The 144179-nt window shown below is 45.5% G+C and overlaps 4 protein-coding genes across 9 annotated transcripts; 2 read left to right on the forward strand and 2 right to left on the reverse strand.

Moving 5' to 3' along the window:
* Positions 1-11360: 11360 nt before the first annotated feature.
* ANKRD53 (ankyrin repeat domain 53) lies at positions 11361-16825 on the forward strand (the record flags this gene model as incomplete). The annotated part of the gene is made up of 6 exons (XM_082851450.1): positions 11361-11604; positions 11717-12024; positions 12361-12560; positions 13853-14017; positions 14392-14512; positions 16106-16825. The coding sequence occupies 6 exons, from the start codon at positions 11361-11363 to the stop codon at positions 16823-16825; spliced, it is 1758 nt and encodes a 585-aa protein (XP_082707576.1).
* Positions 16826-18764: 1939 nt separating this feature from the next.
* TEX261 (testis expressed 261) lies at positions 18765-25790 on the reverse strand. Of its 2 annotated transcripts, XR_014326639.1 has the most exons (7): positions 25641-25790; positions 24678-24757; positions 23113-23266; positions 21214-21281; positions 20430-20532; positions 20049-20227; positions 18765-18999 (listed from the first exon to the last, which is right to left on the reverse strand). XR_014326639.1 is itself a non-coding variant. In XM_082851573.1 (6 exons), the coding sequence occupies exons 1-6, from the start codon at positions 25708-25710 to the stop codon at positions 20112-20114; spliced, it is 591 nt and encodes a 196-aa protein (XP_082707699.1). In that variant the 5' UTR covers positions 25711-25790; the 3' UTR covers positions 19591-20111. The 2 variants fall into 2 exon arrangements, 1 of the variants encoding a protein (XP_082707699.1); XM_082851573.1 differs by lacking the exon at positions 18765-18999 and having other exon boundaries at positions 19591-20227.
* A 24939-nt stretch (positions 25791-50729) lies between these two features.
* Positions 50730-59666, forward strand: NAGK (N-acetylglucosamine kinase). 4 transcript variants are annotated; one of them, XM_082852006.1, is made up of 10 exons: positions 50730-50833; positions 52603-52687; positions 52843-52941; positions 53768-53909; positions 54722-54832; positions 55536-55648; positions 56925-57012; positions 58001-58098; positions 58603-58681; positions 59340-59666. In XM_082852006.1, exons 1-10 carry the CDS (start codon positions 50805-50807, stop codon positions 59528-59530), a joined length of 1035 nt encoding a protein of 344 aa, XP_082708132.1. In that variant the 5' UTR covers positions 50730-50804; the 3' UTR covers positions 59531-59666. The 4 variants fall into 4 exon arrangements, with proteins under 4 accessions (XP_082708132.1, XP_082708134.1, XP_082708135.1 ...); XM_082852008.1 differs by having other exon boundaries at positions 56925-57026; positions 59340-59452; XM_082852007.1 differs by lacking the exons at positions 50730-50833; positions 52603-52687; positions 52843-52941 and adding an exon at positions 53534-53661.
* An 8481-nt stretch (positions 59667-68147) lies between these two features.
* Positions 68148-107507, reverse strand: PAIP2B (poly(A) binding protein interacting protein 2B). Of its 2 annotated transcripts, none has more exons than XM_082851552.1 (4): positions 107407-107507; positions 72712-72860; positions 69247-69423; positions 68148-68272 (listed from the first exon to the last, which is right to left on the reverse strand). In XM_082851552.1, the coding sequence occupies exons 2-4, from the start codon at positions 72847-72849 to the stop codon at positions 68216-68218; spliced, it is 372 nt and encodes a 123-aa protein (XP_082707678.1). In that variant the 5' UTR covers positions 72850-72860; positions 107407-107507; the 3' UTR covers positions 68148-68215. The 2 variants fall into 2 exon arrangements, with proteins under 2 accessions (XP_082707678.1, XP_082707677.1); XM_082851551.1 differs by having other exon boundaries at positions 107372-107507.
* Positions 107508-144179: the final 36672 nt, after the last annotated feature.

Raw genomic sequence — 144179 nt, forward strand, 5'->3', positions numbered from 1 at the left:
TATAGCTGAGTAGTATTCCATTGTGTGTATATATGTATATACCACATCATCTTGATCCATTCATCCATCAATGGACACTTAGTTTACTTCCATATCTTGGCAACTGTAAATAATGCTGCAGTGAACATAAGGGTGCATGTATCTTTTTGAATTAGGGTTATTGTTTTCTTCAGAGAAATACCCAGATGCAGAATGGTTGGATCGTATGGTAGTTCTATTTTTTTTTTTTAAAGAAGATGTTGGGGGTAGGAATTTATTAATTAATTTATTTATTTTTGCTGTGTTGGTTCTTCGTTTCTGTGCGAGGGCTTTCTCTAGTTGTGGCAAGCGGGGGCCACTCTTCATCGCGGTGCGCGTGCCTCTCACTATTGCGGCCTCTCTTGTTGCGGAGCACAGGCTCCAGACGCACAGGCTCAGTAGTTGTGGCTCACGGGCCTAGTTGCTCCGTGGCATGTGGGATCCTCCCAGACCAGAGCTCGAACCCGTGTCCTCTGCATTAGCAGGCAGATTCTCAACCACTGTGCCACCAGGGAAGCCCTGGTAGTTCTATTTTTAATGTCCTGAGGAATCTCTGTACTGTTTTCCATAATGACTGCACCAATTTACATTCCCACCAACAGCACACGAGGGTTCCTTTTTCTCCATCTCCTTGCCAATACTTGTTATTTGTTGTCTTTTTGAAATTAGCCATTCTGACAGGTGTGAGGTGATATCTCATTGTGGTTTTGATTTGCATTTCCCTGATAATTAGTGATGTGAACATCTTTTCATGTGTCTCTTGGCCATCTGTACTCTTTGGAAAAATATCTGTTCAGGTCCTCTACCATTTTTTAATCAGGGGAAAATGTCTATTCAGCTATTCAGCCCATTTTTCAATTGGGTTGTTTGTTTTTTTGATGTTGAGTTGAATGAGTTCTTTGTGTATTTTGTTTTTGTTTTTGATTTTCAGGGCTTTTTTTTGGCTGCACTGGGTCTTCATTGCGCCCCACAGGCCCTCTAGTTGTGGCATGTGGGATCTTAGTTCTCCAACCAGGGATCGAACCCGCGTCCCCTGCATTGGAAGGCAGATTCTTAACCACTGGACCACCAGGGAAGTCCCTCTTTGTGTATTTTGGATATTAACTCCTTATCAGATTTATCATTTGCAAATATCTTCTTCCATTCAAGGCAGTCTTTTCGTTTTGTTAATAGTTTCCTTCGCTGTGTTAATCTTTTTAGTTTGATGTAGACCCAATTTGTTTATTTTTGCTTTTGTGTCCCTTGCCTGAGTAGAATATTGCTAAAACCGACAGCAGAGAGCATACTGCCTGTTTTCTCTAGGAGTTTCATGGTTTCAGGTCTTACATTTAAGTCTTTAACCCATTTTGAGTTTATTTTTTTATATGGTGTGAGTCCAGTTTGATTCTTTTGCATGTAACTGTACAGTTATTGTGTCTTTTTTTTTTTTTTTTTTTTTTTTTAGCGGTACGCGGGCCTCTCACTGTTGTGGCCTCTCCCGTTGCGGAGCACAGGCTCCGGACGCGCAGGCTCAGCGGCCATGGCTCATGGGCCCAGCCGCTCCGCGGCACGTGGGATCCTCCCAGACCGGGGCACGAACCCGCGTCCCCTGCATCGGCAGGCGGACTCTCAACCACTGCGCCACCAGGGAAGCCCTATTGTGTCTTTTTGATTAATAGCTATCTAGGGGGTGTGAAATGAGATCTCATTTTTGGTTTTGATTTGCATTTCCCTGATGACAAATGATATTGAGCATATTATCTTTTCATGTGCTTATTGGCCATTTGTATATTTTCTTTGGAGAAATGTCTGTTCAGATCCCTTGCCCATTTTAAAATTAGATTGTCTTTTTTATTGTTGAATGTAAGAGTTTTTTATATTTTCTAGACACAAGTCCTTAATCAGTAATTTGTAAATATTTTCTCTCATTCTGTAGGTTGTCCTTTCACTTTTTTGATAGTATCTTTTGAAGCACAAAGGATTTTAATTTCAATAATGTCCAGTTTGTTTGTTTCGTTCAATGTCATATCTAAGAACCCATTGCCTACTCCAAGGTCACAAAGCTTTGCACGTATGTTTTTTTTCTAAGAGTTCTATGGTTTTAGCTCTTACATTTAGATCTTCCTTCATTTTGAGTTAATTTTTGTTATGATACGAAGTGAGGTCCAGCTTCACTCTTTTGCGTGTGGATATTCAGTTGTCCCAGCACCAGTTGTTGAAAAGACTATTCTTGCCCCCATTGAATTATCTTGGCACTTTCATAAAAACTCAATTGACCAGGGGCTTCCCTGGTGGCAGGGGACACGGGTTTGATACCTGGTCCGGGAAGATGCCACATGCCACAGACCAACTAAACCCGTGCGCCACAACTACTCAGCCTGCGCTCTAGAGCCCGCGAGCCACAACTACTAAGCCCGCGTGCCATAACTACTGAAGCCCGCGCGCCTAGAGCCCATGCTCTGCAACAAGAGAAGCCACCTCAATGAGAAGCCTGCACGCAGCAACAAAGAGTAGCCCCCTTTCGCAGAGAAAAGCCTGCGCGCAGCAACAAAGACCCAACTCAGGCAAAAATAAATAAATAAAATAAATAAATAAATAAAAAAGTTGATTGACCATTAATGTGAGGGTTTTTTTCCCCTGGATTCCAGATCTATCCCATGGATCTGTATGTCTATCCTTTTGCCAGTACCAGGTTCCTTAAGATTTTCAATATACAAGATCATATCATCTGTAGAGATAGTTTTACTTCTTGCTTTTGAATGTGGATGCCTTTTATTTCATTTCCTTGCCTCATTTCCCTGGCTCTAACCTTCAATACAATGTTGAATAGAAGTGGCAAGAGTGGACATTATTGTCTTGTTCCTGATCTTAACGAGAAATCAATCTTTCACTATTATGATGTTAGCTGTGGATTTTACACAGATACTCTTTATCAAGTTGAGGAATTTCTTTCTATTCCAAGTTTGTTGAGTGCTTTATCTAGAATAGGTGTGGAATTTTGTTAAACACTCTTTCTGTGTCTGTTGAGATGATCATGGGTTTTGTCTTTTATTCTATTGATACGGCATATTACGTTAATTGATTTTCAGATGTTAAGCCCATATTGCATTGGCTGGGATAAATTCCTGGGATAAATTCCACTTTGTCATGGTGTACAATCTTTTTTATATGTTACTAGATTCTGTTTGGTAGTGTTTTGTTGAGAATTTTTGCATTTTTATTCACAAGAGCTATTGGCCTGTAGGATTTTTTTTTTTTCTTGTGATGTTTGGTCTGATTTTGGTATAAGGATAATACTAGCCTTACAGAATGAGTTGAAATTGTTTGATCTTTTAGTTTTTACTTTTGGAAGAGTTTGTAAGTAATTGGTAATAATTCTTCTTTAAATGTTTGGGAGATTCATCAAATGTCTAAACCTGGGATTTTCTTTGTGGGTAGGTTTTTTAAAGTTTATTATTACTAACAACCTCTTTACTTGTTATAGTTCTATTCATATTTTGTAGTTCATCCTGAGTCCATTTTGGTACTTTTTGTCCTAAGAATTTGTCCACTTCAGGGAATTCCCTGGGGGTCCAGTGGTGAGGACTCCATGTTCTCACTGCCAAGGCCTGGATTCAATCCCTGGTCTGGGAACTAAGATCCCACAAGCTGCACAGTGCGGCCAAAAAATATTTTTTTAATTAAAAAAAAAATTTGTTTTAAAAGAAGAATTTGTCCATTTCATCTTAGCTATATAAATTGTTGGAAAATGATTGATCATAGTACTCCCTTGTAATCCTTTTTGTTTCTGTTAGGTCTGTAGTAATGTCCCCTCTTTAATTCCTGTTTTAGGAATTTAATTCTTCTTTTTCTCTTGGTCAGTCTAGCTAAAGATTTGCCAGTCTTCTTGATCATTTCAAAGAATCATCTTTTGGTTTTGTTGATTTTATCTACTGTTTTCTATTCTCTATTTCATTAATTTCTACTCTAATCTTTCTTTCCTTCTACTTGCTTTGCTTTACTTTGCTCTTCTTTTTACATTGTTAAGGTGGAATTTTAGATTATTCATTTGAGATCTTTCTTCTTTTTTAACATAGGCATTGACAGCTATAAATAGTCTGCTTAGCACTGCTTTAGCTGCACCCAATAAGTTTTGGTATGCTGTGCTTTTGTTTTTATTCATCTCAAAGTAATTTCCCTTGTGATTTATTCTTTGACTCATTTGTTATTTGGAAGTGTGTTTCTTAATTTTCATAGATTTGTGAATTTCCCAAGTTTCTTTCTGTTATTGAGTTCTAATTTCATTCCAGTGTGGTCAGAGAACACACAATTGGACGATTTACATTTATTTAAGTTTATTGAGGCTTTTTTAATAGTCTAATATGTTGTCTATTTTGCAGAATGTTCCATGTACACTTGAGAAGAATGTGTATTCTGCTATTTTTGGGTGAAGAGTGCTATAGATGTCTGTTAAGTCATTTATTTATAGTTTTGTCAAATCTTCTATTTCCTTGTTGTACTCTGTCTCCTTGTTCTATCCATTGTTGAAAGTGGGGTGTTGGAGTTTCCAACTATTATTGTTAAGTTGTATATTCTTTCAATTCTGTCAGTTGTTGCTTCATATTTTGGGGGCTGTGTTGTTAACTGCGTATCTGTATAATTGCTATATCTTTCTGATGGATTAACCCTGTTATCATTATGAATTGTCCCTCTTTAGCTCTAGTAACAGTTTTTTGTGTTAAGGTCTTTTTTGTCTGATACTAGTATAACCACTCCAGCTTTCTTATGGCTGCTGTTTGCAAAATATAACTTTTTCTTTCCTTTTATCCTTTTACTTTCAACCTATTTGTGTCTTTGAACCCAAAGTATATTTCCTGTAGAAGGCATATAGTCGGATCTTGATTTTTATTCAGCTTGACCATTTCTGTCTTTTGATTGGATTGTTAAATCCATTCATATTGACTATTATTTCTGATAGGGTAGGATGTACATCTGCCATTTTACTTTTCATTTTCTATATGTGTCATTTTTTTGTTGTTATTGTTTCCCTATTCTTCCTTTAATGCTTTCTTTTACATTAAGTGAATCTTTTGTAGTTTAACATTTTAATTCTGTTAATGATGAGTTAAACTCTTGTTTTTTTATTTATTTTCTTAGTGTTTCCTCTAGGGCTTACCATATACAATCTCACCTTAGCAGAATATATTTTAGACTTACATTAACTTAATTCCAAGGAGATACTGAATATCCTATATGTCCTGTATATCTCTATTTTCTCTTCCACTTTTTTGTAATATTATTATACATATTACAATCTGTATATATTACATATGCATTGTTACTATTGCTTTATGTAATTTTACATCCTTTAAAGAAGCTGAGAACAGTATATATTTATAGATTTTGTTATACTAACTTTCTAATTTACAATTTCTGGTTCTCTTCATTTGTTCCTGTGGATTCAAGTTAAAATTGTACTTTCTGGGACTTCCCTGGTGGTCCAGTGGGTAAGACTTCGCACTCCCAAAGCAGCAGGCCCAGGTTTGATCCCTTGTCGGGGAACTAGATCCCGCATGCATGCGCAACTAAGAGTTCGCATGCCGCAACTAAGAAGTCTGCATGCCACAAATAAAAAAGATCCCACATGCTGCAACGAAGACCTGGTGCAGCCAAAATTTTAAAAATAAATAAATAAATATTTAAAATCTTACTTACTTATTTTCTTACTCCATACAGCTTTGCTCCCATCTACCTCCTTTGTAGATGTAGTTGTTATTGTGAAATGTTTCTATATGTTATAGGCCCAACAATACAATTATATGTATATTGTTTTATACAATTTCTTTTAAAATCAGTTAAGAGAAAAAGGAGAAGAAATACACATTTATATTGTTTTTTATAAGTACATAACTACCTTTACCAGTGCTCTTTGGGTTTTTTGTTTGTTTTGTTTTTGTTTTACAAGGATCCAAATTATGGCATGGGGTCACTTGCTAGTAGCCTGAAGAATCTCAATTAGTAATTCTTGTGAGGCAGGACTGCTAGCAAAATATTTTCAGTTTTTGTTTTCTGTTTTTGGGGGGTGTAGGCAAAGTTTTTATTTCATCCTCATTTTTTAAAGATAGTTTTGCTGGATATAAGATTCTTGGTTGACAGTTTTTCTCTTTCAGCATTTGCATATGTCATCTCACTGCCTTATGACATTATTTCTGATGGGAAGTCAATTGTTTATCTTTTTTGGATCCCCTTGTATGTGGTGAATCACTTTTCTCTTGTTGTTTTCAAAATTTTCTCCTTGTCTTCAGCATTTTTAGTATGATTGCCCAGGTGTGAATTGCTTTGTGTTTTTTGTACTTTAAGTTTGTTGAGCTTCTTAAATGTGTAGATTAATCTTTTTCAACCATTACTTCTTCAAGTATTTTTTCTGCTCCTTTCTCTCACTTCTCATCCTGGTACTCGCACTATGTGTATGTTGGTGTGCCTAATGATGTCCCATATGTATTTTTCTTTTTTTTTGAGGATCTGTTCATTTTTCTTCACTCTTTTTTTTAATCTCTGTTCTTTGAATTGCATAATCTTTATCCACTTATCTTCAAGTTTGCTGATTCTTTTTTCTGCAAGGTCAAATCTACTCTTGAGAATTCCTAGTAAACTTTTCATTTCAGTTATTGTATTTTTCAATTTCAGAATTTTCATTTGGCTTTTTTTAAAAAAAAATTTCTCTTTATTGATATTCCTTATTTGATGAGACACTGTCATACTTTCTTTTAATTCTTTTTAGTATGGTTTCCTTTAGTTCTTTGAAAATACTTACAATAACTGTTTTGAAATCTTGGTTTGTTAAGTCTGATATCTGTGCCCTTTCAGAGACAATTTCTTTTGTATGCTTTTTTTTTTCCCCCTGCTTATGGGTCATACTTTTTCTGTTTCTTTGTATGTCTCATAATTTTTTGTTGAGAACTGGACTTTTTAAGTAATATATTGTAGCAACTGTGGATACTGATTTTCCCGCCCCCTTCTCCAAGGTTTGTTTGTTGTTGTTTTCTTGTTTATTCATTTAGTGACTTGGATGGAATATTTTAGTGAAGTATTTTTCCCCATCAATGTGAAGCCTCTGATATGACTGCTAAGAGGATGCAGCTCTGGATATATGCAGGTAACTCTGGGATGGCAGTAGTTTTAGCAGGACTCTCTCAGACTGTCTCTTTCCCTGAGTCCTCTGTTAAACTGGCTGTCCCTGCTGGTATCATACCCGACTTTTAGGCTCCACTAATTGTCAGCTTATTGCTCTATTGTCAACAATGCCCTAGGACATAAATTGCTCTAGGGTCCGATTCAATTAAACTTGGGTCCCTTTGTGAAGGTAGTTTTTAAAGCCATTCTTTGAGGTTTGTTCTGACCCCAGGAGGGCTCTTCTAAGATTTCTCTTTCCCTGGTTCTCTCTGGTAAACTAGCTGGCCTACAGCTTGTTGTTTTTAATTGCTTACCACCAGAATCTCCATTGTTTTCAGAGCTCTCTTAAGTTTGAATGTCCCCATGCTCTGTTCCAAATAAAGTCAGTGATTTTTTTTTTTTTTTTTTTTTTTTGTGGGTTTGTGGCTTGTGGGATCTTAGTTCCTGGAGGAGGAATCGAACCTGTGCCCTCTGCAGTGGAAGCATGGAGCCCTAACCACTGGACTGCCAAGGAATTCCCTAAAGTCAGTGGTTTAGGGAAGAGCTTCGGAGCTCTTAGTTTTTATGGATTGACTGGGCATAATCTCTGAGTCTCTGTTGAGGAGCTGAGGGCAAGGACAGTGGCTCATATCTCTCAGAATGACATCCGGCTTTGAGAGCAGGGTTCTGGGCACTGGTGGTAGCCTCTGATCCTGTCAGTGGACATTTAGGTTGCCAGTAAGCCTCTCCCAACACAGAACCCCTGCCCCATGAGCATGTAAGCTGGGGCAAGGGTGATCAGTATTCTCAGACTGCCATGCCTGAAATGAAGCCTCTGCCCTGTTGGTGAGGGCTGGGTGAAGGAAGGGAGCCCCGATCTTTTGGCTACACTCACCAGGAATTTAGCCTCTACAACTTGGAGCAGAGAAAGGAGGCATTGGTGAGATGCTGGCAGCCTGCTCCTCTCAGTGAGATACCATACCTCTTGACTGGGAGCTGAGGGGAAAAGGAACCCCATTTTCTTGGCCACACTCACCTGGATCAGAGCTTCAGTCATTGCTCTGAGATGGAGAGAGAGGAGGGAGGGAGCAGGTTGTAGCTTAAGTGCCACAGACTCTCACTGTTCTCGCTGAGATTTAGTAGATTTTCTTGAATAAGTTTCTTCATTTGCTGTATGCCCTTAGGAAAATTTCCAGAGACTTTTACAATTGATTTGTAAAATAATCTTTACCAGTTACGGTAGGACAGTGGGTCAACAGAGCGCCTCATGCTACAATTCCAGAAGTGGAAGCTGGGCATAGGGATTTGAAACAAACTCACTCTAGCTCTCAGCAGTTCAAGAGACATTAGAATTACATTTTAGATCCCTTCTGGGGTTATTAGAATTAAGCATGATACTCAGGTGCTAGCCTGATTAAATCATCTCCCTGTTACTGAAAGCTTCATGATAACCTCCAATCTCTGAGACACTCGGTGGTGGGTTGAAAACACCAGCCCAGCTATGGTTCTGCTGATCCTTTGGAATTGCTCTGAGGCTGAAGCAAAGGATTCATTCAGATTTGATGCCTTTATTGAGAGTACTAGGGAGAACAGATAAGAAAATGGGCACACAAATCTGAAAGAGGCCTCACTCTGTGACCTTCTGTCCTCAGGGGTTCCTGTCCTGAACAGACTCCACCTCCATGCTCACAATGTAATAGGCATCCAGATTCCTGTCTTTCTCCAAATCTGGTCTCAAGAGGCAGGCATTCCCTCTCCTACCTCTTAGGACCTGTCTTCCAAGCTTCCTTTCTACCGCAGATGGGAGTGTTTACCCCATCAAGGTAGCATTATTCCTCCCTCCCACAACTACAGCTCAAACTACCTCAAAATCAGTCAGCCCTGTTTCCTATGCCATTACCACCACAGCCAGAAACCAGACCCATCACTCGAGGACTTCAAGTGCTTGCAGCCGAGATCCCCTGTCCTACGACCATTCTCAGACAATGTGCTAGCACCGGCCAGGCACAGTGAGAGTGCCAGCCTCCTCCTGCCCTAGCCCAAGTGGGTGTGCCCCTGCTCAAACCAACCAGTCCTGGCGTCCAAAGCACACCCACCCCTTAGGAACTGGTCCCAATGTCCTCTGGGATTCCACAGTGCCCTGGCCCACACAGCATCCTCCAGGGACCACCCCACTGGTCCCAATAACTTGTTCCTATGGAGAATTTAACCTCAGGAAGTTTTTACTAGTCGGGCTCCAGTTAAAAGCGACAGAAACAATCCGAACTAGCTTAAGCTTCCGAAGGATCTCGGAGCGGCTTCGGGAGCAACGAGGAGCGGGCCTTGGGCACGGGACCGGGGTGCGGAGACGGCAGGCTCTGAGGTCCTGCCTCCGCTTCTCTCTGGGTTTGCCTCTTCCCTCTGCCTTCCATCACCCTTGCCTGGAGGCTGTCAAACCAGTTGTTCAGGAGATATACCCTCACCATCCCCTTCCAGAGAGGAAATCCACCCGCTCTGGGCACTTTCTGCCCTCTGCCCTCCCCGTGGTCTGGCTTCTGTTTTTCCATCAGGCACTGTCTGCCCAGCCGCATGGCTCTAGCTCTGGCCAAGGGGTCTTTAGGGTAAAAGCCATCCTCTCCTCCCATCTCCTCCTGCCTCCCTCTGTGACCTTCTTTCCTCAGGATCATCTGCAGCCTCTGGCCTCCTCAGGAAGAGGACTGAGGCAGGAATGCCTCGAAGTCCTTCTCAACCCTGGCCGCATGTGACAATCACCTAGAGAAATTTACAAAACGCCAACTGCTCAGGCTCTAAACCAGATCAATTAGTTGACCCTTGAACAACGTGGGGGTCAATCCTCACCTAACGTAGAGTTGGCCTTGCATAAACGCGGTTCCTCCTTACCCGCAGATTCAACCAACCAGGGACCATGTAGCATTTACTATTGAAAAATATGCACGTATGAATGAACCCGCGGTGCGCAGTTCAAACCCGCGTTGTTCTAGGGTCAACTTGTAATTTGAATCGCTAGGCACAAGTCCCCCACATTGACATGTACCCCCCCACCGCCAGGTGATTCCAATGTACAGCCAGGGTTGCAACCACCGCTATAGAGACCGCAAGATACCCCAGGTGAAGATAAAGAGCGTTTACTTGAAGAGGTCCTGAGGTACACCCTCCGACCCCTAACACAGTCATAAGGTCTTGCTGCCATTGTTTGGATCCTCATATTCCAAAAGCAACAGCCCAAAGAATCCCTCAGCTTCCAGGAAATCCTCAAAATCTGTCCCTGCAAAGCACTGTCACTTTATCTTACTTTGAAGCCAGTTGCTAAGGCCCCACCTGGGGCAAATATCCAGTAGGAGTTGCTGGTTTTCAAGGTGCTCAGGAGAGGTGCTGACTCCTTCTGACCACTGGGATTCGAAGGCAAGTGGGCTACAAAAGGAGGTTTCCCTGGAAAGGGGGAGAGGTCCTTCTGGTTGGAGAATCTGCATTTTTGTCTCTCCTTGCAGGTCACTGTGGTCATAATAGACCCTCTCCCCTCCATCATAGACCTTCCCAGTGGAAACACTGGGAAGTCCGGTGCAGAAGGAAGAAGGTCGTTAGAAGTGGGTGGTGTGGCCAGATAAGCCTAGAGTCGACCCTGGGGCCTCAGTAGCCCTCTAATAAGCTTGGGGTCTGTTTCCCCTGAGAAGGGGTGAAAATGTGGATGGCTCAGTAACACTAACACTGACTCAAGCAACATTTATTGCTTGGCTACTTGACCAAAGTCACGCGGCTGATCTACAGTGTACCCGTTTCGCTTCAGGTGGAAGTGTAAGGGAATAGAAAACCTTGCTGGAGGGCAGTTTGGAAACGTATATAAACAGCTAAAAAATGTTCATTCCCTTTCACTTAGTAATTCTACTCCCAGGAATCCATCCCAAGAAAACAACCAGAAGTGAGCCATTTAGTTTTCTGCAGCACATGTGAAATTGACAGCGCACCCATCACGATGTTGGGCTCTGGTTGCGTCATAATACACGTTTAGTATGTGGACTGACAATGGAAGCTGGCTCATAATTTAGCGCTGAAAGAAAAGAGGCACAAAAACGTATACAATATGCATACGCATAGAGTAATAGACCGTGATTTCTGTGGGTGGTGGGACTGATTTTTAATATCTTCATTGTCCTTTCTGTTTGGTACAATCAGCACTTAACCAATTTTATAATCATAAACAAGAGGTACGCGTCTTTCAGTGTGGGGTGTGTGCGATGTCGGGTCTCCAGGACGACTGGGCCGCGGGGGTGGGGTGGCAGGCTGGGCGGCGCCGGGGCCGAGGAGGCGAGCGGGACCGACACCGCGACCCTCGCCCGAAAGCGCCCGCCCGATCCCCGGAGCGCGAGCTGGAACCTCGGCGAGCGGGCGGCACCCCGCAGGCGGCGGCGCCTCTCAGGGGTCGTCCCCATGCAGCTGGCGGAGAAGGTGTCAGCCAGGTGCGGCGACTCGGCGGCCCAGGTGGGCCTGGGAGCGGGTGTGCGGGCGTCGGGGCGCGGGAAACCGCTCGGGCCTCCCGGAGCGGCCGGGCGTGGAGCGGCGGGGGTCGGCCGGGTCACGCTCGCCTCCTGAGCGGTGCCCGGGGCCTTCGACGACGGTCGCGTCCCCATTGCCCTGCCGCGCAGCGCGCCCTGGCACGGCCTCCAGAAAGGCCTTCGTGCACGTGGGGGCCTGGCCCGCGCGGGCCCCGCAGGCCGCCGCTGCCCGGCTCACTCCCGCCTTCCTCCCCGCGCCTGCTCTAGCTCCGTGAGTCTCGCCGAGGTGTGGGACCAGAGGGCGATCGGGAGCTACCACGAGCTGTTCGCGGCCTCGTTGGGCAACCTGGAATGGTTGCGGTTCTGTCTAAATCGGCACCGGGGGAAAATCCCGGCCGATGACAAGGTAAGGCCTCGGAGCTCAGGGGCGGGGACCGAAGTCGTCTCCACCCCACAGAGAGCTCCGTACGTAGTAGTTACCTGGCGAAGAGTGACAGTGGAGCATCCGGAGATGTCCTTTTCTGGGTAGATGGTCCTAATTCACCTTCCGACCGTCTGGAAGGCCATCTTGGGGGAGCGAGGAAGGGTGAGCGATACGGGAGTGGGAAAGGGGTACGTGCGATTCCCCGGGGGCACAGAGAAGAGGGGGAGGGTAACCCCAAGAAATTGCTCTCTAGGTTAGGTTGTGGGCCCTGGGTGCCAGTCCTGCTCAGCCTCTTCCCACCTCCTCTGGCCCCCACAGGGTTTCACTGCCATCCACTTTGCAGCCCAGAGCGGCAAGCTTGCATGCCTGCGGGTCTTGGTAGAGGAGTACAAGTTTCCCGCGGACCTGCCCACCAACAATGGCCAGACACCTCTACACCTTGTCATCCGCAGTGACAACAAGACCACGGCCCTGCCCTGCATTCACTATCTGATTAAGCAAGGGGCGGCCCTCAACACGTGAGTCCAGCCTATGAGGGGAGAGTGGCTTGGAGCCTGGGCAGATAAGAACCCCACTTCCAGGCAGGCAGATCCAAGCAGGACAGGCAGAGGGGCTGTGGGGTGACAAGGATTGATTCCCACATGAACAGTCAGAGAGCCCACATGGTGTCGTGGTTAAGAGATTTTGGGAGAGGACAGACCTAGTTCGTGTCCCAGCTTTGCTACCTGCTACCAGACAGAAAAGCCTCAGGCAAGTCACTCAACCCTAAGCCTCAGTGCTCTGGTTCCCAAACCTGTCTGTACACTGGAATCACCTGGGGAGCTTCAAAAATACCAATGCCTGTGTTCCAATCCAAAGGCTGTCATTTAACTGGTCTGAGGTGTGGCCTGGACTCTGGAAGGCTCAAAAGATCCCCAGTTATTTCCCATTTGCAGCAGAGTTTGGGAACTACTTGCCTCAGTGTCTTCAACTGAAATTTGGGGGGATGACAGTGCCTATCACGTGAGACTATTGTGATAATTGAGAAAATGCATGGAAAGTGCATGGATGGCATATAGGAGACTGCATTCATTCAAAATACTTATTCAGCATGTAATGTGCTAAGCGCTGGGCCAGAGCTGAGGAATACAATGGTGAACATACAGCAATGGTCCCTGCCCTCGTAAAGCTGATATACTAGCGCAGGAGCAGACAGCCAATTAGCAAACTAATGAATGAACAAAATGACAGAGTGTGGTAAGTGGTTATGAAGGGTATAAACAGGGTGGTGGGGTGGTGAGTAAAGCGGGCAGGGAGAAGATTTAGGAAGAGCAGTTACCTCTAAGGAGAGAATGGAGAGGTGAGCCAGCCTAGCAAAGCCAAGGACAAGTGTTCCAGGCAGAGGTGTAAAGGCCATGCTGGGAGAGAGCGGGGCAAGGTCAGAGGGCAAAGTTGGGGAGGAAGCAGGGCCCCGGCCATGCAGGCCTTGTGGGCCATGGCTAGGTGTGGGGAAGGGGCAGGAGGGCTGAGTGGTTTAAGAGGAGATGAGGTTAGTGGTCTCTGAGCTCCAGCCAACCAGCTCTCCTTCTAGCATTTCCTCACGGTCACACACCCCATAATCAGACTTTTGCTGTTCATTTAGTACAAACCCTCCTTCTACAGTTGAAGAAACTGAGGTACAGAGAGGAGAAGGGACATGCCAGGGTCACCCAGTGGACTGGTGGCAGAGCAGGCCTGGAAGCTGGTTGGCTCACCTATCTGACAGGCAGATGCCCTTGGTCCTTCCTTTCTGCCCTCCTCCCACCCCCCCCCCCGGCGGGGCCCTCCACAGTCAGACATGCAACGGCTCCACACCCCTGCACCTGGCAGCCCGCGAGGGCCTGCTGAGCTGTGTGAAGGTCCTGGTGCAGAAAGGTGCCAATGTTCATGCCCAAGATGCCATGGGCTGCAAGCCCATCGACTACTGCAAAATATGGAACCACCGCATCTGTGCCCGGTGAGGCTGTGAGAACCAACCCTGCCCGTCACCCTTCCCCAGGGCCCTCACCCAGAGCTGAGCATGTAAGAGGAGGGTCTGGGGATGAGCCTGCAGAGGGCGCCTCTCCCCAAGATGCTATTCCCAGGGCTGTCCACAGGGCCTCACCCCTGGGGTTTAGCACTGCCGTGAGGCCCCAGCTCCTTGGCAGGAGGGTGGTGATCCATCAGACGCTTTAGCCGGAGGGCCCTCGGGCAGTGGGGATGGGTCATCTTGCTCATCTCACCTCTGGCAGCTCTGCCCACTCCCACCCAGGCCCTCGGCAGCAGCCAGTCTTCCCTGCCCAGGGCGAAGCTCAGTCACTGGGGAATGACACGCCCCCGCCTCGGCACCAGGTTCTTGAAGGATGCCATGTGGAAACAGGACAAGAAGGATTTTGCCCATGAGATGGGGAAACTGAAGCGGCTCAAGAACCAGCTGGCCCTCATGGAGGAGGACTACCTGACTGAGTATCAAGTAAGGGGTAGGGCCAGTAGGACGGGCATCGGCACCGGCCATCCAGGCATGTGAGCCGAGGAGGCAGGGACCCACATGCACAGTTAGTTAGAAGAGTGGCTAGAAGTGGTCCCATCCAGAAGGAGCCTCCCTCACCCCCTCCTCTGAGGAGGAGGGCTCCAGGAGGGTGCCGAAGGGATGATGCTCAAGAGGACGCTTTAAAGGTGGGCAGCAGTTGGCCACATGAAGAATCAGGAAAGGACGAACCTGGTAGAAGGAACAGAGAGCCCTGCGGAGGGGCACAGGGGCACATGAGAGCGTGGAGTTTGTCAAGAAGTGCAAATTCAGTACAGCCAGGGGATCAGATGTGAGCTGGAGACTGACAAGCTAGAGACCCGGCAGGGGCCCAGATCAATGTCAGACCTCAGCTGGGACAGACAAGGAGAATAAAGGATTTTAAGCAGGTATAACTACACAGGATGTAAGAACCAGAAAACCCCAAAAGAAGATGCTGGGACTCCTAAGCGGATCCGGGGGTTGGGAGGGCTTCGGGGCTGGCAAAACCCGGTACCAGCTCTGTTCCAGCTGCATTCCTCGCCAAACTGCCCTGTCCTACCCTCCGTTGTCAGTGTCACCCAGCCTTCGTAGTCATGTATGTATCCAGAGGAGGCAAAGCCCATCTGTTCCCGTGGCTCTAAGATTTCCCAGAAGCCCCTTGAAGATCTCCCCTTATCTCTTATTGGCCTCAACTGGATCATGTGTCCATTCTTGTTCCAATCCCTAGAGCTAAAAGAAAGCCATGTGTTGACTGACTTAGGTCTGGGGCGAGGCTGATGGAATTACCATGATTGGCTTAGCCTAATCAGAGCCTACATCTGAAGCTGGGTCAATCTCCAAACCACCTGACTGCTTAGCAACAGTCTGGCAAGTGAGACACTGAGATGGGGAGGGGGGAAGGGATCGGTTCTGTGACGAGTTGAAGGTTCAGCTCTAGAGGAGGCAAGGACAGAGAGCATCACCCCCTAGCCTGGAGAGCCAGCCAAAACTGTCTCTCTCCCTACACTGACCACTCAAGGCCCACCACTTCCAAGAAGCCCGCCCAGATTAGCTCCATCCAGTTCCTAGCCTTCCAAACTTTTCTGCTTTCTCCTTCCAGGGTCAAGGATAAGTCTTCATCACTCATTTGCCTTTTTCCCCATCAACCCAGAGACTCTCTTAGGGCAGGCATGTCTCCACCATCAGACTGGGAACTCCTTTAGTGGGGGTGGAGGCTGGTCTCCCCCATTAAGACTCAAGTTTTTCCATAGGGCAGGAACTGTGTCTCCGCCCTCAAGTTGGAGACCTCACCTAGGGCAGAGGCTGTGTCTCCATCAGATTGGAGGTCTCTCCTATGGGAAAGGCTCTGTCTGTCCCATGAGCCCAGGGGCCCCCAACAGAACAAGGGCTCCCACAGGCAGGGGTTTCTCTCATCAGACTCCGGGCTCCCCGGAGGCAGGAAGGTATCTACTCAGTCAGGAACCTGAGGTTTCCAGGGCTGCAGCCACAGGGTCCCCTTCCACAGAAGCACACGGGGGGTAGCCCTCCAGAACTATCTTGTGCCTTCTGATGTTGCAGAAAGAGCACCAAATTCTGAGAGAAGCTGCCTTCAAGAAGTGGCTCCATCGCAAGCTGCCGCCCCAAGGCCCATCCCCGAGCCGCGACACTCAGGGAGAGCCCCGTCCTCCACCCCAGGCCACCGTGCTCTCCAAGACCCCCAGGCACGGGGCACTGCGGCCTCCCAAGAGCTTCTACCCCTCCCAAGAGGCGCGCCTGCGGCAGGCACTGCAGCCCAGTCAGCCCCCGGTGATGCCTATACCCACCTGCAAGCAGCTCATGGTCAGGCGGCCCAAGGTGTGGAATCTCAGCAACAGCCCTCTCAGGTCCCCCACCGCCCAGATCGGCTACCCGCAGGGCACCCGCCTGGGCGTGCATCCCGACCCCAGGCCGGAGCACGACTTCCGCTGCTTCCTCGAGGTGAGGTCCGACGGGCACGGCGGTGCGCTCCTGCGCACGGTGGCCGGCAACCAGGTGGCGCCTGTGCCCCGGCTGCCTTTAGAGGTGATAATCCGTGAGCTGTACCCGTCGCTGCGGCCGTGCAGGATGAAGGTACCCCAGGGCTTCTGTTCTGTCACCATGAGAGAGGTGCCCCGGAAGCGGCGCCTGGGCGATGGCACCTTCTGGACCGACACTCTGAGCATGAACCTGCGAGAGACGTTTGACAAAGGCTTCCTGGCAGCCGTGCGAGCCCATCAAGGGCTCCCCACTCTGCCCTCCCCCAAACCACCCCCCACTTAAACTTATTTTGGTAGCCTCCCGACTGGAGGCTGCCCAGTGAAGGCTGAGGTGTGGTGATTCTGTATGGATGGGGAGGAAGGGGAGTGCCCACAGGCTGCCCACCCCCAAGCTCAAGGATCGGAGCCCCCTCCCCGACAAAACCCAGCTCCCAGGTCTCCCTTCTCTCCACAAAGGAATCTCTTGGACCCCCCCCAGGAGATCCAAGTTAGGGCAGTAGCCCAAGGCTCAGAGTGGGGATCCTCCTCTATCCTGGGCCTTACCATTGTAAAAGTGACACCTTGGTGTCCCCATTTCCCTTCCTCACACCCAACAGCTCACCAGGGACAAGGATTCCAGGATGAGGGACCACTGGGAAATTCTGCCTCTTGTTCATATTAAGTCCTTCCTGCTGCAGGTTCTAAGCCTCACTCTGCATCTCCAGAACAGGGAGGAAGAGAGCTAATGTGTCACCCTGCCATTGGCTTCCCTGCCACTATGGGCTGCCATCCTTCATTCCCAGCTGCCACTGGGGTTTCTGCAGCACAGGGAGGCACAGGCAGCAGCCTTTCTGGAGAAGGGAGGGAGGACCTATGGCTTCAGTTTGAGACTGAAAGCACTTGTACTTTCTCCAGGAAGCTATCCTGGGTCCCCTGCTATCCCCTGTACACACCACTACAAATCATTCATTAAACAAACATTTATTGAGTACTTTCTATGTGCCAGGTGCCAAACTAGGCATGGTTGATACAAAAACTGAAGGACGATTCCTGCCCTCAAGGAGCTTACAGTCTAGTGGGGAGATAAACCAGTAAGCAGGCAAGTAAGCCCAGAGTGATCTGTGTGGTGTGCTGGAGGGAGAGGGGACATTCAAAGTTCCTTGGAGGAAGTGAAATCTAAGTTGAGAACCGACAGAGAAGGTACTCAGGCGAGCAGAAGAAAGGGAATTAAAGTGGCATCTCTGGATACAGGAGGCTGAAAATCAGAATGCAAGGTGGCAAGTGATGAGGCCAGGGAGGCGAGCGAGAGCCGGGACGCCACGAGCCTCACGAGCCATGCTCAGGGGTCTGGACTTTATCCTGACGGGGGGAGCCGTGGAAGGTTGTAAGCCAGGGAGTGACTAGACCAACCATGCATTAGAAAGACAACTCTGGCTGTGGGATAGAGAAGCAGAAGGAGGCTGTCACAATAATCCAGGTGAAAGGTGCTGACAGAGGGAGTGGCTCAAATCAAGAGATGTTAAGAAGGTAAACTTGACAGTCGTTAGAGATTGGATGTCAGGGCAGAAAGAGAAAGCAGGTTTCTGGTCGGGCTCCTGAGTGATCTTGGGGCCAAGGCAGGTACCCAGAAAAGGCAGGTTGCGAAGGGTGGCACCAAGTGCTATCTGGGCCATGAGAGTTGCCTGTGTGCCCAAAGGCAGCAGAACTGTGGTTCAGAGGACCGAGAGGGATGCTGGGGCTGGCTGTCGGCTCTCAATTCCTTGAAACCATCAGCACGGATAGGCTCCTCCAGGGAACACACGACCGAACCCTGAGAAACCCCACTGCGCGGGGGGTGAGTGGAGGGGCCTGCACAGGACCCGGAAAGGAGCAGCCAGAGGGAGAACCAGCCACAGAAGTGCTTGGGACGCTGGGGGCGACGAGCCCTGCCCAATGCTGCACAAATCCAGAAAGAGGAGATATGAAGAGGGTCCGCTGGACTTAGCACACGGCCACTGGTAACCCCCAGAACACTGGCAGTGGAGCGAATGGAGGGCAAAGCCACACCATTGGGGTGAGAAACAAAGACATGGACAGCAACGGAGGGCAAGGCCAGCTGCTGGCCAGCAGTCAGGACACTGGCCTCCAGTGTCCTCCACCTTGTCCTCCCTTGTCTGCATAGGACAAAAGGGCCTGGCCATCTCAGTGCCACTGAAAGAAGGCCCAAATGGACTGCTCCTCCCCAGGAAAGGGGAAGGCTGGGATTTTTAAGAGAACGGGAATGCTAGACCCAAGGAAATGAAGGGCTACGGTGGGACTTGAGGCAGGATGTAGAGGTAAGATCTTCAAGCACAGAGGTCTTCCCTGTGGCTGAAAGGTACCACCTGTGTGCAGTCCATCTCTGCACCTGTCTGCTTTGCTTTGAGGTACAGGACATGTCCGGTGATGGCTCTCGTGGGGACCTTATTCGCATATGTACTGCTGAGTACTTGTAAGGCACTGTAGTTGGAACGCAAGGTCAACAAATGCGGGCCTGTGCCCAGGACCTGGCCTGCCTTTTTAGAAGACTGATCGCCTCCCCAGGAGCCAAGAGCACTCAGAAGAGGGCCAGCCCTTGTGTGCTCTTAGAGTGACAAACAGCTTCTCTCACCAGCCCTGTTTCTTACAAAACAGGCTGTAGCCCGGGCTGCCAAGAAGCCAATTTTTAATGTTTCTCCTCGAGCCTGAGATAGAATTCAGCCAGAAACCACTCGCTTCCCTAGGCGAAGCCTTATAAATAGGATACTGTACATGTTCTCCTGAAATATCTAACCCAGGCCCACACCATCCCCTCTCTGCCCCCAGTCTGACAGTCACGGAGCCCTGAGGAAAGAAGAGATGCAAGGAGAGAGAAGGGCATTAAGAAAGGCCGCATCCATCCCCACTCCCCCGCCTCCCACTCCAGGCTCGGCTCCTCATCTCTGTCCCCTTCCCACTAAGGGCCACAAGAACAGTCCCTTCGGAAAGGCAAGACCCAAACCCAGAAAAGGAGCCCCTGGCGCAGAAAAGCCAGTCCAGGCGGAAGGTCAGCAGGAAGAAAGGAAGATGAACTTTCAGGGTATTAAGGCAAACAGGGCCACCTAGAATCTTTATTCAAACGGGAATCAGCACTTGGACAGAAATCACAGTTCAACAGCAAAACTTTCTCTTGCAAGTGCTAAGCCACGGCCCCTCCCCATGGCCATCTGCCCATAGCAGTTATCACTGTCTGCTCTCCAGCTTCACGGCCCCTGCCCTGCCTGCCCTGGCTGAGCCAGAACTCCGGACCCACCACAGGAAGGGGCGGGAGGGCCACAGGAGCTCAGCTCTGCACACCCAGGTGGGCCACGGCCTCCTGGCTAAGCAGGCACCGCATCCTCCCTGGCGCCCTCTGAGGTCTCAGCCTCCGGCAGCATCACATCTGAGCCAAGCTGAGCCTCCTGAGGACGGTGGGGATAGGGGCTTCCGGGGGAGTCGAGGGAAGGAGGGCCAGCGCTGGGGGAAGGTGCCTTCCAGCTCCCGGCACCCACCTACTGCAGAGGCCCAGGGGCCTGACTCTCCTGATCTTGCCCCAGCATCCCCTCCGCAGAAGTTCAGTACATCTTCTGCCGACTGGGTAGAATGGCCTCTTTGATGAAGGAGAAGACAACCAGGATCCCTAAGCGTTTGCCCCGCTTGCCTTTGGTGAAGTAATTGGAGACCACGTCATCTGTGGAGACACAGGCAGGGAGATGAGAGTGTGTGTGTGTGTATGCAGGGTGTGTGTGTGTGTGTGTGTGTGTGTGTGAACACAGCTCTGCCCACCCAGAGTCCAAGTGTCTCCATCACAGGGCGGGCTCCAGCTCCCCCAGCAACTCAGGCCTTGCTGGCGTCCTCCCACCATGCCTCCCACCTTACAAACCCCTTCTCACCTCCGGGCTGCATGGTGGAGGGCAGGACGTTCTCCCCAGCCGACAGTGACACAAAGAACGCAAACGGGATTATCCACAGACAGAAAGTGAAATAGGCCAGGACCTGGCAACAGAGACACTGAGATGAGGGTACCCCTGGAGATGCCAAGGCTGGGCCAGGTGTGCTCACCATGTATCTTAGAGAGGCGGTCAAGCGTGCCCCACACTTGATCTCTGAAGGGGACCAGGGCCCGGGAAGGAGAGACAGGACACCCCCAGACATGGAGAAAATTCAGTGGGGAAAGGTGGAGACCAAAGATGACTGTGTGGCCACAATCCCCAAATCGTGGTCACTAGGACAAGCAACTCCTCTGAACCAAAGGAGGCAGATGGAGGGCAAAACCATGAATGACCCATGTTCCCTAGAGAAGCAACCTTGTTCTTCCCCAGGGGTTCAAACTGGAGTAGCAGGGTTCAGGGTTGTGGCCCACCCCTGCCCTGTGAGGTCTGCGTCAGACCAGGCCACCCCACCGCCCCTTCATGACCTTAGGATGCTAGGCTGGGATGCTGGCATCCCCAAAGGACTCACTGGGAGACAGCAGTGTCCTCCCCACCGCAGCCAAAGGGGTCCCTGCTTCTCATCCTCACTGCTTTCTAAAATCACCTATACCATTTTTTAAAAAATGTGTCATCCCTGAATAAACTCAGTTTCAAATCATAGTCAAGTTCACAAAGAAATCACGCAAGTCCCTTTTACTCGCTCTGTCCCGGTTAGTAGTTTGATGACGTACTGAATACTTCTTACCTCTGAGAAAGGATAATATTCCTCTGCAAAAAACTGAAACGCTAGGTAATGATTCACCACCACTAGCCCTGTTGAGGGAATGAAGAGTCATTTATTCGGGGGTGGATAACATAAAGCAGACTTTCAACCTTCACAAGGCCCCGGAGGTTGGAAGCCGACGCTTAGTCCTGACCTCACACCCAGCTCAGAGTACGGCTCCGTGCCAAGCGCACTACTCTCCAGAACCCAGTTTCCTGTCTGTTAGAATGGAAGAACTAGCCCCCACCCCACCTGCCCGCTGCAGAGGGCACTCATGAATCCAATTAGAAGTAGGTAAAACACTCTTTGAATATTATAAAAATGAGACTCCAGCGCTACACACTCCAAAGCATGGTGCCAATTGACCTGGCCGTTAGCAGCCATGAGTCCTGAAGAGAGCTCCGCAGGGCTGTGTGGAAGGGTGTCACGGGCGTGCAGAGCACACGCTCCCAAGGAGTCCACTCCAGTCGGGGCAGCAGGGAGGAGGCTCTCACTCCTCAGGAATGAAAGGGCACAGTTTGCTAGACGGTTTGCAGTGCAATCTTAGGGTTCCTCAAAATTCTGGGGGAGGGGTCCGTCCTCAGGATAAGGTTCACTGGTGTGAACTGGTATGTTCTGGATCCCACCACCTCCTTAGCATGCAGCCAAATTCAGAGAGAGATCCCGGGGACTCGCTGCTCCGAGACAGGCATTCCTGCCGGTTCCCACGGTGAGGTGAAGGGCAGGCACCAGAACAAGGCATCCCCTCACACCCAACACCCCTCACATACACCTCACAGCCAACTGCCACGAATCTGTCCTCTTTTCTCCTCTCTTGCCTCTCCCCTTCTAAGGCAGACAACCACAGCTCTGCCGCTCCTAGCTGCGCTCTAGGGCGAGGGCATACTGGAAGATAGGATGGTACCTGACACCCACAGATCTTCAGAAAAACTCTCCCAGGCATCTTGAGGGCAAGTCAGGGGAGTGACAAAGGGAGCTCCCCAAGGGGTGGGGGGATTGGGGAGCACCCTCCCCCCTGGGAAGACGCAAGAGGAGCCTGGTCTCCAGGGAAGGATCCTCACACCAATCCCCGCAGAACAAATCCTTTGGTGGAATCACACCAAGGCACTCAGTCCTGGCTTTAACACTGTGCCCTCCTTGTGAGTAACAGTCTCTTTCCAGATTCTCTCACAGAAACAGAAAAGCAGCTCTAAGAAACCCCAATCAATCTGATATCTTGACCAAAGGCTACGATGACCACTAATGATTAAAGGGAGAAAAGGCAATCCCGGTAACCAGACACTGTCTAGAACCTTTTCCGAGAATAACTATAGCAACTATGTGCCAAATGAGTCTCCTGAACATCACTGAACAGATGGAGAAGCTAAGGCCAGAGAGGGAAAATGACTCCCTGGGGTCAGAAACTGGTGGCAGAGCAAAGGCAGGAAGGCCAGGGTCCTCCAAACTGGGTCTGTCAACCCCAAGGCAGCTGTCTGCAGGGACCCCCAGAGCCCCAACTTAATCACGACTTTGGGCCAGAGGACTGGATGGGGAGCTGCCTGCAGGCCAGGGAAAGGCTTTGGGCTTTTCCTGGCCAAGTGGTTTCTTAGGGGCTATAACTGCTCAGCCAACCCACCTCTTTTCCCTTCTCAAACCCTTTGTCAAACTTACCTCCCTAGGAAAGCCCTCCCTTTCTGAGTATCCCAGCCCCCCAAATTCTAGTCATTAGAGCCAACGTGGGCTCTAGGCTCCTCATGTGTGAGAACCCCAGCCTCCAATCAGCCTGGTCTCCTGGAGGACCTCAGTGGTTTGCCTCTTTTCTTTATATCCCCTTCAGTGCCCTATACTGAGCTGGGCACGTCCAACCAACTCAGTTGCCTCCCCAACTATGTCCCCTCTCACCGCACGACAGGATGAAGTTAGGCGAGGTCAGCATGATGAAGGGGAAGGTCTGGAGGAGGCCAAAGTAGACAAGGTTGGTGAAGAGGCCCACACCAATCATGTAGGTGGGGAAGCGCTCAAAAACGTAGAGGCCAATCAGCACAGCTGTGGAGAACTGAAAACAACCAGAGGCACACAGTGCGGGGAGCTTCTTCCAGGCAGCCGTTCTGGACTCACTAACCCCCAGCCTACTCAGGGCAACACTCTGTTCATGTTTCAGTCTCTCCTTGTTTCACAGCCACAGTTCTGACCTCCCCAGCTAGTCTCTCAGCTCCCAAAGGGCAGCACTTTTCAATCTCAAAGTTTGTTTGACAGCAACCCACAGTAAGAAAAATAGTTTACACTGTGACCCCAATACATGTACATATACACGGTCAAAGTTCAGATTTCAATTCTAGTCTTTCCCATTCCTTTTTTTTTTTTTTTTTTTGCAGTACACGGGCCTCTCACTGTTGTGGCCTCTCCCGTTGTGGAGCACAGGCTCCGGACGCGCAGGCTCAGCGGCCATGGCTCACGGGCCCAGCCGCTCCGCGGCATGTGGGATCTTCCCGGACCGGGGCACGAACCTATGTCCCCTGCATCGGCAGGCAGACTCCCAACCACTGCGCCACCAGGGAAGCCCTCCTTTTTTTTTTTTTTAATGCTGATAATGATCTACTGAATTGATTGCACAACCCAATAATGAATCCTTCCTGCAGTTTGAAAAACATTGTTCTGAAGGACTTATAGCTGTCAGTGCTCAACAAAAGGCAGGCAGTTGGTTGAATGAAGGTCTAATTCCTGTACCAACACTCATGAGCTGGGCCTCTGAACCCAGAGCTGAGAGCTATGGTCTTGTCTCCACCACTAACTCCCTACCCCAGGCCATGCCCAAAGTGGAAGTGGCTTTTGACAGCAGGTGACTTGAGAGGCACTGGGCTCGTCCTGTCCAAACGTGCCCCCAGACCCCCCCCCCCCCCCAGCCTTTCCTGCAGCTGCAGAAGTCTATCCACCAGCAGTCACTCCTGTGGCTTGGACATCAACGGCAAGGATTGTGTCTTCAGGAAGAGAAGCCTTCCACGAGCCCTGAGCAGGGCAGGGCCTGGGGCAGGGAAGGTGTCTCCCTCTTAGACCAAGTCACTTGATCCAGTTAGAAAGAGGGCAAAGAACAAGTACTCAAAACTGTCCTTAAGGTTCCTCTCAGTTCTAAATGCTGTAAGCAGAGCAAGGGGCTAAGACCACTGAAGGTGGTCAAACAAAGGCAAAGCCACAGTCCTGTCAACAGAGAATGGGCACTCAGCTCTCGCCTTAAGGAGCCAAGAACGAGGCCCGCAGTGAAGCGATGCCACTTGGGGAAGGAGGCCAGGGAAGACATAGGCCCAGGAGAGCAGACCCAGGGGGACAAGGTACAGGGCAGGGAGGTAGGGGGTGGTACCCTCAGGAAACAGCAAGGACACAGGTCTCATCACCCAGGCCAAACTTTCCCCACTTCCTCCTTCTGAGGCAGGGCAAGAGTGAGGGGGATCCTGGGGAAAACTGCCACTTACCCAGATCATGTATTTTATGATCCTGCTGGTGGCCACTGTGTATTCTTCTATCAATTCTGCCAGGTAATAGAGTCCGGCCGCTGGCGGGGGGAAGCAAGCACGGAGAACATTAGCCAGTGTCACTCCCACCATGCTGATCACCCCTCTCTCTGCAGCTGGATTCCACTCAACCTTTCATGATTCCATTAGGTAAGAAACAAACCAAACAATCCGTGTGTTACCCTCCCAAGTCGGAAGTAAAACTCTGTCAGGGCAACTAAGGAGAGATTTCATAAAAGTGGAAACCTGTATTTGATGCCTCCGCACAAACCTAACCTCTGGCCCATAAAAGGGAATTTCTTTCGCTCATTCAGTAAATATTCGCTGGCATTCAGTATGTGCCAGCTGCTGGGCTGAGAGCTGAGTACAGCACGAGACAGACGAGGTCCCTTCCCTGACCAGCTTTGCGGGGGGTGCGGGGGTGTTGAGTGGGAAGGGGAGTCAGACGATCCCAGTAGGACAAGTCAAACCCCATAAGGAGTGCTTCCCGGAGAAGGTGAAGTCTCAGCTGAGATCAAGAGTAGGAACTAGCCAAAAAGGGAAAGGCCGTCAAAGTCAGAGTGGGAAGCACCAAGGGCCCGAGGCGAAAGGGCGGGGGTAGGTGTCTGGGAAAAGTTCGGTGCGGCCGGCCCCGCGACGGAGGGCGCGGCAGCGGTTGGCCATACGCGGGCAAGGGGCACTTGAGTCAGCCTCCCCTGGGCACCGCTGGGGCGGACTCTGTGACTCCTGGAAGGACCCGAGGTCAGGCTAGGCTACTGGGGTCAGGAGGAGGGGCAGGACCAAGCGGGGCAGGAAGGGGGATGCGAAGGCCGGAAGGAACGGGTGGGGGTCTCCCGGGTCTCTCCGGCGCCCTCGTGATGCGACCCCCGGCGAGCACAGATGCCGGAGCTGGAGCCCGCGCGGCCCGGGGTCGCGCACTCTCACCGACGGCCAGCGTGATGAAGGCCACCTGGATGAAAAGCGACAGCCAGCTCAGCACATACATGAACCACATGGCGCCCCCGCCCCGGCCGCCCGCCAGCCCGCCGGGACGGGCCTGCGCGCTCGGGCTCCGGCAACACGGAGTCGCCGCCACCGCCGCCGCGTCCCCGCCCCGCGGACGGTCGTGCGCCGCCGCCGAGAGCAGCCCGGCCGGAGCACCGCCCCCAGCCGGGTCCGGACTAGCGCCGCCCGCCGGCGCGGAGGGCCAACCGCTGCTGCCCAGACCGGCGCGCGCCCGCGGACCGCCGGGCTCCCGAGGATGCAAAGAGGGGGCCGGTCGGCAATGCAACCACGGGGAGGCGGGACGGTCCTGAGGCGCGGGGACGCAGCGCTAGTACCGGAGCTTGGAACGTAGCCACCGGCCCCTCCCTGTGCACTCCTGCGCCAGCCTGGAGTTGCCCAGGGCTTTCTTTTGCTCCCGCAGGTAACAGGAACAAAACTGTTGAGTACCTAACGTGTGCCAGGCACTATGCTAAAAGCTAGGCTGTAGGTTTATGATGGAAATTAATCCGATGACGTAGATCAATTTATGGATGGGAAGCCAGGGCCTAGGAAGGTTACTTTGCCTCAGGTTATTGTACATCTAGGAAGAGGCACAGGTAGGAATTGGGGCACCTTTGATTAGTCATCCTCAAGCCTAACTCTCCCTCTCTGTTGACTTCGCCCATTAGGCGCTGAATGCATTTACTACACCTCTGGAAGAGCTAACTGAGGGGCCCCAAGGAGCAGGGCAGCCCTTGTCAAGAAGTTCCCCATCTGGTGGCCGAGACAGGCATGCCAAAATAATGTATAACGGGCCCCTGGTATGTTTCTTATCTCAGAATTTTTTCATGTATAAAAATAAATAAATATTCCTCAGAAAAATTAAACATAGGATTACCATGCTATCAAGAAATAAAGAAGCCCTTATGTATTTTTTAATCGTGGTAAACTATACATAACATAAAATTTACCATTTGAACCATTTAAAACGTACAGATCAGGGCTTCCCTGGTGGCGCAGTGGTTGAGAGTCCACCTGCCGATGCAGGGGACACGGGTTCGTGCCCCGGTCTGGGAAGATCCCACGTGCCGCGGAGCGGCTGGGCCCGTGAGCCATGGCCGCTGGGCCTGCGCGTCCGGAGCCTGTGCTCCACAATGGGAGAGGCCACAACAGTGAGAGGCCCGCGTACGGCAAAAAAAAAAAAAAAAACACACATAAGATTACAAAGCAAAGAAATTACACTGAAATACAGATATCAAAAAGCTTTTTAGAAAACTGTGTGATATAATAATATATATGTTTCTTATTAAAGCGTAACATAACCCAATCTAACAGAAAGTCTAATAACTACCTCCCAGTGACATAATAAAAAACATATATTTGGTCTCTGCCCCCAGTTCCTGACACAGAACTCCTAAATTCCTCGGAATTTCCTGGGTGATAGGAGCATCTTCTGTTCTAATGAGGTGACTCTTGGTGGGTCCTGGTTAGCTTCAGTACGGGGGCTGGTCACCAGACTGGAAGCTTGGAACTGTTTCTTCTTTGGCCACACTGCGTGACTCGTGGGATTTTAGTTCCCCGACCAGGGATCGAACCTGGGCCATCAGCAGTGAGAGCGAGGATTCCTAATCACTGGACCATCGGGGAATGCCCTAGAAGCTTGGAACTTTCAATCCTACCCTCCATCCTCCAGGTAGGGGAGAGGCACTGGAGATTGACTTAATAATCATGAGGAAGCCTCCATGAAAATCTCGAAACCATAGGGTTCGGAATGGTGAATACATCCACATGCTGGGAGGGTGGTGCACCCCAACTCCACGAGGACGGAAGTTCCTGAGCTCAACCCTTCCAGACCTCACCTCTTCTCTGGCTGTTCATCTATGTCCTTTATAATATCCTTTACGATAAACTGGTAAACTAAGTAAATATTTCTGAGTTTGGTGAGCCATTGTAGCAAATTATCGAACCTGAGGTGAGGTATGTGGGAACCCCCAATTTGTAGCCAAGTCAGACAGAAGTATGGTACCACAGGGGCCCATGACTGTGACTGGAATCTGAATTGAAGGCAGTGTTGTGGGACTGGGGTCTTAAAGCTGTGGAGTCTGACGATACCTCCAGGTAGATAGTCTCAGAATTGAATAAAATTATAGGACACCCAGGTGGTGCCCAGAGAGTCGGAAAATTGATTGATGTGGGGGAAAAAAACCACACATTTGGTGTCAGAATTGTGGTGAGTAAAGAGACAGTTTTCCTTTACTACCACAATGACAAAGGAGGGATGAGTGTAAATATTTTCAAAATATCTTCAATCATATAAGAAGAGAGAGTCACAGATACTGCCAACTACTGAGTTTGTTGCCTGCATTCATAATGGAAGGAAATGTTAAATTTCAGTTAGACCTTAGTGTAAATAAAGAGGGGAACTTTTTCCCTTCCAACTTTCTAGAGTCCTTCAGTTTGTCTTCCTGAATTTTATATCTGCTGACTTCTTAGGGGTCCCCACACCCCTGGTTAAGAATTTCTGAGGGTTGTGTATAAGGAGAAGTGGGACCTTAAATGACTGTGTGCTTGGACTTCCCTAGTGGTCCAGTGGTTAAGACTCCACACTTCCACTGCAGCGGGTGCAGTGGGTGCGGGTTCAATCCCTGGTCAGAGAAGGGGAAGTTCCTTGTGCCGCCATGCGATGCGGCCAAGAAAAAAAAGACTGTGTACTTACTTACAAGGCTCTTCATTACAGCACCGGGAGAGACTGAAAACAAGCTAAATGTTCATTATTAGGAAACTGGACAAGTACGTTTTGGTACATTATAAAGCAGAGCCATAAAAACAATTGAGGAGGGCTTCCCTGGTGGCGCAGTGGTTGAGAGTCCGCCTGCCGATGCAGGGGACACGGGTTCGTGCCCCAGTCCGGGAAGATCCCACATGCCGCGGAGCGGCTGGGCCCGTGCGCCATGGCCGCTGAGCCTGTGCGTCCGGAGCCTGTGCTCCGCAGCGGGAGAGGCCACAACAGTGAGAGGCCCGCGTACCAAAAAAAAAAAAAGCAATTGAGGATATTCTTTAGGTACCCATAGAGGAGGATCCTCTTTTGAAAAAAGCAAAAGAATCTGCATAGATATTTCTTTATATGGAATATCTCTGGAAGAGTCCATTAAAAAATGGTAACTTTGCTTGCCTCCTAGGAAGAGAAAGAGTGGGGTTCAAGAGTAAGAGGGCATTTCCTCCATATTCCTTTTTATATCCTTAAAGCATTGAACTATGTAAATATATGTAAACGTATTACCTATTCATGAATTAAGTTTAAAATTTAAATGTTTGTAGTATGCTGGACCTGCCAGGATGTCTCAAATTGTCTGTCGTGATAATCAGTCCCTTTGTGAGAAAAGCATGTGGCGCCTTACAGGTAAGTCAGCTAACCTTGGATCACGTGACCTGGCCACCCCTGATGGGCCCAATAGGGGAGCTTCATGGTTAGGTCTTTTCTGTTGGGGAGTTTGTATTTGAGACACAGAAGCATCAGTGAGTGAAGCACAATAAAATCTCAATTCGTCTTAGTTTTTCCTAAACGTTATCCTCCCAAGGAGGAAGGAAAATATAAAAGTATTCTCCCACGCCTCCCCAGAATTGTAGATAAGGGAAACTTGAGGCTGGAAAATGTTAAGGGCATTCAGATGGCTGACCCAGGACGGTTATTCCAGAGCTGGGCATTTTTACTTCCCCACAGTCTCAGAGCCAAAACTGGCCCCAGGTACCAAGGCTGAGGATTCATGTTTCCTCTGGACAGCAGGAAGAAGCCATGATTTCCCAAGAACGTGGGGCAGGGCTCATGAAGGCTCTTTGGGACCTGTGCTTAGGCAGGAGGTCACCAGGATGAAAATAAAACAACCTCTCTTGAAGGAGGGATGGGGTGAAGCAGAAGGGCTCCCATGCTCAATTCAAGGAACTCAAGAGTGAAAAGATTTGTAGATTCAAAGGTTTGTTGATTTACGTATTGACAGACCTCAGTAACTACATACACTTATACCAATGTTACACATACTCCTTTAACTTTTACTGATTCACGAGCTCATATGTTACCATTTGATTTCCACGTGTGTGGGGGTCAGTTCCCATACATTTCATGATGATGTTCTAGGGAAACCAGCTCTTTCAGCATCATGTGGATCTCTTCCTCATAAGACAATCATTTCCTTTTGTTTCTTTTTATAGTTTCTATAAGTGCACTCTAGTGCGCGTATAGTGTTCTTACTCTGCGCCGACACTGTTCTGAGCGATTTGTATGTTTTAACCCATTTAACACTCACATCTAGCATAGGACATAATGCTATTACTGTCTCCATTTCACAGATGAGAAACCGAGGCTCAGAGAGGTTCAATACCTTATCTAAGGTCACACAGCTAGTACTTGGAGGAGCTGGGGTTTGAATCTGGACAGTCTGGCTCCAGACCCACGTGGTTTTCTCTGGTCTCTTTAACTAACCTGCTGTCAGGGTGATTCTGCCTGCCTGGTCGTGGGCTGGGCCCCGCTTTATCTCCCTGAAGGCTGCCTGGTCCCCTGGCTCTTCCTTGTATCCCTCTACCTTTATCCTTATAGGAGCTAATGAATACACGTCAGGGTTCTGGCTTTGGCCACCTCTGTTCACCTCTGGTCCCCATCAGCATCTTCCCTAGCTAACCTTCTCACATTCTCACACACTTACACCTTCACTGCACCCAAGGCTGGGGACTGGCTTTAGTTTGTTCTGTGGTCCCAGTGGTTATATGGCCGGGGCCTGAGCATCCCTAGGTGCTCAGAAGGGCGGGGAAGCGTGGAATGAAGAGGCTGGGCAGTGCGGGACCCTGCAGCTCCAGTTCCCCTGACCTGGCTATGTTCGCTGCCGCCCTCTAGTGGCGACCAGAGGACCGGAAGAGGACCAAAGCCAGGGCCGGTTCAAGAGAGAGCGAGTGCACACGTGCACACTTACACTACACACAGTTGGAGACAGGGTCTACCTCAGCATCCGGGCCTCTGCTGCCCCTGCCTGGATTGGCTACAGACAATGATTGTTGTGTGAGAGACACCATGGAGTCAGAGACAGGCAGGGACAGGCCTGGAGATCCAGGCCCCTCTTCCGTCCTCTTCCTCTCCTCCCGCCGTGTAGCTCTTGCCCCTTTCCTGGCCAGCTCCCCAGTGCCAACAGAAGCACAGTGTTGGGGTAGGTACCTGTCGCCCCCCTCCCACTCTATCCCTAACACGTACAAAGTCCCCTCTCTAAGGTGCCCACACCGTAGAGGAACACCTTTCCTGTGACAGTCCATGTAGTCAGCAGGTTTCTCGTTTGGAAGCTCACCTCTTAGGCCTTGGTTTGCAGCAGGTCAGCCAGAGGAAAATTCTAGGAAGAGACGAACCAGAAACTGAAAAACAATGGCCACTCCTATGTCCCCATAATCCACAGGCCTCCTGACCCTGTTTCTCTGCTATGCCTCTGCCCCCACCCAGGCAGCTGCCCTGGTGTTCCTGGCACCCCTCCCCCATCCCTGTCACATGCCTGGGGCCCCAATTCAGGTGGCTGAGTTAAAGAGCTTTCTAGTGACAAGTCCTCAAAAGGCTCTGTTAATTGCCTCAGCATTGTCTTCAGCTAAGCTGCCAGGCCTGCGAGCTGAGAGGACCGGATTGGGGGTGGGGAAGGGTGTGTGTGTGTGTGTGTGTGTGTGTGTGTGTGTGTGTGTGTGTGTGTGTGTGTGTGTGGCTGGAGAATGACAGGAAAGAACAAGGCAGGGGAAGGCAATACTCTGGGATTCGGCACATATCAACTGAGACCCTTGCAGATGTCTCCCTCTCCCTCTCCCTCTCTCTCTCTCTCATACAAACACACACACACACACACACACAGAAGAGCCCCTGAGCAGGGTTGTGGGACCTCCTCTGATGGAAGTCCAGCCAGAGCTGGGAGCTCCTCTCCAAGGAGAGGAGGTGGCCCCAGGAGCCCGGACAGCAGCCAGCCATTCACATTCACTCCACCTTTACCCACACAGATAGCTGGAGTGTCTCCCTGTCTTGATTCAAGCAGCTCTGAGTGGTCCCCCGTGACAGGAAATCCTGATTAGAAGAAGAGGGACAGCTGTCTCTGACGAGCTAACTCCCCTCGTGGGGGGAAAGAGGAGGCTGAGATGAATATATCAAAGGACTAAGAAGGGTCAGGGCCAGGAGGAAGTTCTACCTCCCACTTCACAAAGCAGGCCCAACATGTGCCTTTATTTGAACACCTTGAAAATTCACTACCCCATGATCTGTGAGGAAATATTTCTTTGTACTGAAGAGAGTGGTCCAGTTTTCCCCTTTGGGACTACCCAGAAAAAGTCTATACACCTGCTGTGATATTGTTATTAATGGCTAAGATTTGTTGAACATGCATCGAGCTAGGTCCTTTATACAAACGCTCTTGTTTAATCCTCACAAAAAGTCTTTAAAGTAGGTATTATTTTTTTTTTTTTTTTTTTTTTTTGGTGGTACGCGGGCCTCTCACTGTTGTGGCCTCTCCCGTTGCGGAGCACAGGCTCCGGACGCGCAGGCTCAGCGGCCATGGCTCACAGGCCCAGCCACTCCGCAGCATGTGGGATCTTCCCGGACTGGGGCACGAACCTGTGTCCCCTGCATCCGCAGGCAGACTCTCAACCACTGCGCCACCAGGGAAGCCCGTAAAGTAGGTATTATTTTTATACCCATTTTACGGAGGAGGAACCCAGGGCACAGAGAGGTTGGGTAACTTTATCAAGGTCACACAGCTAAGAAGCCCCAGATTGGGTGGCCAACCATGCTGCTGCCCAGGATACAGGACTTTCTGGGCCACAACCAGGAAAGCCACCGGCTAACTGGACTGAGTTGGTCACCCCCAGTCCCTCGTCTTCCTGGCACCGGTACCCGCATGCTTAACCCCAGAACATCTTGTACCCGTAACCAGTGCCAGAGGAGGACTCCAACTATGGGGATCATCACAAAGGTCATCACAGCGTCAGCCACTGGAACAAAAGTCCAAACACTTCTGCCCGCTGCATCTGGGTGTTGGAGTCGCCAAGGAAAACACAGCGCGGTCAAGCACTGAACTGCCCAATGCTTTCTTTACTCGTGTGAAGACAGAGCAAGGGCAGCTTCAGCCGTGGGCCTCGGTTCCTCGTGGCCAGCAGGTGGCCCTGATGGCAGGTGCAGCCACCGAGGGGCAGCTGGCCTCTGTGCACCCCTCTTGTGCTGAAGCAGAAGCAGCCCAACCCCTCCTTCCTGGAGTCTGGAATACTGAAAGCTGGGGGCGTGCCGGAGGGGCACTGATGTGCACGTATAAGTGGGACAAAGGAGCACACGCTGAGCTTGAAACGGGGAAGGATATTCCCACACGAGGTGATAAGCCCCGCACAGGCTGTATGGGCTCATTATCTCTTGGGGAGGAAATGTTCCAGGCCCAAGGCCTGTCCTTAGGCCCAGTTAGGGTAGAAAGACTGCACACAGGAGAATGCCTTTCCCAACAGATACACTGCCTCCGAATATCCACTCTTCAGATGTTTCACACACACACACACACACACACACACACACACACACACACACACACACACTCCCCCCCCGCCCTCTCCTTCCAGTCGTTCTCATATGGAACACTTTCGCCTCCTATGCCAGCCTCCTCCGCTTCTGCAGGCTTTTCGTATCACCTCCTGTGATGGGCAGAGTCAGGTGCTTACCGTACAAGGGAACGAGGATGTGTAGACTGAAGGGCTGCTGCCCGATCTCCCTCTTTTCCTTTTTCCTTCCAAACAGAACATCTATTTTGCTTAGGGCGGCAATGTGTCCTGCTTTTCAAACAAAACAAAACAAAGATCTCTGCTATCAACTTCAGCCCAACCATTGGGGGATTGGGTGGTAGCAGTAGGCAGGGGAAATACGGTGCATATCAAACCCAAACTGCACCTTAGCGCGGTGCCCCATTAAGGGTCCCTCCTTGCGCAGGCGTTTTCTCTCTGTTCACACAGAGTTAAGAGAGTTGGAGGTTCCTTCTCTTTCTGTGGTGGTCTTGCCTGAGACGCAGACTCCCAGGCCTCACCCGTTACACCCTGTCCCACCTTTCCACCTGGCAAACTCCTACTCATTCTTCAAGACCCAGCTCAAACGTTTCCTGAGACGGCGATGAGCATGTGCTCATTTCCTTGTCCCCAGTGCCCAGCACAGGGCCTGGCACGCAAGAAGCATCCTGCCTACAGGGCTGGCCCCTGCAGCAATATTTAGCCAGATCACACTACAGATCACACTAGGGGTGGATCCTTAAGGACAGCCAGATTCTCTTTCCCAGAAGTGGAAAGGCGGCCTGAGAGAAAGCGGGGCCAGCCTGTGTGTAGCACGCGGCACTTAGCCAATAAGATGTCAACCTGAGAGCCCACTATGTGGGTGACAACAAAGGAAGCTAGGCTGTGGTGAGAAGGCCCCGGGCTGATGTGTGAGAAGATATGGTCAGTGGGGTGTGGCTTAGTCTTTCTGGATCCCATTTCCAATCCCTTCCCATCCCAGCTTCCTCTTATCGAAGTTTCTGTTTCTTGCAACTCAGGAGTCCTAACTGCCCCAGGGGAAGAGGTTACCAGGGCTCAAAAGACACTGATGCGAAGTTTGCCCCCCCCCCCCCCCCGCCTTCTCCGATGTCAGCTGCATCTACTCCCCCATCGTTGTTTAACCCTGAGTCAGGGGGTTCTTGGTCCGGCTGCACAGCGTAATGACTTCAGACCAAGTGGGATCAGACTCTGGGCTGGGGCCCCGGCTGCGGCAGTTTTTCAAATGCCCCCTTTGCACCGGATACCCCACTGTTTGCACAGGGCTTCCACAGGGCAGCCAGGATGGGATCCACTGCCCTGGGGGAGAGAAGTACACAGGGCACCAGAGTCTGGAGTACCCACCCCCCTCAGGTAAGACAGCAGTAACGTTGGCCGTGAAGGGGCCTGCCTGTGTGGCCAGCCGTGCCCAGCCTGCCCTTCTTCTCCCTCCCCTTCCTTCCAGCCCCTACTCAGCAAAGGGCAATCCCTGAAGCTTTCCCGGCTCTATCCCCCAGCCCTACACGACACTGAGTCATGGCCCTGGAGCCCTAAAGGACCTTGCTCCTCCTGGCTGCCTGCCCTGCACAGACCCTCCTCGCCCCACTCACAGTGCTCTTCCTGCCCTTTCTCTCTGCCCATCCAGTCCCTACCAGTTTTTCAAGACCCACTTAATATTCCTCCTCCAGGAAGTCTTCCTGAGTGTTCCAGCGCATTCTAGCCCCCATCTTCTCCGGCCTCCTGTTTGCATCCAGAGTCCACGGTCCTCAGCGGGCTCATTTACTGCCTCCTCGTGACTTTTCCAGGAGCTGACATTTTACCTCCGCAGCCAGCGTGTGAGACCCACGCCTGCCCTCCCCCAGTCTGGCCAAACCCCAGGGAAAGCACGTGGACAGGCTCAGAAGCCAGGGCCCTGGTTGCCGCCCCCAGCCCCTCCCTCTCACCTCCTCACTCCTGAGTTTCAGTGAGGGCCCACCCTTAGGAGGGTCCAGAGAGAGTCAGGCTGGAGGGGAGTACACAAAGATGGAACTGTGCCGCTGCGTGGATACACTGGGGAGGGGGCTAGATTCCCTCTGAATTGCCTCCCAAATCTGATATCTCTGAGCCCCGCCCACCAGCTGTCGTCCAACCAACCCACCTCCTCTCCTCACCGCCACACTCCGTGCCCCTTCAGGGTCGGCGGTGGCAGTGACGAGAGTCTGAAACCACAGCCAGAGAGGTCAGTAAGAGGCCACGATCAGTGCGGGACTGGTTTGGGGGCCGCAGGTCTGGCCAGCCATGCAGCGGCGGGTGACAGTGACAGCAAAGGCAGAGCTAGGTGCGGGCCTGTGCCCACCAGCCCAGCACTGCCGCATCCCCCAAGAGCTGCTTGTCTCCCACCACCCAGGCCACCACCTGGACCAGAACGCAGGAGGCGGCTTCTCCCCGAGAGCTTCGGGGTCATGCTAGGGAGCAGGGTGTTACAGCTTCAGAGGCTGACAGGCGACGTACCGCGAGATCCCTCACACACTCACACCCAGAGAGGTACGTACCCAGAGAGGCCCCCACACAGCCGGCACGTGCGGGGGCCACGGAGGTGCTCATGGGCGCAGAGGCACGGGTACTCGCCCACAGACACACAAACAACCAGGAAGGACCCAGACTGACCCAGACACCCGATGCGCACCTGTACACACACACACACACACACAGACCCGCAGACGCAGCTTCCCAGCAAGACACACGGACACGGGCCCCACGCCTGCCGTCATCCCGAGACACCCCAATCCGTCTGCCCCCCTGGAAGGAAGCCTCTGGCTGGTTTGATGGGGTGACAACAGTTTTCCCACCTAACAACCTCCCTTTCCTTTCATCCACCCAACCTCTGCCGGAGGCCTTCTGCAGCGGGTCCACTAAGCTTCCCCTCCTGGGCCTGCGAGGCTCTCTTGCCAGGGCTGCGGGGTTTGGGAAATGGAGGACAAGGTCCGAAAGCAGCTTCTGGAACCTTTGCTGGGGTCTAGAGCCTGCCCTTCCCACGGAGCGGCGGGGGGAGGGGCAGTGAGGCCTCCAGCTTTCCCAAGGCCCAGCCCTGGTTGCTGCACGCGCCAGGCCTCCCAAGGGAAAGTCTGGGCTGAGAGAGCCTGGTCCAGGGTCTCCAGTGTCCCCAGCAGCCTCTTAGCAGTCCCATCACGCCATCTGCCAGTGGGCTCCACACATCAGGGCACCCACAGGCAGCCTTGCCTGGTCACTAGGATGCAGCTTCAAGGCCAGTGTTGAACCCGGCTGTGAGAGCCCTGTTCTCTTTCCCTGGGCACTGGCTTCTCCTGTTGCCGGTCACCATGCAGACACATCGGCAGAGCTGAGGGGCCTACCTGGGGATGGTGCCTCGCTGTGCTGGACGGTGGGATCGGACTTAGGGAGGGTGTCAGAGCTGCCCCTCAGAGGCGAGTCGGGCAGGTAGGTTCTCGCTGAGGGAGGTCCCCAGGCCTGGTCCATCAGACGTCATCCCAGCCTTGCGGTCTCCCTTTTCCTCCCATCCACACCACGCCCACTGGCCACGTGGTGGAATTCCAGCTCCCTCACTCTGGCTCCCCCTCTGCCCTCTGTCTAAGGCCCTCCCCCAGATATTCACAGGATGCCTCCTCCGCACTAGGTCAAGGTCACGTCCACAGGGGGCCCTCCCTGATCCCAGTGCAAAATAGGAACCCCATCCCATTTCCTGCTTTGCCTCTCCTCGCAGCACTTTCCACGACACGTCAATATAGTAGGTGTTTACTTGGTTCTTTTCTGTCTCTCCCACTGAAATGTAAGCCCCGTGAGGGCAGGGACTTTGGCCGGCTCCGTCCTAGAGTTCCCAGCTTTTGCCAGGTAGGCCCACAAAGCACGCACTAAACATGCTGAAGGAACGTGAGCAGGTGCACACACGCACACGGACACACGAGCCCTGGGTGACGCATGTGTCACACGCACCACGCGCATGTACACACACAGGCAGAGGCACACGTGCTCGTGCATCTCACTTGGCCCAGCTCCTCTGAGCCCAGGAGAAGTGTTACCACCCACACTCCCCCATGCAGGCAGCCTCCAGCCAGATTCCACTCAGCCCTCCTGGTGCTAACTCGGCCTGACGTGCCAGTTGCATGTGGGGGTTCTCGTGGAAGCCGAGGCAAGCCCACTACCACTGTGGTGGCTGCTAACTGGCTCTGTGTTGGGCCCTGGGTCACCGCTCGGTCAGCCATGGCTGATACCTTCTTCCCACTTGTCTCAGGAAAGGCGCTGCTGTCCCCTCTGCTTAGGCCTCAGACAGTCACTGAACCGCACATGCCCGGCCGCGTGGGACTTCTGATGGTGGGCCCTGCCCCTCTCACTCTTGGGAGAGAGCAGAGATGGCTCAACACACAGGACTGCCCTGGGGAGGGGGGAGGTGTGATGACAAGGGTATGAGGAAGGCCCCGAGCCCAAATATCTATGTAGGATGACCTGTTAACAGTGACCTGTTACAGGACTTCCAGGGAAGTCCCTCTTCCAGAGTTTTTCAAGCTGGAATTAAGAGAAAATCTGGGGACTTCCCTGGTGGCTCAATGGTTAAGAATTTGCCTGCCAATGCAGGGGACACGGGTTCGAGCCCTGGTCCAGGAAGATCCCACATGCCACGCAGAAACTAAGCCCAGGTGCCACAACTACTGAGCCTGCGCTCTAGACCCATGAGCCACAACTACCGAAGCCCGTACATCTAGAGCCCGTGCTCTGCAACAAGAGAAGCCACTGCAGTGAGAGGCCCTACAGCAAGGAGGGGTAGCCCCCGCTCGCCATAACTAGAGAAAGTCCATGTGCAGCGACGAAGACCCGATGCAGCCACAAATAATTTTGTTTAAAAAAGAGAGAGAAAATCTATGTGTGTGTGTGTGCGAGCGCGCGCGCGCACGCGTGTGCTGGCAGGGGCAGATGTATTAGGGGCTTAATACCTCTCGTGAGAAAAGACTCCCTTGTTGCCACCTTGTTTTCTGAGCCATTAAACAGGACAAAATGCGTTTCTCTCCTTTGGGGCTTTTCTGAGCCTTAATGTACTGATGGGCAGCCGGACTCTCCAAGAAGCGTGGAGCAGGAAGACCGAAGAGGACTCAGCCCAGGGCACAGGAACCCTTTGTTCTGGAATCACCAGTTAAACCTTCCAGGAAACACCATTTGGGAAACAATGCAGAACTGATCTGTGGAACAATACCTCATTCTGTTATCGGCAGTGACAGGTAAATCCCGCTCAGAAATTATTGGAGGACAGTTTTATAGAACTGAAAACCAAACACTTCTCCTTCTAAAGACACTTGAGCCATATAACCTGTCATGGGTCATTGGGGCAACTGACAGAGTTGCCCTAGGACTCCTCTCCAGAAGTGATTTTTTTTTTTTTTTTTTTTTTTGCGGTACGCGGGCCTCTCACTGTTGTGGCCTCTCCCGTTGTGGAGCACAGGCTCCAGATGCGCAGGCCCAGCGGCCATGGCTCACGGGCCCAGCCGCTCCGCGGCATGTGGGATCTTCCCGGACCGGGGCACGAACCTGTGTCCCCTGCATCGGCAGGCAGACTCTCAACCACTGCGCCACCAGGGAAGCCCCCAGAAGTGATTTTTTGATAGAGCAACCAATTCATCCCATTTTTAAAGCTGAAAGTCCCATGTCACAGCAACTCCGTCAGTCCTGAGCAAACCAGACCATTGGTCTCCCTATTTCTTAGCAGGTATTGAAATAGGGGGGATTGGCTCCAAAGAGCCCTTTGAGACCTGCAGGGCACCATGAAAGGGACTGTTTTAACTGATTAAGCTGTTGCAGGGAAGAATGTCAGGGGAGAGAAGACGGTGGTGTCCCAGGTCTCAGGGCCTGGGACGGCCGCCACATGTGAGTTCTTGGCTTCTTGCAGGAAAGAATTCAAGAGTGAGCCATAAAGTACAAGAAGTTTTATTCAGGGAGATACACACTCTACAGAGTGTGAGCCATCTCAGAAGGCGAGAGAGGCCCCCCCAGATCTGAAGTGGTTAGTTTTTATAGGCTGGGTAATTTCATAGGCTAAGGAGTGGGAGAATTATTCCAACTATTTTGGGGAAGGGGTGGAGATTTCCAGGAATTGGGTCACCGCCCACCTTTTGGCCTTTTATGGTCGGCCTCGGAACTGTCATAGCGCCTGTGGATGTGTCATTTAGTGAGCTGATGTATTACAATGAGCGTATACTAAGGTTCAAGATCTAGCGGAAGTCGACTTGTCCACCATCTTGGACTTAGTTGGTTCTAACCCATTTATGTCGTGTCCTCAACAGCTATGTCATTCTTTTAAAGGTTGTGCCCTGCCCTCTTCCTGTCTCAAAGCTACCAGCCGGCCCTTCCTCTTCCATCTGTCCAGTCTCCCACCCTGCCGGTCACACTGGCCGGGTCTCCTGGGCAGGTGGAGAAGAAAAGGAAAGCTGCCTGGCTCTACCCCTTGCCCCCGCACGTGACACTCTGAGTCATGGCTCTGGAGCCCTAAAGGACCTTGCTCCTCCTGGCTCCCTGCCCTGCACAGACCCGCCTCCCCCCACTCACAGTGCTCTTCCTGCCCTTTCTCTCTGCCCAGGCTTTCAAGACCTACTTAACATCCCTCCTCCAGGAAGCCTTCCTGGGTGCTCCAGCCCATTCTAACCCCTGTCTTCTCTGGCCTCCTGTTTGCACCCGGAGTCCACGATACTCACTGGACTCCCTGACCACCTCCCTGTGACTTCCTGGTGAAACCGAGCAGGACCATGTGGGGCTCCTGGGCATAAAAGTCTTTCTGTGTCCCCCATTTCTTGTTTGTAGGAAGTAGGTTTCGGCCTCCATGACCTTCCCTGAGTTCCAAAGGGCAATTTTAAATGGTTGCTAATCAGGGAAGGGAGGGGATGCAGAGACAAGGGAGGGGCAGTCAACAAACAATAGTGCAGCCTTGGGGCAGGGTCCTGGTTCCCCCTCAAGGGATACATATCACTGTATCTTTAAAACCACCTGACTCTGGATGATCTCTGGATTGAAGAAATGCAGGCCCTGCAGGTACCCTGATCCTTATCAGCAACCCATCCCCTTGACTATAAAACTCCTCACAGCACCAGGAATTCCCTGGTGGTCCAGTGGTTAGGACTTTGTGCTTCCACTGCAGGGGCTGAGGGTTCAATCCCTGGTGGGGGAACTAAGACCCCCCCATGCCGCACAGCACGGCCAAAAAGCAAAACAAAACTCCTCACAACACCTCCCCATATCCCCCCGTCAGGACACACGGTTTTGTTCTAATATTTATTTATTTATTTGGCCGCACCGGGTCTTTGTTGAGGCATGCAGGATCTTCAGTTGAGGCATGCGAGCCCTTAGTTACAGCATGGGGGATCTAGTTCCCTGACCAGGGATCAAATCCGGGCCCCCTGCATTGGGAGCATTAACCAATGGACCACCAGGGAAGTCTCAGGACACACAGTTTTGTGGGCATTAGCCCACTGTGGCCCCGTTTGCCTGACAAAGCGATAAAGCTGTTCTCTTCTACTTCACCCAAACTCTGTCTCTGAGATTCAATTCCGTGCTGGTATACAGAGGCCGATTTTTGGTATCACTGGCTTATTGAACTCTCCAGGGGTTGACTCCTTGCCTCCCCAGCCCGTCTGGGAGACCCATGTCTGTCCTCCCCCAGGCCTGACCAAACCCTGAACGAGGCACCTGGAAAGGCTCCGAAGCCGGTGCCCTGGTTGCCCCTCCCAACCCCTCTCTCTCACGTCCCCACTCCTGAGTTTCAGTGAGGGTCCACCCTATGGAGGGTCCAGAGAGAGTCAGGTTGGATGAGAGCACACAAAGATGGAATTATGCCACCGGGATGCATAAGTTGGGAAGTGGTTTGCAAGCCCTCAGGATTCTGGGAGGAAGGCACTCAGCCTGGAAGGAGAGTCTTTGGGGCGTGTGGTAGGGAGTGGCCGAGGCAGTCGGGACAGCGGTGCCCTGAGCAAGTCTCCCAGCCTCTGATTTCCTCACACACTTTGTCTCCCGCAGGCTCCAGGTCCCTTCTCTCAGCTGGGATCTCCCTGGGGCCCTGACCAGTCCAAGACTCCAGCTGCCTGCATATACCCAAAGCAGAGACTTAGTGCTTGCTAAGGAAGTTCTAGCCAGGATCAGCTCCAGGAGCTGAGGATAAAGCTTCAGAGGTGTCTCTCCTGATTTCCCACCTCCTCCAGGGAACCCTCCTGGCAGAGGTCTGTCTGATCCTGGCACTGCCTCTGTGCTCATCTTGCCCCTGGTAACAGATGGTGCTGGAACAGGTGGTGACTTGCGCTGAGAAGAGTCTCTGCCCAGCCCCCACCAGCAGCTGTCTGCTCCAGCCTCTTCCCACCACAGGTCTGAGCATAAAGGGAGGCCCTACTCTAGGCAGGCACTAGTCTGGCCCCAGGCCCGGTTTGCCTCCTCTTTTCATCCTGAGGCTCTCATCAGCCCCCTCTCCCTGCAGAAAGTCCCTCCAGACCCAAGTAGGGATTCTCACATGCAAGGGCTCGAGGGTTGGTACCAAAACAGAGCTGCTCCTCATTTCCCAGGTTCTTCTGTGAGGCTCAAGAGTTTGCAGATAAGGATCCATGACTTTATAACCTTTATGTACATTGCATAGATTTTTGTATTAGTGAAATATTTAACTAAAAGGAAAGACAGCAGCACTATTTACAATAGCCAAGACATGGAAGCAACAATAGTGTCCATCAACAGATGAATGGATAAAGAAGATGTGGTGTATATATACAATGGAATATTACTCAGCCATAAAAAAGAAACAATGCCATTTGCAGCAACATGAATGGACATAGATACTATCATACAAAGTGAAGTAAGTCAGACAGAGAAAGACAAATATCATATGATATCACTTATATGTGAATCTTAAAAAATGATACAAATGCACTTATTTACACAACAGAAATTGACTCACAGACATTGAAAACAAAGTTATGGTTACCAAAAGGGAAAGGAGGGGGGATAAATTAGGAGTTTGGGATCAACAGATACACACCACTATATATAAAATAGATAAACAGCAAGGACCTACTGTATAGCACAAGGAACGATTTTAATACCTTGTAATAACCCATATATATATATATATATATATATATATATATATATATATAACTGAATCACTTTGCTATAGAATCACCTGAAACCAACACGACATTGTAAATCAACTATACTTCAACTAAAAAATATATAAGAGGGCTTCCCTGGTGGCACAGTGGTTAAGAATCCGCCTGCCAATGCAGGGAACACGGGTTGGAGCCCTGGTCTGGGAAGATCCCACATGATGCGAAGCAACGAAGCCCGTGTGCCACAAATACTGAGCCTGCCCTCTAGAGCCCGCGAGCCACAACCACTGAGCCCACGTGCCACAACTACTGAAGCCCACGTGCCTAGAGCCCATGCTCCGCAACAAGAGAAGCCACCACAATGAGAAGTCTGCGCACCTAGACGAAGAGTAGCCCCTGTTCGCCACAAATAAGGAAAGCCCATGTGCAGCAATGAAGACCCAATGCAGCCAAAAATCAATGAATAAAATAATAAATAAATTAAAAAATATATATATATATAACAACAACAACAACAAAGAAATAGACAATATCCACACCATGGAATACTACTCAGCAATGAAAAGGAACTATGGGACACGCCACAGCTTGGATGAACCTCCAGGGAATTATGCTGCATGAGAAAAGGTTGCACACTGCCTGGTTCTATTTACATCCCCTTCTTGAAATTATAACATTTTGAAAATGGAGAACAAATTATTGGTTGCCAGGAGTCAGGGGCGGGGGTGGGGGGAGGGAGGGCAGGTATCAAAGGGTGACTTGAGGCATCCTTTGCAGATGGAACTGTTCTGTCTCATGACTGAGGTGGTAGATACACGAACCTATACATGTGATAAAACTGCAGAACTAAACACACACACAAATACTTGTGAAAACGGGTACAGGTGAAATAGGAGAAATTGGAAAGACTGATGCATGGAATCTGTCAACATGTGGATTGTGATATTGCACTATAGTTGTGACAGATGTTACCTTTGAGGGAAATTGGGACCTCTCTGCAGTATTCCTTACAACTTCATGTGAATCTAAAATTATCTCAATAAAAACAATTATTTATTTATTAAAAAAGAGTAAATTTTATAAAAGGGGAGCTCTGGTTTCCTCACACTTGCTAAGGGGCAAGACAGGAGCCTGGGAGAGATGAGGCTCCTCCTCTACATGTCTGTCCAACCTCCCTTGCAGGGGGACCTCTTCCAGAGGAGGATTCTGGGAGAATCCGGCCTCCGTTCTGGTCCACATAACCCACCCCACCTTGAGTCTTTGGGCCCTCTTTCTTAGGACATAGACTGTTAGTAGCTCAGAAAGTTCTGTGTCCAGGGCTCCAGCTAGGCACCAAAAACAAATCCTGATAAAGGAGCGGGACAGGCTGGGGAGGAGAAGTTGGTGAAACTTACGCCACTGGCTTTACATGTGACAGACTTCCTAGAGGAGGTTCAGCTCACAGCCCTCCCTCCACACACACTTATTTCTGGCATTCCCCTTGTACCGCAGTGTCGGGAGCAGTACCTGCTGCTACAGGGTCAAACGACGGAATTGGGAATTCTATGATTACTTAAGTACCAGTGGCCTAACCCATCATGATCAAAAGCTTGTACCAACTGCCCCTAATCCATGGAGAACTGGGGAAGTCTGGTAGAGTGGAAAAAGCTTTGGAGTCAGAGAGAATTGAGTTCAAATCCCAGCTTGGCCCCTGACCTCTGGGAATTTCAGCCTCTATAAGATTTATCTTATAGGGTACTGTGCTGTGAGGGGATGTGACACTGCTTCTCTTCTTCTGTGACTCCTGGAGGCGGCAGACTGAAGGGAGTTCAGGAAGAGGGAACCATAATTTGCCCTGACACCTGCCAAGACTACAGGTTTCAAAAATGGCAACGTGCACTGGGAAACTGGATTCTTCACAGGGCCGAGGGAATCTCAGATGTCAGGAGACTGGATGCGAATAAGCAAAGGCCTGGATGGGAAAACCGCACCGTCTCAGCAGATGCCTGGAGCCGCCCCTCCTCACTGCTGCTGCAGTGCCCTTTACACCTGGCCCTCAGACACAAACACGAGGAACCAAGAGGCGGCCGAGTGTTCAATCTAAATTGAACCTGAAATGCCCGAGTTCCCCTATAAGTGACTAGATTAAGAGCGGAGGGTTGAGACAGAAATTCCTTTTAGTTGTGGGAAAATACTTAGTTGCATTTTTGCACCCCTGAGTCTGTGGTCTATAAAAAAATTGGACACATTACACAAGACACGCTTTCGTATACGTACTTCTGCACTGATATACACAGACCACCGACATTCTCACACATGACAAACATCTATCCAGTGTGTGCTGGTAAATGTTTAACAGTCAGCTTTCTGGGAAACAAAAATAACAACAATGTGATTGGTACCAGCTGCTGATTTCTATGGTATAAATACTCACACCGTGGTAAGTTAGAGCTACCAATACCATACCACTGAACAGAAGTTAGAAAGATGTGCACAATTAGCTTTCTGTGAGCTAGTGCAGGCCAGCTCCAGCACAACCTGCAAAGTTACACTTGTACATCTGTGCATCTGCTCAAAGGTGCCTAGATATGCAGGTTGCTTAGGTTCCTTTAAGAATTGAAATGCTGGTACTTCCCTGGTGGCTCAGTGGTTGGGAATCCGCCTCCCAATGCAGGGGACACGGGTTTGAGCCCCAGTCCGGGAGGATCCCACCTGCCACGGAGCAACTAAGCCCGTGCGCCACAATTACTGAGCCTGCGTGCCACAACTACTGAAGCCAGCGCACCTAGAGCCTGTGCTCTGCTACAAGAGAAACCACAGCACTGAGAAGTCGGAGCACCACAACGGAGAGTAGCCAAGTGGCCCCCGCTCGCAGCGACCAGAGAGAGTCCGCGAACAGCAACCAAGACCCAATGTGGCCAAAAATAAATAAATTTATAAAAAAAAGAATTGAAATGTGAATTCTAATTCTGTACATACACTAGTACAAAAGTGCATAAAGATATTATCTCAGGGTCCTCCCTGGCGATCCAGTTGTAAGACTCCACGCTTCCACTGCAGGGGCACGGGTTCCATCCCTGGTTGGGGAACTAAGATCCCACATGCCTCCAGGGGTGGCCAAAGAAAAAGATATTATCTCAAATCATGCACTTGTAGACACGTGCAGTCACTTAGAAACATATACAAAGACGAGTTCAAATATATAAATAAATGTACACACATCTACATATAGATGACACAGCCAAAACATGCGTATAAACACATACATAAACACCCACATGCCCAGTAAGAGGGAGAAAACCAACAGGATTTTCTGGGGTAGCTGCCTTGGCCCAAAGCCCCTCTTTCAGAACCACTTCAGATCAAGGCAGAGGAGACTTGAAGGGCAGACTGTGTATAGCCAGGTATCCACACCTGCTTCTGTGGGCACCCCGCCCCTTCTGGATTGTTCCTGGGGGACCTGCAGGTCTGGAAGAGCTCTTGCCTTATATCAACCAGCCTCAGAGTCCCACCTCCACCCTTAGCAAGGCAGCCCCTCACCTCTCTCTCTTTCACTGTAAGAAAGCCAACTCCAGCCTCTGTCCCTGCCCTCATCCTCAGTCAACAGAGGACGAGGTCAGTATGATCCGCACCCCAACTTCAATCCCTTCCCATGACCTCTGCCCTGTCCCTTATCACTTCCTTGTTCATCTCTTGCCTGGGCCATTGCCCCAGCCTTCTAAGTGTCTCCCTGCTCCAGGCTCTTCCCTCCCCGTTGTCCTGCTACAAGGAACCTGCCAGATTAATTAGCCTAAAGTGCAGTGCTGAGGTCACACATGTACTGGCAATTTCCCAATGCAGGACAGATTAGGGCGAGATCCCTCTGAGGCCCCCTGACCACTTGTCCAGCTCCCACTTCCCCAATTCGCAGTTTCATTTCTATTTTCTCCAAACGTCTTTCTCTTCCCCAGTCTGTTCTGCAAATTGGCTCTGCCGTAGAGTCTGCTTGCTTCCTTCTTTAGTTCACAGTAGCATTTACTAGCTCTCATGTTTGTGGTACAGTGCTTTATAAGGTACTCTCAAAACCATTCATGGACCTCCTATCTTGTGCCCGATAGTGAGGTTAGCCCTGGAAATACAGTGCTGAGTAAAAACAGCTGTGGTTGTGCTTTCATGAACCAAGTCAACACAACCTGCTGAGGATCTTGGGTCACTAAATCCTCTGTCCAAAGTCGTTAAGTGGATTTGGGAGGGGAGATATTTTTCCCTCCTGTCCCTCTTACCTGACCCCTCCATCCCCCAGGAAATAGGGCCTCTCTGGAGTCGTGGGGACACACTAGAGAAGACAGAAAATGAAACTGTGGCTTGCAGATACTTAGAGGACTTTACCAACCTCGTGAGCTTCACAGGAGCAGCTGTCAGGATGCTGCAAGTCCAGTACAAAGGGGCATTAAACTTTTACAAGCTATACAGTGGTGAACACTTGTCTGCCTTGCAACATCTTTATTTCCTTCCCATTACGGGAACTACCCACACACATTTTAAGCAACATCTCTTATTTGTGTGAGCCTAGGCTAATAACTTTGATTTCAGAGTTTCCTCACTTGTAATATGTGGTTAGAAATCTGATATTTTCATGAGGTTGTTAGAATGATCAAATGAGATAAATGTACCTAAAAGAGCTTTATATAGAACTTTAATGTACAACACAAATGTACAGTCATTTATTCAATGCAGTTTTCTTCTTTAAATCAATCATAGTTCATAAACAGGTACTTAATGACCGAAATATTCTGGCCCAGACGTCTAGGAGACAGGATATAAAATAGCACCGTGCAATAGAAATGTGTGAGCCACATGTATAATTTTAAATTTTCTAGTAACTATATTAAAAAAGATAAAACAGACTGGCAAAATTGATTTTAATAATATATCATTTTAACCCACTATCTCCAAAATAATATCATTTCAACATGTAACTTGTGTAAAAGTTATTGGAGATATTTTACATTCTGTCTTGGTACGAAAACTTTGCCATCCTGTATTTTACACTCACGGTGCATCTCATTTTGGACCAGCCACATTTCAAGTGCTTGATAGTCACATGTGGCTACTGTGTTGGATAGCAGACACTGATTAGTAATGCCAATAAAAATCAGTTAAGATCTATGTAGTACTTTATGGTTTTCAAAACTCTTTTGATGGTTAAATCCTGTGTTAGCCTGAGTAGGTGGCTGTTTACCATCTCCATTTTGTAGAGGAGAAGCAGCAGCAATTATGTGTAATTCACCCAAGGTCATCCACTAGGAAATGGTGAAAATGCTTATCTTCACAACTTTCTCTTTTACTTCCTTTTCTAACAAGAAATACAAAGGGAAACTTTAATATTATCGTACACATAGATCCCAAGACTCATTGCACTAGTGCATGGAAAGGTACAGTCTTTTCAAAATCCACCTACATCTCCTTTCCTTCAAAAATCCTCCCTGTTTCGGGACTTCCCTGGTGGCGCAGTGGATGGGACTCCACGCTCCCAGTGCAGGGGGCCCAGGTTCGATCCCTGGTCAGGGAACTAGATCCCACATGCTGCTGCGGCTGAGAGTTAACATGCCACAACTAAGGAGCCTGTGAGCCGCAGCTAGGGAGCCCACGTGCCTCAACTTAGGAGCCGGCGAGCTGCAACTAAGGAGTCCGCCTGCCGCAACTAAGGAGTCCACCTGCCGCAACTAAGACCCAGTGCAACCCAATAAATAAATAAATATTTTTTAAAAAAATCCTGCCAGCTTAATTTCACCAGAATCTATTACTTCCATTATTCTAAAAATATGTGTTTGTTGGATTAAGCACCTTCCAGGTCTGATGTGCTATGGATGTAAATGATATAGTGGGCATTAAAAAAAAAAATCCTACTCCTCTCTCCAATATTCCCTATGATGCAGTGCTTTACTTTTTAATTATTCTTGGGGCTTAAACTGAAGTGTTTCAGTGTCCCAAATATGTAAGAACTGAAAAGACTCCCCTCTTCTAGTTTAAAAAGTACATATACACCAAATGTTCACACCAAAGCATAACCAGACCCAGCTGGCTATCAGGGAAAGAGGATCCTAGTGCAGGGTTTCTCTTTAAGAAGACGGGAGTCCCATCCATCCACTGTGCAACCAGGGAAGTCCCCAAACTGGCAGTTTTGAAGGAAAGGAGATATAGGTGGATTTTGAAAAGACTGTACCTTTCCATGCACTAGTGCAATAAGCCTTGGGATCTATGTGTACGACAATATTAAAGTTTCCCTTTGTATTTCTTGTTAGAAAAGGAAGCAAAAGAGAAAGGTGTGAAGATAAGCATTTTCACCATTTACTAGTGGATGACCTTGGGTGAATTACACATAATTGCTGCTGCTTCTCCTCTACAAAATGGAGATGATAAACAGCCACCTACTCAGGCTAACACAGGATTTAACCATCAAAAGAGTTTTGAAAACCATAAAGTACTACGTAGATCTTAACTAATTTTTATTGGGCAGGTAGATGGGGGTGGGGAGTGGGGACAGGCCAGCTTGAGAATGGCCCTGCTAAGGACCCCTCCCTAGACTGATGTTCCAGAAGAGACACCAAGGGCAGCTGACTGTCCTTCTAGCACGAGTTGCTGCCCTTTACGGGCCCAGAACCGCCTAGAGGAGCCCGCAGAGGCACGCAGGAGCCCCAGCTTGACTCCCAGACCTGGCATCTTTCCCCTTTGTCCTCCCTTTCCCTGTCACGACCCCGTGTAAGGAAGGAGAGTGCAGTGGTGGCTGGAGGGCAACAAAAGGCTTGTAAAACCTGTCAACAAAAAAGTAATCAGTTGATCTAAGAAAGAAATGGGAAGTTTTATTCCAGCCAAATTTGAGGATTATAACCCAAGAAGAGCATCTCAGAAAGCTCTCAGCACTGTTCCACCCGTTAGAAGTCAAAGCACGGTAATAACAAGTTTTTTGAGAAAGATGGCTGTACATTAAATGATGTATTATTGACAGTTTACATAATCCAGATCTAAGTGCCATGTGACCGCTTATCAAGAAGGACTGTTATCTTTAAGGAGTTGTCTTACCGATGTTAGGAGAACGCTGCTCTTTATGATTAAGCTGGTAATTCTGCCGATGGAGGCTTTGTTAGGGGAACCACTGACCGGAAACCACCCACGCTGGCCAGGCTCCAAAGTAACCATTTGCACAAGTAGTTTTATGGCAGGAGGTCCTGGTAAGGAACATGGAACTAACAAGCCACCACCAAACCAAAGAATTTGGTAAAGGTCAAAAAGAGACTCCAGTCCATATTGTCCTACCAACCTTCCAGAATCCTCCTCACTGGAATCTATCTTGGATGAGCGATGCGTGCACCACCACGAAGGACCCTGAGTCAGAATGATGGGCCAGAGACAACCTGGAAACCAATCCCATCACCATAAAACCCGAGACCACAAGCCACGTGGCAGAGAAGTCCTCCTGGGTTCCCTTGCCCTCCTGCTCTCCACCTGGGTGCCCCTTCCCAATAAAGTCTCTTGCCTTGTCAGCACGTGTGTCTCCTCGAACAATTCATTTCTGAGCGTTAGACAAGAGCCCACTCTCCGGCCCCGGAAGGGGTTCCCCTTCCTGCAAGAGTTTGGGGAGGCTTGGTCGATCCATAATGCAGACACACAATGCACAATAGGGGGGAGAGAGGAAGCCAAAGGGGAGATAAAACTTTTCATGTTTAAATATTTGTCTTGCCATAAAATATGAATTTTATTTCACAAACTGTATCTGCTAGTTCGCCTGGCAGTCTACAGCCCCCAAATACCCTCTACAAAGAACCCAACTTTCTTTGGAAAGTAGTGAAAGCTGAACTCTTTCATCTCTAGGCTTACAAGGACAGCCTGGGGAGCTTTCTCCTTTCCCAGCCTGCTTCTGGTTACTCCTGGTTACACATATTCACACAAGTCCAGTGTAAAGTCTTAGTGGGTGCTCGTGTGCCCACGGTGTGACTCTGCCATCGCCAGGCAGGTGTTGGGTTGAACAGTGCACTTTTTTAGCACTCCCAGTGGTCCCCTGGCTTCGTGCAGCTCCCCGATCCCACACCCCAGTGGGGGTCTGGCCAGGTGTACCTCACTGTCCTGTTTCACCCAGTCTACGTGGCTCCCACGCATTGCGCACGCGTGAGGCGGGGCTGCCAGCAACTTCCGGGCACTGAGGGGAGAGCAGGGCAACGGGTCTAGGGGGTCCGGCCCAAACACCCCTTCCTGGCTCCTCCGCTTGGGATCCCGTATCCATCTCCAGAAGCAGGACTCAGGAGGCGGGGAGGCGATCTGCAGGAGCCGCTGAGGACCGCACGCACCCAGCCCGGTGCCATAGCCAGACCAGCAGCCCAGAGCCTTGGGGCGGGCCACGGGGCCACGCCCCGCGCACGCGCACTGGAAGTCGGCTGGACCGCACGGGCGTTCACGTGACGCGGGGCGGTGCCCAGCGGGCTGGAGGTCCGGGATCGCCGACAGGAGGGAAGCAAACGGCGGGATCCGCGGTGGCGGTAGCAGCAGCATGGCCGCGCTCTATGGGGGTGTAGAGGGGTGAGTGCGGTCCGGAGGAGGGAGTCCGGAAGGGGCGGCCTGGGCCACTCTCTGGCCCGAGGGCGGGGCGGAAGGCCGTGGCCAGGTCGGCAGGCTGGTGACCTCCCACCTCAGTCAGGGTCCGGCCACTTTGGGCTTTTGGGCTGCGGGGTCTTGTGGAGGAGGAGTGTGTGCCCGCGCGACGGTGCCCTTGCGCGCGCAGTCGTGTGCTTTGTAGGCACTGTGTGCCACAGCCACACCCCGGGGCAGGTCCTTTGTGTTTAGCGGCGGAACCACAGCCCTTTCTCCCACGGAAGACCCACTCCACAGTGCTCCCCTGGAGAAGCTTCTTTTTTCCATTCCCGCTCCGGAGAGAGTTTTGCAGAACAGGTGTCGGGTGTGAAGTTGCTGGACTGGGGGTCGGGAGCGGGGGTGTGGTGGAATCCCGGACAGTGATCTTTGCCGGAAGGTATCTGGGACCTAAAGCTGGGGGAGGCTGAAACCCCTCCATTCTTGGCACTCCAGGCTACTCACTCTAGATCCAACCCTCTGTTATTCTTGCTTATTTCCTGTTCGGAAGCTTGTCTGCAGGACTTTTTGTAATAGCTCTTCCCCTCGGTGTGACTATGGGCAAGAGTTTTGCCCTGTCTGGGCTTTCGTTACCACGTGTGTGAAGTGATAAGAGGGATGAACCGAATGATCGCTAAGTCCCCTGCATGTGGGTGTGGGTCCTGGGTGTGTCAAATCAGGGCACAGTAGAGGGTCTGAGCCAGGGCACTTACTTTTGAATCTGACATTGCATTACTTCAGTGGCAGTCACATTTCACTGCTGACTCATGGACCCCAAAGTCTTTTTTTTCACATGCATTGTTATGATTGATCTCCCCTGCCCTGTATTTATTGCACTGTTTTTTTAAAAAAAAAACTAGAAATTTGCGTTCAGCCCTGTTATATTCATGTGTAACATATGACCCATTTTTCCAGTTTGTCAAGAGGTTCTTTGGGACGATAATCTGCCGCCTCATGCATTAACTACCCCTTGAAACTTCTTGTCATCTTTGAGTTTGATCAGCAGGTCTTCAGTGTCCTTTTGTGATATTCCTAAAAGTACTGATCAGTAAAGAAACATACATCGCACCACCACAGACCTCCCTCCAAACTACCATTTCTCCCAGTAATAAGCGTTTGACCCTTTAGTTGCTTAAGCAGGTATTAACTCTTCCTGTCATCTGGCCAGCATTTCTCACAAGGGTGTCTTGAAAATCTTGGCAGCTGGAGCTGCTAAAGGCAGCCTTTAGCTACTGTGAGAGAAGCAGAGAGGCGTGCCATTCTTTTTAGTCACGTTTACTGAGTGTTACCTGTGCCTGGAATGAGGGTAAATAAATGAGCCAGAGCTTGACCCAGTGGAACTTGTAGTCTAGTGAGAGGCAGACAGGAAAACAGCTTAACGCACTTCTAGTACAGAGGAGTCCATGGGGGCACTGACATGGCTGAACTAATGGAGCTGTAGTGGTGGGCCACACATCGGAGGTTTCAAGGACGAGGTGGTATATGAGTAGGGTCTTGCAGGATCAGTAGGATACCCCCAAGGGAAGCTGAGCAGGAACTATGTTTTGGAAGTCCAAGAGCCCAGCAAACACCCAGCCACAGAGGAGGGTTTGGGAATGGTGATTGGGCTTGCTGAAGCTGTCCCCCTCACTCTGGGCTCTGCCTATGACGAGGACTGCACAAGTTTAGCTGTATCTGCAGGTTTTTCTGAGCAAGACTGAGTGCCCCCTTGTGTTCTGTAGGGGAGGCACACGATCCAAGGTCCTTTTACTCTCAGAGGATGGGCAGGTCCTGGCAGAAGCGGATGGACTCAGCACAAACCACTGGGTAAAGGCCACACTGAGGGGACCAGTGGGCTTGACTGTGGCTTCATTCTCTGTAACTCCTGTTAAGGTGGGGGCTGGGGGCTCACTTGGCAGCCTGTAGGGGCGACAGAGGTCATGCAGGCCTTTGTAACTCCTCCTTCCCTTGACTGGGGCCAGCTGATCGGGACAGACAAGTGTGTGGAGAGGATCAACGAGATGGTGAACAGGGCCAAACGGAAAGCAGGGGTGGATCCTCTTGTTCCTCTACGAAGCCTGGTGAGTCTGGGTAGAGTTTGGGAATTAGGTCACGGCAACACTGAGACAGCGAGTTTGAACTAGATGAGTCCGATGACTGCAAAGGGAAAGGCTTTGAGGGCTTAGTCTCTGGTCTAGAAACTCACCCGATCACATCCACTCTTGGTGGCTGCATTGTCACCTACAAGCCACAAGGATTGGAAGGGCACAGGGCTTTGGAGAGCCATGAGACCTCGGTTTGAATCCCAGCTTTGTCACTCAGCATCTGTGCTGTGTGACCCTAAGCAGGTTACTTACCTGCTCGAAGCCTCAGTTTCCTCGTTTGGAAAATACGGGAAACAGTAGCTACCTCAGAGTTGCTGGGATGGTCAAATGGCATGATACATCCCAAAGTGGTTTGCACAGAGCCTGACCCATAAGGTCTGATTAAGTGTTACCTGTTATTCCTGGCTCAGCTTTCTCCGGAGTTGCTGTAGCTCTGGCTACTTCCTGGACGTATCCTCAGGGAGATGTCCTGCAGGCACAGCCAAACCCCACGCATTCTGAACCAAGCTTACCTCTCCTCGACTTGCTCCTCTGCCTGATTTTTTCTGTTAAGGGCACTGTTGTCCTCCCCAGCTCCTGACCTGGCATTGTTGAATCCTTCGTCTTGGCAGGGCTCAGTCCAGGTTCTTCTTGCAGCCACAGCCTTCCATGAGGCACTGTGTGTGGCAGAGGGAGGACTGGGGCTGCATGAACAGGGTATGCCCAGCGGTAGCAAGCAGGGAGCAGCTGTAGGAGGGGAGGGGGTCGAGAAAGGAGCTGGGTCTGGGGCGCTGCTTGCTCGTTCACCTCCCGCGTGGCCTAGGGCCTATCCCTGAGCGGTGGGGATCAGGAGGACGCGGTGAGGATCCTGATGGAGGAGCTGAGGGACCGATTTCCCTACCTGAGCGAAAGCTACTTAATCACCACTGACGCCGCCGGCTCCATCGCCACAGCTACGCCGGATGGTGAGGAGGTGGAGGGCGGGGTGAGGTTGAGAACCGGTTTTCCTGGGGAAGCCCCTTAGATTTAGCTGGCAGAAGTTGACTAGTAAATACCTGGGAGGCAGCTTCATCACAGCCCCTGCTCCCTTCATTAGCTGAGGTTTGCCAGAGCAGGCACTGGACAGAAGGAGGGAGGGCAGGAAGGGTGTCTTGATGGGAAGCAAGAAAGGAGTCCAACATGAGACTCCGTGGCAGAGGAGGGAGCCCCTGGGCAGTGCAGCGACGAAGCAGGCTGGAGGAAGCAGCAAGTGCGGAAAAGACAATGGGAGGAACTCTGTGACGGGAGTATAAAAAGTGATGGTATCGTGAGATTGGCATTTGAATCTCAGCTCCTGTTTTGCCAGCTATACCATCTTGGAGAAGTCATGGAACGCTCTGAGTTTCGATTTCCTTATCTATAACATGGGGGTAATTGTATTCATAAGGTGGTTTAGGGTACTGAATGAGTATCACTGTGTGAATAGGGTCTGACACAATCCCTGGCACATGGTAGGGACTCAGTAAAGCGGGTAGTCACTTGAAGCCTGGCTGGGCAAGGAGACCCAGACTCGTGTGCCTCTCTGTTCCCTAGAGAAGGGCACTATGTGATTGGAGTTTCTCTGAGACCCAGGCCCTCCACCTTCAGGCAGGAAACTAGCTGGGCTCGGTTTTCTCTACAAAACTGGGTGGTGATCCCTTTGCTTGGGGCTGGTTGCTGTCCTTTCTTTCCTCAGTCAGAAGCTGTGTGCTCTGTGCAGGGCCTCGGCCACACTGAGCCTCCTGTGCCCTTTCCCCAGGTGGGATCGTGCTCATCTCTGGGACAGGTTCCAACTGCAGGCTCATCAACCCCGATGGCTCTGAGAGCGGCTGCGGTGGCTGGGGCCACATGATGGGAGATGAGGGCTCAGGTGAGCTCACGCCAACTGGGCCTGGCTCAGGGTCCTGGACCGTTCACTTCCTGCAGCTCCCCATCTTCCTCTCCCCTCCCCTCAGCCTGCTGACCCCCTGGGGCTCTCTGGGGAGAGCGCCTGAATCTGAGTCCAAGATAATAACTAAGAGATCTAGAGATGCAAATGCTGGACTACTGGCTGGCCGTGCTCTTCAGCAGTGATTTGCACCCAGGACTCAGATTCATGCCTCAGCATAATAGCCGTTGCCTACCTGTGTTGACTTTTGGAGTCCTTAGGAGGGAATTGACACTGTGAAGGTTAAGGCCATAGATGTCAGGAAATGCCGTACCAGTCTGCTAATGGGAAGGGGGTCTAGAAGCTCCTCCCACCATCACCTCTTCATAGGTAGCAGGTGGACATTTTCATAAGGGCCCTTAGGGTCCAGCTCCTGGCAGTGACTCTCGTGGTTTGGGTGGCAGCTGACTGACCTGGTCTTTACGTGGGGATGGGAGCTGATGTGACGCAGCTTCGCCTGTTCAGTCTTCCCCCTCCAGCTTTCCCTTACGTGGGTCAGTCAGATAATGGTTTAATTAGAGGACCCCAGGCTGGGAATTGGGGCACCTGATTCTCTGTAATACTCAACCCTGTCTAGGTGTGAGTTTCCTTCCCTGTGAACTCGGGGAGATTGCCCCATCTTCTTAGCCCTTTCTGCTCTCTGCAGCCTACTGGATTGCACACCAGGCAGTGAAAATAGTGTTTGACTCCATCGACAACCTAGAGGCGGCTCCTCATGACATTGGCTATGTCAAACAGGCCATGTTCAACTATTTCCAGGTACTCCCCCTGCCCCTGGTAAACATGCATACCTGGGATAGGGCAGCGGGAGACCGAGCAGGAGTGAATTCAGGAGGGGGACTGGGTGGGCCCGGGGAAGTCGGGGGGAATTGTTTGTCAGAGCTGGAGGATGGAGAAGTCGTCTGTGAGGACCGGATTCAGAATGAGGTGGGCACGCATTCCCCGCGTGAAGAGAGGGTAGGCTGCGGACAGGCTGGACTTCATCCTTGGGCAGCTGGACTCTGCGGCGAGTTGAAGGCAGATGCCATTTAGGCTGAAGTGAGAGGTGCAGGGTGAGATCAGGAGACAGTGCACACAGACACAGGGACAGCAGGTGAAGTCTGAACAGGTATGTTGGCCAGTGAGCTGCCTCTGGCTGTATGGGGCAGGGAGGAGAGCCTGTTAAAGAGGGGCAGGGAGAGTTCTTGGGAGGGTACAGCTTCCCACCCAGGGAGGGCATCAGGGATTGACTGCCCTCCTTGTCTGGGCTGTGCTCATTTGTAGTGGGTTAGGAAACAGCAGCCTTTAGCTGCACCGGAGGTGGAGGCTGAGAGAGGAGAAGGCAAGTAAGTTTATTTGAGAGACATCTCTCTGGCTGAGGGCCACTTAGGCGAGCTGACTCAGCAGATTGGTTCTGAACACCACTAATATGTCTACTACTCCCTCTCTTATTGTTTAGTCATTAAGACATTAGAAAGATTAAATGACAGAGTATGTATGACATGCTTAATACGTTGCCACAGATGCTCAAATTTTAGCCCCCCAGCCCCTCTTCCATTTTAGTAACGTATTCTAGGGAACCTCTGGTTCTTGGGACCTTCAGAGGCGTTACAGGTGTGTAAGGTAGTTGAGGTAGAAGATGCACTTTATGTGGTGAAATAAGTGTGGGAGAAACAAATCAATTTTGACTTCTCGGAGCCTTTGATCTGCATTGTGACTCTTAAGGGAGAGGTGCAATGAGCAGTAGTGGTTAGATTCCTTCGACCAAAGAAATCTTTTCAAAAGCACCTCAAGGAACTGCAGAAGACTCTGGTGAGTGCAGGTCTCTGCTCTGTGTTGCGTCCAGGCTAACCTCTAAAGAGCAGTAGAGCCATGCTGGGGAAGACAAATAACTTTTCTCAAATGAGAAATCTCAAATCCTTGTACTCTAGAGCTTAAACAAGTATTATTCCAGCTTTTCAAACAGTAGAGACATGAGGAAGGCCAACTGGGTGGGCAGACTGGGAATTTTCCTTTGCTTCTGATGACTATCTTGTGCCTTTTCTCTGTCTCTCAGGTGCCAGATCGGCTAGGAATCCTCACCCACCTGTATAGGGACTTTGATAAATGCAGGTTTGCTGGGTTTTGCCGGAAAGTTGCAGAAGGTACCGGAGATGGGGTAGCGTTTTATCTGACTTTGTTCTGCCAAGACCTCCCTAATTGGAGGGTGGAGCAGGGTTCAGATGGGGATTGGAAGCCAATTTCCCTTTGACCAAGTGCCGTCAGTTTTCTGCCACCGTGGGCCTTGGTACTGGTGAGCATTGAGGTGGAGACAGAAGGACACGCAGGTTGTACTGCCAGTCGTTTTATATTACCTGTTTCTCTTCGTGACAGCTGTCACGGCTTGTGCAGGCTGTATGTCTATTTCTGAGAAATTTATGAAGCAGTTATCCTTTGGGCAGACCTATAACTTGCTTTTTTAACGAGTGATGCCCAGAGGCCTAGGGAATCACGGAGCGGCTAGGCGTATTTGGTTGGGTATCAGGAGGAGCTGAACCATAGGGCTTGTTTGCACGTTGCTTTTGCTCCAGCGTGCGGTCCATGCTCCCTTAATTGGGATTCCTGAAGCCTCAGGGCATTGTAGGGCCCTCTTAGCTCCTGCTGGTCGGAGGCCCTTTCAGAGCAGAGCTAGGAAGGGGCTGGGCTGACTAACAGCAGACTGTTGGAGGCGGGTGGGCAGCCCCGAGAGGAGTACCAGCCAGCTGTTCAAGTAGGGTCCTGGGTCCCCAGAGCAGAGAGACCTTCGGGGACAGACTGAATAACTCAGTGTACGTTGGAGTACAGACCAGGTGCCAGTGTTTTTCCCAGTGGGGCTGCCCTTCTTGAGTGCCTGGAGTGAGCCACCTCTGTCCAGGACACCCTTCCTAGGGTGAAAGTAGCTGGTGGGGGCCGGTGGGTAAGGACGAGAGGCAGCTCTGGAGGCTGGCTTCCCCACACGCCGTGAGGCGAGCATCTGTTCCTGATTGAGACCTCTGCTAGCCATCGTACTCGCACTGCACTGTTGCTGCCCTGCGACAGAGAGAGAAAGAGAGTCACTGAGGACCGGAGCCTCCCTGGGTGTTCACCCACTCCATTCCTTCCTCCCTACCCCAGGTGCTCAGCAGGGAGATCCCCTTTCCCGTTACATCTTCAGGAAGGCTGGGGAGATGCTGGGCAGACACGTTGTGGCAGTGTTGCCTGAGATTGACCCGGTGAGTTGAAGGGGGGAAATGGAGGCTGGGGAGCTGCTGGGCCAGACTCGGCCCTTTCCCATTAGAATGAGACTGTCCCACCAAACTGTGTAAACTGGATACGATTTTAAAGGAACTTAGGGTATGAGAAAAATTCTGCAGGAAGTCTATAACACAAAGAAGTTCTTTGGGTCAGTGCCTTCCCTCATCCGTGTTTACATATAGCAGATTGGCTTACTGTGGTATATGTGCTGTCCCCTTTCTTTCAGTCCTGCTTCTGTCCATTTCCCTCCCTTCTCTTTTCTTCCTCTGTGTTGCTGCTTAACTCTTTTTTCCCTTCCGTTCTCTACCTTGCCTTTATGAATCTCTCTATTTTTCTCCCTGTTTTTTTTCTTTTGAGTCCACCTTCTGGTTCTCAGCTAGAGGGAGAGTGACTGAGATAGGTTGGGCTGGTCTTAAGAAACGTCCCCCTCTGGCACTGCAGAGGCTTGGTTGCCCCCAGTGTCCATTTCTGCTCTCCTCCAGGTCTTGTTCCAAGGGGAGATTGGCCTCCCCATCCTGTGTGTGGGCTCTGTGTGGAAGAGCTGGGAGCTGCTGAAGGAAGGTGAGTATAGGGTGGGGGGCAGGTTGAGACAGGCAAGGGCAAGAGATGGGGCTGGAAAGGGGGTGGTCTGGGAAAACAGCCTGCCCTGGGGAGGGCTTGGGACCTGGGCCCTGAGGCCTGGACAGGCCACTGATGTCTCAGACCAAGACCCTCATCCTTCACTCTTCCAGGGAGCCCTTTTACAATGTCCCATCCAGCTTCCTTGAACTCTTAGAAAGACATTCTCTTCCAGAGGATTTATTAAATAGGCACCACCTTTTAAAAATTAAAGACAAATCTGACTTGAAATTGGAGCTTCTGACCAGCATGTGGTGACATCCCAGTCACCATAATCCTAGCTAGAAGGGAAGAAATGTGCCTTTTGCAACCTTGCAGCTTGTTTCAGGTGGCTGTGTGGTTTCCATTAGATACTCTGAAGTAGCTCCAGGACCCCTGATGCTACCTAGGAACCCCTGGGAGGCATCGGGGCCTGGGGGCCTCGGGCTCCAGTGCTCCACAGCCGTTGCTGGACTCACGCACCCTGGTGCAACCATCTGTTAGGGATTTGGCATGTGGGACCTCCACAGGATGCCTCAGGGCCTGGGCCTCTTCTTTCCCTCCCTCTGTCCCCACCTTCTCCCTGCTCTCTCATCTGCATCCTCTACGTTCTTTCCTCCAGGTTTCCTTTTGGCGCTGACCCAGGGCAGAGAGATCCAGGCTCAGAACTCCTTCTCCGGCTTCACCCTGTTGAAGCTACGGCACTCCTCTGCCCTGGGCGGGGCCAGCCTAGGGGCCAGGCACATCGGGCACCTCCTCCCCATGGACTACAGCGTCAATGCCATTGCCTTCTACTCCTACACCTTCTCCTAGGGGGCTGGCCCTGGTTCCACCCCCTCCAAGCCCAGTGGACATTGGGTGCTGGAAGGCAGGAGGCTTTTTCTCCTTTTCCTTTTCTTTTTTTTGAAAAAGAAACATATAGAAGAAAATAAACGCACTTTACCCACTCCCCAGTTGGATTGTGTTATCAAGCACGTTCGCTGTGTACATCCTCAGCTCACCTGCCAGCAGGTATCCCAGAGGGCTCAGAGATGGTTTTAGCCCAGGGTTTAAAGCCCCACCCCCAGATGCTTGGCCTGTGGTCTGCAATCTGCTCGCCACACGGTTAGGCAGATAACCTGTGTGCTGCCCCTGCCCACCACGTTAGATACTTATGCCATGTGGCTGCCAGTTAACCTGTGATCTCAGTTTTCTCCAGTCAAAGGCAAGGGTCAAGATTGCTGCCTATTTTTAGTGGAACTAAGTGTTGTCCATGGAGAACATCACCAGCAATAACCTTAGCTATATCACACCCTCTCTTGATAGTCCCAGTAGGATTTAGGGGACAGGGTACAATTCTAATCTGGGAGAATTTTTACCTCACTGGATTTGATACTTACAGGTGAACAGCACATTTTGCAGTTTTTCTGCATGAATGAGCTCTTAAGAAGTTGTGCGGATGGCTGATATCCAAGAAGGCCAACTAGGCACAACTAGGCAGCCTACGTGTTCCTGGTGACTGCTGGCCTGGCTCTGGTTACAGGATGACACTGTTGTGTGGCAGCGGGAATGATGAACATCAGTGAGGAGCAGACATGATTTCCTGTCCTCTGGATACTGCAGGTTGATTGGTCAAGACAAGCCCAGAGCTTCCTGTTCTGCCCGTGTTGCTTGGCGAAGACTGAAGCCAGAGTCTCGATCCACAGTGGCTGCCTCTCCAGGTGTCTGGAGTGTAAGCTGTTAGAGGCATGGGTCATGTCCTAAACGTCAGTTCTCAAACTGCTGTGCATCAGTTATTCACGAGCTTGTTTTAAACTCAGGTTTCTATTTTTTTCCCCCTTCCATAAGGTGTCTGATTCATTAGGTCAAGGATGAGATGAGATGGGGAATTTTCATTTCTACCAAATACCTTGGGTAATTTCTGCTGCAGAGGTCCAGGATCTGCACTTGAGGGAGCTCTACCCAATAATTTTGGAGCTCTGATTAGGCTCTCAACGGGGTCGTGAATACTTGTTTCCCAAGTCAGATGACACTTATTTCACTGTCTGGAACACAACGGTAGCAGCTCTTGTCCCATCAGCTCTAGCTCAACACAACAATAACTCAAGACAAGTCCCTTCTGAAGGGACAGCCAGCCCTCTTCACATCTAGGTATGGCCCAGACCACTGGGGTCAGCTCTCAGCAAGTCACCAGTACATCATCAGCTAAAAAGCTTGCAAGGAGTCAGGGACACAGCAGAGTGCCTTTGCTCCATCTCAGTCCTAATAACGCTTACTGATGAGTGGTGAACTTTGGAGAAGTCTTTTCACATGATCTCAGGACCAGGATCAAGCAGTATTTCGGATTTATAATCTAAAACTATTGGTGAAGAGTTTAAAAAGAGATATTTATGTTCTTCAGGGTACAGCCATCACTTCCTTACCATTGTCCAGGCTCTACTATTCCAGATGGACAGTGGAGGGCTTAGAGCACAGCTTGACTGACTTTCTAGTGCCAGCTCATAAGTATTCACTAAATATTAGTTGAAAAAATGAAGGCAATGTTAAACTGCACAAGGTCACTTTGTGTTCCTTTCTCCATTGGTCAAAGGAGATGTGATGGGGTAGCTTATTCTCCAGTTAGGCTCTGTTACACAGAGGTTGCAGTGCAGGTCATAAGTGATTTTTGATGAGATTCTCCCCCTTTAATTTTAAACTTATAATCTCCTTCACTAATAAGATCCCAGGAGCAATTAATGGGATTCCGCAATGCCAAGGCATTGAATATGTATGTATTCATCTCATCTGAGCTTATAACAGCCAAACAAGAGAGCTGGGAACAAGAAATGGACTTGGAGAGGCCGGCACTGCCTTAATCTACCTGTGTGATCTCGTGGACAGCATGGCCTCATCTGCGCCATCCATTCAGCAAATGTTCACTGAATGTCTTCTAGCTGTGATGAGTGCTCTAAGGATTTTTACTATAAGGATTAAAAATGAGTATACCATTACACCTTATACCAACAGAAAGTTGGTAAAAATTTATGGACTATACTGCTTACAATATCTGCACTTCTCTTTAATGTACTTAGTTTAATGAAAATTTTAAGTGAATGAATACACCATTCACGTCTGTAAGGCTGTGAATAGTTAGGCGCTGTATAGACATAACTATCTCAAAAAGCTGTAAATAGGCAAGTCAGCTCAGATTTTTTTAAACCTGATTGTAGGAAGGAGGCAAATAAAAGCACTCAAAACAAAACCCATTGGCTGTGGTCTGGTCCCATGATCTTTTTACTATAAAGCCCCTCGGAGAATCATTGGGAGATTCAAGCTAGGTGTAAACCGAGTAAGAGTTACCAGACTAACCTCCACAAGAGCAAGGATGATGTCTGCTTGTTAACTCCAGCAGCCCTGGTACCCAGGACAATGCTTGGTACCTAGCAGGTTCTCAAACTTGTTCAGTAGTTGAAAGGCAGATACAGAAGCCCTTTACTTGTTTTCTAGATGAGTCAGTTTTCCCCAGGAACAGGAAAATATCAGCTATCCAACTGACCTTCAAACCCAAGGATTTCCTGTTACCGCCTCTGTTCAAAGCCACACACATTATTGCCACTATCACTACCATGTATTAAGTGCCTATCATATGCCAGGCAGTATTTTGAAATTAAATTTGGTCTAATTTTCACAATAGCCCCCAGGAGGAAGGTGTCACACCTTTACGAATAAACAGGTTCAGGCCAAAGGCACAAAGTGGTGGAGGTGGGATTCACTCAGGTCTGTGACTTCCAACACAATGCTTGTACTACTTTGTAACACCATTTAGAATGGAAAATTAGGCAACTAGAACTGTGATCCATGCGGAGACAGAGTCAAACACCATGCATGCGCCCCCTTGTAATATGACATAACGACCCGACTGCAGGAAAAAGGGCACCACTGCCAGCAAATGCATTTTATTCTCATTTTAATGAGATTTTCAACAGCTGCCATTTGGTTTGTATAGCAAATTTTTAAAAAAGTAACTTTTTTTCCATTTTTGATATTTTTATGAAAAGTATTTTCTTCAGTTTTAAAGCCCTGCCCCTCCCCCAAAGTATTAATAACTACCATGTGATGTGTATTTAGGGGAAAAAAAGGAACAAAAACAGCTTTTAAAACACTTGAGAAATAGGGATAAAGGTCCAAAGTCCAGGCCTGGGCCTGCTGGAGGTGGTAAGCTGCCCTGGCACGCTCGGCGCTTCACCGTCCACAACAGCAGATGCGTGGGCCGTGCACAGACCCGCTGGGATGTACCGCAAAGTCCACTCCCTGTCTCCTCCTGACCGCCTCTGCTGGCTGGCCTCTTTCCTTCCAAATCGGCCTAACAAAGGCAGCACGATCTTTAACACATGTTCCGCTTTGTAATGGAGACGACGCTACTGAGCAAGTTCAGAGATTCCTCCATTTTGTCGGGGAGGAAAAAATATTCAACACAGTATTGATGGTTTCACTTTCTTGTCCACTCAAACACATGCTCATTAACTTACTAAGCTAATTATCAGATGCTTCAGAAGCCCGATGTGTAGACAGCACAGAAGTTTCATGTAAAAAGGAAGTTGCAAAATTATAAAAGTTTCTGCAGCAGGTCGGGATCCTCGCGGAGCTTCTGATGACGAAGCTGGTTCTGATAGGCCGTCCCTTTGACATGCGCAGCAGCCCCGCCAGGAGCCCTATGTTCTCAGGGTTCCATTTAGACCACAGGAGGTTGAAATCCATGTTTAAAAGACCCCCTGCTGACGAAACATACACCCATCGATGGAATATTATTTAGCAATAAAAAAGGAACAAACTACTAACACAAGTTATGTCATGGGTGAACCTCGAAAATATATGTAAATGAAAAAAGCCAGATACAAGAGACCACATTTTGTGTGATTTCATTGAGATGATGTCCAGAAAAGGCAAATTTATAGCGACAGAAAGATTGGTGATTCCCTAGAGCTAGGAACAGGTATTATCATGTAAATAGGCATGAAGGATCTTATTGAGGGGGATGAAAATGTTCTAAAACTGAGAACTGTATGGCTGCGCCACTGAGGAAAGTTACTAAAATCACTGAATTGTACACTTGAAATGGGTGAATTTTATGTTATGTAAAATATGCCTCAATAAAGTTGTTTAAAAAAAAAAGTCCCTGTCTCGCAAACCACCCGTCAAGCATTAAACACTTCTGAAGGCTCACAATCAACAGTACAGGATTATCAGTTAGTGTTGAGTTACAGAGTGAAAACATTGTACTCTTTTATAGTACATAGCCTAGAATGTTTCTTTACTATTTATAATATTAAAAGGTCGCCAGTAAGAAGGTAGGATTGGGGAAGAAAACTCAGCAGATCTCACAGATGAGACTCCTAGTAACAAAATCTAAAGGGGCTTTTTCTTTTAAAATAAAGATGGTGCATCTGTCCCTTTGTAGATTTCTCTTCTGTCCCCTGGGGGTAGGGTGGTGAATCACTTGGCTAACGCCCCATAGAGATCAGTGTGCTCAGCTGTCCTATTTGTATGACCCCCCCCCCTAAAATCTCGACTGGGGACAGCAGTGGGGGGCTGGGCAGTGAGGGCAGAGACCAAGTAACAAGCAGGAAACTTGAGTGTTTCCTTGAGTCAGCCTCCTATTCCCCTGTCCTTTGTCACTAATTGCAGATTCAAGATGGGAGAAATAAAGACAGAAGATTAAAAACAAATGGGGGGAAAAAAAACCTTACAAAATTGTGATGAAATTCACAAGGCAGCAGAGCACTGGCTGCAGAAAATTACTCTGCGTACTGCCCAGGGACCAGGAGAACTAATGATCTCTGAGAGGGGAAACGATTCACATGGGTAACCGTGGGCAGAGGTAGGAGGAGACCAAGGTTCCTAATGCTCACCAGATCCCAGTCAACCCTCCTGTTCTCTCCATCAACTTCCCAAACTAACGAGGTCTACATTTATCCCGGAGGAGAGTGGCTAGGAATACACAGTCTTCCCCAAAAGGTGCACGTCTCCAAATCTTGGTCAAATTTGTCAGGTCTCTGCCTGAACCCATACATCAGCATAACCTAACCAAGCAACATTATTAACCCGTGATGCCAGGACCCTTATTGAAGAACACTTGCCCCCTCCCATCTCAGGAGTGTAGATTCCTGGGCTCCTGATGTTTATACATGGGCTTTGCAGCAGCACCAACGCAAGAAGATTCAGTCAAGCTGTTTCCTTTGGCTACTTCTTCACACAACTTTCCCGACATATATTAATTTCTACTCTGAAGTCAGAGTGTTTGACTCACCTCCTTACTTCCCAGCATCTTCAAAATCAAGACAGAACTTTGACATTATAGCAATACACAATTTGAAAAATGATGATTACCTCTAAAAACATTTTAAAGTTATAATTAGCATTAGCATTGTAACCTTAATTAAAGGGACCCCAGCTGTTTTGACTTTGGAAACTAAAGGTGATGCAAAGGTCCTTGCAATCTTTTTGGGTTTGACCTTATGTGATCCCCGAAAGTCAACTGCCGCAGTCAGAAACTGCTCCAAAGACCCAAAGGTGCAGGTGCTCAGGCCTAGGCTGTATCTATCAAGTTTTCTGCTGCAGTTCAAAGGGCAGGAGAAAATAAAAGGTATTTCTTTTGTTTTTTACCCCTTGAAGAGCCGGAGATAAAATCATTTTCATTTTGGAGTTTTAGAGTCCAATAATCACAAAATCAGTCACTAATAAACTAACACTGGGACCAGCCAGAATTGGCAATTGTTGAAAATACATATTCTGTTTCTATACTTAAACTTCTAGTTGCCAATTAAAAAAACTTAGAGTAGTGGCCTAAGTTCAATATCAAAATCATCACTTATAATACCAGCCTCATCCTTAAAAGGTAAAGGTGTCTAGTTTGGCTTGCACCCAGAACCTCTCCTACGAGGAAAAGTCTGAGATAGAGGTTCCCAGCCTTTCCCCAGTGAAGATCCAGTAAGACCCACACGCATTTCCTGTTAAGGAGTTGGCAAACTCTGACTATAGCTGGGCCTGTGGTCTGGGTGACAATTGTGCTCCCACCTCACAACATAAAATAGATGGAGAAAAAGGTCACGCTGCAAGAGGAACCGCTGGAAGCACAAACCTACACGTTAAGAAGGGGGTCACACTGCTAGCTGCTTCCTGATCTTGAGTCAGCGCACTGTCTGAGTGGGACTGGAATGGCCAGCCCTCAGGTTCCACTGCTTGGCTGGAAGGAAGCTTTCTTAGTCCTGACCAAATATGCCTTGTGCAACCACGCTGACATCCTAGATGAAACCCCACAGCAGATGGGAAAACAAGCCCTCTGAACTACACCTAATACCTTAGCCTATCCTGGTGTCAGAAGGGCAAGCCTGCTTCAGGATGAAGAAACGGCTCGATCTGGATCCCTGTAGGACTTCCCAGACCAGGAGCCACACAAGAATCCATGGTGCTCTTTGTGATGGAGACACCACGGTCTAGACAATGGCTCTTTCTGCAATCCCAACACATTTCCAGCGCCTTCAGAATTCTGAGCTTGGACAAGTTAATGCAGATTGAAGGAGGAAAAGCGGCCCTGGAAGAAAGAGACCTCTATTTCCACACTTCCTGGGTCCTCTCCTTATTAGAGGCAACAATTCCAGCTGAAAGCTGAAGCTGGAATTGAGACATTTCTTTATTCGTAGCCCTGCCTGAAAACGAGTTAAGAGTTCCATTCTCTCGAGGTAGAGACTTTGGGAATTCATGAGCACATCTGACAATACGAGCTCCCTAAACTACTCTCCTATGACACGTGACCTAACAAGGAAGGGCATTTTTCAAATGATGCCATCCTAAAGACTCAAACAAGGAAAAGACGTGGGTTCATATTTTCAATCTGACATAAACCTGTGGCTGTTCAAAAAGTCAACAAGGGACCTCATAAGAAAAAGGAGAAATTCTTAAATTTTCCAAACCCTAGTCCGTTCCTTCCAACCTCTGTCCCACATCCACATACTGAATTTACACAGACTTTATTTCAAGTTACATGATGTTTTCCTGACAGGCCTATCACACAAGACAGTGGCAGTCATACAGAAGCCACTGTCCTCCTCAGGCCCCTGCAAGTCCTTGCCCGTCCTGGGAGAACGGCCAGGACTGGACATGCTCTCTTTTAGACCTGACTCTCCCACCGACTTCTCTAGCACACAAAGGCAGCTCCTGGGCCAAGTTTAGTTCCTTATGAGTATCAACGACAACAAAAACCCCTGTGACTTGTGGGCAGGAAAGGAACACACCCAGAAAGTCCAACCTAGAAAACTCGAAAACCTGGGTATGTGGGAACAGCAAAATTTTATAACTGCTGCAACTGTCCTGGTGGGTCACACAGTCACAGGGTCAAACAGGACTCGCTCTCCTAGGCTTTTCTGGAGTTCTTCTGCATAATTCTGTAAGGTGGGAAGAAGCATCCAAACTGTGAACTGAGCTTCTTGCTAGTGTCCTGAAAAATACATTGACTTGTGAAAGTGCACAAACCTTTCTAAGGAAAGTAAGGTACCAGGTGGACCAAGTCCTCATGGGGCTGGAAAAAAACTGTCAAAATAAATTTAAGACATAACTAAGAGGATTCAAGGATGACTTCTCCAGGCTGACGCTGATGGCCAGCACCGCATGCCTCTCGTACACCTTTGGTAACATTACCTTTTCTCAAAAACAGAGTAGGGTTGGGGTGGAGGGGAGACAGGGGACTAGACACCATGAGACGAAATGGCAAATCCACTCTAGTGCTCTTTTACCTTGTAAATTTTGAGTCTGATGGTAGCTGTAAACAGAGGCTTAAGAGTAGGCCAACAGTAACTGAACGGCTCAGGTGACAATCACCATCCCAGTCCTCTCCTGCTTTACAACTTTCACCAACCAGATGGCTGATGAAAGTTGCTCCTATTGGTTTCCAGTACTTTAAGCCTGTGTTTTCTTGAATGGGGTTCAGGCAGGGAGACATGGGCTCAGCAGGCCACTGGTAAGCCCAGCTCATCACAGGAAACTCCCAGGGATCACGGAGCTGTGCATTCTGGTTTACAATACCTGCTTCTTCCACTCATCCCTCCTCCCATCCAGCTTAACAGACTGAGTAAGCAGTGCTCCAGGTGTTCATTGCCCTTGGTAAGTATACAGCAGAGCGGGAAGGGCATTCTTAAACACCCAGATTTTCTTGGTCAGCTTATTTTGTTTCAACACATACAGCAGAACATTCCTGACGGAGGAGGGGGGGGGCGGGAACTGCAATTTCCCTAAATCAAAAAGCTAATAATAATAGGAAATTGCTCCAAATGAAAGTCAGTAGAACAAAAGAGAAATACTCAGAGGCTTGTAGAGAAAGACTGAGCACATTAGTTACTCCAATCACAGTGTCGAGTTAAACCACTGTCCCCTTTCCCCGCTGTGCAACCCTTGCCCGTCCCGCCCCCCTCTTCAGCTCCGCCTTTTTGTGCAGCGTTGTCCCCAGATGTGGGGACGTACAAGTTCTCCTCAAAGCTTCCTGTCAGCTCAGTACTTCACTCCTGGAATAAATTCCTTGGCATCCGGGTTCAGGTTACTTTTGCTCTGAAATAAGAACCAAGAGATAATAAACGCCAAGGCAAGCTGTACTTTAAAACGTATTTTCTCCTTGCTTCCGTTATTACCAGTACCTTCCTCTCAGCCTCAAGGAGAGAAAAAATAGAATTCCTTGCAACTCAAGCTGTTGTTGAGTTGTTTCTTGCTGGGCTGCTCTCAATGTTCTGATGTACTAAGCCCTGCTAACCTCATTTTCTCCTTCCTACTTTAGACTCCTGTTTCCTTCATGATGCTTTCATTTAAATTTCATTTAAATTTGACTCCATAAATACTTTTTCAATTTATTAGTACCTTAACTTGATGAAAATCAGAGTACTCCATCAAAGTAGTTTGGTTACCACAATCCCTATTTTTTTTTTTTCATCTTTCTGTACTCTCTGGTTATCTACTCTCTTGTGAATATCTAAAACCTCATCAAACTGCAGGGCACAATCATTCAGAAAGTGAGTTGTGTGAGAACAATATCACTTACAGAATTCTGACATTAGGTCAACATGGAATGCAAGGAATTAATTTATCTGGGCTTCTAATTATAAGTGGAAGATGGTCTCTTAAGAGTATATTCCTTCCAAAGTGAACAGGCAATTTTTATAACAGCATCATTCAAAATTATAAATACAGATTTGAAGGATAGCAAAAGAAAAGGACAGCAGCAAATGATAATTTGAAACCAAACCTCTTCCATGTTCAAATTTTTATCCTTATTCCCAGTTCTGCTTTGAAAAGCCCATGGGAGAAAATGAAAGTTGGTGATACTGCAACCATCACATTTGCACAGTGCTTTAAGAGGTGCATTGCATCTTCAACGCACCCCCTTATTAATGCCCAGGTGATGAGTGAAGAATCAGCGGCTCAGAGGGCTCCAGGGCTTGCCCAAGGTTGTAAGGCCAAAAGGAGAGTCTGTGACTCTAAATCCTACATTCTTTTCACTATGTCACATGTGGAACTACATATGCTCTTACCAAAATATCTTCAGAATCATGACCATCACTGACTGACAGTCCATTTAACTGTTGTTGCAACTGTCCCATGGCCTGAGGCAGGTCTCGCGATGGAATAAACCAGTCCTGGTCTTCCTCATCCAGCATCTCCTGGAAGCAGCGGTCCAAGAATTCTTGCTCCTGCAGCTCCTCTTCCACCTAGCAAGCAAAGGGGAAGAGCTCAGATGTACTGTCCCAGTGGGACTCACACCTTCCAGTTTTTTCTCTACCTCTTTCTTTCAGAGGTTGTTACTGTGCAGTTAAGAATGATCTTGTGGGGGGGCTTCCCTGGTGGCGCAGTGGTTGAGAGTCCGCCTGCTGATGCAGGGGACATGGGTTCGTGTCCCGGTCCGGGAAGATCCCACATGCCGTGGAGCGGCTGGGCCCGTGAGCCATGGCCGCTGAGCCTGCGCGTCCGGAGCCTGTGCTCCGCAACGGGAGAGGCCACAACAGTGGGAGGCCCGCGTACCGCAAAAAAAAAAAAAAAAAAAAAAAGAATGATCTTGTGGACTTCCCTGGTGGCACAGTGGTTAAGAATCCACCTGCCAATTCAGGTGTCACGGGTTCGAGCCCTGGTCCGGGAAGATCCCACATGCCACGGAGCAACTAAGCCCGTGCGCCACAACTACTAAGCCTGTGGGCCACCATTATTGAAGCCTGTGTGCCCAGAGCCCGTGCTCTGCAACAAGGGAAGCCACCACAGTGAGAAGCCCGCACCCCGCAACGAAGAGTAGCCCCCGCTCGCCGCAACTAGAGAAAGCCCGCGCACAGCAACGAAGACCCAACGCAGCCAAAAATAAATATTAATTAATTAAAAAAAAAGAATGATCTTGTATGAGATCTAATAAGAATTAGGATGCTTCTAATAACAGGCTAGAAAAAATATAATTTTTAATTTTTCAACCAAATTCCATCAAAAGTAAGGCTGAGGAAATAGTCAAAATAGCAGAAATTCCAGGTATTCACAGATCTTCTAATATGTGATACAGATATTTTCCACTCATATGGCACTTACAGAAAATCATTTTAAAGCTTGAAATTCTTTTCTCAATCTTGTTGAGAAGCGATTCTTCTTAAATTTCCCATCTTTCAGATATGAAAAGGGTACAGGAACTATGTAACTAGACCACTACCTGGATAGTGGAGATTAAATCAAAACCAACTCCCAGCTTCTGGCCCACTTTTCTGGTATTGAGGCCCCTACATGAGAAAAAATACTTTCATAACCTTAGAAAGATATAAAGAACACTTTCTTGCATACCAATAGAAAATGATGTCATCAATGTAGTATACTTTCAAAACAAGAAGAAATAATATGAGTATTTACACAACTGCATATTTCTTTTTTTAAGTTAATTAATTAATATATATATATACATTTTTAAAACATCTTAATTGGGGTATAATTGCTTTACAATGGTGTGTTAGTTTCTGCTTTATAACAAAGTGAATCAGTTATACATATACATATGTTCCCATATCTCTTCCCTCTTGCGTCTCCCTCCCTCCCACCCTCCCTCGAGGTGGTCACAAAGCACCGAGCTGATCTCCCTGTGCTATGCGGCTGCTTCCCACTAGCTATCTACCTTACGTTTGGTAGGGTATATATGTCCATCTCTCTCTCTCTCTCTCTCTCCCTCTCTCTCTCTCTCTCTCTCTCTCTCTCTCTCTCTCTCGCTCGCTCGCTTTGTCACAGCTCACCCTTCCCCCTCCCCATATCCTCAAGTCCGTTCTCCAGTAGGTCTGTGTCTTTATTCCTGTCTTACCCCTAGGGTCTTCATGACATTTTTTTTCTTAAATTCCATATATATGTATTTGGCTGAGTTGGGTTTTCGTTGCTGCGCACGGGCTTTCTCTAGTTGAGGTGAGTGGGGCTACTCTTCATTGTGAAGTGCGGGCTTCTCATTGCGGTGGCTCTTGTTGTGGAGCATGGACTCTAGGTACACGGGCTTCAGTAGTTGTGGCTCACGGGCTCTAGAGCACAGGTTCAGTAGTTGTGGCAGACAGGCTTAGCTGCTCTGCAGCATGAGGGATCTTCCCAGACCAGGGCTCAAACCTGTGTCCCTTGCACTGGCAGGCGGATTAGTAACCACTGTACCACTAGAAGTCCCCAACTGCATGTTTCTTAAAGGCTGTCTTAATCTAAAGCAATATATAGCTAGGATATTTTACACTTTTTTGCAGACACTGTTAACTCTTAATAAAGAGTACGCTTCACTCTGGAGATTAAGTGTGATTTTAACAGGCTTCCCGCTTCTTGTTTGGCCATGACTTTCCTGCAGGAAGCCTGGTAACAGATTCACAGTTCACTTGAGCCACCACCAGAGGGCCGGTCAAGCAAAAATAATCACCCAAGCCAGCCAATATAGTTAACCTCATGAATTCAAAGGAAAAGTCACTGGTAGCAAGACTTAAACATACTATTTCAACATTACAATTAGCCACACTTTTCTTTTTTTAAATATCAAGTACTTAAAATAACAACTAGAAAATATTTCCAAGCTACAAGATTTAACATGACTGCTCAAGATGTGCCCTTCCTCTCCCCAAGAGCATAACAACATGCTCCCTGGTATTAAATCTACCCTTATTCACAGGCACAACCCACAAAAATGGTTGCCTGGGCCCAGAGGTGTGACAGGAAGCATGGTCTATGTACTATTCACACAGATCATATCACAATGGGCAACATGGGGTGGTAACTCCTGGCTGCCCCCCTAAACTTGTTTCCTTCTCCCCAAAGCACCAGGCTATTCAGTTAAAATCACATTTCCTGTCTCTCATGCTGGATATGGCCATGTAACTATTAATCATGTAATGTCCCCAGAAGGGATGTGAGCATTTTGGCATCACTTGGTTAAAAAGAGATCTTTGTTTTGACATTTGGCTCTCTGCCTTTCCTTGTGGCTTGACTTCCAGTTATCCTGCATCTGATAAAATGCCCTGGGTGTGGCAGAGCAACATCATGGAGGGCACCGCGTAGTTGAAGAGTCACCTGTCTACCTGGAATGCTTACCTTGGGCTGTTAACGCCACAGAGATATAAGACAATGAATTATTGCTGGATCTTTGTGGAAGCAGTCTAGCCTTCCCCCACCTAATACACTCCCTATCTCAGAACTGCATTCTGCCAGTCTCTGAGTTCCTATGTGTGGCATGCCAAGCTGGCCTGTCTGCACACAGCTGCTGTTTCCCAGGAGTCTACACCAGACCACCACGGTACTTGATCCTCTTTTAATTAGCATGGTAGAAACATTTCAATATCCTCCTCCAAGGTATCTTCAATCTGGTCTCAGCAGCTGAAGCTGCTTCTTGGTCAGCCCAGACCAGGCTTCTACATATTTTCAAGTTGTTCTAAAGCCAATGAAACCATTTCTCTTGTAACAGACTGACGGTAAAATACTATAGCTGTTGAATTACACATCTCATTAGCCTTTCACTTCTTTACCTGTCTGTTGAAATCCTCTTCATTCTCCATCCACATGTACTCTGCAAATGGGTTTTCCTTCTCATCATGCCCATTTAACCCTTGGTCCTCTTTGGATTTTATATTGGGTGAAGTATTTGCCACACTGGATCCATTCATTATGATAGAACCTAAACAGGAGCAAAAGAAAGGATAAAATGATCCCAAAAGCAAAAAGAAGGATAAAAAGGATAAAAGGATCAAGGAAATGAAAAGATTCTTCCAGATGCTTTTGAAGTTCTAAATCAAAGTTATTAACTATAGATGAATAGAAACTGCTAGTCTGTAACTGTTACAAAAGTAGCCATATCCTCTTACCAACTATACAGATGTACGACGCTTTAAGAGTTAAAAGAAAAAAAACATCTAGGCTCAGTTAGCCTTTCTAGGCAAGTGGGTTGGGAGCCAAGGGTGGGGAGTATTTTTTCAAGCCAAATTTCTGTAGGTTCTAGAACGTAACCAAGATCACACAGCTTCCTTATTAACATTTAACTAGGTAGAGAAAATGCATTCTTAATAAACATTGTAAACAACTGCCCCTTATTCTGATTCTTAAGATGTGTTTTTCTTTAAAACATATTTCAAAAATAATACATGTTAATTGTATTGAAAAACAAAAAGGAGAAAAGTTAAGGTCACCAGTCGTCTAACCATCCAGAGTTAAAAATGCTTAACAATGTGGTGGATATAAGCTTCCTGACTTCCCCTACGTGTGTACATGTACACACAACCATTCTCCAAGGATCCATTCGTACAGTAACAGCATGATGCGCCATCGTTTTCTTTTTCTTATTTCTATGTTAACACAGCCACACTGTCGTTTGGTGTATATCCTGTATTATAAAGGTTGGATGAACTTCTTGTGTTCATTCTTTCTAATGATTTCCTTAGGATAACTCCTAGAAATAGAACTGCTGTATAGGAAAGGTGGTTTGCTTTTTTAAGGCTCTTGATCTATTGCCATGCTGCCATAAGAATTTAAATTCCCACTGGTATTATGTAAATGCTGTTTCTCTGCACTCATGAGTATTATTATTTTTTAAACTATTGCCAATTTCATACAAGAAAACTTGCAAGTTATTGTTTACATTTACATTTCTTTGATTTTTACTGAGGCTAAGTATTTTGAGATAAGCTTACTAGCCATTTATATTTCTTATATTGTAATTTTTCTGCTAAAGTACTTCACCCATTTTTCTCTCAGGGTATATATATTGTTTCCTTAACTTTTGTAAGAATTTTTATTACATTTGTCATAATTTTTATTTTTCATAAACTAATTTATAAATAAAAATTATTTTTCGATTAATTTTTTGGTGGCAGTTTTTACTGGCTTTAATTTTTGTCTGCAGTTTGTGTGAGTGTCTGTCTATGGCTTTTCAAATGCGTACATATTTTAAAAAATTGTTTACTTTGGCTTCCAAATCCATTTTGATGTGTTCACTATCATCTGAAATATGTCTTTTTTCTGTACTTTATTTAAATCTTAACGACTCTTTAAAAACCACGGCAGTCTTTACTCACTCTATACCACCTCCCCTAAGCTCTTGTATGTAATGAGCATGGTGTTAATACTACTTAATTGTTCTGTTTCATATGTTTAATTTTTCTCTTTCCAATTATAAACTCATGAAACACAAGATGTAGGTTTCTATATTTTGTAACCTACCTCAGCATTAGGAACTCCATATCTACTGTGGATCATCGTGTTTAGGCAACTTTCCCTTTCCAGCCTGTCTCCTTCCAGTCTCAACTCAATCCCCTCCCAACAATCCCTGGGGCATTTTTAAGCTTTAACAAATTATTTCCTCACTCATTTCTATCTTGGCAACACTCATGAAAAAGTCCTTCTCTGCTTCTGGGTACACTAAAAAAATTACTGCTTACTCCCCTTTAAAATTTTTGCAATTTTCTAACCTGTTATGAACATTAGAAAATCTCATCTTCTTAAAAGACAAAGTAGAATTGTGAAGAGTAATAAGACTAGATGGAAAAACAACTCAGTGATAGCTCAAAAAGAATTTAAGACAGAACCCACTTAATTCACTGTTGGTTTAAATAGGGCACCTAGTATGAAATATATCAGTTTAACATATTTCAGATAGAGACAAACGAAATCAATGATTATTCCAAATACTGCTCCAGAATAATAATTCCATAAGGCTATAAAAGGGAGGAAACCAGCTCTTGACTTTCACCACTTCCATTTGCAGCATAACAATGATAGAATTAAGTCTGCTCTAAATGCCAGGGCAACTGCATAAGTAAGTATTCCTAGTCAGAGACCTTTTTTTTCTTTTTGGCTGCGTTGGGTCTTCGTTGCCGTGCATGGGCTTTTTCTAGTTGCTGCAGGGGGGGGTTACTCTTCTTTGCGGTGCGTGGGATTCTCATTGCAGTGGCTTCTCTTGTTGCAGAGCACGGGCTCTAGGCACACCAGCTTCAGTAGTTGCAGCATGCAGGCTCAGTAGTTGCGGCACACAGGCCCTAGAGAGTGCGGGCTTCAGTAGTTGTGGTGCGTGGGCTCAGTAGTTACAGCATGTGGGCTCTAGGGCATGCGGGCTTCAGTAGTTGTGGCGTGTGGGCTCAGTAGTTGTGACGCACGGGCTTAGTTGCTCTGCAGCATGTGGAATCTTCCCACACCAGGGACCAAACCTGTGTACCCTGCATTGGCAGGTGGATTCTTAACCACTGTGCCACCAGGGAAGTCCCAAATCAGAGACTCTTAAAGGTCTTGAACCTTGCTGGGTAGCATATTACATTCAGTATATAGTATTTTCAAAGATTCACTTGGCAGTTGTTTACCACCAACACTGATTTTTCCCCACATTACGGAAATCACCCACAGAGAATCAGAGTTCAGTTTTCTAAAACATCTGCCTTTGCCCAAAAAATAAATCCTGAGTGCACATGACCATAAGGAAAAAGGGAAAACAGAGGAAGAAAGAACAGAATAACCCTGCTAATTCAAGAGCAAGGCAGAGCACAGAGAACAAACTGCAGGATACACCTTCATGAGAAAGGGAATGGAAAATTACCACAAACTCAACATGGGGATTATCCAATTTAACACAAACACTTTAGAGAAGCTGAAAGCACTGAGATATGAGACTGTCAGTACTGGGAAAGTGGTTCTCTCCACAGTAGGTTATACAGTATTGATTCGTATTTTATACCATTCCACCTGTGTTTTCCACACAATTGGGAAGTTTGGTTTCTCTAAATAGCAGCAATCCAACGACTTAATTTGTGCAGTGTTTTAACAATTTATAAAGTACTTTCATATCTATGCTGTAACTTAAGGCACATCATCTGTCCAACCTCACTTGTAAAAAACCACCCAGACAGTGCTAAAGTAAGACCAAAGAAGGTACTGGTTCAGGGGTTAAGCAAACTGGGCTGCTGGGTTAGTTCAATAACAACACTGGTTTGTGGGCCTTCTGGGTGACAGTGAATTGGTGCTTAATGTGCCCCTCGACTTTAGAAGTGGGGTGGGAATGGGGAGATTTTGCTGGAGAATGGTAACTCCTAGGTAAGACACTTGGGGAATGCCTTCCAACTTGAGGAAGACACCAGGTAAGATACCACCATTGCCTGTAACTTCCCTGACTTTCCTGCCCTGTAACTTCCCTGACTTTCCTGCTTCCGAAGTTGCATGTTAACATTCTCTGTTTCCAGCCCCTCTCCAGCTCACCATCCATCATGCATGCCCTCCAACAGCACAGTGTTTCTCTAATCAGCTTATTTTGACTTTTTATGTTCATTATCTCACTTGATCCTCCCACACCAAAGCATATCCTTGTGAAATTCTAGTGTAGTGGAGACAAAGAAAATACCCCCAAAGCATCCAGAGATGGGGGAAATGCTTGGTTACATAAGCAGATCACAAATCAGAATAGCTGCTACGTTGTCAGCTACACTACAGAAAGGCGCATGTGAAAAGGAATTCGATCTTATTAACAACCATGTGATTGAATTTAGAAGTTCATCTTTCCCGAGTCAAGCCCTCAGATGAGAGAGCCATTCCAGTTGACAGCTTGACTGTAACTTCATGAGATACTCGGAGATAGAGGCACCCAGATAAGCTGTTCCCAGATTCCGGACCCACAGGAACTGTGAGATAATAAATGTTTGTTGTTTTAACCTGCTAATCTTTGGGGTAAGTTGTTATATAGTAATAAATAACTAACACAGGTGTTCAATGAACACTGACAACTATCTCTGCCACAGAGACCACCAGTTGCCACATCTTTCCAATTATCTATCAAGAAGTCAAATGTGCAGTCTGAAGTAGGTCATTACTTGAGAAATTCTTCAAGAATTAGACCTCAGCAGTACATAAAGGAGTTGGTGTCTGGTCTGTGTCTATACTGTATTATGAAATCTAAGAACTACTTGAAACTTCTTCCCCCTCTATCTCACTTTCCCTCTTATAGACACGACAAACATGCTGAAAGTGGAAAATAACGATTGTCATTTGGCTGAAGATGGGAAAGCATGTAGCCCTGTTCACAGTCAAAACAGGAGTGCTAAGCTCCTGCCAAGCACTTGATTTAGCACTTTACCATGGTCAAGGGTTTGTGTTTAAGATATCTGGCTTGAAACAGAGGCCTTGGCTCTCAGCCACAAAGAACGTCAGGGCTTTTAATATATCTAGGATATTTCTAGAATACATACTTCATCAGTGCAACACTTTGAAAAACCACAAATTTCAGATACAACATGCTCACACAAAAAACGGACTGTTTTTTTAAACCTAAATGAGATTTTTTTTCAGAAGGTATAAACCTAGATCGTGCCCAGGATAACAGTCTGACTGTCAAGAACACTTGGAACTTTTGACTCAATTACTGGGAAAAAGTCAATTGAGTAGCTGATATAAAAACTGGTCTCTACTATTCTGTTTCCTACAGTTTTGTTAACTTCATTCAGTCTGGTTAATACTGGTTAATAAAAATTAAACATTATGGACAACAATTTTACATTTTACTTCAAACATGCTGCCACTAGATTCAGGTTTTGACTTTTCCCAGTTACTTCTTAGCAGCTCAGGTAAATAGATGCACTCACTCACTAATATCTGTGTGCCTATCTACCCTTGGCACTGTGCTTGACTGCTGCTTTGACAGGGGACACAGTCCTTTCCCTGTTGGTATTTACACTCGCTCAGGAGACAAGCAAATAATTAAGAATAATTACTATTAAATTAAAAGGAGAAGTAAAAGCGAGTATGAGAAGACAACAGGAAGACCCAATCTAGTCCAGGAGTGGGGGATGGTTCGGAAAGGTTTCCCTGAACAAGCAACATTTAGACTGATACCTGAAGAACTTAAGTTAGCTAGCAATAGGGAGGAGAGGGTAAAGCATGTGCAAAGACTCAGAGGCAGGAGGGGACTTTCAGGAACTACAAGCAGGTAGGTATGTATATAGTTGGAAGGTCAAAGGAGAACCGGGGGGAGAATTGCCAAGGAAGAGAGATGAGGTTGCAGAGGCAGATGGGGCCAGATCATGCAGGACATCAGAGGCTACATGAAGGATTTTGGGTATCATCCCTAAAAGCAATGAAAGACATTAAAGAGTGTTCTCAGTAGCATAGTGACGACTCAATTCATATTTTGAGATCACTCAGGCTGCCACATGGAAAATGGATTGGAGAGACTGAGAGTGGATAATGGGAGACCAGTAAGGCAGCTAGTGCACTAATCCAGATGAAAAAAAAAAAAAAAAGAGGTAGCTACTTGGACTAAAATAATGGCAGTAAGAAGAGAGTAGGTAGATTCCAAAACTATTTCAGGTTGTTCTGGTGAGGAACTGGATGTGGGGAGACAGGGTGAGGGAAATATCAAGGATAACTTTGGCACAAGCAACTGCGTGGGTGGTAATGTTACTCACTGAGCTAAGGAACTCTGTGGGAAGGGCAAATTTTGCTTGGGTGGTGATGGGGAGTCGAGGTATAAAGGGTGATGGGTTCTATTTTGGACACATTAAATGTGTAATGCCTCTGAAACACTCAAATGGTGACACAGGGAGGTTGTTTATATGCATCAGTAGGTGAGGTATGGCTAAATATAGAAATCTGGACTCGTTGTTTACATAAATGATAACAGAAGTCATGGGACTAGAAGATATTGCCTAGGGAAAAAGGGCAAAGTGAGATGAGAAGAGGGTCCAGGACCCAGACCTGACAAGTGTGAATATTTTAAAAAGTCAGTTATAGGAGGAGATAGTATAGAAAAGGAGACAGAGAAGGAAACCAGAAGAGTGTGCCATCACAGAAATCAAGGGAGGACAGAACCCCCGTGTAGTGAGTTGAATGGCAGCTCCCCAAAAGATATGTTCATATCCTAATCCCTAGAACCTGTGAAGGCTACATTGTTTAGAATAGGGGTCTTTGCGGATGCAATTAAATTAAGGACCTTGAGATACGTAGATCATTCTGGATTATCCCAGTAGGCCCTAAATCCAATGATGTGTCCTTATAAGAGAAAAGCAGAGGGAGATTTGAGACAGAGAGAAGGTGGCAGCGTGACCAGGGAGGCAGAGATTGGAGTGATGTGGCCACAAGCCAAGGAATGCCTATAGGCACCAGAAGTTAAAGAGGCAAAGAACAGATTCTCCCCAACAGCCTCCAGAGAGAGCCCAGCCCTCCCAACACCTTGGTTTTTGACTTCTGGGCTCCAGAACTGCAAGAGAATAAATTTATGTTGTTTTAAGCCACCAGTTTGTGGTAATCTGTTACACAGGGGACTGACACACCCAGTAAGGCAGGTGTGTTGAAGGCTGATGCAAGGTCAAAAGGAAGGCTGAAGAGTGTCCACAGAATTTAGGACCATGGAGGTCTCTGATGACCTTAATGAAAGCAGTATCCATAAAGAGAAATGAGGGAGAAAGTCAAATGGATGAGGTATGAATTGCAGGGACAGGAAGTATTAGATACTCTCTCAAGGAGGCCAGCTGCCAAGGAAAGGAATAGGAATGAACAGGAACTGGAGGGGTGAGAGGTCCCTGGAAACTTTAAAGACTGGACAGTCTAGAACATGTTTAAATGTTCACAGAAAGAGTCTAGTAGAGACAGAGAGGCTACAAATAAAGGAGAAGGAAGGAATAACTGATAGTCTAGGCCATCGGAAGGTAGGAAGGGATACTTCCCTACTTTATTTTACCCTTCCAAAACTCTTGAGAGGTAAATAGGCCATAGCAAAAGCACTGAGTTCACTGAAACACTTCAAGGTTGAATTAACTGTTTGTGATCACACGATCAATAAATGGTGATGCAGGGAATTCAACACACATGTTCTCTGTCCTCCTTTCCTCCTTCCCTCCTTCCCACTTGCTGACTCTATTCCAGCCACATTATTTACTAACTCTTCCCTGAGGACACTGGCATCCTTCCTCTGGGCCTTGCAGAGGTTATTCCCATGATCTGGAATGCTTTTCCCTCAGATGTCTGACTCATCTGCCTCCCTCTAGACTGTTCAAATTCCACCTTCCCAGTAAGACTTATCCTGTCTACCATTTAAGTTGAAAGCCTTGCTTCTCTCTGCCCACAATCTCAACTCACCACATACTGCTTAATCTCCATAGCATTTATTACTGGCTAACCTACCAGATAATGTACATGGGTTTCTGTTCTCCCCTCCAACTGGAAGACAGGCTGCATAGACTCAGGAATTTTGCCATTATGAAACCTAGTGGAGGCCCAGCAGAACTCTAGGGTCAGCCAGAACTGGGCACAATTATAACTCTTGTGATTTGATATTTCAGCAGTTTAGCTCAGAGCCAAGCCAGTTATTAAAGAGGATCTTTTCTGCTATTTTAAGCAGCATGGTAAATTTGAGGTAAACTTAAATTTTCAATAATTACAGAGCAGGTATGAACTCTTCCTTTGTTTCTCCAGACACGTGAACCTGGGTGCCAAATCCATCCTCTCTGGGAGGAGTGGGAATGTATGAAGATGACTGGCCTAAGTCTCAACTGAATAAAAAGATGCCCCGAAAGACATTTAAACATTTTCAAAAACTAAAATCTTAAAGTGTGGTTCCTTATCACACATCAGGGATTATCTAGCCTCCAGTGTGGCTGGAGTGGTAAGGGGACAGAGAGACATATAGAGAAGCCAGGGTGAGTCACCCCATCTCTCCCTCCTCTGGAACTTAGTTCCTCCTGATTGTCACTCGTTACACTGAGAACAGATTTCAGGACTCAGCACATGCAGCCAAAACGTGTGGCTAATTCCACATCCCAGTCACTGGGACACAAAATTTGGGGGCCTTAAGTCTGGCTCACACATCAACATTCACATATGTCAGTTCTTCCTCTACAGCTGAGTCAGTGAGTAAAGACACATAAACAGAAGCAGATTAATACGAACAAGATTTTATTGACATATATATACATATGTACATAAAGCTGGGAAAGAGAAGGGCCCATTGGGGCAAATGCATAGGGGGAGAAAGCATCTGAAAACAGCAGTGGGCATCCTGCCAGTTCCAAGTCTAGGGAAAACTGGGTGGCCAAGTTAACAGTCAAACCACAGGGATGGCACAGTGGATGATACAGGCAGCTCTCTTCCATTCTCCTAACTGGAACTTCTCAAGTCTGGTGTAGTTCTGAAGTGGGCTCATATGCTCCTCACCCTCCAACACACACACACACACACACACACACACACACACACACACACACACACACACGCACACCCCTGAGGTGTGGTCCTCTGGCTTGCTGTAGGAAGAGAAGAGGTTAAGTTTCACCTAAAGGGGCTGAGCCGCTTTCCAGTGAGGCAAAGTCCATTCATGGTTACACAGTTTGCAGAATAAGATCTGCTCTTCATTTGTTGAGTTTCTTCACAGAAGAAAGGAATTAGCTGATGGCTCCTATGAAGCCCTGGGCAGGTTATGAGGCTGCCAGACTCCTATGAGCACAGGCACAGCTGCCCTGACCAGGAGCCTCCAAACACAATGCTGGCTCGTCTAAGTCAGAGGGGTGTCCTGACTTGGGGACCCCAGTGTTCTGAGAGTAGAGGTTCCTCTCTAAATATGGATGGCGCTATCCCCCATGGCGCCACCTGGGTTTTGGCTGGGGGGGGGGCAGGTGCTTTGTATGAATGAGGCACCAGAAGTGTATGCAGTCACAGCAGGTGTGGTGCTGTCCCCCATGGCCCCCCGTTCTCTGCACAGATGGGTTCCAAGTCTGATGGCAGTTAATACACAGGGCCTCCGGGCACCCGTGAGATGTTGTTCCCTCCATCCACACCACCTGTGTATGGCCAGGTGGGCCCCAGTTGTAAGCAGGAATACCAGGTCCTCCAATCACGGGCATGATGTTGTGCCCTCCTATACGACCACCACCTGGATTGTGGGCAGGTGGGCCCCTTGTATTTGGAAATAAGGTAGAACTAGAAGTGTGTTGAAACCCACGGGTGGTACCCACACTTGCAACTCCAGCAGATGTGGTGTGCTCTGATGGGAGGTGGAAACTGACACGTCCCTTGACAGATTTCATCTCCTTGGGGATGGAACTTTTAAATGTAGATTTTCTACATCCAGATGGGCCCTGGGTGCAGTGATGGAAAGTGGCCTCCAGTCATGCGGATGGTGTTATCCCCTGCCATCACCATACCACCTGTATTCAGCCCAGGTAGGCCCCAGGTATTTGGATTTAAGGTGGAATCAGGTATGCTCCCAAATGCTGGGATGGTGCCTGTCCCTCCTACTGCAGCAGCCTTGCCGTGGTCAGGTAGATCGTAGGTTGTCTGGCCCAAAGTAGGAACAGAAGCAGTGCTGGGTGCCCCACTTAGTCCTGCCCCAAAGTTAAGTGGTCTGGATGCCTCTGAATGAGCGAGCCCTGGGGCTGACACACTGACTCCAAGGCTCCCACCAGCTGTAGGGGCTGCAGGTCCCATGAACAGTAGGCCCGGTGTGGTATCGGCAAAGAGCGAGCTACTGTCCCCAGTACTGGGCATCCTGGTGGCAACTCCAAAGCCAGTAGTAATGGATACAGCCCTGGGGAGAATGCCTGGGTTGTCGCCAAAGGCCGGCTGCGTGTTGCTGGTGGTGGCGAATAGGGAAGCTGGCAAAGCTGACTGCATGATGCTGACTCGCAGTGGCTGGGCTGCGGGAGAGGTTAGGACTTTATCTTGTGCTGGGTTTACTGGGTTTCCCAATAGAAAATAATCGTTAGGCCTCTGCCCATCGTTGGCCCCAAATGTGGCCTAAGACGGGAGACCTGGGTCCAAGAGAAGCTTGAAGTGTTGGTCTGTCTGTTGGCCGATGCTGCAGGTAAATGAGTCAAGGCATGGGCTGAGGCATTGCTACCACTGGGTGGTGTGTTCTCCGCAATAGGAACAGCTGTGTGAAATGCGTATTGGTTCTACCTGGAGACAGGGGCAGACTGGAAAATGACAGCCTAAGAAGGAGGTGTGGTGTCCATAGTTTCGGTGTCAGAGGTGCTGCCTGCTGAAGCACCGATAACGGCCGAAGCCATAAATGAGGGGCTGGGGAAAACAGGAGCCGAAGCCGTAAATGGGGGGCTGGGGAAAACAGGAGCACCAGGGAGAGAGGCTCTCTGCTGCCCACAGAGGTCCCAAATATGGGCTGAGGGTTGGTTTGGGGGCCAAAGGGATGGTTAAAGATTGAGGTGGCGCAGGGGACCATCGGCACAGGTCGGGTGATGGACACTGGTACCCCTGCAGGGTGCCTCTGCTCCACCCTGAAACCTGGGAGAGACCTAAAGATGACAGCTTGGGAAGGGGCAGCAGTGTCCATGTCAGTGACATCAGGATCTATAGTAGGCTGGAAGGTCAAACTTCTAGATGCTGTGACCATGCTTGTGGAAGGGATTGCCAGAGAAGTCATGGGCTGCCCAGTTAAAACAGGGGGATTGATGGTAGGGACTGGAAGAGGAGTAGCTTAGTAATAGAGAAGGGGTAGAATCTACAAAACTGGGTGTTGGGGGTTCCTTTTCATGGGACGGTGGCTGGACCTTCCTTATATTATTCAGGATATTGTTCCACTGACACTCAGTGTTCTTCTCCAAGGTGCCTGGGTTTTCGGCAAGAGCTAAGCACGGAAGCTTAGGAGGAGGGGGTCACTCACCTTGATCCCTTGTCAGTGGTAGGGGCGACCTCAGCCTCAGCAGCAGCAGAAAAAGCAGCAGGGGAATCTTCCACTTGCAGGGCCTACTGCTGGTAGATACCAGGGAAGGGGAGCTTCTTGATGGGACGTCTGAAGATTTTTCACGCTGCAGCTCCTTCCCAGACATCAGTGAGCCTGGTGAGTTGGGCCGGTGGTCTTCACCCAGCACTTCTTTTGTTGGCCTCTCCAGCAGCAGGGAGCAGCATGTGGTTGGGGCAGAGAACACTATGGCATGGGATTCAGGCTTCCAAGGAGGCAGGACATTTCCAGGATCTCCATCTGAGCAGATGACATGGCTTTCTGAGGAGAAGTTCACTGGAGACATCTGGGCGTTCTCACTCAAGTTGTCTTCTGGGTGCTCGGGAAGGAGGTCCAGAGGCTCAGGATCGCACTTGAGGGAAGTGAGGACTCCACTGGTCTCCTGGGGCCTAGATGTCAATGGTAGATCCCCATTGTTACGGTGGCCCCTCTTCCGATCGTCCTCTCCTTCGGTCTCTGGGTGATCCTCCATCTTTGCCATGCCTCTTCGGGGTTCTTCTTGGACCTTCACCATACTCTCCTTTGGGCAAGGAAGTGGAAGGTGACTGGATGGTACCTAGCCATCTGGATGGCTTCCTAACCTTGACTACCTGCTCAGGTGGTGAATGCAGGAGGGTAAATTTGCGCCCCAGTGGAGGAATCTTGATGGCTGAGTGGCCGAACCTGATGGAATTATGAGCAGACAACACGGGCTTCTTCGGCGAGTCCCTCCAGTTCACCAAGGGAAGAATCCCCAGACGGGAATACCTGGCCTGCTGGATGGGATACTGTCTTTTTGGTGCGATGTAAAAGCCAGGCGATAAAGGCACTCGGTCCTGTGGGACAGCCTGCGACCAGGGCAGAAGGCAGGCACTGGAGCAGGGTGGTCCCGGTCAGATATGGCTGCCTCCTGGGAGGGCAAAACCAGCGGGTGACAGCCCACCGGGGCCCGCAGCGGGGCCAGCGGCGGTGGAGCCAGGTACGAAATGTACAAATTGCCCACGTAGAAGCGGTTGTGCGCCAAGCAATCCGAGAATAGAGTGTGAAACTCGGAGAGCTTCTCCCTAGCTTCTTACGCCTCTCGATGTCTAGCACGCACTGGACGCTGGATGGCTCAACCTGGCGCTGTGACACGTCCATTTTACCTGTCACAGAGAAAGGGCGGTGGGGCAGGGGGTGGGGCGGGGGTGCGCACGCAAGTCCAGCCCGTGGAGAAACCCAGCCCAAGGGCAAAAAGCGGGGCCCCAGAGCCCGACCCCTTCTGGACTTTCTAGCAGCTGGGACTTCTCGCTGTGGGTGGCAGGGGTTTGGCACCGGATGGGCCACCATGCGGAGACTGTTGGGGACTGTGGAAGCCGCCTCCTCCAGAGCTCACCCTGCCTGGGCACCGGCTCTGCAGGCCCCTCAGCCCTGGGTGTGTATCGGCCAGCCCTTCCCCCCAACGGGGCCCAGAGGCCAGATCCTGCTCAGAGCTGAGTGCAGGAGGCACCCAGAGCTTGCCAGGCTGTGGCCCACCTCCTCCGTGGACCTCCCCAGCTTGTCCGCGAGCCCTGGAGACAGGAGCGCCTTCTCCAGGCTGCTGAGCTGCCAGCATCACCATGAGCCAGGAGGTGAAGGTTTCTGAGCAGGGGATACAGAGCCCTGACGCGACTGGATGCTGCACCCCACGATGTCCCTTCCTGGCAGGTAGGTTCTTTCTTCACTTGTTTTTCGAAATTTGGTAAAAGAACATTTAAACCTTCGACTGTTCTTCAGGGTATACAGATGGCAGTGGCTTAGCCGGGATTTGAACCAAGCCTGTGTGATTCCAGAGCTCGTGCTCTGGACTGTGGTGCCTCCTTATCATATATGCCTCATGTGTTACTTTTTTTTTTTTTCTTGTAGTCCTTATGGTACTTGGCCCTAAGTACCATACCTGTAATGAACACATACACTGCAACAAGAGAAGCCACCACAATGAGAAGCCCACACACCGCAATGAAGAGTAGTCCCCACTTGCTGCAACCAGAGAAAAGCCTGTGCGCAGCAACAAAGACCCAAGGCAGCCATAAATAAATAAATAAATAAAATACATTAAAAAAAATAAAAGCAGCAAGGGAAAAGCAATGAGTTACATACAAGGGAACATATAAGGATGTCATATAAGGATGACATATAAGGATGTCCTATAAGGATGACATCCTTACATATAAGGATGTCAGCTGACTTTTCAGCAGAAACTCTACAGACCAGAAAGGAGTGGCACAATATATTTAAAGTGATGAAAGGGAAAAACCTACAACCAAGAATACGCCACCTGGCAAGGCTTTCATTTGATGGAGAGATCAAAAGTTTCACAGAGAAGCAAAAGCTAAAAGATTTCAGCACCACCAAACCAGCTTTACAAGAAATGTTAAAGGGACTTCTCTAAGCAAAAAAGAAAAGACCACAACTAGAAGCATAAAAATTATGAAAGGAAAAAGCTCATTGATAAAGTTAAATATACAGTAAAGGTAGTAAGTTAACCACACACAGAGCTAGTAGGAAGATTAAAAAACAAAAGTAGTAAAAGTATCTATATCTGCAATAAGCAGTTAAAGGATTCACAAAACAAAAGATGTAAAATATGATGACAAAAACAGTAATCGTGAGGGGAAGGGAGTAAAAATGCAGAGTTGTTAAAATGCGTTTGAAATTAAGAGATCAGCAACTTAAAATAAATATATAGGGCTTCCCTGGTGGCACAGTGGTTGAGAGTCTGCCTGCCGATGCAGGGGACACAGGTTTGTGCCCCGGTCGGGGAAGATCCCACATGCCGCGGATAAGCTAGGCCTGTGAGCCATGGCCGCTGAGCCTGCGCGTCCAGAGCCTGTGCTCCACAACGGGAGAGGCCACAACAGTGAGAGGCCCCCATACCGAAAATAAATAAATAAATAAATATTGCTATAGATAAACCTCATTGTAACCACACCCAAAAACCTATCATTGTAACCACAACACCAAAACCTATAATAGATACACACACAAGAAATAGAAAGACTCCAAATATAACACTAAAGATCGTCATCAAATCACAAGGGAAGAGAACAATACAGGAATAAAAAAGAACCACAAAAGCAATTAACAAAATGACAATGAACACATACCTATCAATAATTACTTTAAATGTAAAGAGACTATAGGCGCCAATCAAAAGACACAGAGTGGCTGAATGGATACAAAAACAAGACCTATATTTATGCTGCCTACAAGAGACTCACTTCACATCTAAAGAGACTCACTTCACATCTAAAGAGACACACAGACTGAAAGGAAAGGGATGGAAAAAGGTATTCCATGCAAATGGAAATAAGAAAGCTGGGATAGCAATACTTATACCAGACAAAACAAACTTTAAAACAAAGACTGTAACAAGAGACAAAGAAGGATATTACACAGTGATCAAGGGATCAATCCAAGAAGAAGATATAACAAATATAAATATATATGTACCCAACATAGGAGCACCTAAATACATACAGCAAATATTAACAGATATAAAGGGAGAAATCAACAGTAATGCAATAAGAGTAGGGGACTTCACCACCCCACTTACGTCAATGGACAGATCACCCAGAGAGAAAACCAATAAGGAAACATTGGCCATAAATGACACATTAGATCAACTGGACTTATTAACAGATATACATAGAACATTCCATCCAAAAGCAGCAGAATACACATTCTTTTCAAGTGCACAGGGAACATCCTCCAGGATAGATCACATGCTAAGCCACGAAACAAGCCTCAGTAAAATCAAGAAAATTGAAATTATATCAAGCATTTTTCCAACCACAATGCTATGAGACCAGTAAGTCAACTACAAGAAAAAAACTGCAAAAAGCACAAACATGTGGAGGGTAAATAATATGCTACTAAACAACCAATGAAGAAGATCACTGAAGAAATCAAAGAAGAAATTTAAAAAATACCTGGAGACAAATGAAAACAAGAACACAATGATCCAGAATCTATGGGATGCAGCATGAACAGGTAAGTTTATAGTGATATAAGCCAACCTCAGGAAATAAGAAAAAAATCTCAAATAAACAACCTAAACTTACACTAGAGGAACTAAAAAAAGAAGAACAAAATCCAAAGTTAGTAGAAGGAAAGACATCATAAAGATCAGAGTAGAAATAAATGAAATAGAGACAAAAAAAGAAAAGAAAAAGAAAAGATCCAGGAAACTAAGAACTGGTTCTTTGAAAAGATAAATAAAATCAATAAACCTTTAGCCAGACTCATCAAGAAAAAAAAGAGGGTCCAAATAAATAAAATCAGAAATGGAAAAGGAGAAGTTACTACCAACACCACAGAAATATAAAGGATCATAAGAGATTACCACAAGCAACTGTATGCAAATAAAATGGTCAACCTAGAAGAAATGGACAAATTCCTAGAGATATACAATCTCCCAAGACTGAACAAGGAAGAAATGGAAAGCATGAACAGACTAATTACCAGTACTGAAATTAAATCAGTAACAAAAAAACTCCCAAGCAACAGAAGTCCAGGTCTAGATGACTTCACAGGTGAATTCTACCACACATTTAGAGAAGAGTTAACACCTTTCCTTCTCAAACTATTCCAAAAAATTGCAGAGGAAGAAATGCTTGCAAACTCATTCTATGAACCAGCATCACCCTAATACCAAGAAACCAACAAAGGTACCACAAAAAAATAAAATTACAGGCCAATATCACTGATAAACATAGAGGTAAAAATCCTCAATAAAATATTACCAAACTGAATCCAACAAAACATTAAAGGGATCATACACCATGATCAAGTGGGATCTATCCCACAGATACAAGGATGGTTCAATATCTGCAAATCAATCAATGTGGTACACCACATTAATTAATAAATTGAAAATAAAAATCATCTGATCATCTCACTAGATGCAGAGAAAGCTTCTGACAAAATTCAACATCCATGTTTAATAAAAACTCTCCACAAAGTGGGTATAGAGAGAACATACCTCAACATAATAAAGGCCACATATAATAAGCCCACAGCTAACATCATGTTCAACGGTGAAAAGCTGAAAGCATTTCCTCTAAGATCAGGAACAAGACAGGGATGCCCACTCTTGCCACTTTTATTCAACATAGTATTGGAAGTTCTAGCCATAGCAATTAGATAAAAGGAATCCAAACTGAAAAGGAAGAAGTAAAACTGTCACTATCTGCAGATGACATGATACTATACATAAATAAATCCTAAAGATGTCACCAAAAAACTACCAGAGCTCATCAGTGAATTTGGTAAAGTTGGAGAATACAAAATTAATATACAGAAATCTGGTCCATTTCCATACACTAACAACAAACTATCAGAAAGAGAAATTAAGGAAGCAATCTCATTTACAATTGCTTCCAAAAGAATAAAATACCTATGAATAAATCTAAAGGTAAAAGGCTTGTACTTGGAAAACTATAAGACACCAGTGAAAGAAGTTAAAGATGACACAAACAGATGGAAACACATTCCATGTTCATGGATCAGAAGAATTAATATTGTTAAAATGACCATACCACCCAAGGCAATCTATAGATTCAATGCAATCCCTATGAAAATACCAAGAGCATTTTTCACAGAACCAGAATAATTAAAAAATTTGTATGGAAACACAAGAGACCCCAAATAGCCAAAACAATCTTGAGAAAGAAGAGAGCAAGAGGTATCATGATCTGTGACTTCAGACTATACTACAAAGTCACAGTAATCAAAACAGTATGATACAGTCACAAAAACAGACACATAGATCAATGGAACAGAATGGAGAGCCCAAAAATAAACCCACACACTTATAGTCGATTAATCTATGACAAAGGAGACATGAATACACAATGGGGAAAAGACAGTCTTTTCAATAAGTGTTGCTTGGAAAACTGTACAGCTACATGTAAAAGAATGAAATTAGGACATTTTCTCATATCATATACAAAAATAAACTCAAAATGCATTGAAGACCTAAATGTAAGACCAGAAAGCATAAGATTACTAGGAGAAAACATAGACAGAACACTCTTTGTTGCTGTTGTTGGTTTTTGTTTTTTTTTTTTTGGCCGCGCCACATGGCTGTGGGATTAGTTCCCTGACCAGGGATCGAACCCATGCCTCCTGCAATGGAAACGCGGAGTCTGAACAACTGGACCTCCAGGGAAGTCCTGGCAGAACACTCTTTAATGTAAATTGTAGAAATATTTTTTTGGATCTGTATATAATGGATATATATAGTGGAATACTATTCAGCCATAAAAAAGAATGAAATTTTACCATTTGCAACAACATGGATGGAGCAGAGGGCATTATGCTTGGTGAAATAAATCAGACAGAGAAAGATGAATACTGTATGTTATTACTTATATATATGGAATCTAAAAAATAAAACAAATGACTACAACAAAGTAGAAACAGACTCACAGATATAGAGAAGAACTAGTGGTTACCACTGGGGAGAGGGAAGGACGAAGGGGCAAGATAGGGGTAGAGGATTAAGAGGTACAAACCACTATGTATAAAATTGTATAAAATAAATAAGCTACAAGAATATATTTTGCAACACAGGGAATATAGCAACTCTTTTATAATAACTTTAAATAGAGTATAATCTATTAAAATTTTGATTCACTATGTTGTATACCTGAAACTAATATAATATTGTTAAGTCAACTACACCTCAATTTAAAAAAATTAAGTGTTCAGAACAGTGCCTTGTATATCGTAAGTAATCAGTGTTAACTTCCATTTGATTGTAATTAATAGTCCTGATTTTACTATTTAACAGCTCACCTCCATAATTATGCATACATGTTTGCCTTTAATGGTGATTGTTGCTAAATTACCCTGTTACTGCTACTTAATGGAGCGCCCAGTTCTCTTCTATTGGCTCCAGAGATTTTTCTACTATTCCAATAAGATCGATGTCTGCATTACATTTGTTATCTGTAGATTAATAAAAGAATATTATAGGCTTCACTTTGGAAAAAAAGTTGCCTGGTGAGAACTGTGACTGACTCTGACACTAATCAGAAAATATTTGTCCTTAAGGCACAAGTTGTTTCAGGGTAGGGGTCTGGTAAGTAGGTAGACTGTTACAGTTATTTTAGGGCAAGGGTCCAATAAGTATCCTGAGTTTCTGGCAGATGTTCTGGATGACTTCATCAGGTCAAAAGGTCAGATTCCATCAAGGCTGAGATAACACTTCACTAATGGCCTCCCAGCTCCATTTTAAAGAGCTCTCTTAGCAATACTGACTCCATTTTGATTTTCTTTCCACAATGTGGAACATATTTTGCACTAAAGTAATTTATCTGTCTCCTTGTTTTACAAAGTCTTCTTTTTTTTTTTTTTTTTTGGCGGTACGCGGGCCTCTCGCTGCTGTGCCCTCTCCCGTTGTGGAGCACAGGCTCCGGACGCACAGGCTCATGGGCCCAGCCTCTCCGCGGCATGTGGGATCTTCCCGGACGGCGGCACGAACCCACATCCCCTCCATCGGCAGGCGGACTCTCACTGCGCCACCAGGAAAGCCCTACAAAGTCTTCTTTTACTGAGTAAATAAACCCAGCAAATTTTCTCCATCATTTGGTGGAAGATCAAGGTGCAAAGGAGGCAGAATGAGTAGCTCAGCTTTTTTGGGGGGTGGGGAAAGTATAAGGAGAACAGGTAGGATATGTATATGGAGATTTTAAAAACAAGTTCTGGGTCAGTCTCCAATTAGAATGACCTTATCCCCTCTGTTTCCACTTCATTTGTTCTCGGAGAAGCTGCATTGCCTTTAACAGAAAACAAGGAAGTAATCACTCTGCTAAGCGTTCCTATACTGACCTCAATACACAAATGTTCCATCCTTTCATTGGATGCAAGAAAAGGGCTTGCAAATAGAATGTTAACACGCTTGTTAAGCAATATGACTTGTTAGGCCTGAGCTAGGGCCCAAAATCTGTATTTTTGCCTATTAACTGCTATAGGTGATTCTGATATACAGAAAGACTAAAGACTGAGAACAATTCCTCTAATACAGTGGCAAACACTACGTGGAATAGTACAAATCCCAATTTCCCTAATTCTTACATCAGTACAGTAGTTCGCAAATTGGTGTTTTACAAAACATCAGTCTTGTGAATGCCCTTTGCAAAAAATTGAAAAAACAAACAAACAAACAAAAACGGTGGTTTCCAGTGGTTAGGGCTCTGTGCTTCCACTGCAGGGGGCACAGGTTTGATCCCTGGTCAGGGAACTAAGATCCCACATGCCGCATGGGCATGGCCAAAAAAAAGAATCCATGGCCAAGTAAATTAACTGCTCTGAGAAGTCTTAACTACCAAGCATTTTCCTAATTAATTAATTGCCTTATTTATTCATTACATTTTTATTCTAACAACTCACAAACTTTTAGAAACAATGCCTAGAATGTTCTGTGATATTACTATTATCCTACTGGAAATGTACAAAACAGACATAAAATGCTCTCCATAAAGCATTTAAAGGGACTTTCAAAGGTAGAATCAACACTTGACTACAGTCAGTGGCAAGTTCTACTTCCGCAGGTAAAGTCCATCAATTGTCCTCCCAGGATAACATCAAGTGGTGGTTATCATAGGGACCTTGACTTCTCCATATACAGCTCCAACAAGATATTATATACTATTAACAGAGAAAATATTGCAAACTGAATCTTTAGCAGATAACATTAAAACATTCCTATGGGCAAATTATTACATATGAAATATGTGTAACTTTTCTGAATAACAAAGGAAAGGCTTTTAAATATCTTAGACTGATCTGAGGACAGTTTAGCTTGTTTTTTAAATGCGTAATAGTATTAGAAATGCCATGGGACTTCCCTGGTGGCACAGTGGTTAAGACTCCGCGCTCCCAATGCAGGGGGCCCGGGTTTGATCCCTGGTCCGGGAACTAGATCCTACATGCATGCTGCAACAAAGGAGCCAGCGAGCCACAATTAAGGACCCCTTGAGCCACAACTAAGGAGCTCGCCTGCTGCAACTAAGACCCAATGCAACCAAATAAATATTTTTAAAAAATTTTTTAATTAAAAAAAATGCCACTATAGAAACCTAAATACAATCTCTGCCTAAGGTCTACCCCACCTCCATCACCATTTCACATTTGATTATACCTACATTCGAGTGAGCATTACTTGTTATTTGTTTTGGGAACAGTCCATTTATAACCTTAGACGTTTCTCGAGGGCAAGAATCAAGTCTTTTACACTTTCTAATATGCTTTTATGTGCCCACTAGGTCTTCAATAAATAATTTGCTGACAAACTGCCATTTCTAGAATGCTGTATGCTAAATCTCATTTGCTAGGAAGGGAAGTCCATGCCTTCAGGGGCCTGGATATAGGCTGAGCATTCTTCACTGAGTATCAACAATTATTCCCCACAGCCAGTGACAATATCACTCAGGAATCTGTTTTTGACAGGTTAAATTACTCTTGAGGGGAAAAAAAATTCTAATTCTATTCTTCAAAAATACTTTACATGTTCTTAGTTACTATTTGAGTGTTTAATAACACCAGGTGGCTACAACATTCTCTTCACGAGCTGCAGGCTAGGTATAAAATCTTGCCATAGAGGATTATGTAAACTGGAAGAAATCCATACCATGGATCTCAACAAAAGTCACCAAAAAGGACCACATGCTCATTTTATTTGATATATTTCTAGAGAAAAGAATTGTCTTCCACAGCAAAGTGGGAAAAAGGAGCTAAGTAGTCCAAATACATGTGTAATAAGGTAGAGAAAACTGTATTCACTGGAAGTCTTTTTAGGAAAGGTACCATTCAGGGTGGTAGAAACTCCTTGAAAATTAATTTGGGGTAGAAGGTGAGTCCTTGAGGGGCCAGGGTAAGAGCAGAATTGTTTCATGGGAGAAAGGGAAAGGTTTCCCTGGTTAGTGCGAGCACAGTACTGGAACAAAGTAAAGATGAAAAAAATAAGAGTGATACATTTCAGGTAGTGAAAGGCCTCATACTGTGTAATGTGGACTCTACCCTAAGACATTCAAATTTTGGTAAAACTACTAGGCCCATATAAAGCTTAGGAGCTTGTGGATTTTTTGGTGTGGAAATCATTGATGAGGCAGGATTTGAAGTTTTAGTTGCAAGAATGGAACAGAAGCAGATCATGAATTGGGAAAATGTTTGAAGCAAGCTTATCCAGAACCTCTAAGGCAGTGGTCCCCAACCTTTCTGGCACCAGGGTTTCATGGAAGACAATTTTTTCACGGACTAGGGCGTGTGGTGGGGGGTATGGTCAGGCGGTGCTGCGAGCAAATGGGGAGCGGCAGATGAAGCTTCGCTTGCTCACCCTCCGCTCACCTCCTGCTGTGCGGCCCGCTTCCTAACAGGCTGCACCAGTCTGCCGTCCGGGGTTGGGGACTCCTGCTCTAAGGGAAAGAGAGGCTACCATGGGACAATTAAGTTACACAGAGGAAGCAAGTAATCTACCCAAATACCAGGGGAAAAAGATGAGAATAGAATAACAGCTCTTCCAAGTACTTCACTGACATTCTCTCTTAACCTTCACAGCAATACTGTTGATATAGATGCTATTATTATCCTGGTTTTTCAGATAAATTCTCTGACATTCAGATATTTGTTAAAGCAAGGTACAACCTAGTGAGTGCCAGAATTGGGGCTTAAGGTTAGGTCTTTCTGTCTCCAAAGCCCATGTTCTTAGCTACTACCCTACACTCTCACTCTTCCCACTTTAGTTCTAGAATGGCTCTGATATAAAACTCTGAATTTTCTCAAATACTACAAATGGGAGTAGGGGAAGCAGGCTGAAGAAAAACGCTATTCAACAAAGGACCAGGTCTTTGGGAGGAAAATACAAATAAGAATACATCACACACTAGTGTGTTAAATCAAAATAAATTATTCCCTACCATAAACATACAAAGCTCCATTTAATTTGAAGCTTGCTGGCACTTTTAGGATGAGAAAGCAGACCTCAAATAGGTCTATCCTATCCTTATGTACAATTCCAAAATCCAAAAAGCTCTAAGAACTAAAAATTTTCCATACACTTCATGTCAAAACTCAATTGACAGTAAAACTTGGCCTGAACTGATGTGAAGCTATATATCGCCTTAATTTACCTTACTTAGTGTGAATACTCTTGTTTTGCTCAGAAATATTAATGTGTGCAACTAAGGGTTCTGTACCAGACCCCCTCAGGCATTACATATCATACAGAGAAAGGATCTCTCTAAAATCTGAAAATTTCTGAATTCTAAAACTTATCTAGGGCTTCCCTGGTGGTGCAGTGGTTAAGAATCCCCTGCCAATGCAGGGGACACAGGTTCGAGCCCTGGTCCGGGACGATCCCACATGCCATAGAGCAACTAAGCCTGTGCGTTACAATTACTGAGCCTGCGTTCTAGAGCCTGCGAGCCACAACTACTGAAGCCCACGCTGCGCAACAAGAGAAGCCAGCACACCACAACAAAAAGTAGCCCCTGCTCGCCGCAACTAGAGAAAGCCTGAGCACAGCAACGAAGACCCAACGCAGCCAAAAATAACTAAAAAATTAAATTAAATTAAAAAAAAAACTTATCTAGCCAAAGATTTTGGACCCTCTATGGACCTGTATTCCAAAGTATTTTAAAAAACGATTTCCAAAAATGAGATCAGAGATACTCAATCTTTAGGATTTCACAGACTAGGAAATTTTCACAAGTATTTTGCGGAGAACATAAGATTGCAATTTGTTTTAACTAAATAAGGGTAATAGAAAACATCCTTATCAACATAATTTTACAAAGGGATATTGTAACATCCAAAAACATACGAAGGTCTTAATTCAATGCAAAAACCAATTCTTTGTATTAATAAATGCAATTTTATGAAAAACACTATGTGGTCCTAATTTTTTTACTTTTACCATGGCTGGCGAAAATTCACCTAGGACCAGCACTGGTCTGGTCTGAGGCATAGAGCCCAGCTGGCTACATAAAATTACTTCAGGCAGTTGTTAAAAATGCAGCCCCCAGGCTCTGTTCTAGCAGATCATGATTCAGAAGGTCTCAGGGTGGGGCCCCCAAATCTATATTGTGCATTAGAACGCTAGTGGCTTGCTTCTGCTGTGCAACAAGCTTCAGAACCACTGGCCTGGTCTGTAGGATCTAGTTCTACTCTCCTTTTTCTCCTCCTAATTCTCCTCTGTGGGGGTGGGAGCAAAACAGGAATGTTTCCAATTAGGGAGTCTGCCCAACCTGCTGTGTATGACACCAGTTATTCCTCCAACAGTTGATGTTGAACCAGCTGGTCAACTTTAAAACCCAGGGTGTCAGCAGTGGAACAAAAGAAATTAGGTAGCAGACAAGTGAGAGAAACTTGTTGAAGCAAAATTCCTTCATGAAAAGGTGTGGCTTCCAGAGCTGAGGCCTAAGTTCAGCACAGGTATCTTTGTCTTAGTTAAAATAGTAACAATAATAACCATTAAAAAATATATATGTGTATGTATGTGTATTTTACGTGTGTGTGTGTGTGTGTGTATCTATTCCTTCATAGCTGTCTCCTGTAACCAGCTTCTGTGCCAGCTATGAGTTTGGCCTTCATTTTTCATCTTCAGAGGGATTATAAGAATTACTAGTATTACCTCAAACAATATGACAAATCACTAAAAAAAAAAATGAAAACCCATAGTATGCTTGATGTTTTATGAAGCAGACGATATTCTCCAACATATAAAATAATTTCAGTGAGTTATCTCTTTTTTAAAAAGTTTCTCTTAAATTACTGTTTAAAAAATGTTAAGACTAAATAGCTAATATCTTTAAAAACACAAAAACTTTCAATTTAATAGGCACTCAAAGTTCTTTCCCAGTTAAAAAAAAAATATCAGGCCCTTCTAAAGCAAGGCTAAATGTTAAGTGGGAAAGACAAAAGAGACATATAAATAACCCCCATTCTCATGGGATTAATCACTTAATCCTATTTGACCTGAATCTCTTGGTCTCTAAGCTCTGCAAATGAAACAAAATTTCTCACTTGATATTTGGCTAGGACTTCCAATCATGAAACAAGAATTGTGTCATATCCCTGTATACAGCTCATTACCTGAACTCAAACACTTTGCTGAGCAGCAGCAGAAAGTTAAATCTTTCATGATCTGCCCCATAACCTGTGCACTTCTTATACTCCCAGATTTCTAGAATTTACAGTTAGTATACAGCAACTGGTCACAAAATTTAGTCCCTGGCCTAGCAGCATCAATTATCACCTGGCAACTTGTTAGGAATGCAAATTATCAGGCCCCAGCCCAGACCTGTGGAATCAGAAACTCTGGGTGGGGCCCAGCAATGTGATTGTGAAGCACCACTGGTCTACAGCAAGTAGAAAAATGTGTTTCCTTCTACAGGTCCAAAGCCAGGGGTACTGTATATCCTATCTTGATATGAAATAAAGACATCCGATTAAAAGACATACTCTCCTCACAACTCCTACCCTCAACCCAATATGTATTATTTTAAATGAGTTAGATAACAACATAAGCAGCAATCAGAGATTTAGTCTGAAATAGATACTAACCAGGCATCAGTTCCCACCCAGCCTGATTTCATGCAATACCATTTACATCCTCTTACACCTAAAGTTCTAAAACAGGTCTTCAAATATGCGCCTAATACACTTCAGTGATGCTATAATAAAACATCAACTAGGTCTGAAGATATCAAACTTACTAAAGAAGACAAGTGGAATTATTTGCTACGTATTAGAACTGCATTCAACAGGGAGTTAAAATTCAGGATTTTTTTCACCTTTATATTTCCAAAGTTAATAGAATTAAACCAGAATGCCCCATGCTTCAAAATCTTCTAGCTACGTAGATTTTTACTGCATTACTTCTTGCTTTCTGTGGGGATAAAGCAGAGCCCTGGTAGGCACATTTAGTATATGTGCAACACCTCAGAACTAGAGTTACATCTGGTAAACCCTCAGATGGTGAGTGTAACCTCAGCACTAGCCTTGGTAGCAAAAAGACACGGAGAACACCACTATCAAACAAAAGTTCTCATTAGATAATTACACTGTTTTGCTTCTGTTTACACTGCAATCACTATGTTAAAACTTCACTTCCCCTGATTTTAATGCATTTTATTTTACGTATTTATTTTTGACTGCGCCACGCGGCTTTCGGGAAATCTTAGTTCCCCGACCAGGGATAGAACCTGTGCCCCCTGCAGTGGAAGCACGGAGTCCTAACCAGTGGACAGCTAGAGAATTCCCTTAATGCATTTTAAAGGGTGGGCAAGACCAGTCTATAGTCCACAAAGTACCTACTTTCAAAAAGCAGGTAATCCCCATGCAACTATTTCAGAACACAGACAAATGGAGAACCTTCTAATGATTAGTATTCAGGTAGCTCAACACATTAAACAGAACAAAAATAACACAAAAGAAAATTACAGGCCAATTTCCATGTTACAAACATATAATTTCAAATAAAACAGGATCAAATAAAGTCAAGCAATTTATTTAAAAATTTATTTAAAAATAAACAAAAAAGTTCTGATCAAATAGGGTTCAGCCCAGAAATGCAAGGATGGTCTAAAATTAAGAAATACGAAAATGTATTTTACCATATTAACAGGCAAAGGAAAAAAAACTACATGAGCATCTCAATAGTTGGGAGAAATATATATATAATTTTTAAAAAAATTTTATATGCATAGAAAAGGTCCAAAAAGCAGAAAATAGAATGTTTTGGGTGGAAAATTTAAGACATTTTTCTTTATATTTTGTTTTCTGAATTATTATAAAAAAAGTGTTTTCTTTTATCGTCAAGGAGAAATGCTATCTTCATTGATACATATTCAAATCTTTTCCTTTTCTTATTTTTCCTCATGTATGTATGTCACATATAAACTACAGGGCATGAGTTTCCTGCCCGTTGAGGTAGATTAGACCACTTTGGGGACGTGCATTAGATAAAACTGCCCTACCTTCATTTTTTTTAAAGGTCCTCCTATAGCAACATGGAAAAAATACAATTAGATAAGTTTAGAAATATTAAAAGTGTAAATACAATTAAAAATAATATGTATGCATATGAAAAAATACTATAAGTGAACATGAAAAAGAAAGCAATGCAGCTATTGAAGCAATGCCATTTGACAGTTTCAAATCATTTCATTGTTCTCAAACTATTTTTTAAATATACAAAACTGAGTAAAAGAAGAAAAACAAGGCTGCCACTCCTTCCTAGGGCCTCTCTTCCAATCTCTTCTACTGTTGCTATGTATTCACCTAGTACCAAAGAGATGGGCAGCAGCTCAGATCCCTTTTTCTTCTTTTTCTTAACTCCATTTCATTCATTCATTCACTCATTTTTTGAAAAGGTAATACAAAAACATGACTCAAAAATTTTTTTAATATATAAACTATAAATGAAGGCATATGGCAAAATCCCATTCCCACTCCTATTTCTTCCATTGGTTTCTTATATATCATTTCAGAATTTCTTTTGCAATTATAAGCAATGTATATTCTTATTCTACCCTTCTTTCTCTCTTCCTCATTCTTTTCACAACTATACAATATTCCATGATTTGGATGTTTCAAGGTTTATTTAACCAGCTCCAGTTGACACACTGGAGTCATCCTTTTCATGCTATTACAAACAATACCAAGCATAACTGTGTACATACATCAAGTTCATTTCTGAATGTGCCTTGCGTGAAGCTTCTGAAGTGGTGCAGGATATTAGATTACCACAAGGTCCTACATTCACCAGCCTGAGAAGTCAGCTCCTTTTCTTATTATAGTTCTCATTATATACAGCAATATGTAGCAAAAGACTTAACAATTCCTTGAACCAAGCAAATGTACTCTTAGGGGACTTATAAAATTAAGTGACTAAACAAAACACCCAAGATGAACCCATTTCTTTTAAATAATGCAGACACACACAACCATCAAATATATCCATCGAAATGTTAATCATCTCAGTATGGTAGATCTATGAAGTGCTTTGTAGCTTTTCCCTCCTTTTGCCTATCAATGCTTTCTAATTTTACAATGGTAAATACGTATTATTTCTATAATACAAAATTAAAAACTAAAATGTTAATGAAAATTAAGTTGGATACATTCCATTCCTTCAGTATGTCTTTTATTTGCATAGTGCCTCAGAGTTCATAAGGTATGTTTATATGCATCATTTAATTCTTATACTAACCCTATGTACTTTCATTTTGTCAAAATGGGAAAGGAAGAAAAAAGTAAAAGGAGGCCACAGATGGTTAGACAGCTGTGCCCAAGGTCATTCAAATAGAAACCTGGCAGTGACAAATCTCAAACATAGATCTTCTGACTTCAAATTCAGTGCGCTATCAAAAACATTATCATTGTTTCCTTAATTTTAACAATACCTTGCAAGTTAATCACATAATCAGAATTTGACAGATGAATTAAAATTATACAGCAGGGTCATTAATTAATGCTCATATAACCAAATCTTACTGAAAAGAGAACATTGGCATACAACCCCGAAAATTCCAGAGTCAGAAGAGGGTGTGGATTTTCAGTATCCTCTTAAATAAATTACCCATCCGGCAAAATATGTCTAACATGGCCTAAAATGAATGCATAATAAAAGAAGCATTCTCTCAAGGTGGAAGAGTACCACTTCCAAAATGACCTCTGCCTTTGCCATCACCATGGACTCCTGCTCTAGTTCTGCAATGCCCCAGGGTGTCTCTGATCACCTTAGAGAATTTTAAAATATGAATAAGCCATACTTTTCAAGGGAGGGTGTGATCATATAACAATGTTTTTTAAGTTTGGGACTTATTGACCAAGATGATGATATTTTGGCTAGAATGTATTCTTTCTCTCCAAATGTCTCTCCTTCTTTTCTATAAGATTATAGAATTATACATTATTTTACAATGGACATGGAGACTACCAATAAATCTTGGTTTGGTAAAAATATATTTTAATTCATCATTCCTCAAACTATGTCTCATGTAATCCTGTTCCAAAAGATGTATAGGTATGCTGCAGGGGTGGGGATGGGGAGAGAAGCCATGGTTAAATACAACGTAGCCCTTTTGGAGAGCCATGCTTCACAAAAGACATTAATATAATAAAGGCTCTAGAGATGTTCCGCATTTCAGAAACCTTTGTTTAACCCAGTTTATTTTGACACAAAATTCTACTATGGCATAACTATTCACATCTTATGCTCAGAGAAACTGCTTGAATAAATGTAACTACTACCTGAACGCCCAAAACAGATACGGCAAATATGGATAATTCTTAAATCTTTCCTACCACAAATTATCTTCATAAAGTCCCTATTTTCAGTACAGTGCACCCCTACTTCTTTACCTACCAAGGCCCAACTCAAATACCACCTCATTTGGGACGTCCCTGGCGGGCCAGTGGTTAAGACTTCGCCTTCCAATGTCGGGGATGCGGGTTCGATCCCTGGTCGGGGAGCTAAGATCCCACATACCTCGTGGCCAAAAAACCAAAACATAAAACAGAAGCAATATTGTAACAAATTCAATAAAGACTTAAAAAAATACCACCTCATTTGGGAAATCTTCCCCCAGTGTTCCATATCACGAAATACTCCTTTCTCCTGGTTTAGATAGCATTTTATTCTTATCTCTATTACTTCACTTACATAATAAATCAGTTCATCCATCTGTCTCCTTGTTAGCTTGTGAGCCACTTGAGAATAAGTTTGATTACATTTTCAGCACCTTGAACAGTGCAGGACACATATGAACTTCATGCTGAAGTAAACAATTTCACGACACTGTAGTTCCCAAAAGTCAATATTTGTATTTTTAAACTGTTACTGATACCCTGCCAACAACTTGAGAATATTACACCTTCTCCCTAAAATTTGCATCCATTACTGAGCAGCTGTGGTCATAGTTAATTCAGGTGTGACAGGTCTTCTGGCCAAGCCCACTGATAGTTTTTTCCTGAGGTGATTTTTGTTTGTTTGCTTTTTGCTTGTTGTCTTAATCTACCAGGAGCATACAGTAAACTTCATTATCTTTTTATATCTCTGCCTTTGCACCTGCTAGTCCCTACTTGGATTGCTGCCTCAAGGTTTTATTCACCTGGAAAACATTCCTACTCATTCTTTAAGAATGAGCTTAAACAATACCTTCTCTGGGAAGCTTTCCTATCCTTCCATCCTTTTAGGAAGAGTGAGGGAATTCCTCAAGTTAGACATTTGTACATTTATTACCACGTATCAGGCACTGAACTAAGTGCCAAAGATAGAGGATGAAGATGTTAACCCTCCCTGGTGGAGCACAGTCTAGTAAGGAAGACAGCCATGTGGACAAATAACCACACTATAATGATGTTAAATGCAATACCAAAAGGAATATCTATGCAATATTTGACACGTGTCAGGTACTTTGTTAGGTGCTTTATTAGACACTGTCTATGACCATGTTAGATAGGTACCTGAATTGGACAGAAGTCCATGAAAAACTCTAAGGACCACTCTATATTCAGTTGTTTTCTGAAGAAACTGTCTCCAAGAGGTTCTTTTTGTATATGCTACAGTCTGTGTCATAGATAATACATGAAACTAATCCTACTTCTTTGGCCACAAACTCCTGGACCAGACTCAGAGCTCTAACTAAGAACAATCTACAGGTTGAAATTGAGGGAGATCACCTAGGCCATGGCCTGGTTCAAAATTCTTCTCAACAGGGGTTCTCCATTTTAGAAGGTGACAAACCAATCCAATCAGATACTCTCTCTTAGGAAACACAAATGTTGGGTGAACAAAGTAAAAGAAGGTAGGTCTCCAGAGCTTAAAACCTATCCTAAATACTGCTAAGTTACTGTCCTATAAGGTTGTGAAAGCACTAGGGCCAAGGGACAATATGGTGGCTAAGGTGATGTCCCATTCTAGTTTACATTAAACCCTCATCATCAAAAGTAATATGTGTGTCTCTTCCTTGCAACCCACAAGGGCCTAGCACATCAGATCACCACTTCTGAAATTAGGAAACAGGCTTTAGAAGTTCAACAGCTTGACTAAAGTCACTCAGTTGGCAGGTGGCAAAGGCAGAAATGAAAGACCAGATCAGTATGATTCTTCTAGAATATCCTGCCAGTTACGTGGGTAAATGGCCTCAAAATCAACTAATAACAAGTAGAGAGGCTCAAAAGAGTGTATGCACAGAGTAGAACAGAAATGTTCTGGAAATCAGTATGCTAGGGGATGTGAAGTGGGAGGGACCATAAAGGGTTTTACCTTGGTCAAGTTAATCTCTAATTCCAAACTAGACCTCTCTCCTGAGCTCCAGACTGTTAGCTGTCTGTCCTTCTTATTCAAATTTAACATCTGTAAGGGCAGCAGCTTTTTTTTAGAAAAATATTTATTTATTTATTTGGCTGCGTCAGGTCTTAGTTGCAGCACGCGGGATCTTCGTTGCCGGTGCGGGATCTTTAGTTGTGGCACATGGAATCTTTAATTGTGGCACGTGGGACCTTTAGCTGCGGCATGTGGGATCTTTAGTTGTAGCGTGTGGGATCTAGTTCCCTGAACAGGGATCCAACCCAGGTCCCCTGCATTAGGAGTGTGGAGTCTTAGCCACTGGACCAGCAGAGACGTCCCAGGCAGCAGCTTAATCTCTAGTTTGTTCACCACAGTCTAAAACAGAGTCTGGCTTATAGTAAATGCTTAATAAATATTTGTTGAACAAATGAATAAGAGAATGAACTCTCAAAGAAGCTAAGGGCACATTCTACAGTGGATTGCAGGGAAAGTTACCAAGAAATAGATTCCAGGGCTTATTTACAAGTATAGCTGATACTCATTATTTGTGGATCCTGTATTTGCGAATTTGCCTACTTGCTAAAATTTAAAATCAGTACTGATGATGCTTTCGGAGTCACGCATGGACATGCACAGAGTGTCAAAAATTTTGAGTCACTCCTGAGCACGTTCCCAGCTAGGGTCGAACTAGGCAGTGCTCTGCTTTTTAGTTTCAGCTTTCGTGGGGATGACTGAGGACACAGACAGTAGGGGGCAGTGCAGTGTAGTGCAGGAAGCTCTGGCTCGTGGGCCAGTAGGGTCTGAATCCTAACTCTGGCACTTAGGGGTTGGCCTCAGGCAAGTCACTTAACATTTCTGCACTTCATTTTCTCTTTTGTAAAGTAAAGAAATAGAATATACCAGGATGAGTTGTATCTAGGATTTAAGATTAAATCTATGTGAGAAATGTACATATTTTCCCTAGGAGCAATGGTTCAATGTTCACTAATTTAGTGTTCTGCCGTGATTTTATAGATCATCATCACCATGAATAATGAGAATCAACTGTAATTACTTATAACAAGGTAACAAAAAAATACAGAAAATTATTTGGATGGAGGGTAGGCAGTGGGAGGCTTCAAGAAGATTTTGAAATAGAACCTCACCAGGCACATAAGACGTGGAAGAGGCTTTCAAGAAGAGAGAACAGTACCTACAGAGAAAGGCCCAGGTATGTGAAATAAACAGGTAGTTTGGGAAATGGCACTTTAGAAAGTCTAGAGCAGTAGGAGATGAGGACAGAACACCAGACCACAGTGCTTCTCTTTGCCCTGTACACATCTTACACTGCAGAAGCTCTCCCTCTGCATTTAATTTTTGGTTTTCAGGTCTCTCTTCCATCAAACTATGAGCTCCTTAAAGACAAGGTCTCTACAAGAAATCATAACTATAGTACTCTACATTTGCAAACGAGTAATTACTAAGCACAAACACACCTGAAAAGATTGAACTTTGGTTTTCAACTGCAGCCTTATACCAACTCACAATAGTGACCAACTCATAGGACTTCTAGTTGATGACTGCTAATAATTCTGTCATAATTTTTTTGTTGTTGTTCTAGACATCTGGACATTTGTTAGTTTTAAGATCTTCCTCTTTCCAGTGAGATTTTCTGTATTAACAGGGCTCAAACATATGGTCCTTTAGACAATGCTGCCTCTTCAGAGTAAAGACTCCTTTTAATTCACTCTATTAGACTTATTTCTTTATATACAAGATACAATCTTAACATAGTAAAATACAAGGAGGCATATTGATATATATGTCACAAATAGGAGAAGGAAAACAATAAGAATTTTTCACAAAAGCTTGCAAAATTCTGGCCAAAACACAGTGGATGTGATATTAAACTCACTGCTTACATTTCCCCACTAAGAAGTAGGAAAAACAACTGCGATTTATGTAAAGTCATGAAACTAAGCACAGTTAGAATCTACTAGGCTTTGTACACGTGTGTTTTCTTTCTTCCCTCTTCCCCCCCTGCACACAGGGTAAAGGACCTGTCAGGCTTATCCCAGTACTTCCATTTCCTCCATCCCCTCAAACAAAATCCTCACTGTCCAACATCTAAATTCATATTTTCAAAACTTTAAGTCTCAATCAAAACTGAATATGATGTTACTTTTTCCCCATAAAATTCTTGGCATATTTTATTTAGGCACAACATAATTTATACTTTTATCTAGAAACATATGGCTACAACCAACACTATTGAAACCCAAACTGATATACTATGAAGGTGAATACAAATTCTCTGTGAAAGGGGAATAGAGAGTACTGTTTTTAAACAGATTTAATGCTATATTATCCACAGGCTGGGTGTGATCAAATCACATAGCACCATACAGCTACTTGACAAAGTAGGGTGGTCAAGCCCTTACCTACATTGCACACTCTCGGACACCCCAGTTAAGTTGTTTAAAGTATACTCCAATTCTATCTACTTAAAAAATAATAATGATATATTTTAAAATTTCTTGCTTCCAGTAAACCCTTCTCATTTGCATTTTCAAAAATTATCACCAAAACAACTATAATGGGACAGATTCTGGAAAAGATATAATGATCAATGCCATTTTCAGGAAGGGAAGAATGGGTTACCATTAACAAAACCGATTAAAGTCCCCAACCTTGAAAAGCTCCCTGTACAGTGTATTCTGCCTCTCTTGCGTTCACCTTCCAGGAGCTGGAAGGGGCAAGTAGAAGATGTTACTTTCCATGAGAGATGAAGATGAAATGTAAGGGACGGGAGGGAGTAAAGGGCTCACTCGCTTAAGGGAAGGATGAAGACAAGTGGCCAAGGTCCCTAACTCAAATCAGGTGTTGGTGGGAATGTAAATTGATACAGCCACTATGGAGAACAGTATGGAGGTTCCTTAAAACACTACAAATAGAACTACCATACGACTCAGCAATCCCACTACTGGGCATATACCCTGAGAAAACCATAATTCAAAAAGAGTCATGTACCAATATGTTTACTGCAGCTCTATTTACAATAGCCAGGACATGGAAGCAACCTAAGTGTCCATCAACAGATGAATGGATAAAGAAAATGTGACACATATATACAATGGAATATTACTCACCCATGAAAAGAAACGAAATTGAGTTATTTGTGGTGAGGTGGATGGACCTAGAGTCTGTCATACAGAGTGAAGTCAGAAAGAGAAAAACAAATACCGTATGCTAACACATATATATGGAATCTAAGAAAAAAAAAAGTCATGAAGAACCTAGGGGTAAGACGGGAATAAAGACACAGACCTACTAGAGCATGGACTTGAGGATATGGGGAGGGGGAAGGGTAAGCTGTGACAAAGTGAGAGAGTGGCATGGACATATATACACTACCAAACGTAAAATAGCTAGCTAGTGGGAAGCAGCCGCATAGCACAGGGAGATCAGCTCGGTGCTTTGGGACCACCTAGAGCGGTGGGATAGGGAGGGTGGGAGGGAGGGAGACGCAAGAGGGAAGAGATATGGGAACATATGTATATGTGTAACTGATTCACTTTGTTATAAAGCAGAAGCTAACACGCCATTGTAAAGCAATTACACTCCAATAAACATGTTAAAAAAAAGACAGCCAAAAAAAAAAAAGAGTGAAGGTTTGAGTAACGTGGGAACGCAGGGAGTTTAAGAAACGCAAATAATGCAGGGGGACCCGCGAATGGGGGAGGGGCGAAAATGCGCAACTCCTACCCCTTCCCATCTCCGGGAGGGGGACGGCAGAAGGCAGCACTCGTCAATTTGCCTGGCAGTGTCGCACCCGGGCAGTAAAGGGACTCGCAAGCCAGAGACTTCAGTCCGAGTATTAGAAGGGGGCTGAGTCGGGGGGGTCAGGGAAGTTGGGGGCGGGGGAAGAATAGCGCGCCGGTGCGGGGAGAAAGGGACTAAAGACCGCCTAGCACCCCCGAGGGGCAGGGACTGACGCCGGCGGATGCCCCTTCTCGCCGAGGGCCATGATGTGGGACCTGCCGGCTTACTTCCTCACAGGAGCTCGGGAAGGCGCGCCCCGCCCCTCACAGCCCCGACGGCAGCGGAAAGGGAGGCGCAGTGTGCCCCCAGAGCCGGGAGAGCGGCGCTTCCCGCGCGTCCCCTCCCCGGCAGCCCGGGCGCCCGAGCCCACCTGGGCTGACCAGAAGCCCCTCCTCCAGACCGTACTCTGCTACTCCTCCGAGAACCTGAACCGTCGCCGCAGAGGTCGCCGTCGCCAGAACAGTCTCGGCCTGTAGTACCAAAGCGTGAGCCACGGCACCCAAGGAGCGCCGCTATCACTCGCTAGGTTACCTCTTACTGCACACTGGTCCTCACCCCGCCCCCGAACCCAAGCCATTGGTTGTTGGGCACCGCCCCATTCGTCTATTGGACCAAAGAGGATGCCGCTCAGTCACCTAGAAGGGCACGTGTGCTTCTTATTGGTCTAAATGTGAAGCAGTTCCCGCCCACTCCCTCAGAAGTTCCAGCTTCTGATTGGTGTTAATGCCTGTCTTTTCGCTCCCTGAGTTCTTTCCCTCGGGGTGGAGCACCTCCTTGAGAGAGCTCAGATTGGCTGAAAGGACTCTACGTTAGTCCAGTAGAGGCATTGGGCCAAGGAGCCTTCGGGTCCCCACGTGGGGGAGGAGCCCAAGGCGCAGCACCTCTGGGTTTGTTTACACAGGCCCTTGCTCCCGTTTCCTTCCATTGGCTGAGCCAGCAGCCACTCCCACTGGGTTGCGCCACTCAGTCTAGCACGGAGGGGCGTGGAGGCGGGCCTCAGGGGGTTTCCCCCCAGCTGTCAATTACCAAGGGAGGAGCTTTGAGCAAGGCTGACTGGGACATGGTGCGGCCCTCCATTGAGGAAATTTGGGGAGTTGGGCTCCTTGGAGGGGCTGGAGGGAAGCAGAGGCACTCTTCACATTTCTAGAGACAAATCTACCTTTCTGAATGTTAAAAAATATATAAAACCTTACTATCCCTTTGGATTTGCGGCGTCCAATCTTTGCTTGCGAAGGACTTTGAATTTTATCCTTCAGGAAGTGGGGATTTCTTTATAGAAATCCTTACACATCTTTGTCTCTCTCCACCTCTCCTGTTAACTGTGTACATAACACAAAGTAGAGGCTTAGTAAGTGATTGCAAAATGAGTGGATACATGATAAAAATGACAAGAACAGCTAAGTAAGCTCATTAAATAATACAGTAATTAGATAAATATATATGTAATATATTAAATATAATAATTAAGTAAATACATAAATAATTAAATAAATTCTTTCATTTAACAAACATTATCGAGCATATGCTACGATGTTCCAGGCTCTGATCTAAGCTCTGGGTATATGATATGAACAAGACAATGAAGATGCACCCAGGGTGCTTATTCTCTAGCTGAGGAAACTGACAATAAACAAGTAACCAATAAATAATAAAATGTCCCAGTCAGAATGACCATCATCAAAAAGTCTACAAACAATAAATGCTGGAGAGGGTGTGGAGAAAAGGGAACCCTCCTACACTCTTGGTGGGAATGTAAATTGGTACAGCCACTATGGAGAACAGTATGGAGGTTCCTTTAAAAAATAAAAATAGAGCTACCATATGAACCAGCAATCCCACTCCTGGGCATATACCCTGAGAAAAACATAATTCAAAAAATACATGCACCTGAATGTTCACTGCAGCACTATTTACAATAGCCAAGACATGGAAGCAACCTAAATGTTCATCGACAGAGGAATGGATAAAGAAGATGTGGTACATATATACAATGGAATGTTACTCAGCCATAAAAAAAGAGTGCAATAATGCCATTTGCAGCAACATGGATAGACCTAGAGATTATCATACTGAGTGAAGTAAGTCAGACAAGGACAAATATCATATGATATTACTATATGTGGAATCTAAAAAAATGGTATAAATGAACTATTTACAAAACAAACTCACAGATTAAGAAAACAAACTTATGGTTACCAAAGCGGAAAGGTGGGGGGGTGTAAATTAGGAGTTTGGGATTAACATGTACACACTACTATATATAAAATATATGATCAACAAGGACCTACTGTATAGTACAGGGAATTCTACTCAATATTCTGTAATAACCTAAATAGGAAAAGAATTTGAAAAAGAATAGATATATGTGTATGATGTATAACTGAATCACTATGCTGTACACCTGAAACTAACACAACATTGTAAATCAATTATACTCCAATATAAAAATTTTTTAAAAAATTTAAACAATAAAATATGCTTTGACTAAGCACTACAAAGAAAAATAAAGCAGGGTTAAGAAATGGTTAAGGGAATGCCTGTTTTAGGTTTAATAGTTTAAGAGCTGTTTGAGGAAGGAGCATTGAACAGAGACATGAATAATGTGAAGAATGGGAAGAGGGTACCATTCTCAGGGCCATTAGGCTGCACAACTCTAGAATCACTAGTCATATTGCTTCTTGCATTTCCAACTTGGGTTATTAGGTATATATCCTTTTAGGATTGTCTACTCTGGTTTTAAGCTTTATCTGATTAAATAAATAGATCTTACAAGAAACACGTCTCTTTTAGAAAAAAAATCCGTCTCCAAGATGACTTCCCCATACCCTCCACTGCTTATTTTCCTAAGGCGGCTTCAGGTGTATAGTGAGCGAGGGACTTACATGATCCACAGCTTTGAAAAACAGAGTCTGCAGGTCAGTATGGTGTCCTTGCACAATCAGAAATACTCTTCAAGGATGAAGATTTATTGCCAGGATAGCAATGGCATGTGGGGAAGAGTTGGTGGGCTCTTGTTGCTTCCCTCCATACTACTGATACTGTCTCTTATAACTTCGTGACTGGATATCACTAACGATAAAGAGAAAGTCTTAAAAGCAGTTAGAGAAAAAAGGTACATCACATGGTGGAGGTGAGGAGGGGGAGACAAGAACTACATCAGACTTATCAGAAACTATGGAAGCCAAAAGACAAGGGGGGAGGTAGCTTTGTGGATATTTGGTGGTAGTATACAGACTAGATAGGAGTCCATAGGGACAGAAAGGAGACAATAACCAGTCATGTAGTTATAGGGGATGGTGTCAGCTGGAGAAAGGGAGACAGCAGGAGTCCACCAACCCTTCACCACATCCCACTGCTGTCCTAGTGATAAATCTTCATTCTTTAAGGGTATTTCTTTTATTTTTACTGTGGTAAAATACACATAACAAATTTTTTTACTATTTTAACCATTTTAAGACTTCCCTGGTGGCGCAGTGGTTAAGAATCCGCCTGCCAATGGAGGGGACATGGGTTCGATCCCTAGTCCAGGAAGATTCCTCATGCTGCAGAACAACTAAGCCCGTGCACCACAACTACTGAGCCTGCACTCTAGAGCCCACGAACCACAACTACTGAGCCCACGTGCTGCAACTACTGAAGCCCTCGTGCCTAGAGCTCCTGCTCCGCAACAAGAGAAGCCACCACAATGAAAAGCCCACGCACCGCAACGAAGGGTATTCCCTGCTCACCGCAACTAGAGAAAGCCCATGTGCAGCAACGAAGACCCAATGCAGCCAAAAATAAATAAATAAAAATTTAAAAAGTATACAGTTCAGTGGCATTAAGTATATTCACATTGTTGTGAAACCATCGCCACTGTCCATCTTCAGAACGATTTTATCATCCCAAATTGAAATTCTGTACCCATTGACCACTAACTTCCCATCCTCCCCTTCCCTCATTTCCTGGAAATCACCATTCTATTTTCTGCTCTATGAATTTGACTACTATGGGTACCTCATGTAAGTGGAATCAAACAATATCTGTCCTTTTGTGTCTGGCTTATTTCAGTAGGCATAATGTCTTCAAGGTTCACCCATGTTGTATAGCATTATAGCATGCATCAGGATTTCATTCCTTTTTAAAACTAAATAGTATCTGATTTCATGTATAGATATGCAACTTTTTGTTGATCCATTCATCTGCCAATAGAATTTGAGTATTGTGAGTAATGCTAATATGATTGTACAAATATCTGTTCAAGTCCTTTCATTCTTTAAATTCTTTTGGGTATATACTCAGAAGCAGAATTGTTGGATCATATGATAATTCTATGTTTATTTTTTGGAGGAACTGCTGTTTTCCACAGAGGTTACTCCATTTTACATTCCCACCAGCCGTGCATAAGGGTTCCAATTTCTCCACATCCTTGCCAGCACTTTCTATTTTCTGTTTTTTTTTCATATAATAGCTATCCTAATGAATGTGAAGTGGTATCTCATTGTGGTTTTGGCTTGCATTGTCCTAATTATTAGTGATGTTGAGCATCTTTTCATGTGCCTTTTGGACATTTGTATACCTCTGGAGAAATATCTATACAAGTTCTTTGCACATTTTAAAGTTAGGTTGGTTTTGTTGTTGTTGTTGTTTGCTTTTGAATTGTACGAGTTCTGTATGTATCTGGACAGTAATCTGTTATCAGATATATGATCTGCAAATATTTTCTTCCATTCTGTGGGTTGCCTTTTCTCTGTTGATAGTGTTCTTTCAATGCTTGAAAGTGTGTTTCTGGAGGGTATGGTGGAGGCTAGTAGGCAGACAAGTAATTTTTTTTCTGAAGGAGCTAAGCGTTCCTTGTAGGCTCTGTTTAAATTACTTAATCAGACGAAGTTTTAAACCAGAGTGGTTTAAACTACTCTGAAGCCTGCGTGCCTAGAGCCCGTGCTCCACAACAAGAGAAGCCACGACAATGAGAAACCCACGCACCGCAACAAAGAGTAGCCCCTACTTACAGCAACTAGAGAAAGCCCGCGCACAGCAACGAAGACCCAACACAGCCATAAATAAATAAATAACATAAGAAGAAGAAGAAAGAGGAAGACACAAAACCAAGGAAAGCGGGAGATCTAATAGAAGACAAAAATGAAGGGAATCCCCAGAAAGACAATGAAGGGGCAGTAGCTGTGCAACAGTCCTAGAGAGCAACCTGCTTGCAGTGGAGAAGAGAACTTGGGACTCCAGGAGTGATGTCTCCCAGAAAAAAATGGAATGGATATGTCAGCTATATGTATGGCCATATCAACAGGCAATTTTATAGCTGCGGATTAGTTAGTGATAAATTCATAGAAGACTAAGAGGGAATTATAAGTGTGAGAAAAAGACAAAAGAAAAGGCACATAATTATACTACTTTTGGTGGCTTAGCTACAAACGATAATAGCAAATACACACATAGCGCTTACTACGTGCCAGGCACTATTCTAAATATTTTACATTTATTAACTCATTTAATCCTCACAGTAGCTCATTTTGCTGATCAGAAATCTTTGACAAAGAGGTTAAATACCTTGTCACACAGTGTGTTCATTTCCTCTTGCTGCTGTAACAAATTACCACAAACTTAATTGTTTAAAACAATACACATTTATTATCTTACAGTTCTGGAGTCTAGAAGTCCAAAATAAGTTTCAATGAGCTAAAATCAAGGCGTCTGCAGGTTGCGTTCTATCTGGAGGCTCTAAGGGAGAGCCCATGTCCTTGCTTTTTCCATCTTCTGGAGGCCACCTACATTCCTTGGCTCGTGGCCCCTTCCTCCATCTTCAAAGCCAGCAGTGTAGCATTTTCTCTCCCTCTGACTTCTGCTTCCATCCTCACCTCTTCTCTCTCTGACTCTGATTCTTCTGCCTTCCTCTTAATAAGACCCTGGTGATTACACTGTGCACACCTGGTAGTCCAGGATAATTGCTCCATCTCAAGATCCTTAACTTAATCACAACTGCAAAGTCCCTTTTACCATGTAAAGTAAAATATTCACAGGTTCTGGAAATTAGAGCATCAGCATCTTTGAGGAGACATTATTTAGCCTATCACACACAGCTAAAGGTGGAGGCAGGATTCAAATCCAGATACTGTTTTCTCCAGAGTTCTTACTCTTATTATGCCCTGTTGCCTCTATGACAATATTTGCATGGTCAGAATCATGTTGGCACTGAATTGGATTCACACTGGGAAGACAGGGAGAGGGAAAGTATGTAGTGATTGGCATAAGAGAGCTAATTCCCCTTATTTCACAGTGGAAAGGCATTAGATAGACTAAATAGATAGTCTAAAAAAATCCAAGAATAAATATATAACCAAATTATTAATACATGAGGATACATCAAAAGAAAACGTAAGGGGCTTCCCTGGTGGCGCAGTGGTTGAGAGTCTGCCTGCCGATGCAGGGGACGCGGGTTCGTGTCCCGGTCCGGGAGGATCCCACATGCCGTGGAGAGGCTGGGCCCGTGAGCCATGGCCGCTGGGCCTGCACGTATGGAGCCCGTGCTGCGCAACGGGAGAGGCCACAACAGTGAGAGGCCCGCGTACTGCAAAAGAAAAAAAAAAAAAAGGTTATCAAAAGAAAAGGTAAAAAGGTTGAAAAAGTTGCCTCAAGGCTGGAGGAGGGGACTGGTGATTTTCACTGGAAGTCTTGGAAAACCAACTGATTTTGTAAAACATGCATAGGCATTAGTTTGATTAAAGAGATTTAATTAGAAAACCATAAAGTGTGAATATGGGACCCTGTTTACGGAGTTTCTATTTTCAGTGTTCACCCTGCTGGTTTTTGCTCTCATGTTCCCCGGCTCCCTGACCTTGTCTCAGGATCCTGTTTCTTGGCTCTGGCTCCTTGCATGATGGCTAGATTTGGCCAAGTTCCTCAGCCCTGGCACCCTTCCTTGGACACAGCTTTGGTATTTGTCCTCTAGCTGCAAGTCTGGGCCTCTGAGTATCTAAACCTCCACTATCAGAAGGGGGACAGACAAGGACTAATCTAGCTTTGGTGGGTTCCAGGCATGACATGTGGGCAGAGCAAGTCTTTCTGATTTTTATGTGGGCTGAAGCCAAAAGGTAGAGACCAGAATGAGAGGCAAAAGTAGGGATCCTATACCTGGGAGCTCATTTTAGGGGAAACGCAGAGAGCAGGAGCCAGGTTGTAGAGCCAATGTAGGATGAGTGAATAGGAGTGAAAGAATGGAAATTTCTTCCAAGAACAAAGAGAGACAGAGGGGCCTGGGGCACTGGATGGGCATTGACTAGGGGTGACAACCAAATGGGCCATAGCAAATAGGTCCTGGGCCTCTCGTTAAGATCATTAACAAATACTCCAGTATTTTTTTCTAGACTCATGGTAGACTGTACTTTTCCTTCCCTTTTAAAGTTAGGCATGAACATGTGATTTGCTTTGGCCAATGAAATGTAAATGGAAGCAATATGTGTTATTTCTGGACAGGCCAGGTGCAAGGCCTCTGCATGCGGCACCCTCTGAGCAAGTGAAACTAGACTAACTGCAAAGGCAAAGAAAAAGGCTGCCTAAAGTCGTACTAAGCTCACAGCCACCCTGAAACACACCTCTTGACATTGCCCTGCCCACCAGAGGGACAGGACTCAGCTCCACCTACCAAAGGGCAGGCATCAGCCCCTCCCACCAGGAAGCCTACACAAGCCCTTGGACCCACCAGGGGACAGACGCTAGAATCAAGGGGAACTGTGATCCTGCAGCCTGTGGAAAGGAGAACACAAACACAGTAAGTGAGACAAAATGAGATGACAGAGAAATATGTTGCAGATGAAGGAGCAAGAAAAAAACCTACAAGAACAACTAAACGAAGAGGAGGTAGGCAATCTACCTGAAAAAGAATTCAGAGTAATGATATTAAAGATGATCCAAAATCTCAGAGAAAGAATGGAGGCACAGGGCTTCCCTGGTGGCGCAGTGGTTGAGAGTCCGCCTGCCGATGCAGGGGACACGGGTTCATGCCTTGGTCCGGGAAGATCCCACATGCCGCAGAGTGGCTGGGCCCGTGAGCCATGGCCGCTGAGCCTGCACATCCGGAGCCTGTGCTCCGCAACGGGAGAGGCCACAACAGTGAGAGGCCCGCGCACTGCAAAAAAAAGAAAAAAAAAAAAAGAAAAAAGAATGGAGGCAAAAACCAAGAAGATACAAGAAATGTTTAACAAAGAGGTACAGGATAAGCCCAAGGAGGAACAGGCTGAGACACATATTAATCAAACTAACACAAATTAAGAATACAAGTGATGGGCTTCCCTGGTGGCGCAGTGGTTGAGAGTCCGCCTGCCGATGCAGGGGACACGGGTTTGTGCCCCAGTCCATGAAGATCCCACATGCTGCGGAGCGGCTGGGTCCGTGGGCCATAGCCGCTGAGCCTGCGGTTCTGGAGCCTGTGCTCCGCAATGGGAGAGGCCACAACAGTGAGAGGCCCGCGTACTGCCAAAAAAAGAAAAAAAAAAAAAAGAAGGCTAAAACATTAGCTTTTATAAATGGATCAATCAGAAACTAAAATACAACTATGTAATAAATGATTATACTAATGAGAAATCAAGGCTGTGTGGGTGAACATGTTATCAATTATTAGTGTTGACCAGAAACTTTTGGCCACAGGTCTTTACCATAAAGAGACTTTGCAGAATAAACTTGAGGTTAGAGCTGGCTGATAAAATATTGATAGTTTCCGAATTTCTCCACAAGTTTCTTAGGTCTATACTGATTTCAATGATCTAAATATTCATTTGCAAATTCATCTATTTTAAGGACATTGGGAGTAATGATTTTTTTCTTCTCCTTAGTGCTTGCATCTATTATGTGATCCTTATTTTTTGCCTGGCATTTTTAATTACATATTGTGACTGCCTGATTTATTCCTCAATAAAACTGCCACCTCTTTAATGGTCATGTTTTAGAATTCTTGATTCCTCTACCTCACATACACATGTCCAGCAAGTATCTATTTATGGATGAACTTTAAAGATTCACGTTGTGAATATGAGCCCATAAACACCACCACTACCCAATTTGTCTTTCACAAGCCTTTATGTTTATATAGGAACTTGCATTCTGAAAGCAAAGCTCGTCCACATTCCCAATGATCAGAAGGGTTCCACTGTACTTTGTGAACCAAAATTCCAAGAATGCCTCCAGGTTCCAAATTTACCCCTCCTGTAATAGAAAATCCAGGGCTGACCTCTTCTGCTGAGGTGGTAGTTTCTGATTACACAATATCGTGTTCCCTTCCTGGGGTTGCAGGAGCCCAAATACTCTTTTGAGAACCTCTCGCCTACAGAGAAACACAGACTGTTCATTTAGCAATTATAGCTGTCAGCACAGCAAGCTGGCAAGAGAGAGAGCAGCTTCTGGCCCTGGGCAGGGAGCCCTTGCCAGAGCCAGGACTTCAGGGCCTAGGGAAATAGGTAGGACAAGTGACTCTAATTTGTTACTTCCCCAGCACTTATTCGCATCTTGTATCCTGGCAAACAACATATATATTACGCATACTTATATGGTAGAGAGGAAAGTTAAACAGGAAATGTAGGAAGGAGGTAAGAACAGGAATGGTCTGTGGGTCTCCAAGAGCTCAGATCTAGGTGATGCTGCCTCATCCGTTCATCCCTCCATTCAACATCTACCTACTGACCATTTATTCTATACCAGCTACAAACTGGATGCTGGGGACTCACTGGTGAATGTGACCTGGTTCTTGTCTTTGAAGAGCACACAGTGAGTGGAAAAGACCAACATATAAATAAGAACAACAACAGGTTTCAGACTTTATGGGGCATAGAGAGGACATACAAATAGGAATGGAATAAACTGTGGTTTCCACAATTTCCACCTGCCCCTTTGCCCAAAGGAGCAAAATTTCCTGTTTCAGCTAATGCTAATGCTGAAAAAAAAAAAAAGCTAATGCTTTCCAAGACTCTTCTTTGAGGTTTTCCATCATCTGAACAGGAAATCCTGAAATTCCTCAAATTTTTACGGTACATGCTACCAGGTGTATTTTATTTTGGCCTGTAAATTGTGTTAAGCCTGGGATGGCTATTTAGGTATTACATGTGTATAAATCTTGTCACCCTGAGATCCCTTACTTGATGGTGGTGATTATCTTGCACTCTCACATAATGGCAAGCATAACACTAATTATATAATAGCTACTCAATATGTATTTTGAATTGACTAGTTACTGAATTATCAGAAGGCCCCTCATCTCTCTTTCTAACTCTCAGATACTCCATATGAAATATTAAGAGAATTGCCCTACCCTCTTTACCCTCTCCTAAAATTGATGATCAAGGGCTCTGAAGAATGATTATATTTTGTCTGGATAAGCGTGAATAATTAGCGTTCTCCCTTTCACAGAATTCAAGATATAGACATCAGGGAAGGATAAAGGGTAGTGCCCTTTGCTAGTCAAGACTCTTTAGATGCAACTGACAGAAACCCAGCTCGAAAGTCCCTTAAGCAAAAAGGGAAATGATTGGTTCATCTTACTGAAAAGTCTCAGGATTATTATTAGAATCAGCATGGCTGGATCTAGGTGTTCAAACGTCGTTAGGCCCTATTTCTCTTTCTCTTTCTCTCTCTCCACACTGTTCTCTTCTGTGGTAGTTTCATTGTTAAGCAGGTTCTCTAACTCTGGTAGGAAAGGTGGACACATGCAGCTTTTGACTTTATGATTCTCGTAACATTCAGTTCCAGAAAAGGACAGAGCCTTGCTCCCCAACCATGATCCTAGCACATCTCATGTAGTGAGTCCAAATGGCTATAATTGTGTCATATGCACACTCATTTGACTGACTACTGGGAACAGTAGGAGGAAGCACCACAATTGTCTAGGCCTAGGTCACCTTTCCACCCCTGCACCAGGAGGTAGGTAAGGCACCATGATCGATAGTGTTGCTAGAACCATTAAGGATGGGGAAGGGAAAGTTCTCCAATAGAAAAAGGGATATTGGGCAGGCAAAAAACATATCCACAGGCTCCTTGATTATTCTTACCTAACCCAGAAGCCTGGAGAATTCAAGTGTATGTAGGGCAGTGGAACATACTGAGGGACCGTTATTTATCCTTTGGAGGATGACTGCATCTTGACTTCCCTTTCAAACACTGATGGCATCTAACTGGTAGAAAGGGAGCTAACTGCTCGAAATTGCTCCTTACTAGTTCTCCTTTCCCATGCACAGTAGATGAGGTAAGTGGGCTCCAAGTAGGCTGTACTCATTTTCCCAACTTGTGGGAAGTTGTGTTTTATTTTATAGGTGGGTCAAGGTCCCACATGGCCAGGTCACCCAGACCAAAGAACAAGGTAAGAGGTATGAAACAGATAGCACAATCCAGTCTACTTGGAGCTGTAGTGCACGGTGCCTGTCTCAAAGCCCAGTCATAGATTGGACCCATCATGGATGCAATTTGATGGGCACATGGGTTCAGTTCAGGGGCTTATCAGAAACCAACCCTATGAACAAAATAAATGCCCCACCTCAAAAACTGGGGGATGGGGTTATTAATAATCTCCTGGCCCTCCTAACTATGCCATCTCCTCACTAGGAAAGAGAAAGTACTGTTAATCGTATTGTAAAACGTTAATTGGGTCCTGTTCCTTAGTGATCAAAGTCAGGGTTGGAAGATGCTCACTCACATGTCTGGTAGTTGATGCAGGCTCAGTTGGAGCTAGCAGCTGAAGTGTCTTGGCTCTATTCCACATGACTTCTCCATGTGGCTTGTGTTTCTTTCAGCATAGTAACTGGACTCAGAGAAGACGTACTCACAAAAAGGGAAGCAGAAGTTACTCATCCTATTAGGCTTTGTTTCAGAAGTCCCAGAAACATCATATCCACCTCATTCTATTGAAAAAAGCAGTCACAGGCCGGCCCAAATTCAGTAGGGGAGAAAGTTAACTTCACCTCTTGATGTGAGGAGCACCATGCATAGAGGGAAAGGAGGAATTTTATTTTTGTTGGAGGCCATCTTGGGACACAAGCTACCACACAGTTTGGGCTTTACTGTAATACAATAACATCACATATTTTTAAAATATTTTATTTCTATACCTTATTTTTCATTAAAACTGATGTTCTCTCCAGAAAAAAATGGATACATGAAGATTATGACATATTTGTTACGGTTATCAAAATATGAATAGCAATGATAATATTTAGCAGTGCATAAGGGTATTACTTTTAAATGTTTATTTGGGATGAGGGGGGTAGAAATAACATGTTCTTTATAAGTTGTAGACATCATGTAATTTATGGCATTGGATTGTGGGTGATCTGTGTCATAGTATTAGAACATTTTGTTTATAGATAATAAAATATACACAGGGATGCTAGAAACAGAGGCCAGTTCTGCTATGGCAGAATCCCTGTACAGACCATTCCTCCCACTGCCTACAATAAAAACTCTGAACCAAATAATAATACAAAATAATAATAACTATTTGAGGACTCTCTGCAGGGGAATCAGTTTTGGAGAGGTGACTTGCAAGGGGAAATAAAGGCCTAATTAAGACATTCCGTGATTAAAGAAATCTAAGAAGTCCTTTTATTTTGCTTTGTTTTGTTTATTACCAGACACAGTCTAGATGAAGGGCTATAAAGAAAATTCCTTAGGCTGCAGGGAAACTACACCAGATGGAAATTGAGATCCTCAGAAGGAAATGAAGTGTTAACAACAATAATAGTAAATACCTAGATAAATGTAACATATTATTTTCACATTTAGATTGTTTAAAATATGTTTGACTGTTTAAAGCTCAAGTTATAAAAGTGTCTGGTGACCTTTTCAACACATGTAGATGCAATTTATATGACAACTTAGACAAACATCAACTGGGGAAGAGATTAAAGTGCCTATATGATTACAAGTAACATCACATATTTTTAATCTTTAAAAAATTTCCCATTTGATAGCCAAACAATATTATCTTATTTAAATTTACATATCCTTAATTACTAGTGAGGTTCTGAGACACATACATACACATATATGTTTTTAGGCCACTTACATTTTTTTTCTAGGAACAATCTTTGCATCTTTGGTCATTTTCTCCCTCATGATATCTTATTGATTTATAGGAGCTGTTTATATGTCATGGATCTTAATCCTTTGATATTTGTTGCAAATATTTTCTTCCCATTTGTCTTTTAACTTTATTCTTTTTGCTATTTACTATTTCAAAAATTTTTTGTAGTCAAATCTACCAATGTTTTCCATTAGGTATTCTGGGTTTAATGTACTCCTTGGGAAAGCCTTCCTTATCTTAATATCATAAAACTACTTTCCAGAATTGAGGTGTTGGTGCAGCCATTTCACACTAGTAACTCGTGTCTTAAGTGCCAGGTGCAAGGCCTCTGCATGTGGTGCCCTCTGAGCAAGTGAAACTAGACTAACTGCAAAGGCAAAGAAAAAGGCTGCCTAAAGTCATACTAAGCTCACAGCCACCCTGAAACACACCTCTTGACATTGCCCTGCCCACCAGAGGCACAAGACTCAGCTCCACCTACCAGAGGGCAGGCATCAGCCCCTCCCACGAGGAAGCCTACACAAGCCCCTGGACTCACCAGGGGACAGACACCAGAATCAAGGGGAACTGTGATCCTGCAGTCTGTGGAAAGGAGAACACAAACACAGTAAGTGAGACAAAATGAGATGACAGAGAAATATGTTGCAGATGAAGGAGCAAGAAAAAAACCTACAAGAACAACTAAACGAAGAGGAGATAGGCAATCTACCTGAAAAAGAATTCAGAGTAATGATAGTAAGGATGATCCAAAATCTCAGAAAAATAATGGAGGCACAAACCAAGAAGATACAAGAAATGTTTAACAAAGAGGTACAGGATAAGCCCAAGGAGGAACAGGCTGAGACACATATTAATCAAACTAACACAAATTAAATACAAAGAAAATATATTAAAAGCAACAAGGGGAAAGCAATAAATAACACACAAGGGAATCCCCATAAGGTTATCAGCTGCTTTTTCAGCAGAAACTCTGCAGGCCAGAAGGGAGTGGAAAGATATATTTAAAGTGATGAAAGAAAAATACCTATATCAAGAATACTCTACTAGGGAACGCTCTCATTCAGTTTGATGGAGAAATCAAAAGCTCTACAGACAAGCTAAAGCTAAGAGAATTCAACACCACCAAACCAGCTTTGAATCAAATGCTAAAGAAACTTCTCTAGGTGGTGGGGGTGGGGGGTGCATAACTAGAAACAAGAAAATCACAAATGGGTAAGCTCACTAGTAAAGGCAAACAGAGTAAAAGTAGGAAATCAATCAGACACAAATATGCTATCAAAATCAGCAACCAGGAGAAGAGGAGAGTACAAATGCAGGAAATAGTAATTGCATTTGAAATTAAGAGGCCAGCAACTTAAAACAACCATGTGTGTGTGTGTGTGTGTGTGTGTGTGTGTGTGTATAACTATATATATATATATATAGTTATATAGTTATATAGTTATATCAAAACCTCATGGGAAATGCAAACCAAAAAACTACAATAAATACACACACAGAAAAGAGAAAGCAACCCAAACACAACACTAAAGTTGGTCATCAAGCCTAAGGAGAAGAGAACAAAAGAAGGGAAACCCTACAAAAACAAACCCAAAACAATTAAGAAAATGGCAATAGGAACATACATACTGATAATTACCTTAAATATAAATGGATTAAATGCTCCAACCAAAAGACATAGACTGTCTGAATGGATACAACAACAAGACCCATATATATGCTGTCTACAAAATACCTACTTCAGACCTAGAGACACAACAGATTGAAAGTGAGGGGAAGGAAAAAGATACTCCATGGAAATGGAAATCAAGAGAAAGCTGGAGTAGCAATACTTATATCAGACAAAATAGCCTTTAAAATAAAGACAGTTACAAGAGACAAGGAAGGACACTACATAATGATCAAGGGATCAATCCAAGAAGATATAACAATTGTAAGTATATATGCACCCAACATAGGAGCACCTCAATATATAAGGCAAATGCTAACAGCCATAAAAGTGGAAATCAACAGTAACACAATAATAGAGGGGGATTTTAACACCTCACTTACACCAATGGACAGATCATCCAGACAGAAATTCAATAAGGAAACACAAACCTTAAATGACACATTAGAACAGATAGACTTAATTGATATTTATAGGACATTCTATCCAAAAGCAGCACAATACACTTTTTTCTCAAGTGCACATGGATGATTCTCCAGGATAGATCACATGTTGGGCCACAAATCAAGCCTTAGTAAATTTAAGAAAATTGAAATCATATCAAACATCTTTTCTGACCACAACGCTATGAGATTAGAAATCAATTACAGGAAAAAAACTGTAAAACACACAAACACATGGAGCCTAAATAATATGTTACTAAACAACAAATGGATCACTGAAGAAATCAAAGAGGAAATCGAAAATTACATAGAGGCAAATGATAATGAAAACATGATAGTCCAAAACCTATGGGATGCAGCAAAAGCAGTTCTAAGAGGGAAGTTTATAGCAGCACAATCTTACCTCAGGAAACAAGAAAAATCTCAAATAAACAACCTACCCTCATTCTACAAGGCCACCATCAACCTGATGCCAAAACTAGACAAAGATATCACTAAAAAAGCAAATTACAGGCCAATATCACTGATGAACATGGATGCAAAAATCCTCAACAAGATACTAGCAAACAAAATCCAAGAACACATTAAAAGAATCATACACCATGATCAAGTGGGATTTATCCCAGGGATGCAAGGATTCTTCAATATACGCAAATCAATCAATGTGATACACCACATTAACAAACTGAAGAATAAAAACCACACGATCATCTCAGTAGATGCAGAAAAAGCTTTTGACAAAATTCAACACCGATTTATAATAAAACTCTCCAGAAAGTGGGCAAAGAGGGAACCTACTTCAACATAATAAAGTTCATATATGACAAACCAACAGCCAACATCGTTCTCAACTGTGAAAAGCTGCAAGTATTTCCTCTAAGATCAGGAACAAGACAAGGATATCCACTCTCACTGCTTTTATTCAACATAGTTTTGGAAGTCCTAGCCACGGCAATCAGAGAAGAAAAAGAAATAAAAGAATCCAAATTGGAAAAGAAGAAGTAAAACTGTCACTGTTTGCAGATGACATGATACTGTACATAGAACATCCTAAAGATGCTACCAGAAAACTACTAGAGCTCATCAGTGAATTCAGTAAAATTTCAGGATACAAAATTAATGCACAGAAATCTCTTGCATTCCCATACACTAACAATGAAAGATCAGAAAGAGAAATTAAGGAAACACTCCCATTTACCATCACAACAAAAAGTATAAAATACCTAGGAATAAACCTACCTAAGGAGGTAAAAGACTGTACACAGAAAACTATAAGATACTAACGAAAGAAATCAAAGATGACACAAACAGATGGAGAGATATACCATGTTCTTGGATTGGAAGAATCAATATTGTCAAAATGACTATACCACCCAAAGCAATCTGCAGATTCAATGCAATCCCTATCAAATTACCAATGGCATTTTTCACAGAATTAGAACAAAATAATTTACAATTTGTATGGAAACACAAAAGACAATGAATAGCCAAGACAATCTTGAGAAAGAAAAACAGACCTGGAGGAATCAGGCTCCTGGGCTTCAGAATATACTACAAAGCTACAGTAATCAAAGCAGTATGGTACTGACACATAAAACAGAAATATAGATCAATGGAATAGGATAGAGAGTCCAGAGATAAACCCACACACCTCTGGTCACCTAATCTATGACAAAGAGGCAAAAATATACAATGGTGAATAGACAGTCTCTTCAATAAGTGGTGCTGGGAAAACTGGACAGCTACATGTAAAAGAATGAAATTAGAACACTCCCTAACACCATACATAAAAATAAACTCAAAATGGATTAAAGACCTAAATGTAAGGCCTATACTATAAAATACTATAAAACTCTTAGAGTAAAACATAGGCAGAACACTCTCTGACATAAATTGCAGCAATATCTTTTTTGATCACCTCCTAGAGTAATGAAAATAAAAACAAGAATAAACAAATGGTACCTAATGAAACTTAAAAGCTTTTGCACAGCAAATGAAACCAGAAACAAAATGAAAAGACAACACTCAGAATGAGAGAAAATATTTGCAAATGAAGCGACCGACAAGGGATTAATCTCCAAAATATACAAACAGCTCAGGACTCCCCTGGTGGCGCAGTGGTTAAGAATCCACCTGCTGGACTTCCCTGGTAGCACAGTGGTTAAGAGTCCACCTGCCGATGCGGGGGACACGGGCTCGATCCCTGGTCCAGGAAGATCCCATGTCCCATGGAGCAACTAAGCCCGTGTGCCACAACTACTGAGCCTGCGCTCTAGAGCCTGTGAGCCACAACTACTGAGCCCGCGTGCCACAACTACTGAAGCCCACGTGCTTAGAGCCTGTGCTCCACAACAAGAGAAGCCATTGCAATGAGAAGGCCCCGCTTGCTGCAACTAGAAAAAGCCCACGTACAGCAACAAAGACCCAACGCAGCCAAAAATAAATAAATTAAAAAAAAAAAAAAGAATCCACCTGCCAATGCAGGGGACACAGGTTCTATCCCTGGTTCGGGAAGATCCCACATGCTGTGGAGCAACTAAGCCTGTGGGCCACAACTACTGAGCCTGCGTTCTAGAGCCCATAAGCCACAACTGCTGAGCCCACATGCCACAACTACTGAAGTGTGCATACCCTAGAGCCTGTGTGCTGCAACTACTAAGCCCATGCACTGCAACTACTGAAGCCCCGGAGCTCTAGGGCCCGTGTGCCGCAACTACTGAAGCCTGCGTGCTTAGAGCCTGTGTGCCGCAACAAGAGAAGCCACCACAATGAGAAGCCCATGTACCGCAATGAAGAGTAGCCCCCACTTGCCGCAACTAGAGAAAGCCCGAGTGCAGCAACAAAGACCCAATGCAGTCAAAAATAAATAATTTTAAAAAATATACAAACAGCTCATACAGCTCAATATCAAAGAAACAAACAAACAACAAAACTGGGCAGAAGATCTAAATAGAAATTTCTCCAAAGAAGACATACACATGGCCAAAAATCACACGAAAATAGGCTCAGCAACACTAATTATTAGAGAAGTGCAAATCAAAACTACAATGAGGTATCACCTCACACCGGTCAGAATGGCCATCATCAAAAAATCTACAAATAGGGACTTCCCTGGTGGTGCAGTGTTAAGAATCCACCTGCCAATGCAGGGGACACGCGTTTGAGCCCTGGTCTGGGAAGATCCCACGTGCCGTGGAGCAACTAAACCCGTGTGCCACAACTACTGAGTCTGCGCTCTAGAGTCCGCAAGGCACAACTACTGAGCCCACATGCCACAACTACTGAAGCCTGTGCACCTATAGCCCGTGCTCTGCAACAAGATAAGCCACCGCAATGAGAAGCCTGCACATCGCAACAAAGAGCAGCCCCCGCTCGCTGCGACTAGGGAAAGCCCGCGTGCAGCAATGAAGATCCAATGCAGCCAAAACTAAATAAATAAAATAAATAAAATTTTTAAAATCTACAAATAATAAATGCTGGAGAGGGTGTGGAGAAAAGGCAACTACACTGTTGGTGGGAATGTAAATTGGTAGAGCCACTATGGAGAACACTATGGAGGTTCCTTAAAAAACTAAAAATAGAGCTACAATATGATCCAGCAATCCCACTCCTGGGCATATATCCAGAGAAAACCATAATTTGAAAAGATACATGCACCCCAGTGTTCATTTCAGTACTATTTTTTAAAATAAATTTATTTATTTAGTTTTGGCTGCATTGGGTCTTTGTTGCTGTCCGTGGGCTTTCTCTAGTCATGGTGAGTGGGGACTACTCTTCATTGCGGTGCGTGGGCCTGTCATTGCAGTGGGTTCTCTTGTTGCAGAGCACGGGCTCTAAGTGTACAGGCTTCATTAGTTGTGGCATGTGGGCTCAGTAGTTGTGGCTTGCAGGCTCTAGTGCGCAGGCTCAGTAACTATGGCACACGGGCTTAGTTGCTCTGCGGCATGTGGGATCTTCCTGGGCAAGGGATTGAACCATGTCCCCTGCACTGGCAGGTGGATTCTTAACCACTGTGCCACCAGGGAAGTTCCTGAAGCACTATTTACAATAGCCAAGACATGGAAGCAAGCTAAATGTCCATCGACAGAGGAATGGATAGAGAAGGTGTGGTGCATATATATACAATGGAATATTACTCAGCCATAAAAAGAATGAAATAATGCCATTTGCAGTAACATGGATGGACCTAGAGATTGTCATACTGAGCGAAGTAAGTCAGACAGAGAAAGACAAATATTATATGATATCACTTATATGTGGAATCTAAAAAAATGGTACAAAGGGGATTATTTACAAAACAGAAATAGAGTCACAGATGTAGAAAACAAACATGGTTACCAGGGGGGAAGGGGAGGAGGGATAAATTGGGAGACTGGGATTGACATATACTCACTACTATACTATATACTACATATACTACTACTATAAAATAGATAACTAATAAGGACCTACTGTATAGCACAGGGAACTCTACTCAATACGCTGCAATGGCTTATATGGGAAAATAATAAAAAAGAATGGATATATGTATACGTATAACTGATTCACTTTGCTATATACCTGAAACAAACACAACATTGTAAATCAACTATACTCCAATAAAAATTTTTAAAAAATCTTTCCTTCATCTTTTCACTGTGTATAGTTTTTAAAATATTTATCTATAGAGGTGTTAAGGTTTTGATGTATTTAATATATACCCAATGATATGATTGGTGTACATATTAACTCCTTATTAGTCATATTTGCTACACATATATCTCAAGTACAGCAATTTAGTAATATCATTCTGCACTGAGTGAAAATTTTTTGATTTCATAGAGTTGATTGGCTGGCCAGATTTATTCTATTGCATCAATGCTTACAAGGATTTTCCTTCCAGGATCTGATGCTAATTTCTCTTTTATTTCATTGCTTTTTAATATATTTTACTACTTTTTGGTATTTCACTCTTTCATTCATCTGGAAGTTACTCTGGGCTATAAACCACTTACCATGATAACATTTATTAAGCAATCCTCATTCAGTTATTTCAGTGATGTCTCTTTTTGTTATGTACTAAATTTTGACATACTTCTGTTCCATTCATCACAGTCCAATTTACAGAAGGATACTGTGTTATTTTGACTATAGCTGCTTTATTGTACATTTTAACATTTAGTAGGGTTAGACTCCCTTCTGTGCTATTCTCTATGTTTTATTTTTATTGTTTCTTTTTTTTTTTTGCTGTACGCGGGCCTCTCACTGCTGGGGCCTCTCCCGTTGCGGAGCACAGGCTCTGGACGCGCAGGCTCAGCGGCCATGGCTTACGGGCCTAGCCGCTCCGCAGCATGTGGGATCTTCCCGGACCAGGGCACGAACCCGTGTCCCCTGCATCGGCAGGAGGACTCTCAAACACTGCGCCACCAGGGAAGCCGTATTTTTATTGTTCTGAATTTTATTTTATTCTTTTATACAGAAGGTTCTTATTAGTTATCTATTTTATACATATTAGTGTATGTATGTCAATCTCAATCTCCCAGTTCATCCCGCCACCACCCCACCCCACGCCCCTCCCCGCTTTCCCCCATTGGTGTCCATATGTTTGTTCCCTACATCTGTGTCTCTATTTCTGCCTTGCAAACTGGTTCATCTGTATCATTTTTCTAGATTCCACATATATGCATTAATATACTACATTTGTTTTTCTCTTTCTGATTACTTCACTCTGTATGACAGTCTCTAGTTCCATCAACATCTCTACAAATGACCCAATTTTGTTCCTTTTTATGGCTGAGTAATATTCTCTATGTTTTAGAATAATTTGCTTCTTTCACCCAATTATTCTTTCTGATGCAAAAATTGGGCAGTATGCCCTGAGTCCAGCCAACTGGGGTTTTCAGAATGGCTCTAGTTATGGGGCAGGAAATTATGTAGTTCTACCAGAAGAAACAAGATGCAACACAGTGGCCCAAACTTACAAGTGTGTGTTTGGGAGGGTGGGGGTGGGCAGCATGGGTTCAAGGTAGAGAACGAGAAAAGTGAAGGGAGTGCTACGTTTCTCGGGCTATATGAAATCCTGGGTGGACAGGAATGAGATATATTTAATTATTTTTTAATTAATGAAAATATCATTTTAATATTTTTCAATTTTAAAAACTGTTACTGAGAAAATTGTATGTTATGTTAATAAACATCCAATGATTCAGAAAACTAAGAAAATGAAGCCAAATGTATCCAGAAATACCAAGGATAAACGCTATTAATAGTTCCTTCCAAATACCTCTCTCTTAGTTTAACTACATGCACACGTACACACACACACACACACACAGATGGGACCACTGTACACATGATGTTCTCTAATTTCCTTTTTTCATTTGAAAAAGTATTGTGGGCATCTTTTCACGTTAATATATCTAGACTAACATCATCTTTAATATATGTGTTTGTATGTATGTCATAATTTACTTAATCAGTTCCCTATTAATGAACTTTTGTGTGTTATTTCCGATATAAAAATACTGGTATTAACACTCTTGCAAATATATCTTTAGAAATTTGTATTGTTCATTCCAAAGGATAATTTATAGAAACAAAGTTGCTGGGTAACTTTCTCCCCAAAGGTAATCATCATATAGAATTTTGTGCTAATCATTCTCTTATTTTACTTTATAATCTACCTCACCTGTATTTATTCCTAAATGCCCACATAGAAGCTTTTTAAATTCCAGTGTAAGTCAAACGTATCTATTCTCCTTTATAATTTATGACTTTTGCTGTATGCTTAGAAACATCTCTCTCATCTATATATTCACTGTATTTTCCTTTTTACTAGTTTCAATTTTTTACATTTAAGTGCAAAAATAGCCTGGAATTTATCCATTTGATTTAGTAATAGAGGTAGGAAATCCAACAAATTTTTTTTCCAGATGGCTAAGCAGTTGACCCAATAGCATGGTTTAGAATAATCTTGTTTCTTAGCAAGGATAATACAACCCCTTTTCCTGCTCCTTTGTAGAAACCAAAGAAGATGTAGTGGGGTTTTTGGGGAGATTTTTGTTGTTTTTTTTTTGCGGTACGCGGGCCTCTCACTGTTGTGGTCTCTCCCATTGCGGAGCACAGGCTCTGGACGCGCACGCTCAGCGGCCATGGTTCACGGGCCCAGCCGCTCCGCGGCATGTGGGATCTTCCCGGACCGGGGCATGAACCCGTGTCCCCTGCATCGGCAGGCGGACTCTCAACCACTGCGCCACCAGGGAAGCCTGAAGATGTGGTTTTGAGTTAAGAATATAATTCAATCATTAAGAGTGTTAGAGTAATCTCCACAGCCTTAGTCAAGGCTTTGTGCAACTGAGGAAAGGCCATAAAGAGGCACCGGGCTTCTTTTTCTCAGCAAGCCAGAATGAGCACAATCTGTAAGCCAAATAAGGGGAGAGAAACCAACAGAGCTCTGCATAATAATGTGAGGCCCTGACACCATGAGAAGGTGCTCTAGATGAAGTTAAGAATTGGCCCTTCCTCCTTAAGGATATATACTGATGAATTAGGAGTCATATGTGTCTGATTTAATAGTTTGTTCTTTTGTTCATTCATCCATTTATTCAACAAATATTTATTGAGTGCCTCCTGTGTATCATGTACTGAGGCTGGATTTTAGGACCTATTTGTCCCTTTGGCCAGAGCCCAACTATATGCAGTGGCCCTGGACAGGGAGGCTATCACTCGAAGGGTGACATGAGCAAATATCTGAAGGAAGTGAAAGATAATTGGGGAGAGAACATTCTAACTAGGAGGAACAGAAAGTACAAAAGTCCTGAGATGGAAGAATGTCTGGCACATTTCAAGAAGGTAATAAAGGCCCACATGGCTGGAAAGTAGTAGAGGAGCGAGAGTAGTAAGCGATGAGGTGAGGGTGGTAAGTGGAAATGCAGATCGTGTAGCACCTTGTAGGCCATTGTAAGAACTTTGGCTTTTACTCCGAGGTGATTTGACCTCGTTTTAAAAGGATTTCTTCAGTTGCTGGGTGGGAAATAAATTGTAGGAGGAGCAAGAGGCATGCAAGGGAGACCAGTAAGACAAGGGATGATGGTGGCCTGAACCAGGTAGCAGCACTGAAGATGCTGAGAAGTAACTGGATTCTGGATATATTTTTAAGGCAGAACTGGCAGGATCCGCCGCTGGATCGGATGTGTGAGGTGAATGAGACGAGTCAATGAAGTGACTGGGCTTGTGGGCGGCTTTCGGTGTAGTTTGTGTGGCAGATTGTATTTTCTACCGACGGCCACAATATCTCCCATCTCACATGCTCATCTACACTGTGACCTGACATTCTTCCAGTTGAGTGGTGATGTCTATGTCCTCTCCCCTTAAATCTGGACTAGTTTGCTTATAAGCAACAGAATGTAGTAGAAGTGACACCGTGTGAATTCAGAGGCTGCCATGAATGGCTGTGTACCTTCCACCTTGTGGAAGCACTTGCACTTGGAACTCTGAAATGATGTAAGAAATCTTCCTACCCTGAGACTGCCAAGCTAACAGGAAACCAAAGCACGAGGCGAGGCTGGGCTTAGATGCTCTAGTCATCAGTCCTAATCTTCTTCCCCAGCCCAAGCACCATACACGTGAATGAATGAGCCCAGTCACTGCCCATGGAGACACCCCCAGGTAAGGCCCTAGACATCAAGAAGCAGAGACAAACTGTTCCTCCTTTCCAAAATCTCTGACCCACAGAATCCACAAGTCTAACAAAATGGTTATTGTTTTTTACCAGTAAGTTTAATAACTGGACACTGTCGGGGTTTGGGCTTTAATCTGAAGGCAACAGGGAATCATGGGAGTGGTTTCAGGCTATTGAGTAACATGGTCACACCTGGGATTTAGAAGGCACATTCCAACAGTATCGCATACAACGCCTCAGTGCTGTACAACTCCAGCCAGCCCCAATAATAGAGCTTATGATGGAGTGATGGTACCTTGAGCCACGTGGAGCAGCAACTCTGGCTGCTGTGGATGAACTGCCTACAGCAGAACTAGAAGAAAGTGAACGACTAGTGAGGTCAGTATAATTATCCAGGAGGGAGAAGAGGAGGGGCTGGGCTAGAACGTTTCAGAATTGTTTCAGGACCTACTGGACCCTGAGGCAGATCCCAAGGGTGAGGTAAAAGAAGATTTTCAAAAATAAAAAAGAATGCCACTCTTCTCACTTATTTTTGTTGTGTTGTGGAAAATATAGTTAATTTTCATAAAAATATGCTACTTATGTTAATATATTTTTATTGTCATTTTAGATCATTTGGCTCACGGAAGATGGTGGTGTAATTCCCCAGGTCGGAGACCACAGGGGAAGCAGCCAGTTTGAAGGGAAAGATGATGGTTAGGATTTGGATGGGTTAAGTTTGAGATGTCTGAGGAATGTCTAGGCATCATCTGGACATACGACAGAGGGCTGGGCTGTAAATAATGTCTTTGGGTGTCAACAGTATATATTTAGTAATTAAAGCCATGGAGGTGAATGAGGTGGCAGTTGGAGAAGTTATACAATGAGAAGAAAGAAGGGCCTAGGACCGAACACTGAGGAATGAAGATATTTACAGTTCAGGCCAAGAAAGAGGACCTTGTAAAGAATATTTTTAAAAATTCTTTATTGGATAGTGGTAAAAGAAATAGAAGTGTCTGGTGTCAGAATAACCAATAGAGGGGAACATTTTAATATAAAAGAAAATGGTCAATAATATCCCAGGGCTTCCCTGGTGGCGCATTGGTTGAGAGTCCGCCTGCCGATGCAGGGGACACGGGTTCATGCCCCAGTCCGGGAAGATCCCACATGCCGCGGAGCGGCTGGGCCCGTGAGCCCCGCTGAGCCTGCACATCTGGAGCCTGTGTTCCGCAATGGGAGAGGCCACAACAGTGAGAGGCCCGCGTACCGCAAAAATAATAATAATAAAAAAATAATAATAATAAAATAATATCCCATATCTTAAAGAGCAAGGAGGATGAAGACTGAAAATTGGCCACTGAATCTGGTAATTATAAGGTCGATGGTACCTCAAGAGAGAGCAGTTTCTGTGGAGTTGTGGGAATAATGAACAACAGGCAATGGATAAGGACTTACTGCAGAATGAAAAGAAACAAGAGTTCCCTAAACAGGCAGGGAAAGAGAAAAGAGCATTGAAATCGAAAATGGCAGGGAGAGGAGGGAGAAGGGGTGGATGAACGGGATGACTCAACCCTTTGTCATTTCACTGCAGGCCTTTGTCCGTTACAGAGGCTGGATTGTGCAGTGGTTAGGGTAGGCTTTGGAGCCAGGGCTGCCTGCATTTGTATCCCAGCTTCACCACCATTTACTAGCTATATAAACTTGGGCAAGTTGCTTAACTTCTTTGCCCTTAGTTTCCATATGTGGAAAGTATCATGGTAACCACTTCTTAGGTTTTTGTGAGTGCTTAGAATAACACATAGTAAGCACCCAATAAATGTTAGCTATCGGTAATATTACTATTATCATCATTATTCCTATATTTGTAAATTCTGGCTTTTTCTCTCAGGAAAAGCTCTAGGGTAGTGATTTTCAAAGTGTGGCCCAGGGACCTCTGTGGGTCCCTCAAACTCTTTCAAAGAGTCTGGGAGATCAAAACTATTTTCATAATACAAAAACATGATTTGCCTTTTTCACTCTCATTCTCTCACAGTTTTCCAGAGGCAACGTGATGTGTGATATTGTAACAGATTGATGCAGAAACAAATATGAAAACCCAGCTGTCATCTATTAAGCCAGACATTAGAAAGATATTCAAAAATAAAAAAGAATGCCACTCTTCTCACTTATTTTTGTCGTGTTGTGGAAAATATAGTTAATTTTCATAAAAATATGCTACTTATGTTAACATATTTTTATTGTTATTTTAGATAATTTCAAACTAAACACTTAAAAATTTATTCATTTAAATTTCTAATACAGTAAATATTCAAACGGTGTTATCCACATAGACAAAAGCTCTTTGAAGTCACCAATAATTTTTTTTTTAGCCACGCCATGCAGCATGCAGGATCTTAGTTCCCTGACCAGGGATCGAACCCACACCCCCTGCAGTGGAAGCCAGAGTCTTAACCACTGGACTGCTGGGGAAGTCCCCAAGGTCACCAATAATTTTTGAGTGTAAAGGGAAACTGACACAAAAAGTTTGAGAATCATTGCTCTAGGGACTAAATCAGAATCAGAGTAGGAAATATTAACTAGTTTGTACTCCTGTCCTGTCACACAAGACTACTTGCTTTCCCCTAAGAAATGATTTATGTTCAGAGCTCTGAATTGTTCCTTGTGCTGTTCTCTCAGTTTAGAATGTCTGTTTACTTTTCTTTGCCTGTCAGAACTCTGCTCGTCCTTTAAGACACCTATAACCCAAATTTCATTGGCTTGAGGTGATACAGGTCCTCAGCTGCCCTTCTCAGAAGCTGCCCAGAATCAAGTGTGCTTATACTCCTTCCCCAGTCTCTCTCTTTTTATTTTTTTTAAAGAAGATGTTGGGAGTAAGAGTTTATTAATTTTTATTTATTTATTTTTGCTGTGTTGGGTCTTCATTTCTGTGCGAGGGCTTTCTCTAGTTGTGGCAAGTGGGGGCCACTCTTCATCGCGGTGCACGGGCCTCTCACTATCGTGGCCTCTCTTGTTGGGGAGCACAGGCTCCAGACGCGCAGGCTCAGTAGTTGTGGCTCACGGGCCTAGTTGCTCCGCGGCATGTGGGATCCTCCCAGACCAGGGCCCAAACCCGGGTCCCCTGCGTTAGCAGGCATATTCTCAACCACTGCGCCACCAGGGAAGCCCCCAGTCTCTTTCTTATTGTTCACAAACACAGAAATAGCTATGCACCAATCTCAGCAGAGGTTGGAGGGCCTTGTCACCTCCACTGTGGCCAGTGTCCTCCATGAGAACCCTTCCTGCCTGCCAAGGGTGCTGCTCCGCCATGCTCCCAAGGCAGGAAATCCTTGAGTCAAACAACTGCACTATCCCTTCAGTTCTCACTTTACAGCTGGAGCCGCAGTCCAATCTAAGCAGGAGCAGGAGAATGACCCTCTCCGCAATTCTTCGCTAAACTGTGTCACCTGGGCCCCCAAGCACCATTTCTTGTTTGCCCACTCCCACAAACCTGCCATTTTAGTTTTTTCACAAGCCCCTTTCTCTCAGAGTCAGACATAGTCTGGGTCTGAATGAGAAACACGATACCCTGACCTCCATACCTTTCATCTCTCTTGTACTCCTCAGGGGCTCAAGCACTAAAAATATCTTCTTCACATTAGTAGCATTCCCTCAGGTTCTGAATCTTCATTTCAGCTCAGTTTGGATCCCCTCTTGTCGTCATCATCATCATCATCATCAGGATTTGTGGTAACAAATTACCCCAAAAACTTAGTGGCTTTAAACAACACTTATTGTCTCATAGTTTCTGTGGGTTAGGAGTCTGGGCCGGCTTAGCTGAGTCCCCTGCTTCACAGGCTGCAGTCAAGGTATCGAATAGGGCTACGGTCATCACAAGCATCAAGAGGGAAATGATTTGCTTCCAGGCTGACTCACATGGCTGTTGGCTGGATTTAGTTCCTCACTGGCTTTTGGCTGGAGGCCTCCCTTAGTTCTCTGCCACGTGGGGCTCTCTGACGTGGAAGCTTGGCTTCATTAAAGCATGCAAGCTAAGGAGGCAATAGAGAAAAATCCAGTAAGATGAAAGTCTGTGTTTTGAATCCCCATCATGGAAAAAATGTTTGCAGTATTCTATTTGTTAGAAGCAAGTCGCTAGGTCCAGCTTTCATTCAAGAGAAGCAGATACACAAGGGCATGAATAGCAGGATCACTGAGGGCCATCTTCAAACATAGCTGCCTCGCTCATTTTCCCAGATAATGCAACTGAAACTCAATGAGGTTCAATAACAATAATCAAGGTCACTCAGTTCGTAAATGGCAGAGCTGGATGTGAACTTCAGTCTTTCTGACCCCACAGCTTACCTCTAGCACTTATTTCATATACTCTTTTTTTTGCTTCTTCTTTCAGGCAGCCCCTGCTGCAGCAGCGGGGAGCGAGAACAAACAACAGGTTCCCTTGTTTGCTTGCTCCCTGAGGCGGGGGTGGGGTGGGGGGGTGAGCTTATTCCTTACCTGGGGTGAGGGTAGGAGTGTGTCCAGGGGTCAGGCCGGAGGGGTGGCTTAGGTGTTTTCCCCACCTCTTAGGTGGTGTTGTGTGCAGGGGGCACGCCGAGTTCCCTGCTTTTTCTCCCGGCTCTTCAAAAGCAGTAGTTGGGTTTTTGATCTCTTTGTATCTTTTGTCCAGAATTTGCTCCAACTGCGCATGCATGCAGGTGTTTTTAGTCCCATACAGTTTCTTTGTATTCTGTTGCTCGAGGACAGCACGTGCAAGCATTGCAGCACTGCAGCAAAGGGTCCCGGGTCCCAGCCTGTCTCACTCCCTGCTGAGAGGCTCTACACGCTTATTCTTTTTCTTTTTAAGTATTTATTTATTTATTTATCTATTGATTTATTTATTATCTGGCTGTACTGGGTCTTATTTGCGGCATGGGGGATCTAGCTCCCTGACCAGGGATCGAACCCGGGCCGCCTGCATTGGGAACGTGGAGTCTTAACCACTGGACCACCAGGGAAGTCCCTACACACTTCTTCTTTTTTTTTTTTTAACATCTTTATTGGAGTATAATTGTTTTACAATGGTGTGTTAGTTTCTGCTTTATAACAAAGTGAATCAGTTATACATATACATATGTCCACATATCCCCTCCCTCTTGCATCTCCCTTCCACCCTCCCTATCCCACCGCTCTAGGTGGTCACAAAGCACCGAGCTGATCTCCCTGTGCTATGCGGCTGCTTCCCACTAGCTATCTATTTCACGTTTGGTAGTGTATATATGTCCATGCCACTCTCTCACTTGGTCACAGTTTACCCTTCCCCCTCCCTGTATCCTCAAGTCCATTCTCTAGTAGGTCTGTGTCTTTATTCCCATCACATTTATTCTTAAGGGGTAAAGGCTGAAGGTCTCTTCTGAAAGTTCTTCCTGCTGGACAGGGGCCACAGATCCTAGCCTACCCTGGAGGTGTAGAAGTCCCTTGCTGACTGTTCCAAGGACCTGTAGGGACCTGGGTTGAACTCCTTGAGCCATCATGAGCCTTACTTCAAACTGTTGGAGTCTAAAAGACACGAACTTAATCAAAAGGTTAAACAAACAGGGGCTAAAAAGGAGAACAACAACAATAGCTATTAAAGGGCCTAGAAAGAGAAGCAACCAGGTTAACTCTGGGAGGGCTTCCTTAACTGTTGACCAGACAGGGGGACGATGTTGCCCCAGCCAAAAAGCCATTCTGCTTGGGTGTATATTGTTGTTAACCTCGGGGCTAAAGTTTCACGTTTCTCAATTTTTAGAATGGACGGTCTGGACCTGTTGGTCCCAGGTCTCCTTCTTGGACCGAAAAGTCTTACTCACAGGTTTACAACAGTAGGAAAGACAGCGGAGTACTAGGTGAAATATGGCATAAATCAGTATGACTGAAAAGAAAAGGGTTAGAAGAAAATGAAAACCTCCTGCCAGAAAGTTTTTTATACCTTGTGGTATCCAAGAGAACAAACTAGAGAACGAGTTTTCAATTTCCCCGCCCATAGTGAATAGCAAGAATTGGTGGTTACTTGTCTGCTGAAGCCAAGTGGCTTGCTGTCGAATTTTCTCAATGTTGGTTTCTACTTGGCATGGGCATAAGGGCTGCTTTCTTTACCTCCCGATCTGCCCTGTTGTTCCCTTGGGTAATTTGAGAATTTTCCTTTTGATGCCCGTGGTAGTAAATGGCTGCTACTAGTTTTGGTTTTTGAGCCGCTTCTATGCGATGTAAACTCTTAGCCCCATATTTTACAGGGGACTTTTTTGGATTTAAAACTCCTCTTTCTGGGCTTCCCTGGTGGCGCAGTGGTTGAGAGTCCGCCTGCCGATGCAGGGGATCGGCAGGAAACACGGGTCCGTGCCCCAGTCTGGGAAGATCCCACATGCCGCGGAGCAGCTGGGCCCGGGAGCCATGGCCGCTGAGCCTGCGCGTCCGGAGCCTGTGCTCCGCAACGGGAGAGGCCACGACAGTGAGAGGCCCGCGTACCGCAAAAAAAAAAAAAAAAGAGGGTTGGATTTTCTTTTTCTTCTTGGGTCACTCCTTTAACCTTTTCATAGTTAACTGGCTTTTTGATACACTTTCTCATCCCTTCTAATACACATTGGATCATGTGCTTCCTGACTTCTGTTCCCTCTCAGGAATTATAATTCCAACAGGGCTTCTGATTTGGGACTGCATCTCCACCCATAACAAAATGTTGGGATTGGTCCCTGGCAAGCTGGTCCCATATAATTATATATATAGTTTCCCGTACAATTTAACATACCAAATGAACCCAATTAGGTTAGGGTCTCTCTTTGGGATATTCCAGGGGCCCCTTGAAGCACCCCAAATTTAGCTGGAAGTCAAAAGAATTTCAATTAGAATTTGATATTTGGGAAGTCTGTCAAAAATCTCAAAAAGTTTTAAAACACCTGGTCAGAATCATAAGTCGCTGTGAAGCAATTATTCCTTGAGCTAAGGTGAAAAAAAAAAGATTTCAAAAATAAAAACAGATCACTTAAAGGTACAGAAACTCGCACAATCTGATATCAAAAGCGGCATTCCAGGAGAACTTTGTTCTCTTATGAGAGAGAGAAACCAAATCCAGTCTTGCATCAGCCTACTCTTAATAAAATCCATTTACCTAATTAAATTTAATCCAACCTTAGAAAATCCTGACCACATACAAAATTCACATACAAAATTTCTCAATGTTCCTTTTCTGCAAACTTTCTGCAACTTTCTGTTGCCATACTTTATCCCTCATTCTTTCCATTTAGAAACAGCCAGCTTTAGGACAAAATCACCTTTTTTTTCCCTTCAACAAAATATATTTCCATTCCTCATACCTTCTTTTCTGACACATCCTACTTTCCTTAAGCAACCATGAACTGTCTTTTTCATTAGCATTCTATAGATTGGTAGAGAACATCTCAAGGTGGCACCAAAGAGCTTTAGTTTCCCTCTCACAAGAAGACAAAAGTAGGTAAATTTAGACCTGTTTAGCAATTAATGTTCTCAACATTTTATCTTATTTGAAATGGTCTGGATATTCAATGACTTCCTATCATTTAACTTAATTTAAAGTTACAAAAATTTGGAGGGACTGTTTTAGATGGACGTTTCCAAAATATAATTATTCCTATAGAGTTTACCAAAAAGTTCTTATCCCAGTTACATTTACTTAATAAGTTAATCATATCAGGTAATTTTCCTTGTTGACAAATTTCATAACAAAAACAATATGCACTTACTGACTTCAGTAACCCTAGGTACAATAAAAGTATTATACTTAATGTTGATGGCTCTAAAGACAGGTCTGTATTAATTAAACCCACAAGCTTAAGTTAGCTTTAATACCAGGTATTAATTCAATATTGAGTATTTCCCAGATCACATGAACCCGAAATGTATTCTGGTGAGCCTCTTTTATGTTTCTGAGAATGTATATAAGTGCTTGATTTCCTTTAAGCAAATTAAATACAGCTCATTTACAAGTTAATTTTTATATGAAGATAGACAGAACCAGAGACCTCATAGTTTTCCTGCTTGAATTTAAAATGGCTCTTTTTTTTTTCTTCTTCAGTCTGGGGGACTACAGATGAATCAGGTAGCTCCTGAGAGCCCAGGCACAATAGTTACATTGCAAAAGCAGAGGAGGGAAAAATGCAAGCTCCTGTCATTTTTTGTTTGTTCCGTACGCGGGCTTCTCACTGTTGTGGCTTTTCCCGTGGCGGAGCACAGCCTCCGGAAGCGCAGGCTCAGCGGCCATGGCTCACGGGCCCAGCCGCTCCGCGGCATGTAGGGGTCTTTCTAGACCGGGGCACGAACCCACGTGTCCTGCATCGGCAGGCAGACTCTCAACCACTGCGCCACCAGGAAAGCCCTTGTTTGTTCTTTAAAATCCCACCAAGTAACTCAAGGTTGGAGCTTCAGGCAGTGTGGGCTACATTTATATTTCAAGGTTTAAATACTCCACCATGCCCACAATTTTGGCAGAGACTTGCAGGAGCAGCTGGACAGACAAAACTACCTAAAACAAAGATACCAACCACAAAAACTTAAAGACACAAACAAGAAGTTTTCAGGATAAAGGGGACGGCAGTGCAGGTATAAGGATCAAGGGAGGGCTTCCCTGGTGGCTCAGTGATTAAGAATCATCCTGCCAATGCAGGGGACACGGGTTCGAGCCCTGGTCCTGGAAGATCCAACATGCTGTGGAGCAACTAAGCCCGTGTGCCACTACTGAGCCTGCGCTCTAGAGCCCGCGAGCCACAACAACTGACTCCACGTGCCATAACTACTGAAGCCCACGTGCCTAGAGCCCGTGCTCTGCAACAAGAGAAGCCACTGCAATGAGAAGCCCGCGCACCACAACGAAGAGTAGCCCTGCTCACTGCAACCAGAGAAAGCCCGCACACAGCAACGAAGACCCAACGCAGCCAAATAAAAATAAAAATTTTTTTAAAAAAGGATCAAGGGAGAGGTAAAGGGAGGAGGGACAGATAAGACTGAAAAAGAGAAAGAGACAGCAGGAAAATAAAGGTGAGGCTACTGGGACGATAGGACTTCCAGCCACTACAACATATGAGGTTTAAACCTCTATCACTCTCATAAATCTCCTATCAGGGAGAGCCTGCTGGACCAGGGTCTGCATGGTATGAGGCGAGCTTCTCCCACCTCTGCTTGTCACCCGTCAAGGTGAGCCATTGCTGGCCAGAGGGAGCATGGTCTCACAAGCTGAGAGGAGTGATGCTGTAGCTGCGCGATGTCCACTCTCCCGGAAGGAGAGGGCAGAAGTAGGAGAGGACAGAAGTAGGAGAGGATAGAGAGAGGAGAAGCAGAGAGATAATCAGGAGAGGGAAAAGGACAAAGGGGAGGAAGCATTGCCTGAATGAGGGCACGGAGGCCCCCAGGGGCCAGGAAGGCAGACTAACCAAACGCGGTGACGCTGAAACAAGAGGTTCAGGCTGCCGCTTGTCACCCTTGGGGAAGCTGCATTCAGTGGTCCTGGAGATGCCCAGATCCTCTCCCCAAAAGGGGACAACAGCCCCACATTAGGCGCCATAAATCTGAAACCGACGAGGGTTCTTGGCCTTCCCCAATCAATAGAAATTGACCGGAGGCCAGACAAGAAATTCAGGCAAGGCTTTATTGGGGCCCCTGCTGCAGCAGCGGGGAGCGAGAACAAGCGACAGGTGCCCTTGGTTGTTCGGTCCATTTCACATATTCTTACCTTGTCACTTGGCTATCTCCCTTATTCAACTGAAGCCTTATTAAGGGCAGGGAATGCTTATGTTCCTTAAAGTGACAAAACTGTTGGTGAATAGATGGATGGATGAATACGTGAATCAATTAAAATAGTCCATATGTTGGAACTGTGCAGACAGAAATTGCGGAACCAGGGTTCAAAATAAAACAGGACTGTAAAACAGCATGGGTCAAAGTGGGAAGGGAGGAGTGGAAATGAGCAGAGGAGCAACCCAGACACACTGCTGACCCCTTGGAGTTTCTCACATGTTTTACCTTCTTTGTAAAACATAGCCTATGTTTTGGTGAACAGAGGCAAATCCTGAATATTGCCAGAATTCAGACAGAATGGCTGAGAATGCTCAAAAGGCATTCTGAATTAAGCTAGATCTACTTCCCACCCCAAATGTACTTAACCTGTGTATTTATATGTATTTAACTCAGAAATGTCCTAACCTATGTCACTGTGCTGCTTAAAAGGGGGAAAAATGGTAGCAGCCCAAATATTTATGCTAAAAGAGGCTGAAGGAGCAAAAAACTTCATGCAAATCTGAATGTCTGGATTATTTCTTCACCTCACAATAATTGAGTTATTAACCTATTAATAAAATATTGCCTGCAAAAGGTAACATTTCTAATAACCCTGATTTTATTGGTGGATATTTTGATATATATTTTATCCATGTAGTTCCATTGTTCCTGCTTTTTATGGAGCCTCTGTAAGATGCTTTCAAATATGATGCTATGCTATTGAAAGGGGATTGGCTTCCGCCACGCTTACCAGTGAAGTGAGAGCTCTCTGAGAAATAGTTGCTGGACTTATCACTTCCTTTCTTCTACTGTACACTGTGATTTTATGTTTCTTCTGGTCAGGGTCTTGTAGAAGGTACAACTGAAGAACTGAGCAGAAGCAGTAACAGTGCAGCCTCTTATATGAAGGGGAAGAAACTAGCAGTCAAGAAATCCATAGTCTGGGACTGTTTGTGACATTGGCACTTAGAGCTGGACCGAAAGTATTAAGCCACTTTACACAGCAATCATCACAAAGAACTCTTTCTGAAAAGTGGGAGTGGGATTAACAACACTCCTGAAACATAAAGTTTTGAAGTTTTCTGGTGACTAGATCAGTGCAATATAAGAATCTACCCTAGAGAACAGTCACCTAACCAGTGGTACCAGCTTTTGTTGTTTGCCTAGAAATATGAGCACATCAGCTAGCTGAGCAATTCCTCCATGGCCTGAGTACCTAGAGACATAAACTTAATGGCTGAGCCCTGGAGCTCTAACTATCTGACTGTCCCATTCTAATTTCCAGTTCTGTTAATTCAGTAAGGAAACTTACAGAAAGTTATCTGTCTCCAGACAATCCTACGCTTATGAAAACGTTTACACTCTTTCGCAAGATCCTGTAAGCTTGCTGGTATTACAGTGTTGAGAGTCGTTATTTGGAAGTTTAGTCTTGAGAGGAGGATCAAAGGTGACGGTCTCTGCAGTTTAAGCATTGTACAAGTAGCGGCTTCCTGATGGTGGAGCTGTGCATTTAAAAAATTTTGCAATCGTCAGAGAGAAAATTTTTTTTTTCCTGAAATTTTTACTTAAGTGCTCAGGTTGTTACTGTTTATAGGATTAGGTAGGTCATTCACCATTGTCAAGTTACATTTGCAATTGTTGAACAAGACTCCTTTAGCCATAAAACTATGCTAACCTCGCCAGGACATTCATTCCTTAACTCTTTGCTGACAGTACACAAGTTATCATATAGCCTGCATGGGAGCGTGAGGTACAGTTCTATTTTCAGCTCACCCTCTGGCTTGCTCTATAACCTTGGCAAAATCACTTCTAGGCCTTGTGCCACAGACCTGCCATCTATCTGTCAGTTTGGGCTGGTTAGTAACCCTCCTCTGGCTAAGTCAGTGGAAACGATGAATTCTGGAGTTGGACAATTAAGAACGTCAATGTGCTCACTGACAGTCATTTACAATATTAATTCTTTTCTCCGTGACTTTTCTCACAGACCAGTTCTTGAACATTTGATCATGTTTTTGCTCTAATAGCACTTCAACAAACACACAGAACAATTTTTCTAAAATTGGACAGCCCAACTACATTCCTTCCAGTCCTGCTGCCAAGAGAGAATGGATGTTCATTTTTCCATCTTACCTATTCATTTCCATTCCCCCCAGCCATTATCCACAGTGTACCTGAACGTCACTTCCACTGGATTTTGCCGTGGCAGGGGCTTAGCCATGATCCATTCATTCTGTTTTAGTCAGTGGATGAGGATCAATATTGTTAGAACAGACGAGAATTTTTCCTTTTTAAATTCATACATTTAAGCCTCTCCTAAACGTAAAACACCTACATTTACCTCATGTTATCTTCTCATCCTTATGTAAGGCACATGTCAGGTAGGGCTTCCCTTCCCTCTGTAATCTAAATAAGGTCTTCCCAAACATCCAATCTGGGCATGTAGAGCCATTCCCAAGATTACCGATAATTTCTGAGAGACTCACTTTCTTCTACCTTCCCTGGCCCTGAGCCCCTGTATCCAACAGTGCTGTCCTTTCACTATTCCAACTGCCTCAACTTCAGTCTCTTCCTCAGTTTCTACAAAACTCCATTCACACAGAGCTTTAGTGAGGTTTTCAGATTTGAGAAAACAACTTGAAATTTATATATTAGACACTCCTATTCCTTTAAAAGTCCCATTTCCCACCCGGTCACCAGAGACTTCCCACCAACCTTTAGTCAATGCAGCAACCCAGACTTTTCCTCCTCTCAAATCCTCTCTCCCATCCCTCCCTTGCTTGGCCCATCTCTTCTCCCTCCTCTCTCGCTCTCTCACAGGAGCAAAAATAAATTCCCCCCATGTTTCCAGGCAGAGCAGCTTTTCTTGTGTTGCTAGGGCTTCTGCCCATACCCATGTTTTCAGAGTCTCACCTTATACCAGAAACAGCGTATCAGGATATTTTCCCAAACACAGTTTTGGTTTTTTTTTTCCTAAGAAGAATTCTGGTCCCATTTATTACTAAATTTCCTCCTCTTTATACTCAACAGTGTACAGGTATTTATGTGCAGTCATTAGAGTTTAGAAACTAATTTGTATCCTACTTTCTCATTATTTTGCATGTACTTTTTCCCATTTATTAATGCAGTCCATGTTTTCTACTTTACTAAACACTCTTCCAATTATCATGTATTTGCGTTATTTCCAGTTTTATTTTGTCTTGCATCATGAATAGTATTGCTATAAACATTTAGTGAGAATTGATTTTTCTCATTTGGATTATTTTGAGGTATCCCCAAATGTGGATTATGGAACAAATATGAATAATTTCATAGGTCTTGTGTTTTGCCTCAGTACTTTCAAAAACAGTTGTCCTAGTAAATAATTTTATCAGTTTAGGAGTTTAGCCATTTTTCTTAGCTCTGCCAATATTCTCCTTTGTATTTTCAATTAGCCTTGCAGTAAGGCTAATCATTTCCCCAAGATTAACTTCTCTGAGTTTCTTCATGTATGAAATATTTGGTCACATACTGTGACCTCTTGTTTAGTGAAGTCTGTGTATTGGTTCTGTTTTTAACACTTTTTTTGAGATATAATTCACATACCGTATAATTCATCCATTCAAAGTATATAATTCAATGAAT

This window comes from Leucopleurus acutus (assembly GCF_964270905.1).
Source record: "Leucopleurus acutus genome assembly, chromosome: 12".
Taxonomy (NCBI): domain Eukaryota; kingdom Metazoa; phylum Chordata; class Mammalia; order Artiodactyla; family Delphinidae; genus Leucopleurus; species Leucopleurus acutus.

Coding starts and splice junctions, on each gene's coding strand:
- TEX261 (XM_082851573.1), bottom strand. CDS start 25,710: ATGTGGTTCATGTATGTGCTGAGCTGGCTGTCGCTTTTCATCCAGGTG. Junction 24,758..25,640: donor CTTCATCACGCTGGCCGTCG/GTGAGAGTGCGC, acceptor TCCCCCCGCCAG/CGGCCGGACTCTATTACCTG. Junction 20,533..21,213: donor AATATTATCCTTTCTCAGAG/GTAAGAAGTATT, acceptor CTCTGTTGCCAG/GTCCTGGCCTATTTCACTTT.
- NAGK (XM_082852006.1), top strand. CDS start 50,805: ATGGCCGCGCTCTATGGGGGTGTAGAGGG. Junction 50,834..52,602: donor CTCTATGGGGGTGTAGAGGG/GTGAGTGCGGTC, acceptor TGTGTTCTGTAG/GGGAGGCACACGATCCAAGG. Junction 52,688..52,842: donor GACTCAGCACAAACCACTGG/GTAAAGGCCACA, acceptor GACTGGGGCCAG/CTGATCGGGACAGACAAGTG.
- PAIP2B (XM_082851552.1), bottom strand. CDS start 72,849: ATGAATGGATCCAGTGTGGCAAATACTTCACCCAATATAAAATCCAAA. Junction 69,424..72,711: donor AAGAGGATTTCAACAGACAG/GTAAAGAAGTGA, acceptor TTTGCTTGCTAG/GTGGAAGAGGAGCTGCAGGA. Junction 68,273..69,246: donor ATGATTCTGAAGATATTTTG/GTAAGAGCATAT, acceptor TTCTTATTTCAG/AGCAAAAGTAACCTGAACCC.